We start from the raw sequence: 144,179 nt of genomic DNA on the forward strand, positions 1-144,179 counted from the left end.
TGCTTGGAATTAGCTTGTGGAATCAGTGGGTCAGGCGTGATGTGTGTGTGTGTGTGTGTGTGTGTGTGTGTGTGTGTGTGTGTGTGTGTGTGTGTGTGTGTGTGTGTGTGTGTGTGTGTGTGTGTGTGTGTGTGTGTGTGTGTGTGTGTGTGTGTGTGTGTGTGTGTGTGTGTGTGTGTGTGTGTGATCATAGGCCTGTAGGCTAGGCAACCGGGCTTCCCAAATACATACATCGGAAGCCCTATTTAATTGCTTAATTGAAGTGAATAGTCTGAAACAGTGAGAACCAGAAAGTCTGACAGCCAGCCAGCCAGCCAGCCAGCCAGCCAGCCAGCCAGACAGCCAGCCAGCCAGCCAGCCAGCCAGCCAGACAGACAGACAGACAGACAGACAGACAGACAGACAGACAGACAGACAGACAGCCTAACAAACAGCCTGCTAGCCTAACAGACAGACAGCCTGCTAGCCTAACAGACAGACACCCTGCTAGCATAACAGACAGACAGCCTGCTAGCCTAACAGACAGACAGCCTGCTAGCCTAACAGACAGACACCCTGCTAGCATATCAGACAGACAGCCTGCTAGCCTAACAGACAGACAGCCTGACAGACATACAGACACCCTGGAGGACTTTATCTTCAGCTGCTTTAAACATATTATTAGGGCGGATTGTACAACATGGACCCTGGAGGATTGCAACACTGTCATGTGTGTGTGTGTGTGTGTGTGTGTGTGTGTGTGTGTGTGTGTGTGTGTGTGTGTGTGTGTGTGTGTGTGTGTGTGTGTGTGTGTGTGTGTGTGTGTGTGTGTGTGTGTGTGTGTGTGTGTGTGTGTGTGTGTGTGTGTGTGTGTGTGAGAGAGTGTGTGTGAGAGTGTGTGAGAGTGTTAGTGATGGAGATGCCTGGTGTCAGCACCTTATTTAGGACTACCAGGTCTGGAAGAAGCCATCGTAATTCCTATAATTCTCTCTGATCCCTCGTTCCTCCCTTTCTCTCCTCTGGCTTGACAAACAAGTAGTGGTGTAAAAATACTTTAAAGTACTACTTAATTCGTTTTTTGGCGTATCTGTAATTTACTATTTATATTTTTGACTACTTTTACTTTTACTTAACTACATTCCTTATATTGTACTTTTTACTACATACATTTCTCTTGACACCCAAAAGTACTCTATATATTTTGAGTGCTTGGCAGGACAGGAAAATAGTCAAATTCACGCACTTATCAACCAAACATCCCTGGTCATCCCTACTGCCTCTGATCTGGCAGACTCACTAAACACACATGTTTCATATGTAAATGATGTCTGAGTGTTGGAGTGTGCCCCTGACTTTCCAGAAATAAAAAAAACAAGAAAATGGTGCCATCTGGTTTTTAATATAAGGAATTTGAAATTATTTATACTTTTACTTTTGATACTTAACTATATTTTAAACCAAATACTTTTAGACTTTTACTCAAGTAGAATTTTACTGGGTGACCTTTACTTTTACTTGAGTCATTTTCTATTAAGGTATCTTTACTTTTACTCAAGTATGAACGTTGGGTACTTTTTCCACCACTGCAAACAAGCCCGCTCACTCTAAAGTAGTGAACCTCTCCTCCATCTACCACTCTGCCCTAGCTTACTTCCTCCCAAATGGCACCCTATTTCCTACATAGTGCACTACTTCAGATCAGGGCCCATAGGGCTATGTAGGAAATAGTTTGCGGTAACACTTTATTTGGATAGTCCATCTGTAACTATCTACTAACCCTAGCTCGAACACTAACCTTAACTAACCTTAACCTTATCCTAACCCTAAACTTAACTCTTACCCTAACCTTACCCTCTTACCCTTATTCTAACCCTAATTGTAACCTTAACAAGCAGTTGCTCATCAACAGATGGTTTGTTGATAGTATGACCATAAATCCGGACTATCCAAATAAAGTGTGACCTAACATTCCATTTGGGATGGGAACTCAAATCCCTCCTGTAAACACATCAAGGTAAAATAAAAAACATCACAGTCTTGTATACGCATGTCAGCGACAGGCACCTTATTCCCTGTACTGTGTTACCTTTGACCACAGCTCTGCTCAGTACCATTTCGGATGCAGCCATTGAGAATTAGCAACCTGTAGCTGGCGCTGTCAACGTCAACAAAACAACAACAGATTTCATACTGTACAACAATGACGTTGCTCGGGCAATGACCAGACATGATGGTGGAACGTGCAGTAAAGGAGGCTCGTCTGTTCAGGATACTGGATCATGTGTTGAAGAGGTTCAGTGCGTACTAGTTGGTTATTACATCTGAAGTTGAGATCAACAACAGAAATAAACGTGGAACCAGGAGGTTATTAGCCTGGGTGCCAGTCTGTTTGGCCTGATAATTACATAGGGAGGCTGTAGCCCTCAGAAAAGAACCACAACTGTCTTGCAATAACATACCCAACTACAAAAACACTCAAACAAAACCACAATGGCTCATAATAATGCTCAGAACAGAGCAAATGGAATGGCATCAAACACATGAAAACACATTTGATACCATTCCACTCATTCCGCTCCAGCCATTACCACGAGCCCGTCCACCCCAATTAAGTTGCCAGTGACCTCCTGTGGGCCCTACAGTATGTATCTCCCTGGCTTAAGACATGAGCTAGAGAAATTATACATTGTGTTGTAATGATAGGAGGGTGTAATGCAAACAGATTCCCAGATTCCCAGAGACCAACACCATCTCACTGATGATATCATTACCATTCTTTAAGCCCTGACCCGCACACAATCACCACTCCCTCTCAGCTGGGTGTGTGTGTGCATGTGTGTGCGTGCGTGTGTGTGTAGTTCACTGCAGTGCAGTGGGGAGGTTCCTCTCTCTCTTTCAAGAGGTATGGGAGATTTTGATTAGAGAGCTGCTGTTAACAGCCCTAGAGAAGAACGAGGAAGTTTCTCTTGTGCTGCCGAGTGGAAAATTGACTCCGTGTCACAAACTAATCAAATTGCACCAAAGGTGAACGAGAGAAAGAAGAAAAGAAAAGAGAACCTACACATCATTGCTTAAGTATGGAGGGGATCGCTATGGTCACAAAGGTGCTGACGGACAGAGAATACCTGGTAACAGATGTGAAGAGAACAACAGGGTGCTTGGGGACACGTCCCAAATGGCACCCAATTCCCTTTATAGTGCACTACTTTTGACCAGAGTCCTGTGCAGGCTTTGGTCAGAAGTAGTAGGGAATAGGGTGCCATTTCACATCCTTGGTCAACCTTACATTAGTATGGATGAAACCTGTGGGAATATAGAACAATAGGGCCCCCTGTACGTGCTGCTCGGTGGGGCAGGGGGGAAACATTTGACGGTGACACCCCTTTGTAATAAAAACAGGAAGACTTTGTTCGCCAGTCAGTGCCAGTGCCAGTAAGTGCCCATTGCCCCCTGTCTTCTCCGTGCGCTAGGAAGTTTTGGTTTTGGAGGGCGGGTCTTTCTTGCCGTTCTGCAGCACGGGCGAATCGGAGGTCTTGGCCGTTTTTCTGGGCGGACTCAGCTCGGCAACCACCACCACTTCATGCAGCGAAGGCTCCCTGTACATTGCCACTGTATGGGGGGAGAGAAGGGGAGGGAGGGAGAGAGAGGGGAGGGAGGAGGAGGGTGGAAATAGGGGAGGGATGGGAAAAAAGGATGGGAAAAAAAGAAGTGAGAGAGGAGAGAGAAAGAGAGAGAGAGAGACAGAATAACATTGAGCTGAACAAATCTATTTTTTAAATGAGACCTGAGCAACATCTACAGTAGCCAACTAGTCTCTGCAGAAAGACCGCTTGCTGCCCACAACGTTACAAATGTTCCAGCATGCCCTATGTCTGGGATGTCTGAGAAAAGTAGCCTACCTTCTATGAGTTTGGGCAGGAAGTGGGCGGCCCCCTTGGTCTTCTTGACCCTGTTGCCCTTCATGACCTGTCCGTCCCGGTTGATGCCGATGTACCAGGCCCTGCCCGACTGGGTCTGCCTGTACAGGATGGATGAGTACGTCACGTAGTAGTTCTCAAACACACTCTCTTTGAACTTGCACTCTGGGGTGAAGTGTTCCTGTAGATTAGAAGACAGAGACACACTGATATTCATAGGTGAGCACATAGGAAACACAAATACAGATAAGCAGATGTAGCGCACTCACACACTCACTCATGCTCTAACTCACTCACACACTCACTCATGCTCTAACTCACTCACACACTCACTCACACACTCACAAACGCACACACTCACTCACTCATTCACTCACACACTCACTCACACACGCACTAACTCACACACTCACTCACACACTCACACACTCACTCACTCACTGACTCACACACTCACACACTCACTCACACTCACACACTCACACACTACAGGTCAGTGGACAAGAACAATAGATTGAAAGTGCTGACAAATATTTTGATTCCATTATATATTTATATATTTAATTTCAAATTCCAAAGGCTCAGATGGGAAATGGCGCAGAATGTAGCCCACATTTCCTTGTGACAGGGTTAGGGGAGCATCTGTGTCTGTTGCACAAAATGAACACATAACACACACCCTCAAGCACGAGCACGTGCACGCTCACACAGCACGCACGCACGCACACACACACACACACACACACACACACACACACACACACACACACACACACACACAAACATAGAGGCTATCTGTCCCCATCCTGTCCATCTATATCACCATCCTGTCCATCTATATCTATATCACCATCCTGTCCATCTATATCTATATCACCATCACCATCACCATCCTGTCCATCTATATCTATATCAACATCCTGTCCATTGATATCACCATCCTGTATATCTATATCTATATCTATACCACCATCCTGTCCGTCTATATCTATATCACCATCCTGTCCATCTATGTCACCGTCCTGTCCATCTATGTCACCATCCGGTCCATCTATGTCACTATCCTGTCCATCTATATCACCATCCTGTCCATCTATATATATATATATATATATATATATATATATATATATATATATATATATATATATATATATGTCAACCTCCTGTCCATCTATATCTATATCACCATCCTGTCCATCTCTGTCACCATCCTGTCCATCTAGATATATATCACCATCCTGTCCATTTATATCACCATCCTGTCCATCAAAATCACCATCATGTCCATCTTTGTCACCATCCTGTCCTTCTATATCACCATCCTGTCCATCTATATCACCATCCTGTCCATCTATATATATCACCATCCTGTCCATCTATATCTATATCACCATCCTGTCCATCTATATCACTGTCCTGTCCATCTATGTCACCATCCTGTCCATCTATATCAACATCCTGTCCATCTATATCTATATCTATATCACCATCCTGTCCATCTATATCACCGTCCTTTCCATCTATGCCACCATCCTGTCCATCTATGTCACCATCCTGTCCATCTATATCACCATCCTGTCCATCTATACCACCATCCTGTCCATCTACATCACCATCCTGTCCATCTATATCACCATCCTGTCCATCTATATCACCATCCTGTCCATCTATATCTATATCACCATCCTGTCTATCTATATCTATATCACCATCCTGTCCATCTTTGTCACCATCCTGTCCATCTATATCACCATCCTGTCCATCTATACCACCATCCTGTCCATCTACATCACCATCCTGTCCATCTATATCACCATCCTGTCCATCTATATCACCATCCTGTCCATCTATATCTATATCACCATCCTGTCTATCTATATCTATATCACCATCCTGTCCATCTATATCTATATCACCATCCTGTCCATCTAGATATATATCACCATCCTGTCCATCTATATCACCATCCTGTCCATCTAGATATACATCACCATCCTGTCCATCTATATCACCATCCTGTCCATCTATATCTATACCACCATCCTGTCCATCTATATCACCATCTTGTCCATCCACATCTATATCTAGAAAGCACATTTTATGTCCATTAAAATAACATCAAAATGATCAGAAATACAGTGTAGACATTGTTAATGTTGTAAATGAGTATTGTAGCTGGAAACAGCTGATTTTTTATGGAATATCTACATAGGTGTACAGAGGCCCATTATCAGCAACCATCACTCCTGTGTTCCTTTGGCACTTTGTGTTAGCTAATCCAAGTTTATCATTTTAAAAGGCTAATTGTTCATTAGAAAAGCATTTTGAAAAAATGTTAGCACAGCTAAAAACTGTTGTTTCTGATTACATTGCGTTCGATTACAGGCTCAAAATGGCCAGAAACAAAAACCTTACTTCTGAAACTCGTCAGTCTATTCTTGTTCTCAGAAATGAATGCTATTCCATGTGAGAAATTGCCAAGACACTGAAGATCTCGTACAATGCTGTATACTACTCCAGTCACAGAACAGCACAAACTGGCTCTAACCAGAATAGAAAGAGGAGTGGGAGGCGCCGGTGCACAACTGAGCAAGAGGACAAGTACATTAGAGTGTCTAGTTTGAGACGCCTCACAAGTCCTCAACTGGCAGCTTCATTAAATAGTAGCCGCAAAATACCAGTCTCAACGTCAACAGTAAAGAGGCGACTCCGGGATGCTGGTCTTCTAGGCAGAGTTGCAAAGAAAAAGCCATATCTCAGACTGGCCAATAAAAATAAAATATTAAGATGGGCAAAAGAACACAGACACTGGACAGAGGAACTCTGCCTAGAAGGCCAGCATCCCAGAGTCGACTCTTCACTGTTGACGTTGAGACTGGTGTTTTGCGGGTACCATCCTGTCCATCTATATCTATATCACCATCCTGTCCATCTATATCTATATCACCATCCTGTACATCTATATCTATATCACCGCCCTGTCCATCTATATCTATATCACCATCCTGTCCATCTATATCTACATCTATACCACCATCCTGTCCTTCGATATCTATATCTATATCACCATCCTGTCCATCTATATCTATATCACCATCCTGTACATTTATATACAGTATATATATCTATCTATATCACCAATCTGTCCATCTATGGATCTGACAAGAATGTGTCAGTTACCATAATATGCTCTCTCCATCTCCCACTCTCTTTCTCTCTCGCTCTGTCTCCCTCAGAATTTCACCCTCTCCTCTCTTTCTCGCTCTCTGTCCCTCCCTCTCCATCCCTCCCTCTCCCTCCCCCTTCATTTGGTATCCTTGTCGAGGAACAAACCAATTTTCAGGATTGATTTGGAGCCTTGATGTGACTGGTGAACAGAAAATCCCTGAATAAGGACTTTACTCTCCCTCTCTTCAACATCCATCTGTTTCACTCTCCCTCCTTTCTTTCCTCTCTTTATCTCTCCTTCTTACCTCTGTTTACCCTACTTTTTCCCTTTCTCTCTCTCCCTCCCCTTTTTAAACTCTCTGTTTACCTTTACTACTTCTTCCCTCTCTCTCTCCCTCCCTCTTTTAAACTCTCTGTTTACCTCTTCTTCCTTCTGTTTCTCTCTCCATTATCCTGTTTACCTCTTTTTCATCCCTCTCTTCATCTCTCTCATCCTCCTCTTTCTCCATTATTAAAGACGCAGGCTTTAACGTCTATATATCCATTATACACACCTGCATAGCTAATTACATTGACTTCAATTGCTACCTTAATTACACATGAATTACCTGACTTACTCATTAACTTAACGTTGATAGCAAAGCGTGGGGTGTAGAGGTCTAATCTTTAGAAGTTGTGATCTAATCCACTATCATTAGTTCATTAAATTGTCTTAGCTATAAATAAGATCCAGCCCAGGCAATCTTCCTTAAAATGGGGTTGGATCTTTAGAGGAAGTTTTATAGGCTAACACACACACACACACACACACCCACGCACACCCCACGCACACACACGCACACGCACACACACACACATCCAGACACACACATACCTTCAAAGAGATATGTCTTTGAGTTAACAGCGAGAAGCCCAGAGCAAACCAGACAGCCTCGCTGAACCCCATTAATTGATTAATTAACTTAATTAAATGGGAACTCCCTACAGAACACCGGAGAAGGGAGAGCGAACGGGGTGTGTGTGTGTGTTTGTGGGTTTGTGTGTGTTCAAAGAATGACTCCATTACAGCGGAGTCCAGGGACCAGTTCATCTCTAAACCACTAGGGACTGTACCCTTCTACAGCAGGTCCCCATAGCACATCTCAATCAGTTTGCAGTTAGGATGTGAGGAATCGAGGAAAGAGAACCTATCTCCTCGCCTCCTTCTCAAAACCCAGGGGGGACGTTAGACCATCTCCTCCAGTACGGTTGAGAAGGAGGCAAGGAGATTAGAAATGAGATAGAACCAATGTATGGCCCCTAAGAGGAACCAACCTAAACACTATGGCTGTCCTAAATGGCACCCTGTTCCCTATATAGTACACTAGTTTTGACTAGTACACTAGTCCTATGGTCCCTGGTAAAGGTACTGCACTAAAAAGGTGAATAGGGTGTCATCTGGGATGCATCCTACAGTACCAGTCAAAAGTTTGAACACACTTACTCATTCAAGGGTTTTTCATTATTTTTACTACTTCTACATTGAAGACATCAAAACTATGAAATAACACATATGGAATCATGTATTAACCAAATAAGTGTTAAAACAAATCAAAATATATATTATATTTTAGATTCTTCAAAGTAGCCACCCTTTGCCTTGATAGATTTGCACACTCTTGGCATTCTCTCAACCAGCTTCACCTGGAATGCTTTTCCAACAGTCTTGAAGGAGTTCCCGCAAATGCTGAGCATTTGTTAGCTGCTTTTCCTTCACTCTGCGGTCCGACTCATCCCAAACCATCTCAAATTGGTTGAGGTCGGGTGATTGTGGAGGCCATGTCATCTGATGCAGCACTCCATCACTCTCTTTCTTGGTAAAATAGCCCTTACACAGCCTGCATTGGGTATTGGGTCATTGTCTTGTTGAAAAACAAATTATAGTCCCACTAAGCCCAAACCAGATGGGATAGTGTATATCGCTGCAGAATGCTGTGGTAGCCATGCTGGTAAAAACATCACAGACAATGTCACCAGCAAAGCACTCCCACACCATAACAACTCCTCCTCCATGCTTTATGGTGGGAAATACACATGTGGATATCAGCCGTTCACCTACACCGCGTCTCACAAAGACACGGCGGTTGGAACCAAAAATCTCCAATTTGGACTCCAGACCAAAGGACAAATTTCCACCGGTCTAATTCTTCTGCTTATTGGTGTCCTTTGGTAGTGGTTCCTTTGCAGCAATTCGACCACGAAGGCCTGATTCACAGTCTCCTCTGAACAGTTGATGTTGATGTGTGTGTCTGTTACTTGAACTTGGAAGCATTCATTTGGGCTGCAATTTCTGAGGCTGGTAACTCTAATGAACTTATTCTCTGCAGCAGAGGTTACTCTGTGTCTTACATTCCTGTGGCAGTTCTCATGTGAGCCAGTTTCATCATAGCGCATGATGGTTTTTGCGACTGCACTAGAAGAAACTTTCAAAGTTCTTGACATTTTCCGGATAGACTGACCTTCATGTCTTAAAGTAATGATGGACTGTCGTTTCTCTTTGCTTATTTGAGCTGTTCTTGCCATGATAGGGACTTGGTCTTTTACCAAATAGGGCCATCTTCTGTATACCCCCCCCCCCCCCCCCTACATTGTCACAACACAACTGATTGGCTCAATTGCATTAAGGAGGAAAGAAATTCCACAAATTAACTTTTAAGAAGGCACACCTTCTTCAGGATTGGTGGGTCCCCTGTGGGACGGTTGAGCCCTTGCAGGACGGTTGAGCTAATGTAGGCTAATGCGATAAGCATGAGGTTGTAGGTAACAAGAACGTTTCCCAGAATTAGACATACCTGATATTGGCAGAAAGATTACATTCTTGTTAATCTAACTGCACTGTCCAATTTACAGTTGCTATTAAAGTGAAATAATACCATGCTATTGTTTGAGGAGAGTGCACAATTTTGAAAATGAAAAGTTATTAATACACAAATTAGGCACATTTGGGCAGTCTTGATACAACATTTTGAACAGAAATGCAATGGTTTATTGGATCAGTCTGAAACTTTGCACATGCCCTACTGCCATCTAGTGGCCAAACTATTAATTGCACCTGGGCTGGAATAATACCTTATGGCCTTTCTCTTGCATTTCAGAGGTGTTGGTAAAAAGAAATACTAAAAAAAGTTTTTTTTTTTCTTTGTATTATCTTTTACCAGATATATTGTGTTATATTATCCTACATTCCTTTCACATTTCCACAAACTTCAAACTGTTTCCTTTCAAATGGTACCAAGAATATGCATATCCTCACTTCAGGGCCTGAGCTACAGGCAGTTAGATTTGGGTATTTCATTTTAGGCGAAAATTGAAAAGGGGGCCGATCCCTGAGAGGTTTTAAATGCATTCCAGTTGACTACCTCATGAAGCTGGTTGGGAGAATGCCAAGAGTGTGCAAAGCTGTCATTAAGGCAAACGGTGGCTATTTGAAGAATCTCAAATATAAAATATATTTTGATTTGATTAACACTTTTTTACTACATGATAACATATGTGTTATTTCATAGTTTTGATGTCTTCACTATCACTCTACAGTGTAGAAAATAGTAAAAAATAAAGGAAAACCCTTGAATGAGTAGGTGTTCTAAAACTTTTGACCAGTAGTGTATGTGGCACCTAAGAGGACCCAAGCCAGACATTGTAAGGCCCTTGAGGGCCCTAGACAGACACAGTGTGGCCCAGGCCACCTCTCCTCATTAAATAAACAGTACTCCTTTGGGGCTCCTAAACACAGCCAGTTCCTCTCTCTCTCTCCAGGGTCATCAATAAATAAAACCACACTGCTCTCTGAGCTGTGAGTGGGGGGAAGGAATTAATAAAGGATGGATGGATAGAAGGAGGGAGGGAGGTAAAGAGAGAATGCTAAAACGTGTCCAGCACCTTTCAGTGTTGTACCCAGGGGCCTAAAATGAAGGGAAGAAGGAGAGAATGAAAGAGAACTCATAAACATAACTCTTCACTCCTAAAATGAATGGTTGTGTTGAAAGGAATTCAAACAAAAGCGGATGGGAACCTTTCCCCTCTGCTGTGAACTGCATCCCTTAGGCCATGACTAAGAGGGAGGAAGACTTTTATCATGCACTGCGGCGACCCAAACTCTCCATCACACACACACACACATATTGACTCCCCCTGAACTCAGCGGGACTTCAGCTATGTTTCTTAATTATACCCAGCCATCACCATGTCTTTAGACGTCTGAAGGCATGTCTTAAAAATTGAAGTTGTATTAAGACATCTTAGAAACAATAAGATGCTTTAAGACACTAAAACTATTATTTCTACAGTTTAGTTGTTTACTTATTGATTCCATGTCTGTTTCGTAGTGATTTGTCAATCACACAACACACCAATTCATCAGAGACTTTCTTTCTTTCTTTCCTCTGCTGTAGCTCCCTCTCTGTCTACCCCATTCTATTCCTTTTTTCATCCTTGTTCCTATCGATTCTGGTACAGGTTCAGGGTGATTTCATACTAACCTATTAATGGGTACTGATTCAATCGGTAGGTCAGTTAGAGGGCTTGTCTGTCAAAGTCTGGTTGGATGTTTTTCAAAGTGCTCTTTCACTCTCTAACCAACCAGCGGTCACTCTTTCACTCTCTAACCAACCAGCGACCACTCTTTCACTCTCTAACCAACCAGTGACCACTCTTTCACTCTCTAACCAACCAGTGACCACTCTTTCACTCTCTAACCAACCAGTGACCACTCTTTCACTCTCTAACCAACCAGCGACCACTCTTTCACTCTCTAACCAACCAGCGACCACTCTTTCACGCTCTAACCAACCAGTGACCACTCTTTCACTCTCTAACCAACCAGCGACCACTCTTTCACTCTCTAACCAACCAGCGACCACTCTTTCACTCTCTAACCAACCAGTGACCACTCTTTCACTCTCTAACCAACCAGTGACCACTCTTTCACTCTCTAACCAACCAGCGACCACTCTTTCACTCTCTAACCAACCAGCGACCACTCTTTCACTCTCTAACCAACCAGCGACCACTCTTTCACTCTCTAACCAACCAGTGACCACTCTTTCACTCTCTAACCAACCAGCGACCACTCTTTCACTCTCTAACCAAACAGCGACCACTCTTTCACTATCTAACCAACCAGTGACCACTCTTTCACTCTCTAACCAACCAGCGACCACTCTTTCACTCTCTAACCAACCAGCGACCACTCTTTCACTCTCTAACCAACCAGCGACCACTCTTTCACTCTCTAACCAACCAGTGACCACTCTTTCACTCTCTAACCAACCAGCGACCACTCTTTCACTCTCTAACCAACCAGTGACAACTCTTTCACTCTCTAACTAACCAGTGACCACCTCATAATGACAAGGGTAATGTAGGTAATGTGAATGTTAGTCCCTGGGTCACCTTTTCTTCTCTCCTGCATAAATATATCATATCTAGTGAAAACCTGAATAAAGTACAGATCGACACAGTACAGATCTAGGATCAGGTCCCACCTGCCCATATAACCGTTTTCATGATCATCTAAAAGCCTAAACTGAGCCTAGATCAGTACTCCTACTCTGATATGATAACACATGATCATCACACACATCATATTATCATACACATCACACTCTGATATGAGACAATGAATGTGGGCAGCAGGTATCCTAGCGGTTAGCGCGTTGGTCCAGTTACTGAAAGGTTGCTGGTTCAAAGCAGACAAAGTGAAGAACCTGTCAATGTGCCCTTGAGCAAAGCACAACCCTAATTTCTCCTGCAAATTGGGAAAAGGGATACCTAGTCCGTTACACAACTGAATGCATTCAACCAAAATGTGTCTTCCACATTTAACCCAACCCATCTGAATCAGAGAGGTGCGGAGTGCTGCCTTAATCGACACCCATGTCACCGGCTTAACCGCTAGGCTACCTGCCACCCACTCTGGATAATAGTGTCTGCTAAATGACAACAATATAAATAAATATGGTCCAATAACTATATCACTATTGCAATTCCACCTCTCTCCTGCAGGGGCTGCTCAAACACACAGGCTGCTTGGGGCTTGTAGTACAGTCTGCCTGCTGCTGTGGGTGATACAATACTAACACAGAGACCACTTCTCCAAAACACCTAACCTAAGATCTCTCACTGCATTGGCCCTCTTAAAACAGGCTAAAATCCACTCAGGTTCGACACCTGCGTTACACATGTGAGGATTTCATTTTGTTTTTTTGTTGTTGCTAAATCAATCCCTCCTGTTGCATATTTGAGGCAGATTTGTCACGGGCACATCCTCTCTCACACGCCACATTACATAAGTTAATCCGGAACAGAGAGAGAGATGAGGGTGAGAAGGGGAGGGAGGAAGGGAGAGGGAGTGTTGAGGGTTAAGGATTTGGGACAGAGATAGATGAGAGAACAGAACGGAGATACAAGCGTGCGAGAGAGAAAGAGAAAGAGAGTGGGAGGAAGAGGAAGAGACAGAGCAAGAGAGAGAGAGTGTGTGAGCAAGATGGAAACAACTATTTACATCCTACTGCTCAACTCTGAGCTTGCACACCTAGCAGGAACCAGGTTGATTTCCAGACATTGGCACCAACCAGAACCCCCCAGTCTTCTACTCCCCCTCTCTCCCCCTCTCTCCCCCACTCCCTCTTTCTCCTCGTCTCTCCTCCACCAGTACTTGCTGGGTTGACATTAACCATTCAGCTCTCAAAGCAGTCAACTGGAGAATTGATTTCATGTAGGACCTCAGTGAAAAGTCAATAGGCATTAGTGCAAAAAAAAACAAACAGGATTAGGCTTTGGTTGTATGCACCCAAGCATGGAGAAGATAGAAACGCTTCCAAGCTCGGAATCGGCCAACTAAAGGTTAATCCTGGGTTGAACCATCCTGACACTTATTGGCTGGCTCTCTGAGGACAATGGTATTTCACACCGTTGATCGGATACAACGAGTGTGTGTAAATGTGTGTGTGTGCGTGTCTGTGTGACAGGTTTTACGCGAGACACCGTCGCTGTCTCCAACGTCATCTGAGACGTCAACGGATACAAAACATCCTTATAAACAGCCTATAAAAGACATGACGAGAACGAGAACATCCCATATCACTCATTAAAGCCGTCTGTCCTTTATTATAGAGACAATTAGGGCATAATAAAGGACGTGTCTGTAATAGAGGGTTTCAGGTACTGTAGTCCAGGTGCATGGAGGGGTCGTAAGCCAAATGATCACCTTGGATCTTCTTACCTGGATCCCTGAGCTGCTGGAGCCTTCACAGTCACTGACCCCACTGACACACACACACACACACGCAAAAACACACACACCATGTTCAGAACAGCTGGAGAGGAGGAGGAGGGGGGTTGTCCTCTGCATCTCACCTTGTCTGCCAGACCCCGCTGAGCGTTTGGGGATTTTCCAGAGGAAACTAGAACTAACCTACCCACCACCCGCAGCCCTCTCCCTCTCTCTCTCCCTCTCTCCCTCCCTCTCTCTCTTTCTCTCTCCCTCCCCCTCTCTCTCTCTCTCTCTCCCCCTCTCCCTCACTCCCTCTCTCTCCCTCCCTCTCTCTCTTTCTCCCTCTCTCCCTCAACCCCCATCTCTCCTACCTCTCAACCTTGCCCTCCTCTCTCTCTCCATCTCTTACTAACGCTCTACCTCCCCCCATACCTGAAGCCCACGTGTGTCTGCATGCCTTCGCTGCTAGGTCAGTTTCAGGGAAGGGAGGGGAGAAGAGTGAAGAAGAGGATAGACAGAATGAGAAAAACAGAGAGAGAGTTTGAATGAAGGGAAGGAGGGAGAGAGGGAGTGCTGACTCGATGGAAAAGAGACAAGCGTTTTCTGATTCGATGGAAGGTGTGGAAGGTCACAAGAGAGGGACGGAGGGGGAGATGTGTGTGTGCATGTGTGCGTGCATCCATATGTGTTTGTTTGTGTGTTTGTACGTGTGCACTCCTGCGTGTGTGTGTGTGTGTGTGTGTGTGTGTGTGTGTGTGTGTGTGTGTGTGTGTGCGTGCGTGCGTGCGTGCGTGCGTGCGTGCGTGCGTGCGTGCGTGCGTGCGTGCGTGCGTGCGTGCGTGCGTGCGTGCATGCATTGGCATGTGTTTGTGTGTTACTGTACGTGTGTGTGCACTCCTGCGTGCCTGCGTGTGTGTGCGTGTGTTGCACAGTGCAGGGTGGTCTCTGAGGCCAGTGTGGATCCTTGCAGGTTCTAGCGGTATTGACTAATTAGCTCATCCGTCAGGGCCAGGGGCCAAGGGCTAGGGGGCCAAAGAGGGAGTAAAACCCCACCCCTCAACCATCTCAACCCCCCTCCTAAACCAGACATGAGTAATCACCCTGACAACCTGAGGACAAGGTTGAACGAACAAGCAACAGTTTGAACACTGTGTTCCTAGTTCATTCCGGGTCAGAAAACCTCCAACTAGGCACACTCGCTTCAGGGTTTATCTTATGTGACTGTTTGGCAAGACAGGGATATGTACTAACAAGCCTAAATTCAATCTGGTTCTAACTGTAGGGGCAAAAAGGGTAGTTGACCTGAATCTAACACTCGTATGGTTTGTGGACAGCAGCGGTAAAAGGGTTTTGTGTGTTTAATGTATACAGTAGTGGTGTTGTAAATACGCTATAGATACTGTACGTCACATACAGTACAGTGCATTCGGAAAGTATTCAGACCCCTTGACTTTTTACACATTTAGTTACGTTACAGGCTTATTCTAAAATGTATTGAATAGTTTCTTTCCCCTCATCAATATACACACAATACCCCATAATGACAAAGCAAACACCACTTTTCAGAAATTCTTGCAAATGTATAAAATAAAATAAAAATGGAAATATGACATTTACATAAGTATTCAGACCCTTAACTCAGTACTTTGTTGAAGCACCTTTGGCAGCGATTACAGCCTCGAGTCTTCTTGGGGATGGCGCTACAAGCTTGGCACACGTGTATTTGGGGAGTTTCTCCTTTTCTTCTCTGCAGATCTTCTCAAGCTCTGTCAGGTTGGATGGGAAGCGTTGCTGCACAGCTATTTTCAGGTCTCTCCAGATATGTTCGATCTGGTTTAAGTCCGGGCTGGGCCACTCAAGAACATTCAGAAACTTGTCCCAAAGCCACTCCTGCATTGTCTTGGCTGTGTGCTTAAGGTCATTGTTCTGTTGGAAGTTGAACCTTCGCCCCAGTCTGAGGTCCTGAGCACTCTGGAGCAGGTTTTCATCAAGGATCTCTCTGTTCTTTGCTCCGGTAATCTTTCCCTCAATCCTGACTAGTCTCCCAGTCCCTGCTGCTGAAAACATCCTCACAGCATGATGCTGTTTCCTCCAGACGTGACACTTGGCATTCAGAACAAATAGTTCAGTCTTGGTTTCATCAAACCAGAGAATCTTGTTTCTCATGGTCTGAGAGTCTTTAGGTGGCTTTTGGCAAACTCCAAGCTGGCTGTCGTGCCTTTTACTGAGGAGTGGCTTCCTTCTGGTCACTCTAACAAAAAGGCCTGATTGGTGGAGTGCTGCAGAGATGGTTGTCCTTCTGGAAGGTTCTCCCATCCCCACTGAGGAACTCTAGAGCTCTGTCAGAGTGATTATCGGGTTCTTAATCACCTCCCTGACCAAGGACCTTCACCCCCGATTGCTCAGTTTGGCCGGGCAGCCAACTCTAGGAAGAGTCTTGGTGGCTCTAAGGTCCTTCCATTTAAGAATGATAGAGGCCACTGTGTTCTTGGTGACCTTCAATGCTGCAAACATTTTTTGGTAACCTTCCCCAGATCTGTGCCTCGACACAATCCTGTCTCAGAGCTCTACGGACAATTCCTTCGACCTCATGGCTTGGTTCTTGCTCTGACATGCACTGTCAACTGTGGGGCCTTATATAGACAGGTGTGTGCCTTTCCAAATCATGTCCTATCAATTGAATATACCACAGGTGGACTCCAATCAAGTTGTAGAAACATCTCAAGAATGATCATTGGAAACAGGATGCACCTTAGCTCAATTTCCAGTCTCAAAGTAAAGGGTCTTAATACTTATGTAAATACAGTATTTATGTTTTTTATTTAATACATTTGCAAACATTTCTAAAACTCTGTTTTCCCTTGGTCATTATAGGGTATTGTGTGTAGATTGATGAGGAAAAAAAGTAATTTAATCAATTTTAGAATAAGGCTGTAACGTAACAGAATGTGGAAAATGGGAAGGGGTCTGAATACTTTCCGAATGCACTGTATACTGTGTGTGTGCCCAATCACAACATTTTTATTTATGTATAGGCCTATATACAGCACTCTGTCACTGTCTCCACACCCGTCCACACCCCATACAACTGACCAATGATATCCACAGAACATCCTAATGAAATATCTGTCTAGAGAAGGAGCACTCTCATTCTGGCATCATCTCAACAACACACACACACACACCACACACACATGCACAAACACACAGACAAACACTCCATTAGGGTGGTTCTACAGGGAGGTAAATGTCCCTCAACAGTAGCTGCTGTTCCTTATGACCTCCTCTAGTCTTAACAATGGCATTGCGGCAAAACACAGCTGGCTATACTTTACTATGCCTTAGACAAGAAACCATTCGCATGTACTCGTTCACACACACAAAGGCATGTACGTACGTGCGTGCTCATGCAAGCACACACACACAGGGAAAGGAATAGCTAACTATTACAAATTACAACAGCATGATAGATTTGGGAGCTGAGAAACCCCAAAATATAATCTATCCCAGTTAGTGTTCTGTATGACAGTCATTAAATGGCACAGGATGTAGTTCATAAAGCGTGTCTGTGATATTAAATATTGGGAAAGATTGTGTGCGTGTGTGTGTGTGTGTGTGTGTGTGTGTGTGTGTGTGTGTGTGTGTGTGTGTGTGTGTGTGTGTGTGTGTGTGTGTGTGTGTGTGTGTGTGTGTGTGTGTGTGTGTGTGTGTGTGTGTGAATACCACTGTATATAAATCTATGTATTGTGTCTGTCTATGGATAGACAGCAGCGATCAGAATGCAGAACCTTCAGGGCTTTGTCCATTCAGTGCTTCACCCATTGGGCCCATAACTCTGTCACATTAAATGCATTTATTGTGTTCGCTATAGCTGCACTATATTTAGGAGGTGGTGGAATCCTCCTCTCTCCTCCTTCCTCTTGTGTCCCTCTTTTCTACCCCTCATCCCTTGCCTCCCTCGTTTCCTCCATCCCCCTCCATACTTCCTCCTCCCTCCTCCTCTGTTTCCCTCTGTGCCCCTCCTCCACTCCTGCCTCCTCTGTGTCCCTCTGTGCCCCACATTCATTCCTACCTCGTCCTCCTCTGTTTCCCCCCTCCCCTCCTTTCTCCTCCTCCCTCATTGCCTCCCTCCCTTTCGGGGCTGTGTAATGTCACGTGACAGAGAGAGGTGATCCCTATCTTGCGGGCAGTGCCTTCCTGCATCTCAATAAGGCCTCGGGGTTGGAAAGAGCTACTCAAGGAGTATAGCAGGGGGAAAGCAGAGAGAGGATACAGAGAGTGTGTGTGTGTGAGAGAGAGAGAGAGAGAGAGAGAGAGAGAGAGAGAGAGAGAGAGAGAGAGAGAGAGAGAGAGAGAGAGAGAGAGAGAGAGAGAGAGAGAGAGAGAGAGAGAGAGAGAGAGAGAGAGAGAGAGAGAGAGAGCGAGAGCGAGAGCGAGAGAGGAGAAGGGGTGGGAGAAGGAAGATAATGAAGGAGATAACAAAACCCAAGCAGGAGATCTGGAACTCACTTTATATAGGGAGTCACCCAGGTGAAACATACCACATAACATGAAAACACACCCTTTCTCTTCTCTCTGTTATTAGCAGTGTTGAGTCATTGTATAAATGTTTAAAAGTTTACTTGGTCCAACTTTTCCCCAGCCTGTTAGTAAGCCGGTCAGTTCTGCTGCCTGATCAGAGCTGGCTGTCCCAATTATGTCTACCTTCCTCTGTCAGTTTGTTTACACCTGCGTACTGTAGGATGTGTGTGTGTGTGTGTGTGTGTGTGTGTGTGTGTGTGTGTGTGTGTGTGTGTGTGTGTGTGTGTGTGTGTGTGTGTGTGTGTGTGTGTGTGTGTGTGTGTGTGTGTGTGTGTGTGTGTGTGTGTGTGTGTGTGTGTGTGTGTGTGTGTGTGTGTAGCTTCATCTCCCACCCTCCCTCCTCCCATCCCTCCTTCCATCACTACCTCTCTCAGCCCAGGAGGGTTTCTCCAGAACACAGTTAATAAAGTGGGCCAGACCCGGCTGAGCACTATTTTGTATTAAAAAGCAATTTCCACATGTTACCCCAGAGTTAGCTGTAGCTGAGCCCAGACACCAGGCAGGCAGGCAGCGCCTCAGACAATAGACCAATGACGAGGAGTTTCCCTCCATCATTAGCCTCTCTCTAGTCCCTACTGCTCCTCGAGGAGCTGAGGCTAGGCATGGCCATCGGCCGCACCGCACGGCCCCTCCTTTAGTGGAAAGGGAGAGAGGAGGGATGGTAGAGGAGAGAGTAGGGGGGATAGAGGGAGGGAGAGAGGTGGGGATACAGTAGGGAGAGAGAGGAATGAGGGAGAGAGGTGTGGGGATAGAGTAACGAGAGAGGGGAATGAGGGAGAGAGGTGAACGACTAATTCTATAGTGAGACTGTAAGAGCTTGTTGTGAGAGAGAGTGGGAAAGAGAGAAAAGGAGAGGGTCACACAGGGAGGTCAAGGACAGTAAATGAGGAACATAGGAAGACAGGCTGAAGGGAGGTCAAGGACAGTAAATGAGGAACACACGAAGACAGGCTGAAGGGAGGTCAAGGACAGTAAATGAGGAACACACGAAGACAGGCTGAAGGGGGGTCAAGGACAGTAAATGAGGAACATACGAAGACAGGTTGAAGGGGGGTCAAGGACAGTAAATGAGGAACATAGGAAGACAAACTAGAGATGGGAGGAAGAAATAAAAAAGAGAAACGAGAGGCAAACCACAATTCTGAGGAGGAGAGAAAGGCAGCTAGCATGACGGATGTAGACGGCTGGACAGGGAGTGAAAAGGAATGACAAGCAAGAAAAGGGAGAGAGAAGAGATAAGGAGAGATGGAGAGAGAGGAGAGAGCTGCAGAGCGCTTTCTTCTCCCTACAGGCAGTAGTCAGTGTATCTGGCCCCATCAGGCAGACATGCTCGCACACACAGATGCATGCACACACACACTTTATGTGCCGCAGGGAGCTGTCTCCCTACAGGCAGTGCGTGTGTGTGTGTGCGTGCGTGCGTGCGTGCGTGCGTGCGTGCGTGCGTGTGTGTGTGTGTGTGTGTGTGTGTGTGTGTGTGTGTGTTTTTCCTGGTCCCCTGTCAAGCCATCCCTCCTACTCTGCTCAGACAGACACAATGATATGGCTGTTTGGTACAGCTGTTTGTTATGCTGCCACTCACAACCTGCCCCAAGTGAACCAGTCCTGTACTATACCATGCCCCAAGGCATATACACACACACACACACACACACACACAGATGCAAGCACACGTGCACACACACTCACAAACAAACACATATACACACACACACTCTCTCTCTCTCTAACCACATGCTATGCACAGTGGGATATTCACTCAGCAATATCCAAACATACAGGGAGGCAGGGAGGCAGGGAGGCACATTTGGACACAAACCCACACACACACGCACACCCACACCATAGTAACAACACAGTGTTGTCAAAGACATTAACTTAGTTGTAGTCACGATCTGGTTACCTATAACTCAATAGATAATTATGTTTTGAGGGTTTTAAATATTTATTAACTTATTTTCGGATATCTTCGGAACTACCCACAATGCACAATTGTTAATGTCAATCAGAGAACCTACTCTGTGCTTCCTAGTTTGTATGCTAGCTCGCTAGTTAGCTCAAGCTGGCTAACGTTTGTCACTAGCCATGCTAGCATGTATTTACATTCCAGGCCGAGTGTTGGCGGTTAATTTGACTGTTCCACTCGGCCCCTGTACCCTCCGCCGCTTCTGGATGATCTACTTTGGATTTTCCTCGCTATATCTCTATTGGATTACACTCACTGACTCTCCCTCAGCCCGGTGCTCCCTCCTCCCCCTGCTTGTTTGCAGGCTAGCTATAGCTACGGCCTTTCCCTCTGAAGCGCCTCTCTCCCTGGCCCTCGCCTTGATAACTCAGCCTCCACTCTTACCATCAGTCGTCCCCAGTCGTCCATCTGTAAGACTCTGCTCTCTCATTGCTTTTGATCTGCTGGCGAGGATGTTGTTCTGGCTTGCTGCTTATGCAGACCGTAGCTAACATTAGCTGGCTGGCTAGATAACTGCATAGCTATAACATTCTATAACATTCTTTGATCGCTAACTGGTCAGATGGCGTTATGTATTTCCAAAAATTTGGTTTACTTTAATGTGGCTCAATTCGCTACTAAAGCTGTAAAATAGCTAGCTAGGTGTTGATAGCCACTGGCTGACTCTTGCAGTACTAATGTAGCAGGCTTGTAGGGCTAACATTAGCAGGCTTGTTGGCTAGCAACCTTGCAAGCTGATTTGTAACCGTAAATTCATAATGTATTTGCTTGTAAGTTGGCTGACATTTTTATTTAAAATGGGTAGTCATGATTGCACACAATTTTATTTAATTTGAAGTTATACATTTTAAGATATTTCTTTATGAGTTTACGTTGCAGGAAATAGGCTGGCTGGCCAGGTCCTCTTTATGACACGTCGCCTCTCCCTCCAAAATGATTTGTTCTGATCAGTTTTATGTAATAACTCGAAAAATAGAAAAGTGAGATGTTACTTTGCATTGGGACTTTTGATAGGTTTACTAATTCAAATCCATATGTTACATGTGGTTATGTTTTTGCTACCTACCCTTTAAGGCTACAAGACAAGGATTCAATCTTTCACTTCACTTCAGTGATTTTGTGAAGTTCTGAATACTCCACACATTCTGCGACGTTGTTTGTATTGTGTCCATGTGAAAGTGTTTTCGGTTATGAAAAGTGATCCACTATGTATTCTTACAATGTAACTTTTTAAAAGACAGTACTTTTGATTTCTTCACATTGACTGGGCTGAACCTAATATATATACTCCATATATAATATCTCTCTCTCTCTCTCTCTCTCTCTCTCTCTCTCTCTCTCTCTCTCTCTCTCTCTCTCTCTCTCTCTCTCTCTCTCTCTCTCTCTCTCTCTCTCTCTCTCTCTCTCTCTCTCTCTCTCTCTCTCTCTCTCTCTCTCTCTCTCTCTCTCTCTCTCTCTCTCTCTCTCTCTCTCTCTCTCTCTCTCTCTCTGTGTGTGTGTGTGTGTGTGTGTGTGTGTAAAGAGCATAAAGACAAGTGCTAGTTGATAGATCCTGAAATACCAGCAGTAGGTCTGAAGTGGAATGATTTAGCTTCTCCCTGATCCGCTGAGAGAGACTTTACACATAAATACCACAAAGCTCTAAATAACACAAAGCTTTCTTCTTTCAATTATAACTTAATTTACATCCACATATCCTGGAACTCTGGCAGAGAGAGTGTGTTCTCTGGCTAATTGAGACAAGAGTGGAGTGTGTGTGTGTGTGTGGATGTGTGGAAGTGTTCAACTATACAAAAATAGTAAACAAACAACATTTTGACCAACTGGGGATATTTTGTTCATCCCCACAAGGTCAAATGCTATTTCTAGGGGGTTTAGGGTTAAGGTTGGAATTAGTTTTACAGTTAGGGTTAGGAGCTAGGGTTAGGTTTAGGGGGGTTAGGGTTAAGGTTAGGGTAAGGGGAAATAGGATTTTGAATGGGACTGAATTGTGTGTCCCCACAAAATTTGAAATTAGTTATATAAGACTGTGTGTCTGTGTGGCCTCAGAGGAGAACACAATGATAATGTGTTGGGGCTTTGTCTGCCACAGAGACACATTAATGATTAATACTGAGAGACTACTGGTCCAGAAAGGAAGTGTGTGTGTTTGTGTTGGTGGGGGGGGGGGGGGGGTAGTTCTGGTACACACACACACCAGAAGTGATTGAGTCCAGGTGAGTCCAGTAATCGCTAATGCGCGTGAAGGATGGAAGGCAGGTGTGCGTAATGATGATGGCAGGAGTGCGCAATGCTGGGGAGCCTGGCGCCCTTGAGAGCCAGGGGGGAAGAGCGCGAGCAGGCGTAACAAAGGTAGCATTCTCCTGGCATCCGTCAAACACCGGTTCGTCTGTCTTACTGCCAGATGGTGAAGCATGATTCATCACTCCAGGGAATGCGTTTCCACTGCTCCAGAGTCCAATGGCGGTGAGCTTTGCACCACTCCAGCCGACGCTTGGCATTGTGCATGGTGATCTTATGCTTGTGTGCGCCTGCTTGGCCATGGAAACCCATTTCATGAATCTCCCAACTAACAGTTCTTGTGCTGACGTTGCTTCCAGAGGCAGTTTGGAAGTCGGTAATGAGTGTTGCAACCGAGGACAGACGATTTTTAACTTCAGCACTTGGCGGTCCTGTTCTTTGAGGTTGTGTGGCCTACTAGTTCGCGGCTGAGCAGTTGTTGCTCCTAGACATTTCCACTTCACAATAACAGCACTTACAGTTGACTGGGGCAGCTCTAGCAGGACAGAAACTTGAAGAACTGACATGATGGAAAGGTGGCATCCTATGACGGTGACACGTTGAAAGTCACTGAGCTCTTCAGTAAGGCCATTATATGTTTGTCTAAGGTGATTGCATGGCTGTGTGCTCTATTTTATACACCTGTCAGCAACGGGTGAGGCTGAACTAGCCGAATCCACTAATTTTAAGGAGTGTCCACATACTTTTGTATATATAATGTATCTTGTACACACACCCAGTATTCAAACATGCACTCTTTAAAACCATACAAGCACACAAACACATTCCATACACGTTCAGTATTGATCAGTATATGAATGACGTAATGCACATCAATATGCTGCCAGAGCATGTGAGAGCCGTGCGGCATAGTTTGCTACTGTTGGTCTAGTAATCTATTCCTCTGCACCAGTGTCAGTGATGTGTCAAAGTTACAGTAGGGATATCAAAGTCTTACAGACTAACTTTGAACCTGTACACCTTTCTGATGTAAGACATCGCAGTACTGCTCTCCCCCAGGCAAGGTGAGTTGTCCATTCAAACTGAGATTGTGGGAGCAAACTGCTCTTTGACATTATATATTGCTCTATGCACTATTGAGCTATTTAATACTTGGCAACATTAGCAGTTTTCTAGTGATATGCATGCCATGTTTATAATAATATTATGCCAGCCTTAAGACACAGACAGGGCTTCATTTCAACTGGGTTTGACATCTTATTGTTGCCGTGCCAACCTGGTCACGGAGGTGACAGTACCTTGGTCGTCAATGGCTTCTACACCCACAGTCATAAACCCCGCCCATTTCTACAATTTCTCTTCTTAAAATTCTGCTGTCCCCCTCTCTCCTCTCCCTCTAGTGTTGTTATGGATTATGTAAGAGGTGCTAAAACACTATAGTCGCTACCCTTACCTTGTTCTCTCTCTCTCTCTTATTATTTGATCAATTTCTCTCTATGACCAACTCTCTCTCCCTCCCTCTCTCATGCACTATAGTCCCTACCATTATCCCACCTCTCCATGCTCTCTCTCTCTCCCTCCCTCTCTCATGCACTATAGTCCCTACCATTACCCCACCTCTCCATGCTCTCTCTCTCTCCCTCCCTCTCTCATGCACTATAGTCCCTACCATTACACCCCCTCCTATCGCTCTGATGCTTTCAGTGAGAATGTCCAGCGCCTCTATTTCTGCACACTGTCCTCTGAATCACTCTGTGAGCCTTTCTTCACACCGTGATAAAGAAAGGGGAAAAAAGAAAAAGAAAAAGAAAAAAAGAAATAGCTCCCTCTCAAAGCCACCTGGTCTCAGGGCAATGTTCCCTCTCATTTGTTCGGCACTGAGCAAATTTCAGGTCTGCTGAGTGCAAACTTGAAAGTTGTGAAAATTCTGTGCAACTTCCAGTGTGCGTTTACTGGTAACACTGAGGCTGTACCCGCTTTAAGTTACAGTTTTAACAGTGGCCAAGTAGGCTACTGTGGCTATTTGATCATAATGTAGGTCTACCAGAGTGGCCTACCATAAAAAACAATGGAGGAAATGCATCCAATAACATTTTAACATGGAAATAGCTGTTCTATCATTCAGCCTACAGTAGCAGCCAATATGTGGTGTTTAATGTAGGCCTACATTCCATGAGACTTTTGAAAAAAACATGCGGGCTTGACATTAACCTGTTTATCCACTTGTCCTTCAGACAAGGAGGTGGCTGAAAATGTGTTGTTTGATGGAAGAAACCACTTTACAAAATAAAATGCATTATTTTTCCCATACCATTACTACATAGAATCAGACAATTTATGCTACCCTCTGCTTATTCTCTGCTTAGCTTATTCAAGCCTGTCTCAAAATACAACACTGCCCGTTTAAGACAAAGAAATCTCTTTACCTGACTCTCTTTTCAAAGATGTCTAGAAATGTATACGTTTTGTGCTCTTGTAGGAAGTAATCACTCCCTTTTACTGACTACAAATGATCTATAACTGGGCTAATAACTCACTAACTAGCAAAGGATATGAACAAAATGTGCACACGTGGCTACATGCAGCTTTTGCTTTGATCTCAAAACAAGCACATCTACTCACGACCACCGCTGTAAACACAGTCCAGTTCAAAGTAAATGGCACAGATCTATATATGGCAATGGTCTATTTGCATATAGGCCAACTGCAGCTCTGATTGGTTGTGCCGCACCGGTCTGTGTAGAGTACCGCCGAGTTATGTGCAATAGAATCCTACTAAGATGCGTTCTGCCTACAACAAAATCTCTCGCATAGTTTGTTTTGCTTTGGTATGTCACATTGAAAGTGGCTAATATTGCATTGATTCGATCATAATTGCCACAGTAAAGAGTAATGATAGTTTTAACTTACAGGGAAAACTCTAGAAAGTTGAAGTTTTGTGCTTCTCTCTCCATGGAATGATATTTCTTCTGCACTCTATGCGGCAGTACTGGGGAGCTGTGTGGCAGTCTCGGGGATACTGAGTGCCCGTTTAGGAGTAGACATATCATAGAAAACTGGGACACTCCGATTAGTATGATATGTTACATTTCATATGGTATGTATTCATTTGTGGATGTCGATCATCCATTTTGTATGATATGTTAAAAAATACAATTTGTATGATATGTTATAAATTGCAATTAGTACGAATTTTCAAAAGTATGATGTGTTACAAATTCCAATTTGTTTGGGGCTAACATAGGTCGGTGGCTAACACGAACGTTAGCTAGGTGGCTAATGTTAGCTAGGCTATGAGTTAGGGGTTGTGGTTAGGGTTAGGGTTAAGGTTAGCGTTCGCTAACATGTTAAGTAGTTGCAAGAAGCTAAAAAGTAATAAGTAGTTGCTAATTAGCTAAAATGTTGTCTGTTATGAGATTCAAACATGCAACCTTTGGGTTACTAGACATTCGGGTTATGCGCCCACCTTTCATGTGAACCCCAGGAAGAGTAGCTGATGCTTTTACAGCAGCTAATGGGAATCCTAATAAACACCAAATACCGATACACCCTGACCAATCACCCTCTGTTTATATTCGCCTTAAGTAACTTTTTCTGTCTTATGTAACCATACCAAATGTAACAAATCATGCTAGTTTGAGTGTCCCAGATTTACATGTATAATGTTACGTCTAGTCTATGAGACCAGGCTGCTCAAAGGGATTTTCTCTATGACCTTTTCTTCTCTCTCGCTGTCTTCTGTGGTTCATTCCCCCTACGAAAATGGGTCACCTTTCTTCTGTCTGGAGAATGCCTGTATAAGTATATCCTCTACAGCTGCGCTCGCTCTCTCTGTCTCTCTCTCTGTCTCCCTCTCTCTGTGTGTGTGTGTGTGTGTTTGTGTGTGTGTGCGTACGTGCATTCGTACATGCATGCATGTGTGTTTTTGTCATACCTGCATTCATGTGTGTATGTATTTGTGTATCAAAGTGTGTGTGTGCAGATTGACACATCGGAAAGCCGGTATTTAAAAACTTCATGCCACGCCATTCCTCTCTATACCCCAGGTCCTGCAGGCAGAATGTCGACTTCGAAGTGAACGTGCAGAGCTACCTTAAACAGAACTACACAGCAGACTAGAAAAGTGCTCTACTTTCTCTCCGTCTACCTCTCCACTCTCTCTCCCACATCAAGGTGAAATACCCCTTCTAAGAGAGTTGTATACCAGTACAATGTGGATGCGTCCCAAATGGCACCCTATTCCATATATAGTGCACTTGATAGGGAATAGGGTGCCATTTGGGATGCATCCAGTAGTGTGCATTAGACTATGTCAGATTGGTAGTGGCACTGAATACCGTATCTTTGACTGTTCAACATGATGAGATCCACAGAGATAATAGACTTTCAATTATGCAGGACCTGAATTTTTTTTCTCTGATCAGGTACTGCATTATTGAAAGTATATTATCTCTGTGGACCTGATATCATGATAGATAGTACATTAAACAATGGGAGATACATGTTATAGCCAAGTGTTGTTACTTTGTTTGGTGTAATGACTGACATGGTTGTATGCAAATCAAATCAAATTTTATTGGTCGCGTACGCATATTGTCACGTTCCTGACCTTATTTCCTTTGTTTAGCCTTGTTTAGTTGGTCAGGACGTGAGCTGGGTGGGCATTCTATGTTATGTGTTTCTATGTTGGGTTCATTGTATTAGCCTGATATGGTTCTCAATCAGGGGCAGGTGTTTTACGTTTCCTCTGATTGAGAACCATATTAAGGTAGGCTGTTCTCACTGTTTGTTTGTTGGGTGATTGTTGCTGTGTCTGTGTTTGTTCGCCACACGGTACTGTTTCGTTTCGTTCGTTTGTTTGTTCCTGTTCGTGCGTTCATTTTTATATGTTCTCAAGTTCAGGTCTGTTCACGTCGTTTATTGTTTTGTAGTTTGTTTATGTGTTTTCCGTCTTCGTTTAATAAACAATAAGTATGTTTTCAAGCCACGCTGCATTTTGGTCCGATCCTTGCTCCTCCTCAGACGAGGAGGAAGACGAGCGTTACACATATTTTGCCGATGTTATCGAAGGTGCAGCAAAATGCTTATGATTCTAGCTCCAACATTGCAGTAATACCTAACGATACAAAACAATACACACAAATCCCCAAAATAAAAAGAAAGAAATCACGACATTTCGAAACGAGCAATGTCAGAGTCTGGAATACATGTACAGTACCAGTCAAAAGTTTGGACACACCTACTTTTTAATCATTTATTTTTACTACATTCTACATTGTAGAATATAGTGAAGACATCCAAACTATCAAATAACACATATGGAATCATGTAGTAACCAAAAAAGTGTTAAACAAATCAACATATATTTTAGATTTTAGATTCTTCAAAGTAGCCACCCTTTGCCTTGATGACAGCTTTGCAAACTTTTGGCATTCTTTCAACCAGCTTCAACTGGAATGTTTTCCAACAGTCTTGAAGGAGTTCCCACATATGCTAAGCACTTGTTGGCTGCTTTTCCTTCACTCCGCGATCCAACTCACCTCAATTGGGTTGAGGTCGGGTGATTGTGGAGGCCAGGTCATCTGATGCAGCACTCCATCACTCTCTTTCTTGGTCAAATAGCCCTTACACAGCCTGCAGGTGTGTTTTGGGTCATTGCAAACCAGATGCTGTGGTAGCCATGCTGGTTAATTGTGAATTTTAAATAAATCACTGATACTATCACCAGCAAAGTAACCCCACACCATCGCACCTCCTCCATGCTTCATGTTGGGAACCACACATGCGTAGATCATCCGTTCACCTACTCTGCGTCTCACAGAGACACGGTGGTTGGAACCAAAATTCTCAAATTTGGACTCATCAGACCATAGGACAGATTTCCATCTGCAAATGTCTATTGCTCGTGTTTCTTGGCCCAAGCAAGTTTCTTCTTCATATTGATGTCCTTTAGTAGTGGTTCTTTGCATCCACTCGATCATGAAGGCCTGATTCACACAGTCTCTTCTGAACACTTGATGTTGAGATGTGTCTGTTACTTGCACTCTGTGAAACATTAATTGGGTTGCAATCTGAGATGCAGTTAACTCTAATGAACTTAACCTATGGAGCAGAGGTAACTCTGAGTCTTCCTTTCCTGTGGTGGTCCTCATGAGAGCCAGTTTCATCATAGCGCTTTATGGTTTTTCGACCACACTGACATTTTCCAGATTGACTGACCTTCATGTCTTAAAATAATGATGGGCTGTCATTTCTCTTTGCTTATTTGAGCTGTTCTTGCCATAATATGGACTTGGTCTTTTACCAAATAGGGCTATCAAGATGGCGCAGACAGATAGGGCAGCCGTGCTTCTAGCTACTTAGCAACTTTGTATTTCGTTTTTTTTATGTGTTATTTGTTACATTCTTAGCCCAGAATTTTTGGGGTGTTATTACATACAACAGGAAGAAACTTTTGGATATTAGAGCAGCGGTAACTCACCAGCACTAACAACATTAGGACCAGGAATACAACTTTCCCAAATTGGATCCGTTGATCGTACCCCCCAGGGCAATTGAACTGATTCCAGAGGCTGATTCCTAGTCCGACTCAGGAGGCACACACACCACCCACCGCTTCCAAGTATATTATTACTTGCTACTGTTCAGTCTCTGGATAATAAAGTTGACAAGCTCAGGGTGAGCATCTCCTTCAAGAGACATATCAGGGATTGTGACAAACTCTGTTTCACAGAAACATGGCTCTCTCGGGATATACTGTCTGAGTCTATACAGCCAGTTTGGTTCTCATTTCATCGCGCAGACAGGAATAAATATCTCTCCGGAAAGAAGAAGGGCAGGGGTATATTTTTCATGAATAACTACTCATGGTGTGATTGTGATAACATACAGAAACTCAAGTCCTTTTGTTCACCTGACCTAGAATACCTCACAATCAAATGCCGACCGTATTACCTCCCAAGAGACTTCTCTTCGGTTATAGTCACAGCCTTGTATATTCCCCCTCAAGCCGAAACCACGACGGCCAATGAAGAACTACACTGGACTATGCAAATGGAACCACATATCCTGAGGACAAATGTATTGTAGCTGGGGATTTTAACAAAGCTAATCTCAGGAAATGCTACCAAAGTTCTACCAGCACATTGACTGTAGCACTCGCTCTGAGAAAACATTGGACCACTGTTACTCAGCTTTTCGAAATGCCTACAAGGCCCTCCCTAGCCCTCCCTAAGGCAAATCTGATCATGACTCCGTTTTGCTCCTCCCTGCCTATAGGCAGGAACTCAAACAGGAAGTATCCATGCTACGGACTGGGATATTGTCACGACCGTCGTCAGAGTGGAAATGACCGGACCAAGGTGCAGCGTGGTCAGCGTACATTTCTTTTTATTATGAATGTCGCCAACAAAAACAAGAAACAACAAAAACGAATGTGAAGCTGACTAGGGCTATACAGGCCACTAACACAGACAACTACCCACAACTAAGCTGGAGAAACAGGCTGCCTAAGTATGATTCCCAATCAGAGACAACGATAGACAGCTGTCCCTGATTTAGAAAGATACCCGGCCAAAACATAGAAACAGAAAACATAGAAATAAAGAAACTAGAATGCCCACCCTAGTCACACCCTGGCCTAACCAAAATAGAGAATAAAAGCCTCCCTATGGCCAGGGCGTGACAGATATGTTCCGGGTAGCCTCTGAGAATAATATCGACGAATACACAGATACGATGACTGAGTTTATCAGGAAATGTATAGGAGATGTACCCTTGTGACTATTGATACATACCCAAACCAGAAACTGTGGAAAGATTGCAGCATTCACGCAAAACTGAAAGCGCGAACCACCACATTAAACTATGACAAGGTGACTGGAAATATGGCAGAATACAAACAGGGTAGTTATTCCCTCCATAAGGCAAGCAAACAAGCAAAACATCAGTACAGAGACAAAGTTGAGTTGCAATTCAACGGCTCAGACACGAGACATACGTAGCAGGGTCTACAGACAATCAAAGACTACAAAGAGAAAACCAGCCACGTCGCGGACACCAACGTCTTGCTTCCGAATAAGCTAAACACCTTTTTCGCACGCTTTGAGGATAACACAGTGCAATCGACGCAGCCAGCTAACAAGGACTGTGGGTTCTCCTTCTCCGTGGCCAACATGAGCGAGACATTTAAACGTGTTAACCCTCACAAGGTTGCCGGCCCAGACAGCATCCATAACCGCGTCCTCAGAGCATGTGCAGACCAACTGGCTGGAGTGTTTACGGACATATTAAATCGCTCCCTATCCCAGTCTTCTCTCCCCACATGCTTCAAGATGTCCACCATTGTTCCTGTACCCAAGAAAGGAAAGGTAACTGAACTAAATGACTATCGCCCGTAGCACTCACTTCTGTCATCATGAAGTGCTTTGAGAGACTAGTCAAGGATCCTATCACCTCTACCTTACCTGACACCCTAGACCCACTTCAATTTGCTTAACGCCCCAATAGATCCACAGACGAGGCAATCGCCATCGGACTGCACACTGCCTTATCCCATCTGGACAAGAAAAATACCTATATAAGAATGCTGTTCATTGACTATAGCTCAGCCTTCAACACCATTGTACCCTTCAAGCTCATCATTAAACTCGGGGCCCTGGGTCTGAACCACGCCCTGTCCAACTGGGTCCTGGACTTCCTGACGGACCGTCCTCAAGGTAGGAAACAACACCTCCTATGCGTGGCCTCCAACTCAATCATCAAGTTTGCAGACAACACAACAGTAGTAGGCCTGATTACCAACCATGACGAGACAGCCTACGGGGAGGAGGTGAGGGCCCCTGGGAGTTTGGTGCCTGGAAAATAACCTCTCACTCAATGTCAACAAAACAAAGAAACTGATCGTGGACTTCAGGAAACAGCAGAAGGAGCACCCCCCAATACACATCAACGGGACAGCAGTGGAGAAGGTGGAAAGCTTCAAGTTCCTCGGCATACACATCACTGACAAACTGAAATTGTCCACCCACACAGACAGGCGCAACAGCTCCTCTTCAATCTCAGGAGTCTGAAGAAATGTGTCTTGGCACCTAAAACACTCACAAACTTCTACAGATGCACAATTGAGAGCATCCTGTCGGCTGTATCACCGCCTGGTACAGCAAATGCACCACCCGCAACCACAGGGCTCTCCAGAGGGTGGTGTGGTCAGCCCAACACATCACCGGGGGCAAACTACCTGCCCTCCAGGATACCTACAGCACCCGATGTCACAGGAAGGCCAAAAAGATAGTCAAGGACAACAACCACCCGAGCCACTGCCTGTTCACCCCGCTATCATGCAGAAGCTGAGGTCAGTACAGGCACATTAAAGCTGGGACAGAGAGACTGAAAAACAGCTTCTATCTCAAGGCCATCAGACTGTTAAATAGCCATCACTAGCACCTTAGAGGCTGCTGCCCTATATACATAGACTTGAAATCACTTGCGACTTTAATAATGGAACACTAGTCACTTTAATAATGTTTACATATTTAGCATTACTCATCTCATTAGTATATACTGTATTCTATTCTATTCTACTGTACTTTTAATTCCATTCCTTTACATTAGATTTGTGTGTATTGTGTGTACTGTTGTGAAATTGTTAGATATTACTTGGTAGCTATTACTGCACTGTTGGAAGCAGAAACACAAGCATTTTTCTACACCCACAATAACATCTGCTAAACATGTGCATGTGACCAATACAATTTGATTTGATTTGAGTTACCTTGTCACAACACAACTGATTGGCTCAAATGCATTAAGAAGGAAAGAAATTCCACAAATTAACTTTTAACAAGGCATACAGGTTCATTGAAATGCGTTCCAGGTGACTACCTCATGAAGCTGGTATAAAGAATGCCAAAGTGTGCAAAGCTGTCATCAAGGCAAAGGGTGGCTACTTTGAAGAATCTCAAACATAAAATATATTTTGATTAGTTTAACACTCTTTTGGTTACTACATGATTCCATATGTGTTATTTCATAGTTTTTCTGTCTTTACTATATTCTACAATGTACTGTATGTACAATTTTTTTTTAAATATATTTTATTACTTTCTAACCCTACCCCTAATTGGAGTAAACTAGTGAACGACAACGCTTAGGCTTCTACTTCCAGATTATACATATTATATACACTTTACGGGCACAGTCTATTTTATAATAGTTATATTTTGTTTGTTTTTACTCCTGTCCTTCCTCTAACCTCAACCTCTCCTCTCTATTTCTTTCACAACATTTCTGAAACAATAAACATTTTACGGACACATTATGATTTACATGAGTTATCTTGTTGTTATTAGTTGTCATCATTCCCAACCATCAGCTCCATTCAACCCCTTTCATCTATCGCTTAACACCATCCATATTGAATTTCTATTTTCTATTTCTAACTGTGCTGTGATGTTTCATAAAAGTTCTGAACCTTTCTATTCTCATAATTTCTACAGATTGTAAATTAAAATATTTTTTGGGCTAAAAGTATTATTGATCGATTGACTATGACTTTGGATCACCCAGTAGTGTGTCATGACGTGACTATCATTAATGTGATGATGGTTATTTTATCAAATCAATGAACTATGCTTAGTTATTATGTGATTAAATTAATCATGTAAAAATCTACTCATTAGCAAACTTGGGGCACCACGGATAAAGTTTGTTTAAATTCTTTAGGGTAGGGGGCAGCATTGGAATTTTGGATGAAAATCATGCCCAAATTAAACTGCCTGCTTCTCGGGCCCAGAAGACATGATATGCATATAATTTCTAGATTTGGATAGAAAACACTCTAAAGTTTCCAAAACTGTTAAAATTGTGTCTGTGAGTATAACAGAACTGATTTGGCAAGCGAAAACCTGAGAAAAATCCATTTGGGAAGTCATTTTTTAATTTTTTTGGTAGTTTTCTATTCAATGCCATTACAGTATCCATTGACTTAGGAGTCAAATTGCAGTTCCTATGCCTTCCACTAGATGTCAACAGTCTTTAGAAATTGTTTCAGGCTTGTATTCTGAAAAATTAGGAAGTAAGAGCAGTCTGAATGAGTGGACCCTAAAGTGTCACAGAGCTTTTTCATGCGCACGACCGAGAGAGTGCCTTTCTTGTTTACCTTTTAAATTGACGACCTTATTGTCTGGTTGAAATATTATCGATTATTTAGGCTAAAAACAACCTGAGGATTGAATATAAACATCGTTTGACATGTTTCTATTAACTTTACGGACACAATTTTGATTTTTTGTCTGCCTGTTTTGACTGCGTTTGAGCCTGTGGATTACTGAAGAAAACGCGTGAATGAGGTTTTTGGATATAAAGAGACTTTATCGAACAAAAGGAACATTTATTGAGTAAATTAATGTCTGCTGAGTGCAACCATATGAAGATCATCAAAGGTAAGGGATTAATTTTATCTCTATTTCTGACTTGTGTAACTCTTCTACTTGGCTGGTTACTGTTTGTAATGATTTGTCTGCTGGGCTATGTTCTCAAATAATCGTAAGGTATGCTTTCGCCGTAAAGCATTTTTTAAATCTGACACCGTGGTTGGATTCACAAGAAGTTAATATTTTAACCTATGTAAAATATGTTTGTTTTCTGAATTTTTATAATGAGTATTTCTGTACTTGAATTTGGCACCCAGCAGTTTCACTGGCTGTTGAAGAGGTGGGACGCTAACGTCTCACGTACCCAAGAGAGGTTAAAGAGTTACCGTTGCCCGAATTAACTGAAGAATATATCACAATATATCGTTATCATACCAGTCATCCATTAATCATTTTTACCTCGTTTCAGTCTCATTCTGAACGTTCATTCTGAACGTCGTTGACTTCAAATCTGCACGAACCCTAGTCTAAATGATGATTCAGCGATACACAAATTGGCCTAATTATTTATTTTCTAACTAACTAAATAATCACACAGAAATACATAAACACAAACACGGTATACATTGAATTGATTACTAACATAATGCAATGAAATGTCCCTAGCGGACTAACCCGATATGATGGAAGGGAGTGGATGAAAGGGAGGGGCAAGATAAAGAGAGCGGGAGAGACAAAGAAGGGACCCATTGTACATACATGTGGAAAGTATGCTCATCGTAAATATGGATATTTAGCACCCTAACAACCGCTCATTCGGATTTGGAAATGCAACACATAAACTCAGCAAAAAAAGAAACAGACCTTTTTCAGGACCCTGTCTTTCAAAGATAATTCGTAAAAAAACTAATAACTTCACAGATCTTCATTGTAAAGGGTTTAAACACTGTTTCCCATGCTTGTTCAATTAACCATAAACAAATAATGAACATGCACCTGTGGAACGGTCGTTAAGACACTAACAGCTTACAGACGGTAGGCAATTAAGGCCACAGTTATGAAAACTTAAAACACTAAAGAGGCCTTTCTACTGACTCTGAAAAACACCAAAAGAAAGATGCCCAGGGTCCCTGCTCATCTGCACGAACATGCCTTAGGCATCCTGCAAGGAGGCATGAGGACTGCAGATGTGGCAGAGAGTTACACCAGGAACGCACAATCCCTCCATCAGTGCTCAGACTGTCCGCAATAGGCTGAGAGAGGCTGGACTGAGGGCTTGTAGACCTGTTGTATGTCACCAGACGTCACCGTTTGTGTCGCCTTTGGACACAAACCCACCTTCGCTGGACCAGACAGGACTGGCAAAAATTGCTCTTCACTGACGAGTCGGAGTTTTGTCTCACCAGGGGTGATGGTCATGGTCTGGGGCGGTGTGTCACAGCATCATCTGAATGAGCTTGTTGTCATTGCAGGCAATCTCAACGCTGTGCGTTACAGGGAAGACCTGTATGGGAAGACCTGACATGACGCTCTAGCATGACAATGCCACCAGCCATTCTGCTCATTCTGTGCGTGACAGGAATGTCAGGGTTCTCCCATGGCCAGCAAAGAGCCCGGATCTCAATCCCATTGGGCACGTCTGGGACCTGTTGGATCGGAGGGTGAGAGCAACCCCTATTACCAGTCTGTTCAACCTCTCTTTTGTATCGTCCGAGATCCCTAAAGATTGGAAAGCTGCCGCGGTCATCCCCCTATTCAAAGGCGGTGACACTCTAGACTCAAACTGTTATAGACCTATATCCAACCTGCCCTGCCATTCTAAAGTCTTCGAAAGTCAAGTTAACAAACAGATCACTAAACATTTCGAGTCCCAACGTACCTTCTCCGCTGTGCAATCAGGTTTCCGAGCTGGTCACGGGCGCACCTCAGCCACACTCAAGGTACTAAACGATATCATAACCGGCATCGATAAAAGACAGTACTGTGCAGCCGTCTTTATCGACCTGGCCAAGGCTTTCGACTCTGTCAATCACCGTATTCTTATCGGCAGACTCAACAGCCTTGGTTTCTCAAATGACTGCCTCGCCTGGTTCACCAACTACTTCTTAGAAAGAATTCAGTGTGTCAAATCAGAGGGCCTGTTGTCCGGACCTCTGGCAGTCTCTATGGGGGTACCACAGCGTTCAATTCTCGGGCCGACTCTTTTCTCTGTATATATCAACGATGTCGCTCTTGCTGCGGGCGATTCCCTGATCAACCTCTACGCAGACGACACCATTCTGTATACACCTGGCCCATCTTTGGACATCTTTGGACTGCTGAGGCTGAGCACGCACCCTTATAGGACCTCCGTGTTGAGGATCAGCGTGGCAGAGGTGTTGTTTTCTACCTTTACCACTTGGGGTCAGCCCATCAGGAAGTCCAGGACACAGTTGCACAGGGAGGGATTCAGACCTAGGCCCAGAGATTAGTGGAGAGCTTGGAGGGCACTATGGTGTTGAAAGCTGATCTGTAATCGATCAACAGCATTCTTACAGGTATTTATGTGTGCAGTGCGATGGCGATTGCATCATCCATGGATCTGTTAGGGCGGTATGCAAATTGTAGTTGGTCTAGGGTGTTGGGTAGGGTGTCGGTGATGTGATCCTTAAAATAACTAGCCTCTCAAAGCACTTCATGATGACAGAAGTGAGTGCTAAGGGGGGTTAGTCATTTAGTTCAGTTTAGTTTAGTTTATCTTCACTTTCTTGGGTACAGGAACAATGGTGGACATCCTGAAGCAAGTGGGGACAACAGACTGGGATAGGGAGAGATTCAATATGTCCGTAAACACTCCAGCCAGCTGGTCTGCACATGCTCTGAGGACATGGTTTGGGATGCCATCTGGGCCGGCAGCCCTGCGAGGGTTAACACGCTTAAACGTCTTACTCACCTCGGCCACAGAGAACAAGATCTCGTTAGAAGCGGTGGCTTGTGTTTTCACGGCTCAGTGTTTTCTTCGAAGTGGGTGAAGGTGTTTAGCTTGTCCGGGAGAGAGGTGTTGGTGTCCGAGACGTGGCTGACTTTCCCTTTATAATGCGTGATTGTCTGGAGTCCCTGTCACATAAGTATTTTGTCTGAGACGACTTTTGTCCCTGTATTGTTGTTTTGCACCTTTGATTGCCTTAAAGCTGGTCTGATTGTGCATGTCCATGTTCCCAGCCACCTTGCCGTGGTTAAATGCGATGGTTCACACTTTCAGTTTTGCATGAATGCTGCTATCCACAAGTTTTGGTTTGAATATGTTATAATCGTCACAGTAAGAACAACATCCTCTATGCACTTCCTGATGAAATGTAAAAAAATATATATACATTTTTTACCACTTTTTCTCCCCATTTGGTAGTTACAGTCTTGTCCCATCACTGCAATTCCTGTACAGACTCGGGAGAGGCGTGGGTCGAGCGCCATTCGTTCTCCGAAACACAATCCTGCCAAGTCGCAAAGCTTCTTGACACACTGCTCACTTAACCCGGAAGACACCCACGCCAATGTGTCGGAGGAAACAACTGCTGACCGAAGTCAGGGTGCATGCATCCAGCCCACCACATGGAGTCACTAGAGTGCACTGGGACAAGGACATCCTGGCCGGCCAAACCCTCCCCTTATCCGAACAACGCTGGGCCCTGTTGCAGACGGCTGAGACACAACCTGGGATCGAACCCGTGTCTGTAGTGACGCCTCAAGCACTGTGAAGCAGTGCCTTAGACCGCTGCACCACTCGGGAAGCCCTTACCAGAAGCCCTTACCAGCCAACGAGAGCATATAGGTCGCAGTGGTGGGTTGTATATGGGGCTTTGTGACAGACTACATCCAGTTTGATGAGTAGAGTGTTGGAGGCTATTTTGTAAATGACATCGCCGAAATCAAGGATCGGTCGGATAGTCAGCTTTACGAGGGTATGTTTGGCAGCATGAGTGAAGGAGGCTTTGTTGCAAAATAGGAAGCCAATTCTAGGTTTAATTTTGGATTGGAGATGCTTCATGTGAGTCTGGAAGGAGAGTTTACAGTCTAACCAGACACCTAGGTATTTGTAGATGTCCACATATTCTAAGTCAGAACAGTCCAGAGTAGTGATGCTAGTCGGGCGGACGGGTGCGGGCAGCAATCGGTTGAAGAGCATGCATTTAGTTTTATTAGCATTTAAGAGCAGTTGGAGGCCATGGTAGGAGTGTTGTATGGCATTGAAGCTCATCTGGAGGTTAGTTAACACAGTGTCCAAAGAAGGGCCCGATGTATGCAGAATGGTGTCGTCTGCGTAGAGGTGGATCAGAGAATCGCCCGCAGCAAGAGCGACATCATTGATATATACAGAGAAAAGAGTCGGCCCGAGAATTGAACCCTGTGGTACCCCCATAGAGACTGCCAGAGGTCCGGACAACAATCCCTCCGATTTGACACACTGAACTCTATTTGAGAAGTAGTTGGTGAATCAGGCGAGGCAGTCATTTGAGAAATCAAGACTATGTAGACTATTATTCAGGTTTCTGTAACTGTTATAACTTAATTAATAAGGGGTTGCCATACTGAGGTGTAGAGATGTTATTACTACGGTATACGTGGTATTGATAGTGTCATAACTTAATTAATAAGGGGTTGCCATACTGAAGTGTAGAGGTATCCATTGCTGTTCATCCCAATGTAGAGCCCTGTCTTAGTGCTCTGGATGGCTACTATCCTCAGTCCCACAGGAATCAAGTTGAACTGCACTGCAAAACAGACACAAGGGAGGGAAATATAGAGGGGGAGGGGCAGAGTGAAGGAAGGAGTTAGAGAGGTGTTAGAGCAGTCTGCACATGTTGTTGCTTTCTAAAAACATTCTCAGTGAACTGATCTCACAGTGTTTGAAAAACACAATTACAGCCTCCTCTCGTCTCATTCCTACCTCCATCCGTCAGGGGAAAAAGAAAGAGAGGAAGAAAGTCAGAAGTTTAAGAAAAACAAAGCCTCTCTGTTCCACCTGCGGGTCAGAGTGACCAGGATCAGAGAGATAAAGAAAGAGAGAGAGAGAGGAAAGTGTGTGAGAGAGAGAGAGAGAGAGAGAGAGAGAGAGAGAGAGAGAGAGAGAGAGAGAGAGAGAGAGAGAGAGAGAGAGAGAGAGAGAGAGAGAGAGAGAGAGAGAGAGAGAGAGAGAGAGAGAGAGAGAGAGAGAGAGAGAAACACACTGAGCGAGGTGGGAAAGGAGAGAGAGAGAGAGAGAGAGAGAAACACACTGAGAGACGTGGGAAAGGAGAGAGAGAGAGAGAGAGAGAGAGAGAGAGAAACACACTGAGAGACGTGGGAAAGGAGAGTGAGAGAGAGAGAAACACACTGAGAGACGTGGGAAAGGAGAGTGAGAGAAACACACTGAGAGACGTGGGAAAGGAGAGTGAGAGAGAGAGAAACACACTGAGAGACGTGGGAAAGGAGAGAGAGAGAGAGAGAGAGAGAGAGAAACACACTGAGAGACGTGGGAAAGGAGAGAGAGAGAGAGAGAGAGAGAGAGAGAGAAACGCCCTGAGAGACGTGGGAAGGGAGAGTGAGAGAGAGAGAAACACACTGAGAGACGTGGGAAAGGAGAGTGAGAGAGAGAGAAACACACTGAGAGACGTGGGAAAGGAGAGTGAGAGAGAGAGAAACACACTGAGAGACGTGGGAAAGGAGAGTGAGAGAGAGAGAAACACACTGAGAGACGTGGGAAAGGAGAGTGAGAGAGAGAGAAACACACTGAGAGACGTGGGAAAGGAGAGTGAGAGAAGGAGAGAGAGAGAAAGAGAGAAAGGGAAAGATGGAGAGATAAAGAGAGAGGGGGAAAAGGAAAGTCTGAGAAAGAGAGAGAAGGGGAGAAAGACAGAAAGAGAGAGAGAGAAACCGAGAGAGGGGGGAAAGGAGAGTGAGAGAGATAGAGAGAGCGAGAAATGAGAGAGCAAGATGAGAAAGAGTACAAAAGAAGGAGAGAGAGAGAACAGAAGACTTTAAGCCTATGGAATTCATTACGGAGTGAAACCTGCAGAATTTTTTTGGGCAGGATCTGGCACCTCTCCGTTCTGGACGGTTTCATTCCGGAACCTATTTAGCTGGATACGGTACCTCTACATGAGAAAAAAATCACTGTTGACAATGAAAAAAGTATCATTCCAGTTGCCGCCTCGTTAAATTTCCTGCCCCCTAAAATATGTAATGTGAAAACGTAGATTTTCAGCGGGTGCCTAATATTCTAAGAATTCATTAGTGTTGGGCCAGCCTGGGCTTTTGGTTTGTGCAACATTATAGCCTGTATCATTTTCTCTACTAGACATGAGCCTGCAACTCTTATCTTGCCAGCTTTGCAGTTCCTCATTTGTTTCCTTATGGAATCAGCTGCAGCACCTCTGATTACTAGAAATAAATTTGCCAAAGTTATAGAATAACTGCTGTCTGTTATTAAATAATAATAAATAATACATTAAATAATGCAGAATACTACTCCAGGAATAGGCCAATAATTTTGCCACAGAGGATCAATAGCTTCATTTAAAAAATTGCTTCGCTGGGGATTGTGTTCATGTAGACCAATAACAAAGCATATAGCCCAGGAACGCTTGGCATATCTGCCAGTGAACAGCATGCAGCCAGAACAAGCCTTTCGCAATATTCCAAATACAATCATGGAAAAATATTTTTTATCAACTTTCAAATAGCCCTGTTGAGAAAACATTGTTTTACAAAGTGAAACAAGAGATAGGCTTTTAGCACGAGAGTGTTGGCCATCACCCGCGAGTGAGCTGCGCATCATTGGGTGAGTCAGTGAAACTGGAAAGCTTTTCTAGGACTATAATTTCCTCCTCATATTGTACAATATATGTCTCCACACATCTAGGCCTAGGCTATTGATGGATTCAAGACCAGGTGGTTTTTAATGATCTCAGATTCTTAGTTTGTCAGTGTCAAAGTAGCCTGTCAGTTCTATCATTTGTGCAGTGGTCTGCTAATGCTTCCAGTCATATAAAATTAGGTAGAATCGCATAAAATGTGTTTAGAAAATACCAAATTCTTCCTGGACCCAAGTACAAAAAAAGTTCCCCATGTGTGCAACTTCTGTAAGCGCCTCTACTCTAAATGCAACTACTCAAATGCAATGATATGCACTGCTTTCTTTCTTCTTCATGCAATCCCGTTACCTCAGAGCACCTCCTTCTTGTGCACATTTTTTGTTCCGGCACCTCCTGATTTAGGCACTGACGGAAACAGCAGCTGTGACCATAGATGCTGTTACCATAGACTTCCAGTCATTGCACTAATGCTAGATAGCAAACTGCAGGGAGAGATATAAAATGGTATGCACGACTTCATCTGGCTCTGGGGAAGTAGATAAAGGGCTTCATTGCCAAAATCCCCAAGTATCCCTTGAATGCAGTTCAGTGTATCTCCTCTATTCTGAACCTTGGATTCTTCCATTAAAACACACCTAACCTGGCTCTGTCTATAAAGCATTGTATGTGTCTACAGCATCAGTCAAAAGTTTGGACACACCTACTCATTCAAGGGTTTTTCTTTATTTTTTACTATATTCTACATTATAGAATAATTGTGAAGACATCAAAACTATGACATAACACATATGGAATCATGTAGTAACCAAAAAAATAATAAACAAATATATTTTATATTTGAGATTCTTCAAAGTAGCAAACCTTTGCCTTGATGACAGCTTTGCACACTCTTGGCATTCATTCTCTCAACCAGCTTCATGAGGTAGTCACTTGGAATGCATTTCAATTAACTGGTGTGCCTTGTTAAAAGTTAATTTGTGGAATTTCTTTCCTTCTTAATGCATTTGAGCCAATCAGTTGTGTTAGGGCAAAGATAGCCCTATTTGGTAAAAGACCGTATTATGGCAAGAACAGCTCAAATAAGCAAAGAGAAACGACAGTCCATCATTACCTTAAGACATAAAGGTCAGTCAATGCGGAAAATTTCATTACATTTATTAGAGTTAACTGCACCTCAGATTGCAGCCGAAATAAATGCTTCACAGAGTTCAAGTAACAGATACATCTCAACATCAACTGTTCGGAGGAGACTATGTGAATCAGGCCTTCATGGTCAAATTGCTGCAAATTAAAAACTACTAAAGGACACCAATAAGAAGAAGAGACTTGCTTGGGCCAAGGAACACGAGCAATGGACATTAGACCAGTGGAAATATGTCCTTTGGTCTGATGAGTCCAAATTTGCCCTGTCCTGTTTTTCAACAGGATAATGACCCAACACACTCCAGGCTGTGTAAGGGCTATTTGACCAAGAAGGAGAGTGATGGAGTGCTGCATCAGATGACCTGGCCTCCACAATCACCCAACCACAACACAATTTAGATGGCTTGGGATGAGTTGGACTGCAGAGTGAAGGAAAAGCAGCCAACAAGTGCTCAGCAAATGTGGGAACTCCTTCAAGACGGTTGGAAAAGCATTCCAGGTGAAGCTGGTTGAGAGAATGCCAAGAGTGTGCAAAGCTGTCATCAAGGCAAAGGATGGCTATGTTAAATATATTTTCATTTTTTTAACACTTTTTTGGTTACTAAATGATTCTGTATGTGCTATTTCATAGTTTTGATGTCTTCGCTATTATTCTACAATGTAGAAAATAGTACAAATAAAGAAAAACCCTTGAATGAGTAGGTGTGTCCAATCTTTTGACAGGTAGTGTACAGTATGTCCTCTCATCAGCGAGTCTTGAACGTGAGCCCAGTGTACCCTCTATGTGGGGGGATATACCAAGTAACAGGTTAACGTGAGCGATATTGACAAAACGCCCCTCAGCTTCACAACACTGCGGGAGCCATGCAGATTTTAAACTGATGCATGAAAGCATTAAGTCGACTGCTGCCGTGGGAAACAAAGCCCTCACTCACTGCCCTTGAAGGTTCTAAAAGATCCCAAGAAACAAGCTAGGAATAGTAGCTTTAAATAAGACACTCAATAGCCAGTGTCACGACTTCCGCCGGAGTCGGTCCCTCTCCTTGTTTCGAGCGGCGTTCGGCGGTCGACGTCACCGGCCTTCTAGCCATCACCGATCCACTTTTCATTTTCCATTTGTTTTGCCTTTGTTTTTTACACACCTGGTTTCAATTCCCCATTACATGTTCATTATTTAACCCTCTGGTTTCCCCCATGTTGGTGTGCGTGTTTGTTTTTTTGTAAGGCTGTATCTGACAGCTGGTATATTGTTATCGGGTTTTGTTATTACGCCCGTTTATTTCGTGGTACTGGTATTTTTCCAGCACCAGAGTATTGTGTTTATACTGGTGTTTTTCTTGAATTAAATACCTTGTCCACGCATCTCAGCTCTCCTGCGCCTGAATCCTTCCACCAGTTACTCACAGCCTTGACAGCCAGCATAAAAAAAATAACAATCCAAGCGCAATTATCAACCACTGACCGCTTTCGTCTAATACAGTTTTCTCGCTGAAAGAAAGAGAGTGATGAGGGAATGGGTGGTGAAAGAGTGCAGCCATGGCTGCCCCCGCCGCCTCTCTCCATCTCTCTATCTCCAGGCCAGGCTTTTATTTGTTCTATCGATCCCTGAATCTCAACTAGGCCATTTCGCAAATGAACATGGTGTCACAGAAGACCACGGAGAAGATGACAAATAGAAGAGCACCCTCTCTATCGCACACACACACATTGAATATGTAATACCCCCTTCCTCCCCATAACCCTGGCCACTGCGACAGACATCACACACAATCCTTTCTCTCTCTCTTTTCTCTCTCTCTCTCTTCCTTTCTCTCTCATCAAGACCCTGCTCTGACCTGTATTTCTCTTTCTGTCTCCCCTCCCCTCTCTTTTCTCCAATCTCTTTAATCATTAATCATTTCTCCCACCATTCATTTGCTCACGTCCTCTCTCTATCTCTTCACCTACTCTACAGTATCTCCTACTTTCCTATTACTCTCTCGCTATGTTCTGCTCTGTTCTTCCAGGCATCAAAGAGAGGAGTGCGTCAGTCCGTCCCCCACCCCTCCATGTCATAGTGAGTGAGAGTTTGTCCTTCTTTCTCGCTTCATCAACGGTGTCTCTCTTATCGTCTAGGTTATACCACTCTCTGTAGATAATAGGTCAGCCTGCCGTTTCTCTGTTTCCGTTCCTCTTCTCTATTTTTTGCTCTCCCCTCTTTCTTTCTCGAGATGCGTGGCGTGGCTCTGGGGAGACGGCTCAATTAATTAAAGTTGTTTGAGTGAGAGACGGAGGGAGGGAGAGAGAGAGATAAAGAGAGAGAAAGAGAGAGACGGAGGGTAAGCGAGAGTGAGAAGATAGATAGGTGGCTTTCCTGAATCAATCCCAGCAAGTCAATTTGAGAGCTTGAGATCATCTACACAATAAATAAACGAGGAGAAAAACTACCAGGGAGAGAGGGATGGAGGAGAGGAGAGGGCATCAGCGGGCTTCTTGATAAGCAGGAGGGATGGACGGATGGCAGGAGGGACAGAGAGTAGGCGTAGAGGAGAGGGAGGAAGGGCAATGGAGGGAAGGTGTGGAGATGGCATCAGTTGTCTTGTTGCTGCGAGCCTTGCAGTGAGAACAGGATTAGCTGTCATGTAGAGAGTTCAACACAAAGCCAGGAAGTAGATAGACTACAAATAGATGGACTACAAGTAGATGGACTACAGGAAGTGTAGCTTGTTCTCTAGTTCCTATTTGGTAGGAGAGGTGGTAGAGAGGGGGGTGGATGCGTCTTAAATGACACCCTAGTACCTCATGTAGTTCACTACGTTTGACCCGAGCACTCAGTAATCAATTAATATCAGGATTTACGGATTACTTGAGTGACATAAGATTGACTACTTTTGAAGTGCCTATGATACTCATTCTCCTATTCCTATAGCAGTGAGTTTCATATAGCACATATCCCAAATGGCACCCTATTTCCTAGGGGCCCTGGTCAAAAGTAGTGGACTATATAGGGAATAGGGTGCTATTTGCTATTGAAGTATTGTGTAATGCTCTTCTGATGTTTATAAGCGCTATCTGTCTGTCACTCATCTCTCATCGCCATGATGACGCTACTTTAAGGGATTACTCAGACATCATCACTCTACCAATCAGAGCAACAGATCGAGAGGAAGAGGATAGGGGTCACAAGAGGTCAAATAATGTAGAGACCACCAGTCATCTAACGTCTCCCTATACGCTCTATTCCTCTTTATGTTTTATTATTTTATCAATTTTTCTATATCTACTTTGTGCATGACACAAGTAATTTTTCCAACAATTGTTTACAGGCAGATTATTTCACTTATAATTCAATGTGTCACTATTCCAGGTGGTCAGAAGTTTACATACCCTAAGTTGACTGCCTTTGAACGGCTTGGAAAGTTCAGAGTCCATCTACACTCTCTCCCTCCCTCTCTCTCTCACTCTCTGTATTTAACCTACTCTATTCCTTCAGTGTTGTTTCACCTCTTTCTAGATCTCTCCTTAGTTTATTCTCTTCTCTCTCTCTTTGATTCTACCTCCTGTGAAACACCTACACTCATTTATCTATGTCTTATTCCACATCATTATTTCTCAGCACCCCTTCTCTTTCTTACTTCTTTCTTTCTCTCTTGATGTCCTCTGTCTCCCTGACTCTCTCTTTCACTCTCTCTCTCCTTCTCTCAAACTGTCCCTTGATCTCACTTCCCTATTCCTCACCCTGTCTCATCCTCACACACCCTCTATCTCTCTCTTTCTCTCTGTCTCTAAGTCTCTCTCTGTAAGTCTCTCTGTCTCTGTCTCTCTCTGTCTTTCTGTATCTCTCTGTCACCCGCTCCCTTCATCCGACTGCAGCATAAGAAGTGCATTTCAATGCTTTCAATATATCGCATGCCTTTCCTTTCCTTGAGTGCTGCTATCTTTGTGCACAAAGTGTTGATGCTTTTCCTTTCAGAGGTTTTCCTTGTCTTGTCTGTCTGATGAATAAAGATAGCTGTTAACGACTGTACTACTTTGAGAGAGAGAGAGTGTGAGTGTGAGTGTGAGTGTGTGTGTGTGTGTGTGTGTGTGTGTGTGTGTGTGTGTGTGTGTGTGTGTGTGTGTGTGTGTGTGTGTGTGTGTGTGTGTGTGTGTGTGTGTGTGTGATCGAGTTACTCTAGGGAGGATGTCAGACCAGACCAATCCCTGAACTGGAAGGGATGAATAACGATTTTCAGAAGCAGTAATTGGAGGGGATAAAAGTGCAGGGAATCAAGCTGACTGGTCCTCATGGCTTTCCGATGGGATGTCCACACAAAAGTCAATTTCTCCTCCGCCCCTTTCCAGACGGATTGAGATTTTCAAAGCAGGCCAAATCCATTGACACCGCTTCACCACCCTTTCAACCCCAATCTCTCACTTTCTTGTTTTTCATCTTCCTCTGCTACTCTCTAGATCTCTGTTTTTCAGTCTCCGTTTTTTTCTCTGCCTCTCAATAAACTATTCTCACAACCTCTTACCCTCCTTGTCTCTCTTTCTTCTGTTTCTCTCTGTCTCACATTTGTTTTCTCTCTCCATCTCTCTATTTCATTTTCCGGTCTGTTTCTCCCTCCTACCTTTCTCTGTAGGCTGTGAGAGTCCCTCCTCTATTGCTACAGTATTAAGGCATCCTCCTCCTCTCCTCCCCCTTTCTCCTCCCTCCTTCATGTATCTCAAGTGGAGGTCAAGCTCTCTCACACACACAGCCATGTCACAATGTCAACCCACTGGTCAGTCCAGCTGGTCAGAGAAGAGGTGTCCAAAATCTGGATTCTCCCTCCCTCCATTCCTCCCCCCCTCCCCTTTCCCTCATTACCCCTATTACATAACTCTCTGAAAGAGAGAGGGAGAGAAATATCCAGCCTCTCTGACCTCCCACCAGAGGGGGGAGACACAGTGATTGAACGGCCATCAGTGGATCACCAGCTGCTCCTTTGGCACCACAGTCCCTCCTCCCTTGATCTCCTCTTTCTCTCATCTCTCATCCCTCCTCTCGCTCCCTCTTCCCTGTCTTCCCATCTGTTCCTCTGCTGTCTGTTCCTCTGCTCTTTACCTTCCTTCCATCCTTCTTTCATTCTTTCTTTCTTTCCTTCTGTCTTTCCTTCCTTCTTTCCTTCCTTCCTCTTTGCCTAGGTGTAGGGATACTACTGACACACAGTGCAATTGAGGCCCAGCTAGCACATTTGTTTCCTTGGGGGAACATCTGTTTTTGGTTTCCCATTGGCTCTGGGAATTATTATAATTATTTGTTTTATTTAACCTTTATTTATTTAGGGAATGAAGCCCAAAATAACCAGTAAAACTGAATGTTTTTTTTAACATTCTGAAAACAGAAGTGACGATGTTGCCGGTTCTGAGAACGTTTTACCATGGTTCCCTGATACTTTTTCTGGGAGGTGTTATTAATGTTCTGAGAAAGGAAATGATACGTTACTTGAAGGTAATTAAATAATGTTCTGAGAACATATTTCAATTAGACTTTTAATAACACTGCCAGCTTATTTTGGGTTAACTGTTTTGAACAAGCACAGACAGTGCCCTCAAAGCTCATCACCAAGCTAAGGACTCTGGAACTAAACACCTCCCTCTGCAACTGGATCCTGGATTTCCTGACGGGCAGCCCCCTGGTGATAAGGGTAGGCAACAACACATCTTCCATGATCCTGATCCTGATCCTGATCCTGATCCTGATCCTGATCCTGATCCTGATCCTCAACATAGGGGGCCCCTAAGGGGTGTGTGCTTAGTCCCCTCCTGTACTCCTTGTTCACCCACGACTGCGTGGCAATGCACGACTCCAACAACGTCATTACATTTGCCTACAACACAACGGTCACCAACAACGACGATCACCAACAATGATGAGACAGCCTACAGGGTGGAGGTCAGAGACAACAACCTCTCCCTCAACGTGAGCAAGACAAAAGAGCTGATTGTGGACTCCAGGTAAAGGGGGGCCGAGCACGCCCCCATTCACATCGACGGGGCTATAGTGGAGCGGGTTGAAAGCTTCCTTTGTGTCCACATCCCTAACAAACTATCATTGTCCAAACACACCAAGGCAGTCGTGAAGATGGCACAACAACTCCTATTTCCCCTCAGGAGAATAAAATATTTGGCATGGGTCCTCAGATCCTCCAAAAGTTCTACAGCTGCACCACCAAGAGAATCCTGACTGGTTGCGTCACCGCTTGGTATGGCAACTGCTCGGCATCCGACTGCAAGCGCTACAGAGGGTAGTTTGTACGATCCAGTACATCACTGAGGCCAAGCTTCCTGACATCAGGACCTATATACTAGGCAGTGTCAGAGGAAGGCCCTAAAAAAGACTCCAGCCACCCTAGCCGTAGACTGTTCTCTCTGCTACCGTTAGTTAAGCAGTACCAGAGTGCCAAGTCTAGGTCCAAAAGCCTCCATATCAGCTTCTACCTCCAAGCAATTAGACTGCTAAACAGTTAATCAAATGGATACCCAGACTATTTGTATTGACACCCTTTTTTACACTGCTGCTCCTCGCTGTTTATTATCTATTTATATTCACTTTACCCCTACCTACATGTACATATTACCTCAATTTAACTCGACTAACCTGTACCTCCGCAGATTGACTCAGTACCGGTACATCCTGCATATAGTCTCATTATTATTATTATTATTTATTTTTTTTTCTAGCAAAAAATGTCTGACTTAAAAAAAAAACTGCATTGTTGGTTAAGGGCTTGTAACTAAGCATTTCACTGTAAGGTCTACACCTGTTGTATTCGGCGCATGTGAAAAATACAATATGACACATGGAAATTAATTTGCTTAGGCATTAATCATACAAACACATTAATTTATTTGTTGTGGCACAGTATCAGTGAGATTTGAACCAATGATCTTCTGTTTGCTATCGATGGAATTAGTCCACAAAGTTTTACATTTTAATTTATTCAAACAGGCCCCATTTCAAAGGAAACAGTCAGTCATTCAAATCAGGTGTGGCCAATTAGTGGGCGTGGCCAACACACCTGAACACACTTAACAAGATAGAGGATAGTCAGAGTTTTGTTTTCATAAGTTGCACCTCCTTCACCCGGTCACATCGCGCCATTGTTATGAACGTTCCAAAGCCTCCCTCTGCCAGCGGCGCCATAGTGGTGCCAAAAAGTCGTGATAAGCCCAGTCATTCAGGATGGAGGCTATTGGCTGTTTAGTCTTAATTACACTATAGTGTCCTGGAAATATGATGACATCGTTAAAGTAGGCTGATATTTAGAAGGAAACAACTTTGCCATCATTATCATGTAGTCAAATTTACTTTAGACAGATGACAATGTTGTTAAAAATAGCTAGCAATGCTAACGTGAGCTAGTTAAAATGTGGTGGTCTACCCTCAATTTTAGCTAGCTAGCTAACATTATACTCCATCTAAAGTTCATCTGGTGACATCAAAATGATGACAAAAGATTTTCGTACTAATTATTTGCCTACTTTTGAAATGTCATTGTATTTCAGAGCGACAGTAACGCCCTTTTTTTTGTATTTTACCCCCAATTTCTTGATATCCAATTGCGATCTTGTAATGCACTTTTGATGAAATCAATGATCTGAATGTTCTGAAAACATGACTTTAAATAAAACCATCAGGAAACTTGTAGAAAATGTTATGCTGAAGTACTGAAATTCCCACAGAAGAACGTTGTTTCTTAAAGTTCTCAGAACAATTTGAGAACATTATTTGAAATTTAACCATGAGGACACAGTGTGCATACTGAATTACTGAAATTCCCACCTAATACACATATGGTTCTCAGAACGTTATGTGCTAGCTGGGTATCCTGCACCATTCCCAGAATGTTGTGGGAAGGTTGTATGTAAAATAACCACGCTTTCACCAAGCTCTAAGAACCATAAGGTTCTCAGAATGTTATGTGCAAAAGTCATAGAGGAAGGAAGGAAGCGATTTCTCCTCCAGAGGAGAGCAGAGTGGTAGAAACAAGACAGAGGTGATGGTGGAGGATGTATTCCCCCACGCCCCCTTTCATTCCAAGGTGTAAATTGGGTCTTGTGGCCCGGCCCCTGGGGGCTGTAAGGGGCCTTAGGTGGACATTTCCCATATCTGAGGCCATGGGGCTGGGACAATGTGCCCAGGACTGGGGGCACGAACTAGGTTCAGGGGCTATTTGCCATGGGGCCTTAGTTTGGGGTCTGTCAGGGCGCTGGAAGTAGAAGTTCCCGGGGCTGGAGGCCGGGGGTTGGGGGCGAGAGACTTGTGTGGGTAGCTGAAGGCTGGGGGTCGCAGGGATCGATCCGACAGGACGGATTTGGTAAAATTAGCAATTAACTGGCAGGGCGGTGCAGCCGCAGTGTGTAATACGCCTGGACAGGTGCCAAATGCCCAGGGGCCAAATGCCCAGGGTTCTCTGCCAACAGCAGCCTCTCTGCCTAATTGTCAGTGAGGGAGGAAAAGAGAGCAGCGGAATAGAGGAAGGAGGAAGGGGAGGAGAGGAGAGGGAGGCCTCCCATCCCAGTGTCCTTTAACAACTTCCAACGGTCAAATGTACTTTGAGAGAGTTTCTGTGTTGGTGTGTGTGTGTGTGTGTGTGTGTGTGTGTGTGTGTGTGTGTGTGTGTGTGTGTGTGTGTGTGTGTGTGTGTGTTTGGCTTGTTAGCAAAATGTAGAGAGGAGGGCAGGGGAAGCCCGGGAAGGCCTGCCTGTGGGCACAGGTCCAGCAGAAGACTCCAGACACTCTGTGTGGATCCAAAAGGGCACCCTATTCCCCATATAGTGCACTTCTTTTGACCAGGGCCCATAGGGAATAGGGTGCCATTTGGGACTCAGGCTGTCTCTGTAGAACTCATATGAATCTGACCATTTCCTCCTTAATTATTTATCTCCATTTGCTGCTGATTTGGCCCTTTTCTGACTGGCCTCCTTAGCATACGCCGCAGTAGGGTGCATAATTACACACACACACACACACACCACACCACACACACACACACACACCACACACACACACACGCACACACACACACGCACACGGACACGGACACGCACACGGACACGCACACGGACATGCACACAAGCATGCAGAAGCACATGTAAGGACAGACACTTTTTTTTATATAGGAGAGGTCAGGGAACCAGTGGGGGTCCTGGTGGGAGTCTTCGGGAGGATAAGAAGCAGAGACAGAGACAGGGAGAGTGAGGGGGGGGAAGGGAGAGAAAGAGAGAGCGTGGAGTGTAAGCTGTAGCGTGACCGAGACAGAGAATACTCAGCAGGTCTGTCAGCCACTCAGAACCCTAGCAGACTGGGCTGTGTTGTGATGTGTATGAGGGGTATCTCTGCTCCCTCCATAGGGAGAAGGCCTGTCATTCTGTCATTCTGTTATGGGGTATCTCTGCTCCCTCCATAGGGAGAAGGCCTGTCATTCTGTCATTCTGTTATGGGGTATCTCTGCTCCCTCCATAGGGAGAAGGCCTGTCATTCTGTCATTCTGTTATGGGGTATCTCTGCTCCCTCCATAGGGAGAAGGCCTGTCATTCTGTCATTCTGTTATGGGGTATCTCTGCTTCCTCCATAGGGAGAAGGCCTGTCATTCTGTCATTCTGTCATTCTGTCATTCTGTTATGGGGTATCTCTGCTCCCTCCATAGGGAGAAGGCCTGTCATTCTGTCATTCTGTTATGGGGTATCTCTGCTCCCTCCATAGGGAGAAGGCCTGTCATTCTGTCATTCTGTTATGGGGTATCTCTGCTCCCTCCATAGGGAGAAGGCCTGTCATTCTGTCATTCTGTCATTCTGTCATTCTGTTATGGGGTATCTCTGCTCCCTCCATAGGGAGAAGGCCTGTCATTCTGTCATTCTGTTATGGGGTATCTCTGCTCCCTCCATAGGGAGAAGGCCTGTCATTCTGTCATTCTGTCATTCTGTCATTCTGTTATGGGGTATCTCTGCTCCCTCCATAGGGAGAAGGCCTGTCATTCTGTCATTCTGTTATGGGGTATCTCTGCTCCCTCCATAGGGAGAAGGCCTGTCATTCTGTCATTCTGTATCTCTGCTCTCTCCGTAGGGAAAAGGCCTGTCATTCTGTTATGGGCTACAGTAAATACTGTAAGGGTCATTCCAGATCTCAAACATACATGCTCAAACACGTACATAAACATGTACGCACACACTTTGCACAGACACACACACACACACACACACACAAAAACCACTAATGTCTCCCAATCAATATTCTGTGCAGTGGGGTAGATGCTTGTGCTGTAGATTGATACGTAATTACAATGATGTCAATCACTCCACAATTCCACCGTGCTGCGGGAATTAATAAATAATCTGCCTTGAATGAAAAGTGAACAATTTATAAATCCTGTACTGTACATTCCAGATCTCCCTCCATTCGTCAATTTCTCTCTCTCTTTTTCTCTCTCACTTCACCGCTCTCTCTCTCTCTCTTTACCCCCTTCTCTCTCCCACCTTCTGTATCTCCCCTGTTTCCCTTACAAAGCGCTTACAGTAGCAGTGAGACTGATGTAAGGTTTGAGGGAATTATAGTTATCAAATTAACGGTAGCTCACATTCACAAACACTTCATGCCTGACCTCCAATCTCGAAATAAATGACTTAATACCCCAACCGGGCCCTGTTTTGTTACGCACTGATTTACTCTCTATACTGTCCCTACCTAAAAATCACCCACACTGGCTAAAGGGAGTTAGTTGTACAATATATTTCAGATTTAAGACTCACAAAACCTTATGAAATAATGTGTCCACGCTTACTGTCTAAAAATACGTACTGTCTAAAAAGCATTCACACTATGCCAATACGAAGTGTAGATTTTCATAACGCAATACATACTGTGAAGAGTTACATGGCATTACATAATGACCCTCAACATTACATCCCCCCTTTGGGAAAGGAACAGCATGCTTTGCGTATCACTAGATAATCACAGTGCCTTGGGATCTACAGTAAGCATGACTTTCCTCATTACAAATTATGCTAGCGTTATACCTTTTCACCGTAAGGTATTTCACTGTAAGCTAGTGGGAAGTGCGGCATCAACACATCGTGGGTATCCTATAATGCTCTATTGATCTGTTGTATGAGAGCCCAGTGGTCCCAGAGGAAGGGAAGGTATGTTCTGCTCAGTGATCACCCAGGTGAAAACCCTACCCTCCTTCAAACTAAAAGTCCTAACATAAGCAGGTCTCACATTATAATGATCTGGTACAGGAGAGACCAGTGGGCCGTAGAGGACGGGGGATACTGTATCTTTTGGTCAGTGATCATTCAGGTGAAAACCCTGACTGAAGGTAATACACCCAGCAGAGAGACTACTCAGCAGGTGAGTGAAGTTTCCCCTACTCACAGTTTCAGGATCAGCTCCCCCTCCCCCAATCCTAAACTTAGCCATTAGTGAAGAAAATGCTAGAATGACCCAAGATCAGCATGTTCACCCTACACCCGGATAATTGATCCAGCAGGAAGACTACTCGCTGGGGCTAACTACCGTGCTACCTGGGGAAGATCTGTGAGGAACCAGAGCTATGTGGATAACAGGGAGAAAGTGTCTTTCAGCTGTTTTAGACTTGTCTAACTGACACTCCAGATGGGCAGACAGAGGGATAGCACAGCCAGGGGTTGAGGACAGCAGACTGTCAGACGCAGACAGACAGGTGCATAACCGTCCCTGGAAGGTTATAGGAACAGTGAACACAGACAGACAGACAGGTGTGAGACTCAGAGATGGACAGCAGGGTTATAGGGAGACAGACAGGTGTGAGCCAGCCAGCCAGACAGATGTGAACCAGACAGACAGACTTACAGAAGGAGCTGCTTTCGTCCTTTGTGCCGTCCATGGTGCCATCCGGAAGCATCTGGAGGTAGAAGCCATGCCGGTTGTAGAGTCTTGTGACGATGCCTTTCAGTTGGGGCTCTGCAGATGGAGAGAACAGGACAGGGTTAACACCACACAGGTACCACGGCAACCAACATATGTGTGTGGCCTCATACTGCATGCTGTCCTATCCTACACAAACACATCATCTGGGAACGTGTGTGTGTGTGTGTGTGTGTGTGTGTGTGTGTGTGTGTGTGTGTGTGTGTGTGTGTGTGTGTGTGTGTGTGTGTGTGTGTGTGTGTGTGTGTGTGTGTGTGTGTGTGTGTGTGTGTGTGTGTGTGTGTGTGTGTGTGTGTGTGTGTGTGTGTGTGTGTGTGTGTGTGTGTGTGTGTGTGTGTGTGTGTGTGCGTGTGTGCGTGTGCGTGTGCGAGACATGGCTTTAAGCAGGTGGTGGATTTTAAGGTTGATGTCCAGCAGTCAAAGAAAGATTCTGCACACTGCAATCTATTTCCTCCCAACTTCCACCTATATTTTAATATCAGGTCTTTAAAGACCTTAAAGGAAAACTCCTCCCAAAAACGATCTTTTGGGATTTGCTTTATTAGTCCATTGTTGATATAGTTCCAAAAATGTTTTGCTTGTCAGCAATCACGTTTTCAAGATGTATAACTTTCAAAATACAGAAATACAGCTGCCCTTATGAAGAAGAAAAATGCAGTCAGATTGCTGTATAACTGCAGTACACTTTTACTGCAGTTTCAAAACGGCAATCTTTGTTGTAAGGGTAGTATTATGTATTTTGCATTATATGATGCAAAATGCATCATACCGGCTGTATTTATGTCATTTCATTCGGACTAATGACTTATAAAACAAATGCCAAATAGTTTTGGTTCAGAATTTTCCTTTAAGGTGTTGTTATTATGGACACATTCTGGAGCAGACTGCATGTAAATGACAGTGTGCAGAGTGCTCCTTTTTACTGGTGAACAAACAGTTACTAAGGGAGAGAACTTTGTGTCCCCCTAATGCATGAGAGCCCTGCTATTTACACTGAAAGGCACCGTCTGTGTCTACAGTGGCCTTCTGATTGATGGGACCTTGTAAGGTGCCTGCTTAAAAAGGGACAGCCTCTACTGTGAGGAAGGTAGGGTGTGTGTGTGTGTCTATTGCCTAGCATGGAGAATGCTTCATTAAAGATGGATAGCATGTGAGACTGTGCTGCTCTGTTTGGGTAGAGGAGTGAGAGAGAGAGAGAGCGAAAGACAGATAGAAGGCGAGAAAGACAAAGAAACACTTTACTGAGCTACTAAAAGTTGCATGACCCGGGACACCATTTTCCATCTACTGTGGTGCTCTGTTTTGTTGTTTTCAGAATATGTTCTGAGGCAGAAAAGTTTTTTGTCGAGCTAGCTGGGATTTATATCTTACATGAACTGTGAGCTTATCTGCTGCATTTGCAGCCTCTTGTTGTGTGTATTAGCTTCCGGTTGACAGCTAGTGTGCTAGTATGCTAGCTAACCCTATGGGACAACAGCAGTTGTTTACCCTGCCTGACAACAGATCAAATCCTTCACTTAGAACCTCCAAAGAGCAGGAAAATAATGTGTAGCATCTAGCTTCCTGTTGACAGCAGGGGACAGCCGTTGTTGGTTTCTTTTTTCTGTGCTCCACACAAGACAGTCCCTCACTTTAGACCGTCCAAGAGCAGGGAAATACAGGAAATGTGTAGCACCTTGTTCCAGTGTGCTAGCTAACGATACAGGACAACAGTAGGGTTACCACATTTAAAATACCCAAATGCGGGACAACAGGAACATTTTGTGGAACAGTGTAGCCTACATTAAAATATATATTTTTTTTTGTCAGCGGGTGTCTGTAAAAAAACAAACTTAGGCATTAATATGAGGGCTAAGTGCCTTGCCCCACAAGTTAAAGATATCTCATTTCATCACTGTCAATTGTGAATTATACATTTTCACAATTTACTGTCAAATAATAGTGTTAACAAACTATATAGCCCTCCTGTATTTTGTTCAATCAAAGCACATTTTGCCTAGTTGCGTGCGCTGGACTATTCAAGTAACTATCCTAAAATCTCAAGAAATGAGCTGGTGTTTTTGGTGTAACAGTAACATTATACTACGCTATTAGAATTGGTTCTGAATACAAATATATCATTGTGATCTTCCAAGACATTGATTCAGCTTTGATCTAACTGTACTAAAGGAGCACCACTGTGAGAAGTAGCGGCGTGCTGCTCTGGACACCCCTGCTCCCGCTGCTCTGGACACCCCTGCTCCCGCTGCTCTGGACACCCCTGCTCCCGCTGCTCTGGACACCCCTGCTCCCGCTGCTCTGGACACCCCTGCTCTGGACACCCCTGCTCCCGCTGCTCTGGACACCCCTGCTCCCGCTGCTCTGGACACCCCTGCTCCCGCTGCTCTGGACACCCCTGCTCCCGCTGCTCTGGACACCCCTGCTCCCGCTGCTCTGGACACCCCTGCTCCCGCTGCTCTGGACACCCCTGCTCCCGCTGCTCTGGACACCCCTGCTCCCGCTGCTCTGAACAAGCTAATTGAAGCACACCTAGCTACTCATTTGCCTCGTGCAACATTTGGTGATGCAGAAACGAGAAACTACATGTGTGGCTGTTTTCTGAAAATCTGGGAATATGTGGATACGGAAACATATCTGGCTGTTCTTACGTTTATAGCTCTTCATCAGAAGTGTGCTTTTTTGTAAGTAGTTAGGCTAACAGTCCTCTCCGAGTTTAGCTGGAATTTAATTTAGCCTGAAAGGATTTGAGAAATGGGATTGGTCGGCGATAGGCCTATGACGTCTTGCGCTGCGCAGAATATCAGATCTCGACAACAATTTTCATAAACGCAACGTGAACGCAGGAGACAGGTTGGAATGTCTGACTGAAATACGGGACAAATCGAATAACACTTCTCAATCAGCGATGTTTGAATTTGTGGGACAAAGGGACAAAATGCGGGACTGTCCCGCACAATCCGTGACATGTGGTCGACATGGACAACAGTGTGTTGTTTTCTGTTTTCATGTGCCCCACAGCAGAGAGGATCCTTCACATTAGACCATTAGCAGGGAAAATACTGTATCACATGGATCACAGGGAATGTCAGAATACTTAAGTGCCACTACAATCCAGATTTAATGAGCAACATCAAATATGCATGAGGGTACGGTAGTATCGGGGCATCTGGTGAAACAGGGCTTCTGATACCTTGGCCTTTGAGTACAGGGAGGAAAAAGATATCACTTGTACAGTTGTGTGTGGCTGCTAAGGGTTTAACCGTTTCCTTCCTGGGAATAGTTAGGGAGATTCCTGTACAGTAACATCTGTTAAATCATGAAAGGCCCGGACTAACACAGAACGTGTCAGGAACGTTTACGCAATGTGGAAACGTCCAGTTGGTGACACAACGCCGTTAAATGTTGGGTGAAGGTTGTGGCCCCTGGAATGCGATTGGATCCAATAACGAGTAAAAGATTGCGCCTCATCGGCAGTGGGTGGTCAAACATCAGACACACAGGGTCAGAGTTCAACAATTTGCTTGTTCTGGAGTACAGTTCTAATCCCAAATTAAGCCTCAGACTACACTTTCAAGCTGCTTCTGTACTGGACAGAAGCAGCACTTCTCATGACAGTGGATCTTACGCAATATTACAAAACACTGTCTATAGACACACATTACACAAGCGGTCAAGCACACACACACACACACACACACACACACACACACACACACACACACACACACACACACACACACACACACACACACACACACACACACACACACACACACACACACACACACACACACACACACACACACACACACACTCACACACACACTCACTCCCCCTCCAGTCAAGGTTAAACACAGCAGTAGCTGCTGCAAGTGGTGTGGAGCCGGGGGAGCATGTCAGTCAGACTGGGCTGTGTTCAGCAGGACATCTAGGGGTTCTGGAGAGGGCAGGGGCCAGCCGAAGAGAGCTTCCCCCTCCTGAGTCTGTCCTGCCTGGGCTGGACGAGCTGTCAGGCTGGCCCTGCTGAACCTCCCTGGTTCCGTATGCTAAACACTGCAGCGGCACCACTGCTCTACCACTCCCCCACCACACACACACACACACACACACACACACACACACACACACACACACACACACACACACACATTGCATGTACGCACACACAAACACACACCACACACACACACACACACGTTGCATGTACGCACACACAAACACACACCACACACACGTTGCATGTACGCACACACACACACACAAACACACACCACACAGATACACACACACACACACAGCCCCACCCAGCCGCAGGCGTCACCGCGGCCTGATAGAGAGAGGAGCCATCGATCCAGGATTAGGCCCCTTCAGGACTGCACATGATGTTTTAACATTCTGGGTGAGAAGCAAGGGGGAATAAGCCAAGCCAAGCGGCCACTGGAGTCGTGAGCGGATGAGAAAGCCACCCACAGTCACACACAGGAGGGGAGGGGCTGAGAGAGAGGAGGGGAGGGGAGAAAGAGGGAAGAAGGGAGAGGGGAGAGAGAGAGAGTCAGGGTTATGTTCAGGCCCGTTTTCAGAAACATAACTTTTGCCATTCAAAGGAAGTCTAGTAGTAAGAGACTGTACCAAACATGAATATATTCATTCATCTCACCCATTTAAGTCACAATATTCCCCAGTGTCTCACATCTGACAACTTGACCCATTCCCATTGGTTTCTTTTCCTGGGCTGTGTGTGGTAACTGAAAGCAGAGAGGTCTGAGATGGATGTGTGTGCGTGCGTGTGTGTATGCGTGTGCGTGTGTGCATGCACGCGTGCGTGCGGTCTGAGATGGATGTATGAATGCTGGCAGGTCCCTTCCCAGAGCATGGAAGTGACGGACACATCTAAAGGAATGGGGTTGGCAGGGGGCAGAGGGGTGAGGCAGGCTTGCCAAGGACTGGAGCCGTCACACACACGCTGATGCCCACAGATGGACTTCACTCTACGTGGAACCTCTCTGGCGTTCTTTCTCTTTCTTTCTCCATCTCTCCTGTCTGGTCTCCTCTCTGGCTTGTCTTTTCTGTCTCTCTTTCATTTGCTTGTCTTTCTATACATTCTCTCTCTCTCTGTCTCTCTCTTCATCTCTCTCTCTCTTTCTCTCTCTTTCTCTCAATCGTCCCAGTCCGTGGATGCGTAGTGAGTTATGTGGTTTGGATCCCTCTTAATAATGCCATATATCAACCAATCAGCAGGGGATAACAAGGCATTACTTTTCTCTGCTGAAAGAGAGAGGGAAGAAAGAGAGAGAGGAAGATAGAGGGAGAGATATAAGGAAGCAAGACAGAGGGAGTGAGAGGAAAGAGAGAGATAGATTGAACGAGAAAGACCTAGCATACAACAAGAGATGGAGAGAGAAAGAGAGAAGCAAACGAGGGAAATGAGAGGTAGAGAAGCAAAGCGAGAGAGAGAGAAGGAGGGAGGGATGAGTGGGAATTGCGTGGCTGTGGCGTGGCAGGGTAGGTAAGGGATGACAGAGTTATTTCATTAGGAGAGATTCATACTCTTAATAAAAGAGGAGCGCGCATCACGCCTTCACGACCAACGTCAATAAAGCGCTGAGGCGAGACGCTGCTTAACCAAACCAGCCTGTCTGTCTGTCGGATACACACTGGAGAGCGAGATGGTGCTTAACCAAATCATCCTGTCTGTCTACTGAGACACACTGGAGAGAGATGGTTTAATTTAAATTTGCTTTGGTAAATATGCTTGTTCCAGTTTAGTTGACCTATTCACAGCAGTACAAGGCCATTCAGACAGAATATCAGGAGATAACAGTATTGGATGTGCTGCTGACATTGTTCATTATACTGGTAAAATAGCTCAAATAACTCAAAGTGTATCGGTATGACATAGATTCATTTCCAGGTTCATTCAGTGGTGGAAAAAGAAGATACCTTAACAGAAAATGAGTGAAGTAAAGGTGAAAGTCACCCAGTAAAAACTACTTGAGTAAAAGTATTTGTTTTGAAATATACTCAAGTATCAAAAGTAAAATTATAAATAATTTCTAATTCCTTATTTTAAGGAAACCAGGCGGCACCATTTTGTTTTTCTTATGGATAGCCAGAGGTACACTCCAACACCAGCAGCATACCACTCTGGATCCCACTGCTGGTTTGCTTCTGAAGCTAAGCAGGGTTGGTCCCTGGATGGGAGACCAGATGCTGCTGGAAGTAGTGTTGGAGGGTCAGTAGGAGGCACCCATCTTCTGGTCTAAAAAAAATATCCTAGGGCAGTGATTGGGGACATTGCCCTGTGTAGGGCGCTGTCTTTTGGATGGGATGCTAAATGGGTGTCCTCACTCTCTGAGGTCATTAAAGATCCCATGGCACTTATCGTAAGAGTAGGGGTGTTAACCCCGGTGTCCTGGCTAAATTCCCAATCTGGCCCTCAACCATCACGGTCACCTAATAATCCCCAGTTTACAATTGGCTCTTTCATCCCCCTCCTCTCCCCTGTAACTATTCCCCAGGTCGTTGCTGCAAATGAGAACGTGTTCTCAGTCAACTTACCTGGTAAAATAACGGTAAAATAAAAATAAAATAAATAAAATAATGATCCCCAGTTTACATTTGGCTCATTCATCCCCCTCCTCTCCCCTGTAACTCTTCCCCAGGTTGTTGCTGTAAATGAGAATGTGTTCTCAGTCAACTTACCTGGTGTAATCAGGGTAAAAAAAAAAGTGTGTGAATTGGACCATTGTCCTGTCCTGCTAAGGATTCAAAATGTAATGAGTACTTTTGGGTGTCAGTGAAAATGTATGGAGTAAAAAGTACATTATTTTATTTCGGAATGTAGTGAAGTAAAAGTAATCAAACATATAAATAGTAAACTACAGATAACCCAAAAAACTACTTTCTACTTAAGTACTTTACACTACTGCAATCATTCTTTTTTCTACCTAATACAATCCAGTAATCTTGCTACTGCAGCTCATATTGTATTTGCTCCCACAATCACAGCCTACAGCTGTTAATACACCCACCAACATAGATTTCTACTAGCGTTAATATTTTAATCTGCAACATTTATATCCATGGCAACAGAAGCTGCTGATGAAATAACACCTAACAACAAGCTACCTGTTCTTACCTCAATAACAATACCTGTATCAGTGCTATACCAGAAGCTGATGTTAACCACAGCCATTTCTGCCAGCACAACCCCCCCCATCTCTGTTCCTATAACAAAAGTTTAGAGACCTGCTGCAGTAGCTTTCAGGAGGAAGATGCACACACACACGCACACACACACACAGACGCACACACACACACACACACACACACACACACACACACACACACACACACACACACACACACACACACACACACACACACACACACACACACACACACACACACACACACACACACACACACACACACACACACACACACACACACACACACACACACACACCGGAGGCATAAAAAGCTCCAGGTGCATCTTTCATCACATATTCATAATTACGATAAGTGCGCAGATAAATTGCATCAAATGACCATGTCTGCTCTTGGTGGCCCCGTTTGAGTAAGAGTAATGGGGAGAGAGGCAGGCAGAGCCCACATCCTCATGGGCATATTTAGTGGGACCATCAATCATATCTCGCTGTGAAAGACTCCTTCATCATTCATATAGACATGGGTGTGGTGACACTTTAAAACAAACTATTTTCTTGCCGTTGCCGCTGCCGTCGCCACAGCTCTGACTATGATGCCCGCCAACTGCCCACATTTAGGGAAATGGATAATGATAATTCAGGAAATGGATTTATAGGGTGTTGACGAATGAGATGAGAGAAGCTATGCCATGTATTATGCATCTATTAACGTGAAATGCATTCTGGGTAGTAACGGTGTAATACAAGGAGGAAAAATAACCAGGTCCAATTGAATGAAGCCCTGTTGTCACTTCATACAACCGTTCCATTTGTCACTAAAACCACAAAGGAAGTTAAAAGTTTCCCAACAACTCCAGCAGTATTTCTCTACTGACATTGCATTGGCTGGAGAGAGACGACAGCTAGCCAATGACCACAGTACATGTAACACTCGTCGGAAGGATGAGACCAAGGTGCAGCGTGGTACGTGTTCATGCTTCTTTATTAAAAACCGAACACGTTGGGGGCCCCGGACTGGGAACCCTCGTTGCGGGCCCCGGACTGGGAACCCTCGCTGCGGGCCCCGGACTGGGGACCCTCTTTGCAGGCCCTGGACTGGGGACCCTCGTTGCAAACCCCGGACTGGGGACCGTCACTGGAGGCTCCGGACTGGGGACCGTCGCTGGAGGCTCCGGACTGGAGGCCGTCGCTGGAGGCTCCGGACTGGAGGCTGTCGTTGGAGGCTCCGGTCTGGAGACCGTCTCTGGAGGCTCCGGACTGGAGACCGCCGCTGGAGGCTCCGTGCCATGGATCATCACTGGAGGCTTCGTGCCATGGATCATCACTGGAGGCTTCGTGCCATGGATCATCACTAGAGGCTTCCTGCCATGGATCATCACTGGAGGCTTCGTGCCATGGATCATCACTGGAGGCTTCGTGCCATGGATCATCACTGGGCCGTGGAGACGCACTGGAGGTCTGGAGAGCAGAGCTGGCACAACCCGTCCTGGCTGGATGCTCACCCTAGCCCGGCAACTGCGGGGCGTTAGCACAGGACGCACTGGGCTGTGAGAGCACACCGGAGACACTGTGCGTAGAGCCAGCGCAGGATATACTGGGCCGGGGAGGCACACTTCAGGTCTGGAACGTAGAGCTGGCACCACCCTTCCTGGCTGGATGCTCACCCTAGCCCGGCAACTGCGTGGTGCTGGCACAGGACGTACTGGGCTGTGGACACGCACCGGAGACACAGCGCGCAATCTCCTCGTGTGCCCCACCAAATTTTTTGGGGGGGAATGGCTTTTCGGGCTTCCGTGCTAGCCGTGTCCCCTCGTAACGCTGGGCCCCCTTTCTAGCTGCCTCCACCTTCCGAGCTGCTTCCACCTGTTCCCATGGGAGTCAATCCCTTCCGGCCAGGATCTCCTCCCACATCCAGGATCCTTTGCCGTCCAGGATGTCCTCCCATGTCCAGTCCTCCTTACCACGCTGCTTGGTCTTATTGTGGTGGGATGTTCTGTAACCAAGGTGCAGCGTGGTACGTGTTCATGCTTCTTTATTAAAAACCCGAACACCAAACAAAACAACAAAAGAACAACGAACGTAACGTCTTGAAGGCTCACCAGAGCTAACAAAAACAACGACCCACAACCTAAGGTGGCAAAACAGGCTGCCTAAGTATGATTCCCAACCAGAGACAACGATAGACAGCTGTCCCTGATTGAGAACCATACCCGGCCAAAACATAGAAACACAAATCATAGAAATAAAGAAGATAGAATGCCCACCCAAATCACACCCTGACCAAACCAAATAGACATATAAAAAAGGCTCTCTAAGGTCAGGGCGTGACAGTACACATCTCTTGGGCTATATCCTGTTCACCTAAATAGTGTATTTGGAAATAGGGTGCCATGTTAGGATATAGAAAAGAAATTGACAGAAAACTATGGAAAAGTGTGTGAGCGCTTAGTGAGATACATTTGGTTGGCTGTCTCAGTCTAATTCCATAGTATCTGGTTTTATAGTATCCCAGGGCAAGGACCAGAGGCATACAATGTGTCTGGTTTTATAGTATCCCAGGGCAAGGACCAGAGACATGCAATGTGTGTCACGCCCTGACCATAGAGAGCCTTTTATTCTCTATGTTGGTTAGGTCAGGGTGTGACTAGGGTGGGTTATCTAGGTTGTTTTATGTCTATGTTGGCCTGGTATGGTTCCCAATCAGAGGCAGCTGTTTATCGTTGTCTCTGATTGGGGATCATATTTAGGCAGCCATTTCCCCACTGTTTTTTTGTGGGATCTTGTTTTGAGTTAGTGCATGTGCGCCTCTGATGTTACGGTTCGGTGTTTGTTTCCTTTTTGTTTTGAAAGTTTCACCTAAATAGAGATGTGGAACTCAGAGCACGCTGCGCCTTGGTCCGTTTCTCCACACGACCGTGACAATGTGTCTGGTTTTATAGTATCCCAGGGCAAGGACCAGAGCCATACAATGTGTCTGGTTCTATATCCCAGGGCAAGGACCAGAGCCATACAATGTGTCTGGTTTTATAGTATCCCAGGGCAAGGACCAGAGCCATACAATGTGTCTGGGTCTATATCCCAGGGCAAGGACCAGAGACAGACAATGGAAGGAAGAAGCAGAGAGGATCAGAGACACAAGCAATACAACACATTTCCATCTACTTTCTGAAAGGCAGTCACACACACACACACACACACACACACACATACACATACATATATATATGCATACAAACAACCACACACACATATACAGTTGAAGTCGAAAGTTTACATACACCTTAGCCAAGTACATTTAAACTCAGTTTTTCACAATTCCTGACATTAAATCCGAGTAAAAATTCCCTGTCTTTGGCCAGTTAGGATCACCACTATATTTACAAATGTGAAATGTCAGAATAATAGTAGAGAGAACGATTTATTTCAGCTTTAATATCTTTCATCACATTCCCAGTGGGTCAGAAGTTTACATACACTCAATTAGTATTTGGTAGCATTGCCTTTAAATTGTTTAACTTGGGTCAAACATTTCAGGTAGCCTTCCACAAGCTTCCCACAATAAGTTGGGTGAATTTTGTCCCATTCCTCCTGACAGAGCTGGTGTAACTGAGTCAGGTTTGTAAGCCTCCTTGCTCGCACACACTTTTTCAGTTCTGCCCACACATTTTCTATGGGATTGAGGTCAGGGCTTTGGGATGGCCACCCCAATACCTTGACTTTGTTGTCCTTAAGAAATTTTGCCACAACTTTGGAAGTATGCTTGGGGTCATTGTCCATTTGGAAGACCCATTTGCGACCAAGCTTTAACTTCCTGACTGTTGTCTTGAGATATTGCTTCAGTATATCCACATAATTTTCCATCCTCATGATGCCATCTATTTTGTGAAGTACACCAGTTCCTCCTGCAGCAAAGCACCCCCACAACATGATGCTGCCACCCCCGTGCATCACAGTTGGGATAGTGTTCTTTGGCTTGCAAGCTTCCCCCCTTTTCATCCAAACATAACGATGGTCATTATGGCCAAACAGTTCTATTTTTGTTTCATCAGACCAGAGGACATTTCTCCAAAAAGTTTGATCTTTGTCCCCAAGTGCAGTTGCAAACTGTAGTCTGGCTTTTTTATGGCAGTTTTGAAGCAGGTTATGTCAATATAGGACTTGTTTTACTGTGGATAGATACTTTTGTACCCGTTTCCTCCAGCATCTTCACAAGGTAGGCAGTTAACCCACTGTTTCTAGGCCGTCATTGAAAATAAGAATTTGTTCTTAACTGACTTGCCTAGTTAAATAAACTTCTTATGGCTGCAAGTTTTAGAAACTTCAGAGTGTTTTCTATCCAATACTAATAATAATATGCATATATTAGCAACTATGACATAGGAGCAGGCCGTTTACTCTGGGCACCTCTGTGCACCTTTCATCCAAGCTACTCAATACTGCCCCTTCAGCCATAAGAAGTTAAATAAAGGTAAAAAATACAATTGTCTTTTTTTTTTTTAAAGGGTCCTTTGCCGATGTTCTGGGATTGATTTGCACTTTTCGCACCAAAGTACATTAATCTCTAGGCGACAGAACGCGTCTCCTTCCTGAGCCGTATGATGGCTGCATTGTCCCATGGTGTTTATACTTGCGTACTATTGTTTGTACAGATGAATGTGGTATCTTCAGGCGTTTGGAAATTGCTCCCAAGGATGAACCAGACTTGTGGAGGTCTACAAATTTTTGTGGAGGCCTTGGCTGATTTCTTTTGATTTTCCTGTGATGTCAAGCAAAGAGGCACTGAGTTTGAAGGTAGGCCTTGAAATACATCCACAGGTCCACCTCCAAATGACTCAAATTATGTCAATTAGCCTATCAGATGCTTCTAAAGGCATGACATAATTTTCTGAATTTTTCCAAACTGTTTAAAGGCACAGTCAACTTAGTGTATGTAAACTTCTGATGCAGTAAATTATAAGTGAAATAATCTGTCTGTAAACAATTGTTGGAAATTACTTGTGTCATGCACAAAGTAGATGTCCTAACCGACTTGCCAAAACTATAGTTAGTTAACAAGAAATTTGTGGAGTGGTTGAAAAACGAGTTTTAATGACTCCAACCTAAGTGTATGTAAACTTCCGACTCCAACTGTGTACACACACACACACACACACACACACACACACACACACACTCGCTGAGAGGTCAGAGTGAGGGAGAGGAGTAGCTGTTGAAGATTAATTAAAGAGAGACTGATGAACAGTTTGTTCTCTTTGGCTGTAAAGCTGAATGGTTTGTAGCTTAACGAACGGCAGAATAATTAAGGCAAAGAGAAAGAGTGAGCGAGAAAAAGGAGAAAGGGGGAGGAAAAGCAGCTGTCAGAGAAATGAGTGAGAGATGGGCTACAGAGGAAGAGATGGGGGAGGGTGAAGGGGAAGATTGATAAGGTCGGAGAGAGAGGAAGAGAAGATAGGAAAAGAAGAAAGAAAGAGGGAGAGGGACGGAGGGGGGTGACAGTGCTTAGTAAGAGAGAAGTTTCCCTTGGGGGCTGTCGTATTTGGGGGAGAAAAAAGAGAGAGGAGGAGAGAGAGAAAAGACAGACTGATGGACAGACAGGAGGATAGAGTGACAGACAGATGGAAAGAGCTAAAGAGAGAGAGGGGGAGAGAAAGGTGTGAAGGAGAGAGCCTTGTGGAGGTTTCCCATGACTTTAACAATTAGACCCACAGTGCTCTGGTGTCTGGCCTCCACCCAGAACCTGACAGGGCCAGGAGGAGGGGAGAGAGAGAGAGAGAACGAGATCAAGGAAAGAGATAGGGGAGAGAGAACATGAGAAAACAGAGGGAGAGGAGTGGAGGAAAAGGAGGTGGGAGGCAGCGAGAGAGAACGTGATAAAGGAAAAAGGGAGAGGGGCAGAGGGAGGGGAGAGGGAGGAAGGGAGAGAGAATGTGAGAAAAGAGAAAGAAGAGGGCAGGGATGAAGGGAGCGGGAGAAGGAGAGGGGGCAGAGGGAGCAAAAGAGAGGGAAGAAAATATATCTGGCTATAGCTCTGATGTTACAACTTGCAACGTTAAAGGGTGTCAAAGTTGGAGTGCTGCCAAATTGCAGATACTACAGTGAGGATTTCTCCCAGGCGTTCCATCCGTCACTTGCATGAATACAGAAATTGGTTATTAGAAAAGCACAAACATAAAAATGTCCATCACAGATGCTACAAAATAAAATAGGCACCATACTTTTCTTTCACCTCTTTAAAATACACTGAACAAAAATGTAAAGTGTTGGTCCCATATTTCATGAGCTGAAATAAAAGATCCCAGAAATGTTCCATATGCTCAAATTTTGTGCATTAATGTGTTTACATTCCTCTTAGTGAGCATTTTTCCTATGCCAAGATAATCCATCCTACCTGACAGGTGTGGCATATCAATAAGCTGATTAAACAGCATGCTCATTACACAGGTGCACCTTGTGTTGGGGACAATAAAATGTCACTCTAAAATTTGCAGATTTGTGGCACAACACAATGCCACAGATGTCTCATGTTTTGAGGCACCGTGCAATCGGCATGCGAACTGCAGGAATGTCCACCAGAGCTGTTACCAGAGAATTGAATATTAATTTCAGAGAATTTTGCAGTACGTCCAACCGGCCTCACAACCTCGTCGTGTGGGCAACCGATTTGTTGATGTCAACGTTGTGAACAGAGTGTTCCATGGTGGTGGTGGGGTTATGGTATGGGCAGGCATAAACAACGGACAATAAACACAATTGCATTTTATCGATGGCAATTTGAATGCACAAAAATACTGTGATGAAGTCCTGAGGCCCATTGTGAGTCACATTTTTTTAAGGTATCTGTGACCAATAGATGCATATCTGTATTCCCAGTTATGTGAACTCCATAGATTAGGGCCTAATGAATATTTTTTCATTTGACTTATTTCCTGATATGAACTTTAGCTTGCGTTTATGTTTTTGTTCAGTATAGTTTAATACCCATATTTCTGCTCTTCAACAGGAAAATGATGCACTCTGGTAATGTGAGTGGTCTGACCTTTTGAGCGATAAATACTGTATATTCCCTTAAGTGCCATTACAGGCAGGCAGATACAAGCCAACAGTCTGCCTCTGTAACCTCTGTCCCATCGCTCTCAGGATGACAGTCACTGCATAGCATCATTCTACAGTGTGACTCACAATAACATACAACTCTGTATATTTCACAGTCAACAGTTAGCACTGCTTCCAGAAACCTAATCATATCACCTGGAAATTCCTATTGTGAATTGAGACTGTGTACTCCCACTGCAGTGCTACTGCCCTGTGTCTGACTCACTGTGCTAAGGAGAGGCAATGTGTGGCTGCCAGTGGGTGAACTTACAGACAGACGCACTTGCAAGCACTTACACACACACACACACACACACGCACACACACACACACGTCTCTCTCCCAGCAGTTAAGAAGTCGTCCAGTCGTCTGTGTGTGTTTACTAGCGAGTGTGTTTGTGTTTAACAATGAGTGTGCGATAGTGAGTGTGGGTGTGTGTTTATCAGTAAGTGTGTGTGTGTGTGTGTTGTTGGCACAGCAGTGTGACAAAGATGGAAGGGGTGGAATGACCCTGTGATGGACCAGTGTTCTCTTGCGTCAGTGCCCTTTGACCCGTGTTGCGTGTAGCGGCGGACATGCTCTCCCACAATGCATTAGTTAATGACCGCCGTACCGTCCGCCCAGTGAGAACCATCCGCCCGTCATCAGTGTACAGAGGTGTGTGTGTGTGTGTGTGAGAGAGAGAGAGAGGGGGGGGGGGGGGGGGAGAAGGGGAGAGAGAGAAGGAGAGGGAGAGTAGGTGAAGATGAGAGAGTAGGTGAAGATGAGAGAGAGAATCCAGGATATGTAGGTGTCTATGTATCCTGGAGCCATGCCGATTGGGACACCTACCTGGAACCATGCCGTATGGGACACCTACCTGGAACCATGCCGTATGGGACACCTAACTGGAGCCATGCCGTATGGGACACCTAACTGGAGCCATGCCGTATGGGACACCTACCTGGAGCCATGCCGTATGGGACACCTACCTGGAGCCATGCCGTATGGGACACCTAACTGGAGCCATGCCGTATGGGACACCTACCTGGAGCCATGCCGTATGGGACACCTACCTGGAGCCATGCCGTATGGGACACCTACCTGGAGCCATGCCGTATGGGACACCTAACTGGAGCCATGCCATATGGGACACCTACCTGGAGCCATGCCGTATGGGACACCTACCTGGAGCCATGCCGTATGGGACACCTAACTGGAGCCATGCCGTATGGGACACCTAACTGGAGCCATGCCGTATGGGACACCTACCTGGAGCCATGCCGTATGGGACACCTACCTGGAGCCATGCCGTATGGGACACCTAACTGGAGCCATGCCGTATGGGACACCTAACTGGAGCCATGCCGTATGGGACACCTACCTGGAGCCATGCCGTATGGGACACCTACCTGGAGCCATGCCGTATGGGACACCTACCTGGAACCATGCTGTATGGGACACCTAACTGGAGCCATGCCGTATGGGACACCTACCTGGAGCCATGCTGTATGGGACACCTACCTGGAGCCATGCCGTATGGGACACCTAACTAAATGTGTGCGTGTCTGGTCGTCTCTAAGTGTGTGTTTGAGTGAGTGCACTACGCGTCTTAATCAGTGGCGTAGATATCTGTATGGACCTGTTGGCAGCAGTGCACCGGATGAGAGAACAGAACACACCCGACAGTAAGAAGAGAAAATGTAATAAGAACCACAACAGAGGTGAAGAACAACAGAAGGATAAAAAAGAGAACAGCAGAGGAAACGGGTGTTTGCCTGTGGCCTGACAGCACTGAGCTGTTTTATTGTCTCAGCTCAACAAGGCAGCCAAGACACTGAGAACAGAGGGATGAGAGGGAGAGAGGAAAGCGAGAGGGGGAAGAGGATGAAGTGGACACTTGTCTGCAGTCCCACCCCTCCCTCTCTCTCTCTTTCCTCCAGCTCTCTCTATCTCTCCTTCTCTTCCTCACTCTCTTTTAAACCTCTCACCCCTTCTCTCTTTCTCTCTCTCCCTCTAAATACATAGACTCTCTCCTCTGCCTCAAGCCCAGAGTAGTCTCTTTCCATCCCTCTGTCCTCCTCTCTTTCTTTCTAGCGGTGATTTGAAGCCACGGCAGTGGGACATGGACCACAATGCTAATCAGCTTTCTCTATGGTGTACATCTCTCTCTCAATTCAATTTCAATTTAATTTGGATAATTAGCGGGTATCGGCCTAATTCTGCTCTCTCTCTCTCTCTCTCTCTCTCTCTCTCTCTCTCTCTCTCTCTCTCTCTCTCTCTCTCTCTCTCTCTCTCTCTCTCTCTCTCTCTCTCTCTCGGTGCATGCTGGGTGTTTTTGGAGTCTGAGTGTTTGGTGTGGAAAGCTCTATCCTAACTAACTTTCTTGATTCTTTTCTTTACATGTTATTTTCTATGGTGGAGGGTTAATGCAATATTTGTTTTTGGCGGTATCCAAAGTTTTTTTTTCAAAGTTAGGGTGGAAGAGGACAGAGTAACTTTCCTGGGGGTTGGAAGGTGTAGTGTGCGCAATGGCTTCTCAGCCTAGCGCGGAGGAGACGCTGTCTATACAGCATGGATTCAGGTGTGTTCCTGAGAACGGAGTTAAGGTGGAGGAGGTTCTGCTCGCGGTCGGTGAACAGGTAGGAGCTGAGTTTATACATTCTGCTTCTAGAATGAACAAAGCTGTGGTTGTGTTCATGAAAAGGGCTAATTTGGTCGGTAGGCTAATTGCTAGCGGAATATTTGTAAGGGATGTGTTGGTGTCAATTTCACCTCTCTCTACCCCTTCAACAAGAGTTGTAGTGGCAAATTTGCCTCCGTTTATCACGGATGGTCAAATTAGGAAAGAGCTGAGTCGTTTTGGTAAGTTTGCTAGCGGTTTCCGTGTACTGTCAGCAGGGTTTCAGGCAGATGCCGTTAAACACGTTGTTTCGTTCCGGAGGCAAGTGTTTATGTTTCTGAACAACAACGAGCAACAGCTAAATGTGCATTTTAAAGTGAGGCATGGGGAGGGGCTCTATGCAGGTTTTGCCAGCACAGATAGTCTACGGTGTTTTGAATGTGGGGATTTGGGGCACAAGAGCTTTGCGTGCCCACATAAAGGCCGTAGACAAGGTGAGGATACAAGCGCAAATGGGGGAAATCGAGGTCAAAATGCAGGGGGTAAGGAGATGCAGACAGCAGAGGCTGGGCCTAGTCAGTCTAGAGATGGTGGTGTAGATGAGGCTGGGCCTAGTCAGGCTAGAGATGGTAGGGTAGTGGAGGCTGGGTCTAGTCAGGCTAGAGATGGTGGAGAAGCAGAGGCTGGGTCTAGTCAGGCTAGAGATGGTGGGGTAGCTGAGGCTGGGCCTAGTTATGCTATGGAGGGTGGTGTAGAGGGTGCTGGGTCTAGGCAGGCTATGGATGGTGGTATAGCAGAGGCTGAGTCTAGTCAAGCTATGGATGGTGGGGTAGCTGAGGCTGGCCCAAGTCATGCTATGGAGGGTGGTGTAGATGATGCTGGGCCGAGTCATGCTATGGAGGGTGGTGCAGATGATGCTGGGCCGAGTCATGCTATGGAGGGTGGTGTAGATGATACTGGGTCTAGTCAGGTTATTCTAGTGGATGAGGAGAGTATAGTGGGGAAGTGTAAGAGATTAGGGGGGGAGGAGGAGGGTGTCAAGAGGAAAAGGAAAAAGGGTGTGGACAAAGGCACCATGGAAATGTTGCCTGTTGCTGTGGGTGAGGCCCTAACCAGAGAGAAAGAGCAGGTGGTCAGGGTGGGAGATAGAGAAGAGGAGGAAAATGAGTCTGAGGAAGAGGATGAGGAGTTATTTTTTTCAGACTCCTCTTCAATTGGCCCGGAGCTGACAGCCAGTCAACCAGAGGGGTCTAAGTACACGTTGAGAGAACTGACAAGGTTCCTGAATGAGACTAAGGGGAAAAAAGTTAATCTTGAGGCTTTTTTTCCTGATTCTAGAAAGTTTGTAAGATCAGTACAACATGCTATGAGAAATGAGGGGCATGGTGTCCTCTCACCCAAGAAACGGTTTAGGTTGAGGAAGTGGGTCACAACAGTGCGTAAAGGTTTACCTTCAGACACTGTTTAAATGTTTAATTTCTTACTGACACTGGGGCTTTTTGAGCTTTCCTATTGGTCTATTTCTCTGCTGGCTTTTCTCCCACTTCTTATGGAGACTCTTCGGGTAGGCTCGCTTAATATAAATGGTGCCAGAGATGCGGGAAAGAGGAGTGTGTTGGGTGAATATGTAAAACAAAAGAAAGTACAGGTGTTGTTTCTGCAGGAGACGCATAGTGATGTGGTGAATGAAGTTGATTGGGGGCTCTGGTGGAAAGGGGCAAGTGTGTTGAGCCATGGGACAAATCTTAGTGCAGGGGTGGCAGTCCTTTTTGCACCGGGTCTGGCTGTAAAAATTTGCTCCTCAAAGGAGGTGTGTAGGGGCAGGTTGCTTGTTGTTAAAGCAGAGATTAACAACATGGGTTTTGTCTTTATAAATGTGTATGCGCCTAACACAGGGAGAGAAAGAGGGGTTCTATTTGGGAGTCTTAGACAGGAACTCTCACAAGTAGCGCCTGAGGAGACGCTGGTGATCGGAGGTGACTGGAACTGTACAATGGATTTTACAAAAGACAGAAATGGGGAAGAGCCTCATTCAGTGTCAGTGGGAGTGTTAAGGGACATCTTTAATCAGTTTGACCTAGTGGATGTTTGGAGAACTAAACATCCAAACACAAGACAGTATACGTGGGTGAAGGTTTTTGGGGCTAGGGTGAGTGCAGCCCGACTTGATCGTTTTTACATGTCCAGGAATCAGAGCAATAGGCTGCTGGGTGCTACCATTCTCCCAGTGGGGTTTTCGGATCACCACATAACCATGGCTCGGCTGTCTATTTCACCAGGGCCCCGGCAGGCATCTTATTGGAAGTTCAATGTAAAGCTCTTACAAGATGCCACTTTTTGCTCAGGTTTCCAGACTTTTTGGGAAAGATGGGGGCAGCGAAGAGAGGAGTATGAGTCTCTGAGTCAATGGTGGGATGTGGGGAAAGTGCAAATTCGGCTTTTCTGTCAACAGTACACAGCTCTCTCATCCTCAGAGGCTAGGAGAGTATTGGGGGAACTAGAGCGGTGTATTAGTGAGATGGAGGTAGAGATGGTGGGGCAAGGCAATGTAGGCCTCCAGGCTAACTTAGCCGAATTACGTAGGGACCTGGGTAGTTTTTTCCAGGTTAAAGCAAAGGGAGCACTTGTAAGAGCTAGGTTCTCCATGCTCAAGGAGATGGATGCTCCCAGCTCCTTCTTCTTTGGTTTGGAAAGACAGAGCAGTGAAGCCAAGGGTATGCATTGTCTACGGCTGTCTGATGGGCGGGTGACCTCTGTGGTGGGGGAGATGCGGGAGCGGACTGTGGAGTTTTATACTGAATTGTATAGGGCAGAAATGTGTGATCCTATGTGTGCTCAGGTCTTGTTCGCAGGACTCCCTAAGCTCTCTCGGGCACAGAGGGATGAAATGGACATTCCTCTGTTGTCACATGAACTGGCAGAGGCCGTAACCCAGATGTCCCCCGGTCGTGCACCCGGGGTCGATGGACTTCCAGTGGAGTTTTACAAAAAATTCTGGGGAACTATTGGACAGGATTTCTTTTGCGTGTTGCGTGAATGCGTCGAGGTAGGAGAGTTGCCGATGAGCTGCCGTCGGGCGGCACTGACTCTCCTGCCCAAAAAAGGGGACTTGTGTGAACTTAAGAACTGGAGGCCTGTGGCATTACTCTGTGCGGACTATAAGATATTTGCCAAGGTCCTCTCTAACAGACTGAAGTCCCATCTGGACTCTATAATACACAAGGACCAGACATATTGTGTACCGGGACGCTCAATCACGGACAACTTGTTCTTGATTAGGGACATGTTGGACTTGTCGAGAGGTTCTAATGTGAACTTTGGACTGGTCTCTTTAGATCAAGAGAAGGCTTTTGATAGAGTGGATCATGAGTATCTGTTTAATGTGATGTCTGTGTTTGGGTTTGGGAAGAGCTTTGTGAACTGTGTGAAGCTGTTGTATGCTGGGGCGTCATGTATGGTTAAGGTGGGAGGGGCGCTCAGTAGGCCTGTCTGGGTGAGACGGGGCATTAGACAAGGATGCCCTCTATCTGGGCAGCTGTACACACTAGCCATTGAGCCTTTTTTAGGACTGCTACGCAGGAGACTGCGGGGAGTGTGCTGGACAGGCATGGGTGTGGTGACAGGAATAGCAGTCTCAGCATATGCAGATGATGTTTCTGTGATGGTCAGGGATGGGCAAGATATGCAGGAACTAGAGACCAGTCTGAAGGTGTACGAGGGAGCTTCATCAGCTAAGGTAAACTGGGGAAAGAGCAAAGCTCTGTTATGTGGGGCATGGGGGGATAGGGCTCCTCCTCTGCTTCCAGGGGGTTTGCAGTGGGGTTGTGAAGGGCTTAAAGTGTTGGGGGTGTACCTGGGCTCGGAGAGGTGGGTCAGCAAGAACTGGGAGGGGCTGTCACAGGCAGTGGTGTCAAGACTGGCCAGGTGGAGGTGGCTCCTGTCCCAAGTGTCATATAGAGGGAGGGTGCTGATAATCAACAACCTGGTGGCATCTTCCTTGTGGCATAAACTGGCTGTCCTCAACCCCCCCGCCGGTCTGCTTGCAGACCTGCAACGCAAGCTGGTGGACTTCTTTTGGTCGGGCCATCACTGGCTGAAGGCAGCAGTGTTGTACATGACCGTCCACGAAGGAGGACAGGGCCTGGTGGAACTGGAGAGCAGGATGGCTGCTTTCCGGCTAAAGGCGGTGCAGAGACTGCTGTACCATACTGATGTTGGCTGGAGGGAACCAGCATGCGCGCTGCTGAGGAGAGCTGGCGGATTAGGGTTGGACCGGCAGCTGTTCCTCATGAAGCTGGAGAGGCTGAGTACAGCAGGTCTCTCAGAGTTTTACTCTGCGGTGCTGAGGGCCTGGCAGCTGCTAAGGCCCACACGAGAAGGGGGTGTGGAGCCTGGGCAGTGGGTGTGGGAGGAGCCTATTTTCCACAACCCAGCCATCCCTTTGAGATCGGTTCAGTCGGCCACCCTGCAGAGGCAACTGATGGCAGGGGGTTTACAAAGGCTAGGTGACCTGAGACTGCTGGGAGAGGAGGGGTGGAAAACCCCTGAGGTCTTGGCGCAACAAACAGGAATAACGTCTCTTAGGCTGCTGGAGAGATTCCTGGAGGAGGTCCAGGAGGCACTGTCTGAGCCGGTAAGGGGGGTGTTTGAGAGGCCAAAGGGAGAGGGGCCACCAATGTTTCCGCCACTGCAGGTGACGGCAGAGACTGGAGACTGGCAAGGGGGTCTGGAGGACTTGTTAGATTTTAACACTCCGAGCCTGGGGGAGTTTGAGGGGGTGGGAGGTAAAGCCATCTACAACCTCTGCGTTAAGGTTAGGAACATTAGAAGCCTAACAGGAGTGAAGGCACATCAGTGGCAGGGGGTATGTGGGGCGGAGAGTATGGTGGGTTTTAGATGGAGGGCGCTCTACAAACCCCCAGTACCAAAGAGGTCAGGGGACCTCCAGTGGAGGGTTCTTCATGGAGCCCTGGCCACTAACAGCTGGTTGGCACGGGTTGATCCGGGAATTGGGCAGGGGTGTCCTTTCTGTCAAATGAAAGAAACTGTGATTCATGTGTTTTCTGTGTGCACCAGGTTAATGCCTTTAATGTCTCTGCTGGAATGTCTGTGTGACAGGTTGGGGGTGGTTTTTGCTGTTGGGATGTTTATAATGGGATACAGGTATTCGAGTAAGGAGAAAGAAAAATGTGTTTTGTTGAATTTTCTGTTTGCTCAGGCAAAATTAGCTATTTGGCTAACAAGGAGAAACAGGGTCAAAGTTGGGGGGATAACAGACCCTTTACTACTGTTTAATGGGATGGTCTCTGCGCGCCTTAGGGTTGAGTTTGAGTTCTATAAACTGATCAAATGTGTGGAGATGTTTGAGGAGATATGGTGTGTTGGGGGGGCTGTCTGTATTGCTGGGGAAGATGTTTTGGATATACGGTTGTAGGAGAGGGTATTGTTTTTGTGTATGGTGATGGTGGTTTGTATCATGTGGTAGATGGAAAGGTGAGTATGGTACATGTATGCAGTACAGGATATATTTTTGTTTTTTTATTTTAGGGGGGGGTGAGTTTTAAATGAAATGAGAATGTTTCAATAAAGAAAGACCAAAAGTCAAAAAGTCTCTCTCTCTCTCTCTCTCTCTCTCTCTCTCTCTCTCTCTCTCTCTCTCTCTCTCTCTCTCTCTCTCTCTCTCTCTCACTCTCTCACTCTCTCACTCTCTCACTCTCTCACTCTCTCTCTCTCACTCACTCCTATTCAATTAAATTCCAAGGGCTTTATTGGCATGGGAAACATATGTTTATATTTCCAAAGCAAATGGAACAGACAAACAAAAGGGAAATAATTAGTGAACATTACAGAGGACATTTCAAATGTTATATTATTGGCTATGTACAGTGCTGTTAAAATGTGCAAGTAGTTGAAATATGAAGGGGAAGATAATTAAACAGATAAATATAGATTGTATTTACAATGTTGTTTGTGCTCCACTAGTTGCCATTTTCTCATGGCAACGGGACACAAATCTTGCTGCTGTGAATACACACTGCGGTATTTCCCCTAACAAATATGGGAGTTTATCAATGTTTGATTTGTTTTCAAAATCTTTGTGGGTCTGTGTGATCTGTGGGAAATATGTGTCTCTAATGTGGCCATACACTTGTCAGGAGGTTAGGAAGTGCAGCTCCATTTCCACCTAATTATGTGAGCAGTGGGAACATAGCCTGTCTTATTTTGAGAGCCAGGTCTGCCTATGGTGGCCTTTTTTCAATAGCAAGGCTATGCTCAATGAGTCTGTACATATTCAAGGATTTTCTTAATTTGGGGTCAGTCACAGTGGTCAGGTATTCTGCGACTGTGTACTATGTTTAAGGCCGGAAGCATTCCAAATTTGATCTGTTTTCTGGTTGATTATTTCCAGTGTGTTAAATAGTTATCTTTTTGCTTTCTCATAATTTGTTTGGGTCCAATTGTGTTTCTGTCCTGGGGCTCTGTAGGTGAGGGCTGGAATGTGTATGCATCACTTCCTTTAGGTGGTTGTAGAATTTAATGGCTCTTTTCTGGATTTTGACAACGTAAAACACCAAATAATGCATTGCAGAGCAGAATTAGGCCGATACCCACTAATGATCAAAATCCAGAAAAGAGCCATTAAATTCTACAACCACCTAAAGGAAGTGATGCATACACAATCCAGCCCTCAGACAGTAATCACTAACCAGGACAGTAATGGACAAGGCATATTGATATTAGGGAGAGGCATGCGCAGCCAAGTGATCATATGGGTCCAGTGAGTGGTTGGGCTGGCTGGGGACACGGCGATTCAGTTAGCAGGCCGGTGCTAGCAAGCTAGCAGTTAGCAGGCCGGGGCTATCAAGCTAGCATAAGGGCCTTAGAGGGACGTCGCGATGAGGGAAAAGTCTGTTTTGCCTCCTCGTGCGGTGACGTCGATAGACCAGTCGTGGAATTAGTAGGGTTCCAAGTAGCAGAGGGGTCCAAGTCCAATTGGCAAAATTGGTATAATGGTCCAAGAAACTGGCCGATGGATCAGCTAACAGTCCAATATGCTCTAGATAGCTAGCAGGCCACGGTTAGCAGAATGGGCCTTCAGGGGACGTCGCGCCTGAGGGGCCTGTTGGGATCCTCGGGCAGATTATGTCGGTATTCCAGGCGTGAAGGATCGGCGGGGTTCCGTGCCCCGTACCGGCAGTAGATGGGGTCCGGATATTGTAGCCGAGGAGTGGGCTTCACGAGTAGCCCAGGAGCCCTAGCCGGGAGATAGGTCTAGCTTGGGCTAGCCCCAGGCTAGTTGTTGCTAGCTCTGGGATGAAAACGTTAGCCAGGAGTAGTCAACCTGGGTTGCGGTTAGCTAGCTGCCATGATCCAGAAGAAAGGGTTCAGAGTTTGCGGTAGGAATCCGGGGATATGGAGAGAAAAATAGGTCCGGTATGCTCTGGTTTGAAACGCGTTGTATAAACTGGTGAGAGCTTTCCGAGCTGACTGATAGCTGGTAGCTGGTAGCTAGTCAGCTAGCTAACTTCAGTTGAGTTCCGATGTAAGTAGAAATACTTTAGAAAAAAAACAGATCCACACCACATTGGGTGAGGCGGGTTGCAGCAGAGTATTTTGAAGTTGAGGTTTAGGAAAAAATGTAAAAGAATGCGAAGAAAAATATATAAAAAGATATATACATTGGACAAGACAAAGACAAAGACAAAGACAAAGACAAAGACAAAGACAAAGATGGCTACGCCATCTTGGATTGTCTGTCCTGCTGTGGTGTTAAGGCTGAGGTAGAGGTCTGAAGTGGGCTGTTCTTTTGGCTTCTCTGTGGGGGTGGCTAGCTCTCTCATGAGTGGTTGATTGTCGCACCTCAGCTTTCTCATCTCCTCGTTCGGTGCTGTTAGCTGTGCCATGTGTTCGTCTCTCTCCTCCTTCAGTGCTGTTAGCTGTGCCATGTGTTCGTCTCTCTCCGCCTTCAGTGCTGTTAGCTGTGCCATGTGTTCCTCTCTCTCCTCCTTCAGTGCTGTTAGCTGTGCCATGTGTTCCTCTCTCTCCTCCTTCAGTGCTGTTAGCTGTGCCATGTGTTCGTCTCTCTCCGCCTTCAGTGCTGTTAGCTGTGCCATGTGTTCGTCTCTCTCCTCCTTCAGTGCTGTTAGCTGTGCCATGTGTTCGTCTCTCTCCGCCTTCAGTGCTGTTAGCTGTGCCATGTGTTCCTCTCTCTCCTCCTTCAGTGCTGTTAGCTGTGCCATGTGTTCGTCTCTCTCCTCCTTCAGTGCTGTTAGCTGTGCCATGTGTTCGTCTCTCTCCGCCTTCAGTGCTGTTAGCTGTGCCATGTGTTCCTCTCTCTCCTCCTTCAGTGCTGTTAGCTGTGCCATGTGTTCCTCTCTCTCCTCCTTCAGTGCTGTTAGCTGTGCCATGTGTGCCTCTCTCTCCTCCTTCAGTTCTGTTAGCTGTGCCATGTGTTCGTCTCTCTCCTCCTTCAGTGCTGTTAGCTGTGCCATGTGTTCGTCTCTCTCCGCCTTCAGTGCTGTTAGCTGTGCCATGTGTTCCTCTCTCTCCTCCTTCAGTGCTGTTAGCTGTGCCATGTGTTCCTCTCTCTCCTCCTTCAGTGCTGTTAGCTGTGCCATGTGTTCCTCTCTCTCCGCCTTCAGTGCTGTTAGCTGTGCCATGTGTTCGTCTCTCTCCTCCTTCAGTGCTGTTAGCTGTGCCATGTGTTCGTCTCTCTCCTCCTTCAGTGCTGTTAGCTGTGCCATGTGTGCCTCTCTCTCCTCCTTCAGTTCTGTTAGCTGTGCCATGTGTTCCTCTCTCTCCTCCTTCAGTGCTGTTAGCTGTGCCATGTGTGCCTCTGTCTCCTCCTTCAGTGCTGTTAGCTGTGCCATGTGTTCGTCTCTCTCCTCCTTCAGTGATGTTAGCTGTGCCATGTGTTCGTCTCTCTCCTCCTTCAGTGCTGTTAGCTGTGCCATGTGTTCCTCTCTCTCCTCCTTCAGTGCTGTTAGCTGTGCCATGTGTGCCTCTCTCTCCTCCTTCAGTTCTGTTAGCTGTGCCATGTGTTCGTCTCTCTCCTCCTTCAGTGCTGTTAGCTGTGCCATGTGTTCGTCTCTCTCCTCCTTCAGTGCTGTTAGCTGTGCCATGTGTTCGTCTCTCTCCTCCTTCAGTGCTGTTAGCTGTGCCATGTGTTCCTCTCGCTCCTCCTTCGGTGCTGTTAGCTGTGCCATGTGTTCCTCTCTCTCCTCCTTCGGTGCTGTTAGCTGTGCCATGTGTTCCTCTCTCTCCTCCTTCGGTGCTGTTAGCTGTGCCATGTGTTCCTCTCTCTCCTCCTTCAGTGCTGTTAGCTGTGCCATGTGTTCGTCTCTCTCCTCCTTCAGTGATGTTAGCTGTGCCATGTGTTCGTCTCTCTCCTCCTTCAGTGCTGTTAGCTGTGCCATGTGTGCCTCTCTCTCCTCCTTCAGTGCTGTTAGCTGTGCCATGTGTTCGTCTCTCTCCTCCTTCAGTGCTGTTAGCTGTGCCATGTGTTCGTCTCTCTCCGCCTTCAGTGCTGTTAGCTGTGCCATGTGTTCGTCTCTCTCCTCCTTCAGTGCTGTTAGCTGTGCCATGTGTTCGTCTCTCTCCTCCTGCAGTGCTGTTAGCTGTGTCATGTGTTCATCTCTCTCCTCCTGCAGTGATGTTAGCTGTGCCATGTGTTCTTCTCCCTCCTCCTTCACTGCTGTTAGCTGTGCCATGTGTTCCTCTCTCTCCTCCTTCAGTGCTGTTAGCTGTGCCATGTGTTCCTCTCTCTCCTTCAGTGCTGTTAGATGGGCTGTGTGTTCCTCTGTTAGCTGTGCCATAAGTTCTCTCACCTCGGACTAGAGTGCAGCCAGCTCTCTCAGACAGCCATCAATCTCCACCTTCAGCCCTCTGAGTACTGTAGTGTGGGGTGGTGTCGTGCTGGTCTGTTTTGTGTGTCTGGGGTGTGTGGACTAGCTCTCTGAGCTCCACCATGTCTCTCTCCAGCTAGGTGAATTTATCTCTCTCAATGATGGAGCAGCAGTGCAGTTGTGGGACCGGGGTGGGTTCTCACTCTCTCTCTTTTCTCCTTCCCTCGCTCTCTCCTTTTCTGTGTCCTTCTCCTTCCCTCTCTCTCTCGCTCTCTTTCTCTTCTTCCCTCTCTCTCTCCCTCTCTCTTTATCCTTCCCTCTCTCTCTTTCTCTCTCCTTCCCTCTCTCTCTCCCTCTCTCTCGCTCTCTCTTTTTCTTCTTCTTCCCTCTATCTCTCCCTCTCTCTTTATCCTTCCCTCTCTCTCTTTCTGCTTCCCTCTCTCTATCTCTCTCTCTCGCTCTCTCACTTTCCGTACTGTGTAATCATATCCTTTACACCATAGTCTCCCAATCTAATCTCATGCATCAATACTCTTTAATTCATCTGATTTGCTGGGACTCTCTCTCTCTCTCTCGGATTCTTTCCTCAATTAATTCACGCCCCAACGCTACACACTCAAGCACAGTCAGTGCACACACACAAACACATGCTCGCACATACACAGTCAGTGCATGCACACGCTCGCACACACACACATGCACAGTCAGTGCATGCACACACACAAACACATGCTCGCACACACACACACATGCACCGTCAGTGCATGCACACACACACACACACACACACCAATCATTCCCTCATCTTGTCGACAGCCCTGCAATCAGCTCAAACAACAAGGGGTGAAAAATTGAAATGTTAGTCTTAATTATTTCCTCCATTCATTTGTACAACGGCTGTTCCCACCTTCAGCATAATCATCTCAAACTGCACTTATCAACAGTGGCAGCGGCACCCTGACAAAAACAACTACAGACAGACAGACAGAATGTTCATCCAGGGCCAAATCAAATGTTATTGTTCGCATGATGATTGCATATTGTTCAGTTGCTGCTTTGGCAATGGTGGTTGTATGGTTTTGGATCCTGGCCGCTGAACCAAACTACTGTTATCCTATTCCAGTGTAGTCTGTAGTGAGTATACCACAAAGGGAGACAGGGGGAGCAGTGGTGTGGTCTCTCTCTCATCCCCAACCAGCAAGGCTAACCCCATGGTTTACGGTTGCAGTAGGTGCTTCCTTTCATCCCTTTTATTCTCTCCCTCTCCCTCCCTCTCATTCTCTCTCTGTGTTAGTGGCTCACTCATTATTGTCATGTCTTTAGTTTCTCTGCAGCAAAACCTGGGGTTGCCAGGTTGGATACTGTATCACACAACTATCCACTCACACAGGCTTGTGTCATCTCTTAAAGTCTATTTAGTAGGACTCTTTCCCGGAGAAAAGCATCTGGCAACCCCCATGGTTCTGATGCTCTAATGCTTCAGCCTTTTTAGACTGACAGCTGGTGGCCAGTTACTGTTAAATGGGGAGTTTTTCAAGCATCTGGCAACCCCCTCGAGCAGAGCAGAGCATGGAGGGTTGCCAGATCTATTGCATCCCCCAGAACATGTACTGTATAGCAATAATGATCATCATCACTCTAATCATTACCATCATGCAATAAGAGGGGAAACAATAGTAATTGCTTCCACCCTCCGGTCCCTAGAGTTGTGTGTGTACATAAAAATTGGGTTTTAGAGGAGAGGAGAGGGGGGTGTAGGGAGGGGGGGGGGATTTTCAATAAGGTGATCGACTTCTCTGTTCTCCCCTTCTATATTATTATTCTCTTTCCCTCATCTCTCTCTCTCTATTCACCCTCTCTCTCTTTCTGTGTCTAATTGGAGAAATGGTGAACTCCGTAATCCTTCCAATGTAGTATTTTAATTGTGTGCGGGTGGGATGCAGTGTTTTAGTAATTACTGTTGAAGTCAAAGCCCTTTAGCAGTTAGATAAGGAGAGAGGAGTTGGACTATTTTAACAGAGTAAAAGCTTTTGTTTGAGAGAAAGAGAGGAACAGGGGGAGAGGATAGGAAAAGAAAGGAACAGGTACGAATTTAAAAAAAACTAAAATGGCATCCATTATCATGAAATCCAACAATAAACACAGCCCATATGTTGCTGAGGCTCCTCCTACCACAATAAAATCCACATACTACAACAACAGAGTTTAACAGGAGGGTCACTATCACTCTCAGAGGGTGTCCTATTCACCAGCCATGCGGCTCACTGTACTGTAAGTCCCCATACATGCTTCACTCACGACTCACTCTGAAAACCACTGCATGCGACAAAAGCATGCAAGCAAGGAAGCACGATTGCACACACACTCACCAACACACAAAACACACAGCCCGACTTTGCACACTACAACTCTCTCCCTCTCTCTGTCTCTCTCGCAGACACACACTCTCTCTCTCACACACACACACACCTAAAAAAACGAGATAGGTGTTTCAGAAGTCGTGGGCCCCGTAACCCTCCATTACTCCATCCTATCCTTTACACTCCCCTCATATACCGTAAAACACAGCCAGGCATAGGGAGTGTATAGGAGATGTTGTACCCACTGTGACAATTCAAACCTACCCTAACCAGAAATCGTGGATAGATGGCGGCATTTGTGCAAAACTGAAAGCGTGAACCATCGCATTTAACCATGTAAAGTTGACTGGGAATATGGCAGAATACAAACAGTGTAGTTATTCCCTCTCCAAGGCAATCAAATAAGCGAAATGTCCGTATAGACAAAGTGGAGTCACAATTCAACGGCTCAGACACGAGACGTCTGTGGCAGGGTTTACAGACAATCACGGACTACAAAAAGAAAACCCGACACGTCACGGACACTGAAGTCTTGCTTCCAGAAAAAATAAACACCTTCTTTGCCTGCTTTGAGGATAATACAGTGCACTGACGCGGCCGGCTACAAAGGACTGTGGGCTCTCCTTCTCCGTGGCCGACGTGAGTAAGATATTTAAACGTGTTAACCATCGCAAGGCTGCTGGCCAAGACGGCATCCCTAGCCGCATCCTCAGAGCATGCGCAGACCAGCTGGCTGGTGTGTTTACGGACATAATCAATCTCTCCCTATCCCAGTCTGCTGTCACCACATGCTTCAAGATGGCCACCATTGTTCCTGTACCCAAGAAGACAAAGGTAACTAAACTAAATGACTATCACCCTGTAGCACTCACTTCCGTCATTATGAAGTGCTTTGAGAGACTAGTCAAGGATCATATCACCTCCACCTTACCTGTCACCCTAGACCCACTTCAATTTGCTTACCGCCCCAATAGGTCCACAGACGACGCAATCGCCATCACACTGCCCTATCCCACCTGGACAAGAGGAATACCTACGTAAGATTGCTGTTCATTGACTACAGCTCAGCATTCAACACCATAGTACCCTCCAAGCTCATTCAGCTTGAGCCCCAGGGTCTCAACCCCGCCCTGTGCAATTGAGTCCTTGACTTCCTGACGGGCCGCCCCCAGGTGGTGAAAGTAGGAAACAACATCTGCATGCTCAACCCCCTCCTGTACTCCCTGTTCATCCATGACTGCGTGGCCATGCACGCCTCCAACTCAATCATCAAGTTTGCAGATGACACAACAGTGGTAGGCTTGATTACCAACAACGGCGAGACGGCCTACAGGGAGGAGGTGAGGGCACTCAGAGTTTGGTGTGAGGAAAACAACCTCTCACTCAATGTCAACAAAACAAAGGAGACGATCGTGGACTTCAGGAAACAGCAGAGGGAGCACCCCCTACCCACATCGACAGGACAGTAGTGTAGAAGGTGGAAAGTTTTAAGTTCCTCGGTGTACACATCACAGGCCAACTGAAATGGTCCACACACACAGACAGTGTGGTGAAGAATGGGCAACAGCGCCTCTTCAACCTCAGGAGGCTGAAGAAATTTGACTTGTCACCTAAAACCCTCACAAACTTTACAGATGCACAATTGAGAGCATCCTGTCGGACTGCATCACCGCCTGGTACGGCAACTGCACCACACATAACCGCAGGGATCTCCAGAGGGTGGTGCGGTCTGCAGAATGCATCACCGATGCATCCGATGTCACAGGAAGGCCAAAAAGATCAAGGACAACAACTACCCGAACCACTGCCTGTTCACCCGCTACCATTCAAGAGGTGAGGTCAGTACAGGTGCATCAAAGCTGGGACTGAGAGACTGAAAAATAGCTTCAATCTCAATGCCATCGGACTGTTAAACAGCCATCACTAGCACGGAGAGGCTGCTGCCTACATACAGACTTGAAATCATTGGCCACTTAAATAAATGGATCACAAGTCACTTTAATAATGACACTTTAATAATGTTTACATATCTTACATTACTCATCTCATATGTATATACTGTATTCTATACCATCTATTGCATCTTAGCCTATGCCGCTCTGTCATTACTCATCCATATATTTACATGTACATATTCTTATTCCATTCCTTTACTTAGATTTGTGTGTATTAGGTATTTGTTGTGGAATTGTTAGATTACTTGTTAGATATTACTGCAATGTCGGAACTAGAAACCACAATAATTTCGCTACACTCACAATAACATCTGCTAACCATGTGTATGTGACCAATAACATTTGATTTGATTTGATTTAAACAAATTAGCAAACTCACAGCAGCTTCCTGCTAAATGGATGGGGGCAGTACCCAAGGCTCCCTGGCTCCTACAGTATCTCTCACAAATGTGAAAGTGTGTGTGTGTGTGTGTGTGTGTCTGCATGTACGATCATGCATGTGTATGTGTGTCCTCTCTCCCATTTCCCATCCCCAACTACTTCCCTCAAAATGCAACTTTAAAAAGAGACATTGAAAGTAACAGTGAAGTTGAAAGTGAAGTAGGAAGTTAAGGCTGAAGGGAGAGGGGGGTAGAGACGTGGAAAGGATGATGTTTGGGTCTCTGGTGGTGAGTTATCTAGCATACCTGAGCGAAACAGCACCTGACAAAAAGTCAATATCTCACCCAGACTCACACACATTCAGAGAGACAATAACACACTGGCAAAAAGACTCAACACAGTCTATCTCACCCAAACAGACTCAACACAGTCTATCTCACCCAAACTGACCCAGACTCACTCTTAAATAGAGTAAAAAACACGTCGGAAGGATAAATGTATTGTACACTAGGTGTAACTACAGGAGAGGATTCCCACTCCTACACTGCATGTTCAAAACACATGATTCCCACGACCCTGTTTTCATGTTGAAAACACGTGATTCCACTCATACACTGCATGTTCAAAACATGTGATTCCACTCCTACACTGCATGTTCAAAACATGTGATTCCACTCCTACACTGCATGTTCAAAACATGTGATTCCACTCCTACACCGCATGTTCAAAACATGTGAATCCACTCCTACACTGCATGTTCAAAACATGTGATTCCACTCCTACACTGCATGTTCAAAACATGTGATTCCACTCCTACACTGCATGTTCAAAACATGTGATTCCACTCCTACACTGCATGTTCAAAACATGTGATTCCACTCCTACACCGCATGTTCAAAACATGGGATTCCCACGACCGCGATTCATGTTCAAAACATGTGATTCCACTCCTACACTGCATGTTCAAAACATGTGATTCCTACACTGCATGTTCAAAACATGTGATTCCACTCCTACACCGCATGTTCAAAACATGTGAATCCACTCCTACACTGCATGTTCAAAACATGTGATTCCACTCCTACACTGCATGTTCAAAACATGTGATTCCACTCCTACACCGCATGTTAAAAACATGGGATTCCCATCGACACGCAGATTTTCATGTTCAGAAACATCGTGATTCCACTCCTACACTGCATGTTCAAAACATGTGATTCCACTCCTACACCGCATGTTCAAAACATGGGATTCCCACGACCGCGATTCATGTTCAAAACATGGGATTCCACTCCTACATTGCATATTCAAAATATATGATTCCCATGACCCCGTTTCATGTTCAAAACACGTGATTCTACTCCTACACTGCATGTTCAAAACACGTGATTCCACTCCTACACTGCATGTTCAAAACACGTGATTCCACTCCTACACTGCATGTTCAAAACACGTGATTCCCACGACCCCGTTTTCATGTTGAAAACACGTGATTCCACTCGTACACTGCATGTTCAAAACACTTGATTCCAAAGACCCTGCTTTCATGTTCAAACACGTGATTCCACTCCTACACTGCATGTTCAAAACACATGATTCCACTCCTACACTGCATGTTCAAAACACGTCATTCCACTACAACACTGCATGTTCAAAACACGTGACTCCACTACTACACTGCATCTTCAAAACACGTGATTCCAATTCTACACTGCATGTTCAAAACACGTGATTCCCACGACCCCGTTTTCATGTTGAAAACCCGTGATTCCACTCCTACACCGCATGTTCAAAACACGTGATTCCACTCCTACACTGCATGTTCAAAACACGTGAATCCCACGACCCCGTTTTCATGTTCAGAACATGTGATTCCACTCCTACACTGCATGTTCAAAACACATGATTCCACTCCTACACATCATGTTCAAAATACGTTATTCCACTTCTACACTGCATGTTCAAAACACGTGATTCCACTCCTACACTGCATGTTCAAAACACGTGATTCCACTCCTACACTGCAAGTTCAAAACACGTGATTCCACTCCTACACTGCATGTTCAAAACACGTGATTCCATTCCTACACTGCAAGTTCAAAACACGTGATTCCACTCCTACACCGCATGTTCAAAACACATGATTCCACTCCTACACTGCATGTTCAAAACACATGATTCCACTCCTACACTGCATGTTCAAAACACTTGATTCCACTCCTACACTGCATGTTCAAAACACGTGAATCCACTCCTACACTGCATGTTCAAAAGACGTGATTCCACTCCTACACTGCATGTTCAAAACAGGTGATTCCCACGACCGTGTTTTCATGTTGAAAACCCGTGATTCCACTCCTACACTGCATGTTCAAAACACGTCATTCCACTCCTACACTTCATGTTCAAAACACATGATTCCCACGACCCCGTTTTCATGTTCAGAACATGTGATTCCACTCCTACACTGCATGTACAAAACACTTGATTCCCACGACCCTGCTTTCATGTTCAAAACACGTGATTCCACTCCTACACTGCATGTTGAAAACACATGATTCCACTCCTACACTGCATGTTCAAAACACGTCATTCCACTCCTACACTGCATGTTCAAAACACGTGACTCCACTACTACACTGCATGTTCAAAACACGTGATTCCAATTCTACACTGCATGTTCAAAACATGTGATTCCCACGACCCCGTTTTCATGTTGAAAACCCGTGATTCCACTCCTACACCGCATGTTCAAAACACGTGATTCCACTCCTACACTGCATGTTCAAAACACGTGAATCCCACGACCCCGTTTTCATGTTCAGAACATGTGATTCCACTCCTACACTGCATGTTCAAAACACGTGATTCCACTCCTACACATCATGTTCAAAATACGTTATTCCACTTCTACACTGCATGTTCAAAACACGTGATTCCCACGACCCTGTTTTCATTTTCAGAACATGTGATTCCACTCGTACACCGCATGTTCAAAACATGTGATTCCACTCCTACACTGCATGTTCAAAACACGTGATTCCACTCCTACACTGCAAGTTCAAAACACGTGATTCCACTCCTACACCGCATGTTCAAAACACATGATTCCACTCCTACACTGCATGTTCAAAACACATGATTCCACTCCTACACTGCATGTTCAAAACACTTGATTCCACTCCTACACTGCATGTTCAAAACACGTCATTCCACTCCTACACTGCATGTTCAAAACACGTGACTCCACTCCTACACTGCATCTTCAAAACACGTGATTCCAATTCTACACTGCATGTTCAAAACACGTGATTCCCACGACCCCGTTTTCATGTTGAAAACCCGTGATTCCACTCCTACACCGCATGTTCAAAACACGTGATTCCACTCCTACACTGCATGTTCAAAACACGTGAATCCCACGACCCCGTTTTCATGTTCAGAACATGTGATTCCACTCCTACACTGCATGTTCAAAACACGTGATTCCACTCCTACACATCATGTTCAAAATACGTTATTCCACTTCTACACTGCATGTTCAAAACACGTGATTCCCACGACCCTGTTTTCATGTTCAGAACATGTGATTCCACTCGTACACCGCATGTTCAAAACATGTGATTCCACTCCTACACTGCATGTTCAAAACACGTGATTCCACTCCTACACTGCATGTTCAAAACACGTGATTCCACTCCTACACTGCAAGTTCAAAACACGTGATTCCACTCCTACACTGCATGTTCAAAACACGTGATTCCACTCCTACACTGCAAGTTCAAAACACGTGATTCCACTCCTACACCGCATGTTCAAAACACATGATTCCACTCCTACACTGCATGTTCAAAACACATGATTCCACTCCTACACTGCATGTTCAAAACACTTGATTCCACTCCTACACTGCATGTTCAAAACACGTGAATCCACTCCTACACTGCATGTTCAAAAGACGTGATTCCACTCCTACACTGCATGTTCAAAACAGGTGATTCCCACGACCCTGTTTTCATGTTGAAAACCCGTGATTCCACTCCTACACTGCATGTTCAAAACACGTGATTCCACTCCTACACTGCATGTTCAAAACACATGATTCCCACGACCCCGTTTTCATGTTCAGAACATGTGATTCCACTCCTACACTGCATGTTCAAAACACGTGATTCCACTCCTCACTGCACAAGTGATTCCCACAACCCCATTTTCATGTTGAAAACACGTGATTCCACTCCTACACTGCATGTTCAAAACAGGTGATTCCCACGACCCCGTTTTCATGTTGAAAACACGTGATTCCACTCCTACACTGCATGTTGAAAACACATGATTCCACTCCTACACTGCATGTTCAAAACACGTGATTCCACTCCTACACTGCATGTTGAAAACACATGATTCCACTCCTACACTGCATGTTCAAAACACGTGATTCCACTCCTACACTGCATGTTCAAAACACGTGATTCCACTCCTACACTACATGTTCAAAACACGTGATTCCACTTCTACACTGCATGTTCAAAACACATGATTCCCACGACCCCGTTTTCATGTTCAGAACATGTGATTCCACTCCTACACTGCATGTTCAAAACACATGATTCCCCTCCTACACTGCATGTTCAAAACAGGTGATTCCCACGACCCCGTTTTCATGTTGAAACCCGTGATTCCACTCCTACACTGCATGTTCAAAACACGTAATACCACTCCTACACTGCATGTTCAAAACACGTGATTCCACTCCTACACTGCATGTTGAAAACATGTGATTCTCATGACCCCCTTTTCATGTTCAAAACACGTGATTCCACTCCTACACTGCATGTTCAAAACACGTGATTCCCACGACCCCATTTTCATGTTCAGAACATGTGATTCCACTCGTACACCGCATGTTCAAAACATGTGATTCCACTCCTACACTGCATGTTCAAAACACGTGATTCCACTCCTACACTGCATGTTCAAAACACGTGATTCCACTCCTACACTGCAAGTTCAAAACACTTGATTCCATTCCTACACTGCATGTTCAAAACACGTGATTCCACTCCTACACTGCAAGTTCAAAACACGTGATTCCACTCCTACACCGCATGTTCAAAACACATGATTCCACTCCTACACTGCATGTTCAAAACACATGATTCCACTCCTACACTGCATGTTCAAAACACTTGATTCCACTCCTACACTGCATGTTCAAAACACGTGAATCCACTCCTACACTGCATGTTCAAAAGACGTGATTCCACTCCTACACTGCATGTTCAAAACAGGTGATTCCCACGACCGTGTTTTCATGTTGAAAACCCGTGATTCCACTCCTACACTGCATGTTCAAAACACGTGATTCCACTCCTACACTGCATGTTCAAAACACATGATTCCCACGACCCCGTTTTCATGTTCAGAACATGTGATTCCACTCCTACACTGCATGTTCAAAACACGTGATTCCACTACTCCACCGCATGTTCAAAACAAGTGATTCCCACGACCCCGTTTTCATGTTGAAAACACGTGATTCCACTCCTACACTGCATGTTCAAAACACGTGATTCCCACGACCCCGTTTTCATGTTGAAAACACGTGATTCCACTCGTACACAGCATGTTCAAAACACGTGATTCCACTCCTACACTGCATGTTCAAAACACTTGATTCCCACCACCCTGCTTTCATGTTCAAAACACGTGATTCCACTCCTACACTGCATGTTGAAAACACATGATTCCACTCCTACACTGCATGTTCAAAACACTTGATTCCCACCACCCTGCTTTCATGTTCAAAACACGTGATTCCACTCCTACACTGCATGTTGAAAACACATGATTCCACTCCTACACTGCATGTTCAAAACACGTGACTCCACTACTACACTGCATGTTCAAAACACGTGATTCCAATTCTACACTGCATGTTCAAAACATGTGATTCCCACGACCCCGTTTTCATGTTGAAAACCCGTGATTCCACTCCTACACCGCATGTTCAAAACACGTGATTCCACTCCTACACTGCATGTTCAAAACACGTGAATCCCACGACCCCGTTTTCATGTTCAGAACATGTGATTCCACTCCTACACTGCATGTTCAAAACACGTGATTCCACTCCTACACATCATGTTCAAAATACGTTATTCCACTTCTACACTGCATGTTCAAAACACGTGATTCCCACGACCCTGTTTTCATGTTCAGAACATGTGATTCCACTCGTACACCGCATGTTCAAAACATGTGATTCCACTCCTACACTGCATGTTCAAAACACGTGATTCCACTCCTACACTGCATGTTCAAAACATGTGATTCCCACGACCCCGTTTCATGTTCAAAACACGTGATTCCACTCCTACACTGCATGTTCAAAACACATGATTCCACTCCTACACTGCATGTTCAAAACAAGTGATTCCCACGACCCCATTTTCATGTTGAAAACCCGTGATTCCACTCCTACACTGCATGTTCAAAACACGTAATACCACTCCTACACTGCATGTTCAAAACACGTGATTCCACTCCTACACTGCATGTTGAAAACATGTGATTCTCATGACCCCCTTTTCATGTTCAAAACACGTGATTCCACTCCTACACTGCATGTTCAAAACACGTGATTCCCACGGCCCCATTTTCATGTTCAAAACACGTGATTCCACTCCTACACTGCATGTTCAAAACACGTGATTCCCACGGCCCCATTTTCATGTTCAAAACACGTGATTCCACTCCTACACTGCATGTTCAAAACACTTGATTCCCACGACCCCGATTTCATGTTCTCATGGCCCCATTTTCTTAATCTTTCTTTTTTACATCCTCCTGTTCCTCTCTTCATCTGCAATCTCTTGTGCAAAGACACCTCGCTCTCTCTCTTCTCTACCCGCTCTCTTTATCTCTCTAACCCCAAAACAAACCAACACCCCTCTCTCTCCTTCCCTCCATCCCGCCATCTCTCTGTGTGGTTACCTCTCAGTAGAGGTCAGGCTCAGTCTGTCCTTGCCTGCTTTAATCAGACCATCTACTGATTCCCTCTCAGCTGAATGAGAGAGAGAGAGAGAGGTAGGTAGGGGAGAGAAAGAGAAAAAGCGGAAGAGGAAAAGAGAGCGGAAGAGAGAGGGGTTGATAGGCCCTTCATTAAACACACACAGCCCTCCTGTACCTCTTCAATGTAAGGCCCCTGTTTAAGGAACCTGCTTGGTTCTGGTACTGGTTCCGACCGACATTTTTGCTTATTATTCAATCTGTTGACACAGTAGATTTCAAGATGTGACCTCTGACACCACTTAAAGTGGGGATGTCCCTCCTACCATTTCATTCATCCATCAACTCCTGGATGAACCCTACATCAAAGCAAGAAACGAAGCAATCCTGACATCGTAACGCAGCAGCTGAGAGGGGTTTCGTCGCTGTAGCACATTCAGAGATCGATTTATAGCCAGTAATCTGAAATAATCCATAGATTTTAAACAAAAAACACTTTCTGTTTATTATAGACAGACAAGATTAATATGAGATTAAAGGAGAATTCCTAACAAGTTCAGGAAGCCGAGCTAAAACTCTGTGAGATGCTCACAGCGATGGGGGCAGACATTTTGAACAAAAGAGACCTTTAGAGAATATGCACATTTATCTCAAACACTAAATATACAAAATATGCATTTTACAGTTATATGTATTGTACAGTTAACCTTATGGTTAGTCGTTTTATACATTTATTATGCTATGTTTAGAAAAAATATCCGTTATTTCAAGCCTTATTCATTGAGACACACATCATTTCCGTCTCATCTACGGTTCCTCTGAGGAGTAAATGAGAGCTCTCTTACAGGCTCATGGCCCTGGCTTAGTCAGTGTCTATGTCCAATATAGAATATGTATGTGACTGTGCGTGCTTTTATCTGTCACCATGATGTTTGTTAGCTAGGCATTGCCCAATTGTAAACGAACCAGCTGTATGTTCATATCATATCCCTTCTGTTGGATCTCAGTTTTGGCTCACTTCACTGCACTCCAGTCCATTCAGTTTGAACCTGGCTATTTCTACCAGAGATGCTGGAAAACGTGTAGCAAGACAGCATTTGCCCCAGTGGTGTGGTACCACCACGATACTTTCAATACGATACTAACAATATGCTGGCCACTGTTGATAGTGTGCAAAAAGAAATCGACAAAAATACACTTTAACGTCGAGCCTACTGTAGTCAGGTCAATATCTCTTTGCGAATGAAATTTTCTTAAAGAGGCAAAGTCTTATTTTGAGACGTAAAACAAATATTCTCAAAATGGCATACTTTATAAACAAAAATGAATGCAGTTAATGCAATGTAATTCTAAAGAATAGATCAACCACTTACTTTTCTTAATTATATTAGACAGCTGTTTAATACATATTACAGTAACCAAATAAAGCCTGTTTATAATCTCTGCATATAGAGAGAAAGCATGTCAACCTATAGGCCCTACATGACCCCAATGAAGTTAAACACTAAACCAAGTCTGGACCAGTAGAAATTCTGTTCGGGCCAGTTGATTTTTGGCCAACTGGGCCAGTGAGAAAAAAAGTTAATGTTGAACCCTGTCATAGCCAACGAATAGGACCCAGAGTTTTACCATACCAGGTTTTGAGATCAGGAAAAACTCCAGGCCCCCGAAAAGACACATACACATTTTTTGCCACTCCACTTTTTAACCTGTGGTGGCCACCTCTGATTTCGACCCATCTCTGACTGGCTTGGATAGAACCCTTCCATAGCCTTGACCACAGTACGTAGTTCTGTTGTGAATCGGACCGGGCCTCTCCGTTCTCTCCTCTCTGCTATCCATATGGAGCATTGCCACACAGTCCTTGTTCCTTACAGGAGCAGTGAACAGCCCTTGGCAGAGAAGCCTCCATTTTGTGATTTGATTTGGAGAGTGAATGACCAGTAAACTGAAACACCTCCATTTCCATTGGATTAGAGCTGGTCGCTGCAGTGTCTCCTTTTCATTGCTACTTGTTTTTAGTGCTTGTAGAGGATTCATTCTGCCGGGGGGGTTTACTGGAGTGGTGTGAAGATTGAACTCCAACTCCTGATAGCTTTTACTATCATGCTTGTCCTTTGGTTTGATGTTGATATGGTATGGAAAGGATTTTGGGGGACGTTCTCTTAGATTGATGTCAAAACACAATTTTTTTTTGTATGAAATGAACTAAAGAATATCAACATCAATGGGTTCAAATTGAATGCCAAAAAAATCCACCGTTTAAATCAGCACTCTATAATGTATAAATACAACATTAACCGAAGCTCCACATTTTCTATTTTTATCTGTTTGGCTACTCTGTATTCATACAATAAGTGATGATTAGCTGTCATATTTCCCGTTATTACTTCTCCGCCTCTCCATCTCTACTGTTTCTGTTGAGTTAAACCCAGCAAACAGGCGGCGTCCTGAGGACATTCTGCGATGTTCCCATTAGGTCCCTTAAGGTTTTTCAGCGTGATGTTATCCCTCTGACGTTCTGAGAACATTCTAAAAACGTTGTGTGATGGTTCCAAGAGAACGTTCTTTCGGTGACCTTTGTCTAGTTCCCTGTAAGTTCCCAGGACACTAGTTATTTTTAATATATTTTTATAAGGACCATGTCAGGAACTTTTTAGGATGTTCTCAGGACGATCATTTTACTAGTCCTTAGGACGTCATGTGATGGTCCTTGGGGAATGTTCTCTGGGGGACCTTTGTCTAGTTCCCTGTAAGTTCCCAGGACGTCACTGAGGACCATGTCAGGACCTTTTTAGGACCTTCATTTTACTAGTCCTTATGACGTTGTGTGATGGTCCTTGAGGAATGTTCTCAGGGAGACCTTTGTCTAGTTCCCTGTAAGTTCCCAGGACATCACCGAGGACCATGTCAGGACCTTTTTAGGATGCTCTCAGGACGTTCATTTTATGAGTCCTTAGGACGTCTCGTCTTCCAATAAGCTTCCCTCTCATTCCCCACCAAACTTAGCTAAGTGTGTGCATGCCTGCCTGGCAGGGTGTGTGTGTGTGTATGTGTGTACACCCTGTCTATGTCTCTGTGTGCATCCTTGAAGTGAGTAATGCGAGTGCACCGTGTGTGTGTATACCGTGTGCATGTTGTGCGGGGAGTGCTCTGGCGTGTTTCCAGTGGGAGAGATTGATGGCACATTAAAGCGAAGGACGCGTCACGCACCTGTGCTCCTGTAGTGCAGGGGGACCAACACACAGGTAGACAGGATGCTGCAGTCAGCAAGGTGCCCCAGACACACACACACGCACACGCACACACACACACACACACACACACACACACACACACACACACACACACACACGCTTACAGACTTCAAGTATTAATAAGACACACACCCACACCACACACTTGTTCTCACAAGGTGGCTAACCCACCAGAAATTCACACACACAGACATCCACAAAGGACACCCTCACACACACCTATTGTACACCCCTACACACACACACAAGGTACATGTATCTGCACCCATGGACCTGCACGCAGATCAGCGTCCCCATAACGCATGATGCTCTGCTACATCACCTACCCTACCATCACCATCACAACACTACCCTGTCTTATCAGGACATTACCATCACAACACTACCCTGTCTTATCAGGACAACACCATCACAACACTACCCTGTCTTATCAGGACAACACCATCACAACACTACCCTGTCTTATCAGGACCTCACCATCACAACACTACCCTGTCTTATCAGGACATCACCATCACAACACTACCCTGTCTTATCAGGACATCACCATCACAACACTACCCTGTCTTATCAGGACAACACCATCACAACACTACCCTGTCTTATCAGGACATCACCATCACAACACTACCCTGTCTTATCAGGACATCACCATCACAACACTACCCTGTCTTATCAGGACAACACCATCACAACACTACCCTGTCTTATCAGGACAACACCATCAGGGAGACTCTTTACTGCACCAAACACCCTGTTATTCTAAATTCTACCACTCTATGCTTTACTTAAGCTACCTCTAATGGGCTGGTTGGGGGACACCCACACATAGTACTGCTCTTCCGGATGTCATTTTCATAATGAACAGTGTGCTGGCTGGCTGAACGGCAGGATAGAGTGATTTGTTTTAATGTGTTTCATGTACTTAGTATGGAAGGCATTGAATATTTGCCTGTGTTCAATGTACTCAGTATGGAAGGTATTGAATATTTGATTGTGTTTCAGGTACTCAGTATAGAAGGCATTGAATATTTGACTGTGTTTCATGTTCTCATATGTCAAAACATGGCTGTAAGTGGGTGGTAGTATAAATGTTTTAGTGTAGTGTGTGTGTACAGAGTACACAGTGCATTCGGAGAGTATTCAGACCCCTTGACTTTTTCCACACTTTGTACCATTACGGCCTTACTCTAAAAAAAAATGTTTCAAATCCTCTCAATCTACACCCAATATCCCATAATGACAAAGCAAAAACAGGTTTCTATGATTCTTTGCAAAGGTATTGAAAATAAAGAACTGAAATATACATTTACAGAAGCTAAGGTGTGTGCCTTTCCGAATCATGTCCAATCAATTGAATTTACCACAGGTGGACTTCAAGTTGTAGAAACATCTCAAGGATGATCAATGGAAACAGGATGCACCTGACCTCAATTGAGTCTCATAGCAAAGGGTCTGAATATATATATAAATACAGTATTTTTGTTTTTAAGTTTTAATACATAATACATTTGCTTTGTCATTATGGGGTATTGTGTGTAGATTGATGAAGAAAACAAATATTTCCTAAATTTTAGAATAAGGCTGTAATGTATCAAAATGTTGAAAAAGGGAAGGGGTCTGAATAATTTCCGAATGCACTGTATGTGCGTGTCAGGATTGGGCTCAAGTGAAGGTAGTCAATTCAGGAAGTTAACAAAAATTACAATTCAATAATTAAAAAAGAGCATTCAATTTCAATGACTTGTCAATAAACTGAAAAGTAGAAGCTATTTATTTCAAAAGTTTTAAATGTCTGAATTTTACATTCAAATCACTTCCTGAATTGACTGACTTTGATTCAAATTGAGCCCAACCATGGTGTGCGTCGATTTGTGTGTGGGGGGAGGGAGAGAGACAGAGAGACAGAGAGAGACAGAGAGAGAGAAAGAGAGAGAGATATGCCAAGGGCATAGGGTGCCATTCCATTATCTGTTTTGTCTTTCACCCCTCGTTGTTACACCCTGATCACTCCGTGATCAAAGCAAATTAACCACACACCCAGCTCTGACATTCATACATACACGTACACTGGCTGGGGGAGAGGAGAGGGGGAGAAAAGGGAGGATAGGGGGATAGAGAGGAGGGGTGATTTAATGAGAGGTTGTGTGACCGGTGGTGTGACACCGGTCGGGGACACTGTTGACAGAGCTGACAGAGAGATCACACTCTGCACGCATGGCCACGAGGGGTGTAGCGGTGTGTGTGTGTACATGTGTATGTACATGCGTGTGTGTGTTTTTGTCTGCATGCATGGTGTGTGTGCAGCCAGCAGCGGTGTAAAGCACTTAAGTAAAAATACTTTAAAGTACTACCTAAGTAGTTTTTGGGGGGTATCTGTATGGGGTCAATTTCACGCCATATGTATTGAATTCAAAATAAAATAAAATTGTGAACATGGTAAATAAAGTTGAGAATGTAAACATTGTATTTTTGAGGGTGAAATAATGGATGTTGAAATCAAAAGACAAACAATTGAAAGCAAAATGTATAGAATTGTAAACAAAAATAAGACATCAAAACCAAACAACTTGGAAGCAAAGAATTTTAAAGCGAGAGTGAACCAGTTAGCAAGAGCGAACCAGTTAGCAAGAGCGAACCAGTTAGCAACCCCTGCGCCGAACGTTGTGCAACAGGTAATTCATATGTTTACCTAAGTAGTTAGATGGTTTGTCATTAAATGTATTAGATAGACATGCTTGTAATATCCGTACATTATTGACCCGTGACTGACCATTTTGAAGTACCTTAGCTAAAACCCTAAAACGAGGTGACGTCATACCATCTACTGAAGTAGGCAATAGGAAAAAAGCCTGTCTGTCATGTTTATTGATTGAGTTAAGATGAACGGTCACTCTAAAACTAGCGGACTGGCAGTGAAAGCAAAGAAACAGAAATCGAAAGCAAAGATACGAGTAGCGTAACCAAAAGGTAGTACATGCAGGCAAGAGCATCGGCAAATGTATTCAATAGGATTGGTTGCTGGGAAAATTTAACCGAAAACGATTTTTGCATTCGTTTTCAATTAGTTGTTTTAATCATTTGTCATAGTGTTGCTCTCGCCTTAGAATTCTTTGCTTACAAGTTTTTTGGTTTTGATGTCTTATTTTTGTTTACATTTCTATACATTTTGCTTTCAATTGTTTGTCTTTTGATTTCAACATCCATTATTTCACCCTCGAAAATACAATGTTTACATTCTCAACTTTATTTACCATGTTCCCGATTAATTTTATTTTTTGAATTCAATACATATGGCGTGAAATTGACCCCATATATCTGTACTTTGCTATTTATAATTTTGACAACTTCCACTTCACTACATTCCTAAAGAAAATGCACTTTTTACTCCATACATTTCCACCCAAAAGTAGTTACATTTTGAATGCTTAGCAGGACAGGAACATGGTCCAATTCACGCACTTCAAGAGAACATTCCTGGTCATCCCTACTGCCTCTGATCTGGTGGACTCACTGAACACCAATGCTTCATTTGTAAATGATGTCTGATACTTAAGTATATTTAAAAGTAGTATTTTACAGGGTGACTTTCACTTTTACTTGAGTCATTTTCTATTAAGGTATCTTTACTTGTCTGACAATCGAGTACTTTTTTCACCACTGGCAGCCAGGCTGCTCAAGATTGACTTCGAAATTGGACATCTGTCCATGTCCTGAGGAAGTCGGGAAATGCTTTCAAAACCGGCCACTAATCTCATGACTCCGGATCCGAAGGTGTTCAATCTCAGTGGTAGACACGTTTTTTTGGTTTTATTTTACCTTATCCCAAACCATAGCCCTTAACACTCATACCCGTGTACAGGTAAAAAATGACAGATTTGTGCACTGATATGCGCCTAAATTACAAGTCAGTGGCTGTACAGTAACATGCTACAAATGAGGTCAGCGCTCAGGCTCTCGTCTTCACACCACTGTGCGGGTTTTGACCGACAACCGTTCTGAACTTGAGCACCGCGCGCACCAAGAAGTTGCCCAGATCCCCCCTACAATAGGCAGTAATGCTGTAAATTAAGACTAAATTTTTTTTCTAAAGATGAGACATCGAGGATTATAGTAAACAAACACCGCTTTGATGTCATACTGCACAAGCAAGCCAAACACCAAGCAGTCCAAATGTGCACTTCACATTTCCATATCATAAAACTCATGTCATATACAGTGTCCGTGTTTATGATCACTATGTTTGATGTACAGTTAGAAGATGGCGTCACACCCTGGGTTGTTCTGAATAGACTGAGCCTGTGTTTGTGCACCTGAATCACTCATGACTCATTTCTATGCACACCAAAATGACTATCTGTTTCTGTGAATTGCCCTGTGAAAGCCTAATACTTTAAGATCGTATTTTATAACGTAGCTAGTCACGTTGGCAATAAAACAAGCTTTCAAATGATGCCCACCTGACCCAGATTGCGATATATAATGTGCTGTTGTTAGATTGCATAAACAACGAGAGTAATTGTGTTATGGCAGGGATGCAGGGTGTTCCATACAAAACAATCATACGTGGGCTTGCTCTAGTTCCTCGACAGCACAGCAAAAACAAAGTAGTATAGTTGAAGACTCTTCTTTGAGTCATAAAAGTGCATTGAAATTATTTAAGAACCGTGCACACTTTGGAGAAGTGTGTGTCACTTGGAGACACTAGTTAGTCGTCTCACTTAAACCCTTGGCATTTTTTTGTCTTATGTTGCACCTACCCCACATGTTTCATGCTCTGTGTAGTGAATGTATCCAAAGCATTTTCAGATTTCGTTGTCAACAAATGTGGCGAAAAGTACAGTAAATGTAAAATGCACATATAATCAACAGTCTAATGTTGCGATTCAATCCTGTGTCAGGTGAACCGTTGTCTCCTCAACTTTGGTCTAATCATTTTTCCATTATCTCCAAACTGTTCCCTTTCAATTGCTACCATGATTGTGCACACGCCTTTCATATTTTTTCTGTAAGAAACATTTCAATTATACCTATCCATATAGGCCAATTCCCACGAGTGTAAAGGATTAACCCTTTACATTAAAACCTACCCCAACCAGAAACCGTGGATAGATGACGGCATTCGCGCAAAACTGAAAGCGTGAACCACAGAATTTAACCGGGGCAAGAAGACTGGGAATATGGAGGAATACAAACAGTGTAGTTATTCCCTCTGCAATGCAATAAAGCAGACTAAACGTTGGTATAGTGACAAAGTTGAGTCCCAGTTCAACGGCTCAGACACAAGACGTATGTGGAAAATCAGCCACGTCGCGGACATTGATGTCTTGCTTCCAGACAGAATGAACCCCTTCTTCGCTCGTTTTGAGGATAACACAGTGCCACTGAAGCGACCCGCTATCAAGGACTGTGGGCTCTCCTTCTCCGTGGCTGAGTAAGACATTTAAACGTGTTAACCCTCGCAAGGCTGCCGGCCCAGATGGTATCCCTAGCCGCATCCTCAGAGCATGCGCAGACCAGCTGGCTAGTGTGTTTACAGATATATTCAATCTCTCCATATCCCAGTCTGTTGTCCCCACTTGCTTCAGATGGCCACCATTGCTTTCTTAGGTACAGGGACAAAGGTAATTGAACTAAATTACTATCGCCCCGTAGCACTCAGCTCTGTCATCATGACGTGCTTTGAGAGACTAGTAAAGGATCATATCACCAACACCCTACCTGATACCCTAGACCCACTTCAATTTGCCTATGTAAGAATGCTGTTCATTGACTATAGCTCAGCATTCAACACCATAGTACCCTCCAAGCTCATCATCAAGCTCGAGGCCCTGGGTCTGAACCCCACCCTGGCAACTGGGTCCTGGACTTTCTGACAGGTCGCCCCCAGGTGGTGAAGGTAGGAAACAACACCTCTTCGCTGATCCTTTCAACACTGGGGCCCCACAAGGATGCGTGCTCAGCCCCCTCCTGTACTTCCTGTTGACTGAGTGGCCAAGCGCGCCTCCAACTCAATCATCAAGTTTGCAGACGACACAACAGTAGTAGGCTTGATTACCAACAACGATGAGACAGCCTACAGGGAGGAGGTGAGGGCTCTGTGAGTGTGGTGCCATTAAAATAACCTTTCACTCAACGTCAACAAAACTAAGGAGATGATCGTGGACAGGAAACAGCAGAGGGAGCACGCCCCTATCCACATCGATGCGACCGCAGTGGAGAAGGTGGAAAGCTTCAAGATCCTCTGTGTACACATCACTGACAAACTGAAATGGTCCACCCACACAGACAGTGTAGTAAAGGCACAACAGCACCTCTTCAACCTCAGGAGGCTGAAGAAATTTGGCTTGTCACCTAAAACCCTCATAAACTTTTACAGATGCACAATTGAGAGCATCCTGTCGGGCTGTATCACCGCCTAGTACGGCAACTGCACCGCCCAGAACTGCAAAGCTCTCCAGAGGGTGGTGCGGTCTGCCCAAAGCATTACCGGAGATCAAACTTCCCGCCCTCCAGGACACCTACAGCACCCGATGTCACAGGAAGGCCAAAAAGATCATCAAGGACAACAACCACCCGAGCCACTGCCTGTTCACCCCGCTATCATCCAGAAGGCGAGGTCAGTACAGGTACATCAAACCTGGGACCAAGAGACTGAAAAACAGCTTATATCTCAAGACCATCAGACTGCTAAACAGCCATCACAAGCACATCAGAGGCGGCTGCGTATTGATATAGAGTAGGAATCACTGGCCACTTTTAGAAACGGATCACTAGCCACTTTAATAATTGTTCCGTATCGAACATTACTCATCTCATATCTATAAACTGGACTCCACACTATTCTACGGTATCTTAGTCACTTCTAAATTGTGTTTACATATTCCATCACCCATCTCTTAAGCATGTACTGTGTTGTTTGCAGCTTCTTCAACATGTGACGTTTGAAGAAACGTGGCTAATGGTCAGAATCTGAGGTCAAATTGGTAAAACCATGAGATCTTGCTGGTGTTTGAGTGAATGCATGCGTGTGTGCGTGTGTGCATGAGTGAGTGAGTGAGTGAGTGAGTGAGTGAGTGAGTGAGTGAGTGAGTGAGTGAGTGAGTGAGTGAGTGAGTGAGTGACTGTGCGTGAGTGAGTGAGTCAATGAGTGAGTGAGTGAGTGAGTGAGTGAGTGAGTGAGTGAGTGAGTCAATGAGTGAGTGAGTGAGTGAGTCAATGAGTGAGTGAGTGAGTGAGTCAATGAGTGAGTGAGTGAGTCAATGAGTGAGTGAGTGAGTCAATGAGTGAGTGAGTCAATGAGTGAGTGAGTGAGTCAATGAGTGAGTGAGTCAATGAGTGAGTGAGTGAGGATGGCTAGGAGGTGGGCATGCATCTCCATGTCATCCACGTACAGCTGTGTTTGCATACCATCAGGCAAATTGATTGCATAGAAAATGCTAACGTGTTCATTCCTCTCCCCGTGCATGTTAATACAGTCATTAGAAGTATGACCACTGATTAAAGGGACCGCGCTTAGGGAAATTCAAGTCTCCTCCTCGCCACTCATTTTTGACATTGAGGCAAGCAGCAGGAGTAGAAGATGCTGCCTCAGCAGAAACAACACGTCATCTGTTCCCTGCACCAAGTCATACACAATGAGCGAGAAGGAGGCTGCTGCATCCTGTACATGGCAAGACAGAGGATGAATATGTTGTGTGTGTGTGTGAGTGGTGTGGGAGTGTGTGTGAGTGTTTGTGTGTGAGTGTGTGTGTGTGTGGGAGTGTGTGTGAGTGGTGTGGGAGTGTGTGTGAGTGGTGTGGGAGTGTGTGTGAGTGTGTGTGTGTGAGTGTGTGTGTGTGTGTGAGTGTGTGGGAGTGTGTGTGAGTGTGTGTGAGTGTTTGTGTCACCTGTATAAGTTACAGATGGTGTTACAGGTTAATTAAGAATCACACCTGAGGTGGTCTACATACTGATACCAGTGGCATAGATGTCACAGATTGTGCGTTTGTGTGTGTGCGTTCCATCGTGCATGTGTACACGTGTGTGTGTGTGTGTGTGTGTGTGTGTGTGTGTGTGTGTGTGTGTGTATGTGTGTGTGTGTGTGTGTGTGTGTGTGTGTGTGTGTGTGTGTGTGTGTGTGTGTGTGTGTGTGTGTGTGTGTGTGTGTGTTGTCGTGGAAATTTCCTGTATTACTCAAAGAGAGAGAGAGCCAACCACACACAAGTCAGAGTTAAATTATATATTCAATTTTTAATATATATACAAGCTTCACCAAAGCCCTTTAATGACTCTCAGATCAATTCAGTGTCTATAAATGAATTCTCTGAGAGTCCTTACAAAACAATTCTTAGTTTCATTTATAGCCAAGATACACCCCTCTCAACTTACAAAGAATCCTTTACCCGAAAGAGTATCCTATCGCTAGACAGCATCAGCTATAAATCATCGTTCAGTTTGATCTCCCAAGACAAGGTTTAAATCTCATGCTTGATACTTCACTGTCTACCAAAACATTACCTCATCCAATGGCATATATCAATTGTCATTTCTAGATACTCCCAAACCTGGACAAACTCAAAATCAGACAGTGAGCCCCTTAGGTCAAATACTAGGTCAAGATAAGGGCAACCTCAGAGGGGACATACAATGGTTCCAAACACGGCCAAACTCCTTCCCCCTATGAGAAAAGTACAAGCATTTCGCTACACTCGCATTAACATCTGCTAACCATGTGTATGTGACTAATAAATTTGATTTGATTTGATTTGATTTGAAGTAGGGAGTGACTGGCGTACAGACATTGTATGAGATAACTAACTGGTTCCCCAATTAATAACTCCATCCCTTCACATGGTTTAGGAATAGTTACAAACAACGTTCCCATAAGAAACCAACGTTCCACTCTGTCCTCCCCCCCTTCTGATATTCTACTTAGTACCACATGGTTTAACAGATACATTGACTTATGAAGACAAGCCTGACCTCTCCCCTCTCTGGCCCCAAGTTACCAATCCCTAGCTCAGAAGATTCTAATGACAAGTATCTCACAAGCATATGATGAAAATAACATCTTATCTATCTATGTTACTTAGCTAAATCTGATTCTGCCACGACATTGTGTGTGTGTGTGTGTGTGTGTGTGTGTGTGTGTGTGTGTGTGTGTGTGTGTGTGTGTGTGTGTGTGTGTGTGTGTGTGTGTGTGTGTGTATGCACTTGCGTATGTACAACACTGTCTACTGTGTGTAGTTACTACAGCAAGTGAATGCCTGCCGTGTCATCCCCAATACCAGCCGTCCCCCTGTAGCAATCAGAGCTCCATTATAAATGCATGTAGCAGCTTCACTGAGTCCTGGGTTTATAATACAGCTACACAATTCCCCAGCTCCCCGTTGTCCCTGACTAACTACCTGGCTAGCAGACGTCAACACCATGTTGAGGAAGAAGACATACTTGGAGGGAGGGAGGGAGATAGAGGAAGGAGGCAGCTGTCAACACCATGTTGAGGAAGAAGACATGGTGAGGGAGGGAGGGAGGGAGGGAGGGAGGGAGGGAGGGAGGGAGGGAGGGAGGGAGGGAGGGAGGGAGGGAGGGAGGGAGGGAGGTGTCCTTGATAATATAAGCGTTTGGGCACTGCGAGAGCAAGGGAGTAGAGAAGTGGGGGAGATGTTGGGGTAACCTCACAATTTGAGGGCTTTATTGGCATGGGAAACATATGTTTACATTGCCAAAGAAAGTGAAATAGATAAGAAACAAAATTGAAATAAACAATACAAAATTAAAAGTAAACATTACACCCACAAAAGTTCCAAAATAATAAAGCCATTTCAAATGTCATATTATGTGCAAATAGTTAAAGTACAAAAAGGAAATTAAATAGACCTAAATATAGGTTGTATTTACAATGGTGTTTGTTCTTCACTGGTTGCCCTTTTCTTGAGGCAACAGGTCACAAATCTTGCTGCTGTGATTGCACACTGTGGTATTTCACCGAATAGATATGGGAGTTTATCAAAATGTAATTTGTTGTCGAATTCTTTGTGGGTCTGTGTCTCTAATATGGTCATACATTGGGCAGGAGGTTAGGAAGTGCAGCTCAGTTTCCACCTCATTTTGTGGGCAGTGTGCACATAGCCTGTCTTTTCTTGAGAGCCAGGTCTGCCTACGGCGGCTTCTCTCAATAGCAAGGCTGTACATAGTCAAAGCTTTCCTTAAGTTTGGGTCAGTCACAGGGGTCAGGTATTCTGATACTGTGCTCGCTCTCTCTCTCTCTCTCTCTCTCTCTCTCTCTCTCTCTCTCTCTCTCTCTCTCTCTCTCTCTCTCTCTCTCTCTCTCTCTCTCTCTCTCTCTCTCTCTCTCTCTCTCTCTCTCTCTCTCTCTCTCTCTCTCTCTCTCTCTCTCTCTCTCTCTCTCTCTCTCTCTCTCTCTCTCTCTCTCTCTCTCTCTCTCTCTCTCTCTCTCTCTCTCTCTCTCTCAATTGTGCAAGGCTGAATGGTTGCTCTCCACACTGAGCACAGTGTTATTGATGAAATCAGTTTGTGTGTGTGTGTGTTTGTTTGAAATTGATAAATCAGTGTGTTAATGAGCAGTGCTGATGGGGCCTGATGAATCACACCGCAACGATGAGCCGCTCATTGTCACACACACACACTTCAGCAAAGGGTTGTAATTTACCCAGCCCTTTTTGAAGGGTGTATGTGTGGATTTATAGTAGTAGTAGGGCCCTTTCCTTTCCCGATATCTCTAGCCACGGCAGCATCGCACACACACACAAACGCAGTCAGGCATGCGCCAACCCGTGCACACTAGATGTATGTGTCCCTGACCTGATATGCAGTAGAAGTGTTACTGTATTCTGTTTGGTAAACAGCATTTATATGTCCTTCTTAAACACACACACACACACCTATAAATCATCCCATTCCTTCTCAAACACACACACACACACAATTCCAGCGTGGTGATTCCTCCTCTCTGTGTTTGCAGAGGGGCAGGCTGACCTTGTTAACAGCTGACTGGGCTGTAGTGGAGGGTGAGGCCATCATTAGTATGGGTTATTACCAGCCACCCGGTGAGTGAGTAGAAATGTGGTCTGATGGAGGGGGGTGGGGAGGAGGAGGAAGGGAGGAGGCAGGGTCAGTCAGGGACATGCACGTCAGATCGTCATCTGTCACTGACACACAGGTAAGCAGCGATTACAGATGATACACACATGCATCACATCCAGGCAGGCGCACACACAGAGAAATGGACACAAGCAACCTGAATGTTCATGCAGGAGAGCTCGCTCACACACGCTCACACACACACACCTGTACATAAACACATGGAACCTGAACTACTTGCTTAGGAAATAGTGGGGCATGAGTAGGAACAGCTATGGGTAAGTACGTATACTGTATACTGTATGACCACACACACACGCACGAAGGAACACGTGGAGCACTCACAGAGAGATACATCGACACACTAAAACAAATTGACCCATATCACCACACCACCAATAAACAAAACAGCATACACCAACTAGAAGATCACACGTCCATACCACGCGTTTGAACTGTCACCATATTTGATACAGCCATTAACATTACATAGTTAACGTCACACTCCATCCAGTCCTCTCTGTCTCTCTCTCCATCCCTCTCTCCATCCAGTCCTCTTTGTCTCTCTCTCCATCCCTCTCTCCATCCCTCTCTCCATCCAGTCCTCTCTGTCTCTCTCTCCATCCCTCTCTCCATCCAGTCCTCTCTGTCTCTCTCCATCCCTCTCTCCATCCCTCTCTCCATCCAGTCCTCTCTGTCCCTCTCTCCATCCCTCTCTCCATCCAGTCCTCTCTGTCCCTCTCTCCATCCCCCTCTCCATCCCAGTCCTTTCCCTGTCCCTCTCTCCATCCCTCTCTCCATCCCAGTCCTTTCCCTGTCCCTCTCTCCATCCCTCTCTCCATCTCAGTCCTCTCTGTCCCTCTCTCCATTCCTCTCTCCATCTCAGTCCTTTCTGCCCCTCTCTCCATCCCTCTCTCCATCTCAGTCCTCTCCATCCCTCTCTCCAATCCTCTCTCCATCCCAGTCCTTCCCCTGTCCCTCTCTCCATCCCTCTCTCCATCCCAGTCCTCTCTGTCCCTCTCTCTGTCACTCTCTCCATCCCTCTTTATCCCTCACTCCATCCCAGTCCTCTCCCTGTCCCTCTCTCCATCCCTCTCTCGATCCCAGGCCTCTCTCCATCCCAGTCCTCTCTGTCCCTCTCTCTGTCCCTCTCTCGTCCCTCTCTCCATCCCTCTCTCCATCCCAGTCCTTTCCCTGTCCCTCTCTCATCCCTCTCTCCATCCCAGTCATCTCTGTCCCTCTCTCCATCCCTCTCTCCATCCCAGTCCTCTCTCCATCCCTCTCTCCGTCCCCTCTGCTGATCTATAATTGAGCTAAACTCTTGTGGAAGCTTGTTGCATGCTGGGTAGAGCCAAAGCAAAACCAACCAGATGCCCCTTTGAGGGCGAGCCAGGAACAGGAGAGGTCAGGTAAATTCTGTGGGGTCACTGGTGACGAGGGATCAATGATGGTCTCCAACCACCTACACCACACACACAGCCAGAAGGATGCACAGACACAAACACACACACACAGCCAGAGGCACACACACTGTAAATGAGGTTACTGTGAATTTGACAGTAGCTTACAGGCAGCTTGGTGGCAAGTGAAATTCTTTATTTCATATTACAGTATATATAAATATATATATATAATATATATAATATATATATATATAAATACGGTATCAAGGCAGGTACTGTGTATTGACACAGTACAATACTGTAAAATTGACCGTATTATATTGTAAAAAAGTGAAGCTACTGTTATCGGAATGAATGGATTTCACAGTATTTTACTGTAATTACAAGTGATTAGTGCAAGCAGGTTGGCTGCTACAGTGGGTAAAGTGTTTACACATTACAGTGTATTTATGAATATTTGGTGTTTTATATCATTTGCACATAACAAAGGCCTTAACAAAGACTTCCAAACTCACAGTGACCACAGGGCAAAACAGACCAAAAGGACATGGCAAAATGCTCAACCGTTTATGGTTTAAGACTTGCTGCCACTCCAATCTATCCCCTATACAAATTGATGGGGCACTATAATTACATAGGAGTTAAGTTGTTACAGCATTCTTACTCATGGGTGCAACAAATATAGTCTCTCACAAGGCACAACTCAAAATATGTCAATGCAACAGAAACAACAATACCTTACACCCACTACGGTCAAAAGGTTTCTGTCGATCCAAAGATATGATATGATACGGTACTGTATTCTTTAGAAAAAAAGTGTATTTCACCTTGATTTAACCAGGTAGGCTAGTTGAGAACAAGTTCTCATTTACAACTGCGACCTGGCCAAGATAAAGCAAAGCAGTGCGACACAAACAACAACACAGAGTTACACATGGAATAAACAAGCGTACAGTCAATAACACAATAGAAAAAAAAGAAAGTCTATATACAGTGTGTGCAAATGGCATGAGGTATGGCAATAAATAGGCCATAGTAGCAAAGTAATTACAATTTAGCAGATTAACACTGGAGTGATAGATGAGCAGATGATGATGAGCAGATGATGGTGTGTAAGTAGTGATACTGGTGTGCAAAAGAGCAGCAAAGTAAATAAAAACAATATGGGGATGAGGTAGGTAGAAAGGGTGGGCTATTTACCGATGGACTATGTACAGCTGCAGCGATCGGTTAGCTGCTCAGATAGCTGATGTTTAAAGTTAATGAGGGAAATGTAAGTCTCCAGCTTCAGCAATTTTTGCAATTCTTTCCAGTCACTGGCAGCAGAGAACTGGAAGGAAAGGCGGCCAAATGAGGTGTTGGCTTTGGGGATGACCAGTGAGATATACCTGCTGGAACGCGTGCTACGGGTGGGTGTTGTTATCGTGACCAGTGAGCTGAGATAAGGCGAAGCTTTACCTAGCATAGACTTATAGATGACCTGGAGCCAGTGGGTCTGGCGACGAATATGTAGCGAGGGCCAGCCAACTAGAGCATACAGGTCGCAGTGGTGGGTGGTATAAGGCGCATTGGTAACAAAACGGATGGCACTGTGATAGACTGCATCCAATTTGCTGAGTAGAGTATTGGACGCTATTTTGTAGATGACATCGCTGAAGTCGAGGATCGGTAGGATAGTCAGTTTTACTAGGGTAAGTTTGGTGGCGTGAGTGAAGGAGGCTTTGTTGCGAAATAGGAAGCCAATTCTAGATTTCATTTTGGATTGGAGATGTTTGATATAAGTCTGGAAGGAGAGTTTACAGTCTAGCCAGACACCTAGATATTTGTAGTTGTCCACGTATTCTAGGTCAGAACCATCCAGAGTAGTGATGCTGGTCGGGCGGGCTGGTGCGGGCAGCGAACGGTTGAAAAGCATGCATTTGGTTTTGCTAGCGTTTAAGGGCAGTTGGAGGCCACAGAAGGAGTGTTGTATGGCATTGAAGCTCGTTTGGAGGTTAGTTAACACAGTGTCCAAAGAAGGGCCAGATGTATACAGAATGGTGTCGTCTGAGTAGAGGTGGATCAGGGAATCACCCGCAGCAAGAGCGACATTGTTGATATATACAGAGAAATATATACAGAGAAAAGAGTCGGCCCGAGAATTGAACCCTGTGGTACCCCCATAGAGACTGCTAGAGGTCTGGACAACAGGCCCTCCGATTTTACACACTGAACTCTGTCTGCGAAGTAGTTGGTGAACCAGGCGAGGCAGTCATTTGAGAAACCAAGGCTATTGAGTCTGCCGATAAGAATACTGCGATTAACAGAGTCGAAAGCCTTGGCCAGGTCGATGAAGTCGGCTGCACAATACTGTCTTTTATTGATGGCGGTTATGATATCGTTTAGTACCTTGAGCGTGGCTGAGGTGCACCGTGACCAGCTCGGAAACCGGATTGCACAGCGGAGAAGGTACGGTGGTATTCGAAATGGTCAGTGATCCTCCGGTGGGTGGAATTACAGTACCATTCGAAATACAGCAATTCTTTCACCACCTGCAACATTTTCCCACAATGCTCCATAATTTACAGTATGCTGCAGTAAAACTGTTGATAATACCCAAAATTACCATATCAATTACAGTTTTCTGTTACTGTGCACACACAGGCAGAGGCACCAGAGACGGAAAAAGACACACTCAGGAACACCTACACACTCACGGCCATGGGTCACCGATTCTCCCTCGCTCGCTCTCTCTCTTTTTTTTGCTGACAGGCAATATTCCCACAATGACAGAGCCAAGCTATGTCTAATCCATACTAATACGTAGTGAATGCCGGAATCGTGGAGAAGCCATAGAAAGCAAAAGGGGCTTGTATTACCATAATAAAACAATCAGACTGTAGCGACCGCTAGTGCAACCCATTAGAAAAGGAATGAGGCTTCAAAAAATGGCCGGCCATTAGGACCTGGCCTGATATCTATTTTCATCGGGGCGTGTGTGTACGTGTGTGTGTGTGCGGCGTGCGTGCATGCATGCGTGCGTGTGTACGTGCATACGTGCGTGCATGCATGCGCGAGCACACGGGAGCGCATGTGTGTGCGTGCGTGAGTCTCGCCATATTTTTCCACCGGTAATTACAGTGCAGTGCATGGTGGCCGCGGCGGCAGATGCTGTGTTCGGGGGTAAGGTTTCCACGGTGACCACCCTGACGAACTTGGCTCAGGAAGGTAATACATATAGCGGGTCGACCAGCGGAATAAAGACCGCAGCAGCTACTGCACATGCCCAGTTAGACCAATGGCTAGTGAGGTCTGGAGAAGGGAGTGGTTACCTGGTATTAGGTTTCATATAATATTCACGTATGACTTACAAACCTGCGACGTACATGTTTTGCGTATGGGTGGTGCCGGGAATCGAAGCCACTTATCCTGCAGTTGCAAGCACCATGCTCTACCAACTGAGCTACGTTTATAGATATAGAACGTTTACACAATATTTATAGAACGTCGACACACCATTCATAGAACGTTCACTTCACACAACAGTCCATCCATAATAGAGAAACCTCTGGAAGCATCTAACTAAGTGAGCCTTCAATTCTTCAATTCTGAGTGAGTCTTCACACAACATGCCTGAAATCATACTTTGAAATAAATGACTAAATAGAACATGGTATACAGAGAGAAAAAAGCCTAATATAAACTGAGTGCTTCGAGCCCTGAGTGCTGATTGGCTGACAGCCGTGGTAAATCCGACCGTATACCACGGGTATGACAAAACATTTATTTTTACTGCTCTAATTACGTTGGTAACCAGTTTATAATAACAATAAGGCACCTCAGGGGTTTGTGATATGGGTCATTTTTGGGCTTACTAGAATAACTGAACACCCCACAACATTAAGTACATATTAAACCGTCAAGAAAACATATTTTCCCACCTCAGGCATTAAAGCCCTTATATTACTGTACTTTATTACTATACTTGTGATGGGGTTGAGGTTCTTTGGTTCAAAATGGCCTCTGCTCCTCATGTGGTGAAGGACAGGAGACCACATGGTGTGCATGAAAGAATAGATTGTATATTTTTATGGGTATTATTAAAGTATTATTTTAAAGTATTATTTTGATAAGTACTAGTTTTCCATCTTTATTTCATGCAACGGGGTTGAGTAGGTCAGCTCGACGATCCCCACCTGACTTTAAAAAACAACAAAGTACAGATAAAAAAGAATGTGATTACTTGCCTGTTTCTGTACCGTGCAGTTGAAAATTGTTGAATGATGTTATATAATTACATTACAGGATTCTTAGTGCCAGTTAAAAAAATACGATTTTTTGAATAATAAAGTTTAAATGAATGCTATATTTATTTCAATTCATTATACTGGACATTTCAATTCATATTCAAACTCTTTTAACATTTCATTTGGTGACCCAATACTTGAAATATAATATCAAAATATTACCTGAGCCCAAGAATGACCCATACAAGGCCAATATACCACGTTTAATGGCTGTGTCCTGGCACCACGCATTGCGTCATGCGTAAGAACAGCCCTTAGCTGTGGTAAATTGGCCATATACCACACCTCCCCAGGCCTTGTTGCTTAAATATACTCTAAAAGGTGACAGTATAGTCCAAAATGATTTCAATATTTTGACACATGGCACATACACTGACTACTCCAAACAACTACTTCCAAATGTCAAGAGCACAGAGATACGTGTGAATATAAACACAAAAGCAGGATGTCCCATATATAACATTGTTCTACATTTAAGAACATTTTGTCTTCTCAGATGTCATAGCCAGCCCACTGTCTCACACTAGCTCATAGAAATACTGTTGCCACCATTAAACTTCATTTTGGTCCATTTACTTATGAGATCATAAAACCGCAGCACCACCGTGACGAAGACCCCTCAAAGCAGTCTGGGAATATATCTCCTCAAGTCTAGTTTAATTCCACTAACCAGAAGTGTATTGTGATAGATTTAGTCTGACCGGCTTAATGTGTTACTGGGTTAATTACGTAAAACACACACACACAGGGTTTTAAATAACACATGAGAACACACACACACACACACACACACACACACACACACACACACACACACACACACACACACACACACACACACACACACACACACACACACACACACACACACACACACACACACCAGTTGCCTCGTAAATGAGGGTATTGATGTTTTTATACCGTGCTAAATCACTACGACACGCCAAGTTCTTTCTATCGCCGCAAATGACCAGGACCTGTCTGCTGGTCGGTCCGCTGTGCTGACATGTAACACAATAATCAGACCCATTACAGACAGAGAAGGGGGCAGTTATGTGGTGAATTGTCTATAATGTATGGTAGGACTATTGTTTAAAGTTGTAATAGGGGAACGGATGTAGCAGGTGTAGAACATTTTTATAGAGAAACAACATCGACTTTCGTCAGTATTGAGTAGATAGAATGCTTTCTATTTTTAACACAACCAGTACATACAAATCCTAATTCTCCCTCGTTTCCATTCAGGTGATAATGCAACAGATATTCAGGCCATTCGCCTGAATACAACGGGGCTTATGCTAACTGCACCGCTGGGTCACCTCTCCTTTCTACAGTCAACACATGCTCAACGTATATGTCTGCTCAGTAACAAGGAGATAAAGAAGCTTTGAGCTTCTTGACAATCATGTAAACTGTCAATATGGATTTGTGGGGTCATGTATGGGTACAGACTGTATATGATGAAATAAACCAGACCAATAATACCTTAATAATAACCAATAATACCAGGAGTTTTAAGTAGCAAGTGAAAGAAAGAGAGTAATAGGCAAATATAGACTCACATAAATGAAAGTGAAAATACAGTACCAGTATAAAGTTTGGACACGCCTACTTATTCAAGGGTTTTTCTTTATTTGAACTATTTTATACATTGTCGAATAATGGTGACGACGTCACAGCTATGAAATAACACATATAGTAAGCAAAAACAGTGTTCAACAAATCAAATATATTTTAGATTTGAGATTCTTCAAAGTAGCCACCCTTTGCCTTGATGACAGCTTTGCCCACTCTTGGTATTCTCTCAACCAGCTTCACCTGGAATGCTTTTCTAACAGTCTTGAAGGAGTTCCCACATATGCTGAGCGCTTGTTGGCTGCTTTTCCTTCACTCTGCGGTCCAACTCATCCCAAACCATCTCAATTGGGTTGAGGTCGGGTGATTGTGGAGGCCAGGTCATTTGATGCAGCACTCCATTACTCTCCTTCTTGATCAAATAGGACTTACACAGCCTGGAGGTGTGTTGGGTCATTGTCCTGTTGAAAAACAAATGGTAGTCCTACTAAGCCCAAATCCGATGGGATGGCGTATCACTGCAGAATGGTATGGTAGACATGCTGGTTAAGTGTGCCTTGAACTCTGAATAAATCACTGACACTGTCACCAGCAAAGCACACACAACTTCCATGCTTCACGGTGGGAACCACACGTGGATTTCATCCTATCACCTACTCTGCGGTAGGAGGAACCAAAAATCAAAAATTTTGACTCATCAGACCAAAGGACAGATTTCCACTGGTCTAATGTCCATTGCTAGTGTTTCTTGGAGCAAGCAAGTCTCTTCTTATGGGTGTCCTTTAGTAGTGGTTTCTTTGCAGCAATTCGACCTTGAAGACCTGATTCACGCAGTCTCCTCTGAACAGTTGATGTTGAGATGTGTCTGTTACTTGAACTCCATGAAGCATTTATTTGGTCTGCAATATCTGAGGCTGGTGACTAATGAGCTTATTCTCTGCAGCAGAGGTAACTCTGCATCTTCCTTTCCTGTGGAGGTCCTCATGAGAGCCAGTTTCATCATAGCGATTTATGTTTTTTTCGACTGCACTTGAAGAAACTTTCAAAACTCTTGAAATGTTCCGTATTGACCTTCATGCTTAAAGTAATGATGATCTCTTTGCTTATTTGAGCTGTTCTTGCCATAATATGGACTTGGTCTTTTACCAAATAGGGCTATCTTCTGTATACCAGCCCTACCCTGTCACAAAACAACTGATTGGCTCAAACGCATTAAGCAGGAAAACAATTCCACAAATTAACTTTTAACAAGGGACACCTGTTAATTGAAATGGATTTCAGTTGACTACCTCATCAAGCTGGTTGATAAAATGCCACAAGTGTGCAAAGCTGTCATCAAGGCAAAGGGTGCATACTTTGAAGAATCTCAAACATGAAATATATTTGGATTTGTTTAACACTTTTTTGGTTACTACATGATTCAATGTGTGTTATGTGCTATTTCATAGTTTTGATGTCTTCACTATTATTCGACAATGTAGAAAATAGTAAAAAAATATAGAAAAACCCTTGAGTGAGTAGGTGTGTACAAACTTTTGACTGGTACAGTATATATTGACTCACCCGGTTTTTTTTCTAACTTTCGCCCTCGATTGCCACATAGTCGGACTTTTGATATGAGTAATAATATTTGTTTCTGGCACAGGGACTTGTTGGCCTTGGGGCACGGCTTCCTCTTGTTGGCCACCTGCCGGTTGGCCTGGGGGTCCTTTACCTCCCGCCGCTGGCGGATCAATGAGCTGGCGAGAGCCGCCATATTGCCGCCCGCTCCTGTTCTTCACCCGGTTGTGGTCGGGGGGAACCGTGGGCCGCCCCCCTGCCCTTTCACCCAGGGCGACGGCGCACCGCCGGGGGAGATTACCCAGAATCCTTGAGAAAACTTTCCTAGATTGACATAGAAATGTCAATATGTTATGTCAACAATATCTGGAGGAATATAGTAGCAGAGTGGGGGTCACTGGGGGATTCTTGCTGGTGAATGGAGGGAGGAGACCACCACGGCAGAGAGAGTGGTGGAGTGGTGGAGTCCTTGTCAAAGGCCCACCCAAAGTTGTGGGATGTTGACTAGTTGAGGTTTGGTTAGATGCAATGTGTTGTTCCAGTCACTGGTGGTTTAGCTGTTGTTGTCTGTTGTTGCCTGCTATTGCACTTGTTGTTGTTTACGTTGTTGTCACTGTCCCTCCATCACCATGGCAGCAGGACAATATAAAACTCATGGTGTCATTTTCAGGTACACAGTTATCAGTGGGTGAGAAGAGCCACTATGCCAGTGTCCCTCTGTGTGCGTCCCAGGTTGGGTGCTCCGTCCTGGGCCACAGGCCCTCCCCACGGCCCCCTCCTCTCCCTGCAGCTCCAGCTAACTTTGACACAGCTCCTTCAGGATAGGAAAGAATTTGCCTGACGACTGAATCATATCAAAACAGAGATAAGTCTCAAAGTCCTTTTTGCCTCCAGTCCTGCTGCTCACACACACGCTTCAATTCAGTCAGGAGGTGATCGTTGACAGAAAGTGATCGTTGAAATAAGAACAAACAAAAAAAAATTGAAATGACAACCTTTCAGACATCCACAATGCAGCTCCTCCTTTCTTCACCTGATCATTTTAACATCCCTCCATCAAAAAGAGAAAAAACGAAAATTACAAGAGAAAAAGAAAGAATTCAAAACGGGACCGTCCGACCTGAGATATCGGCTCGGAAAAAAAGAGGAATGAGGATAACGGGTGGACGGACGGATGGACAGACGGAGAGTTGGATCTTCCCTTCCTTTCAAGCTCTCCTGGCATAACCCCCTTTTCACCTACCCCCCGAGAGAGAGGGGGAAGACAGAGAGAGAGAGAGAGAGAGCAAAAGAGCGAGAGAGAGAGAGAGAGAGAGAGAGAGAGAGAGAGAGAGAGAGAGAGAGAGAGAGAGAGAGAGAGAGAGAGAGAGAGAGAGAAAACAGAGAGAAACATTTTTTAATCCCAGCAGTTCCCACAAACAGAGGTGACATTCATGAATGAGGAAGCAAGAGAGAGACTTAGGGAAAGGGAACTCATGCAGTGTGCCTGCCTATCCTCCCCTCGGATCTCCAACTCCAACATCACTACAGTTGAGTATCCTTCACACAAACGAGGAGAGGGGCAGAGAGGTATGAATGAATGAATGAAGGGAGGGATGAAGGAAGGGAGGTGACAGGTAGCTGTTGTCTCTTACTGTGCTGTGGCTGTAGCCGTGGATCATCGGCGGGGGGCTGGTCGGTAGGTGACAGTGGTCCGGTGCCTTAGAGTCCCCCTGTCCTCTCTCCTCTCTCTCTCTCACTGCTGCTTCAAAAGGCACCAGTGCCTGCCTCCCTGGATGCCTTCCCTACTCCCTCTGTGTGTGAGAGAAAGAGAAAATGTGTGTATGTCTCTTGATCTCCCGATCAAAGCAACTCTCAGTTTCATTGCATGCATGCAAGAGAGAGAGAGAGAGAGAGAGAGAGAGAGAGAGAGAGAGAGAGAGAGAGAGAGAGAGAGAGAGAGAGAGAGAGAGAGAGAGAGAGAGAGAGAGAGAGAGTGTGTGTGTGTGTGTACACGTGTGGAGAGACAGTGTGTGTGTGTGTGTGTGTGTGTGTGATTCTCTCTCTCATCCCTTGCTCACAGTGCATTACAGAGCCAGCAGCGGCAACATGCTTTACATGCTCTCTCCCTCCCTCCCTCTCTCTCAATTGTGCTCTCTATTTCCCTAAGCCCTCCCTCTTGCTATCCTTCCCCCTCCCTTTTCTCCTCCCTCTGTCACTCCGATCCCTCCTTCTCTGTCTATCATTCAAAATCCCTCCTTCACTCCTTCTTCCTCGTCTCTCATTCCTCCCTTCCTCTCCTCCCCTCTCTCCCCATCGCTCCTCTCGCTCGGTACAGCGGTATAGCCCAGCCCCACCCTCTCTATGATGTTGGCTTAAAGAGACAAACAGAGAGTAGATGTCAGTGGCTGTAGTCTCCCTCTACACTGCTCAATATGACAAGGACATAGGGATAGACAGACAAACAGAGAGACAAAGTGAATCAGACAGGATAACGTCTCTTAGACGTCACTTATACAACGTCATAGACAGACGTACATTCAGTATGCAAATGAATAATCAAACTTCTGAATATACACTCTCACATACACACAGGCACATTCACACACACACATCCTATCTGTCTCTCTCTTTCACTTTCTCTTCACAAATAAAAGCATTTTATAGAATGTTTGAACATTTTTGTGCCCTTTTCAACTTTTTTTGTATATGATCATTTCTGTCTTTCATAGTCCAAAACAAGCACTAGGCATTAGCATCAACTCTGTTATTCTACAAACTCTATTATTAGTAAGTACCCATGCTATGGACTATTCTACGCTGGTCTGAGCAATCGGAATCCACGCTTCAAGATTGTTTTGATAACGCGGACTGGGATATGTTCCGGGTAGCCTCAGAAGATAATATTGCCGAATACGCTGATTGGGTGAGTGAGTTTATAAAGAAGTGTATAGGAGATGTTTTACCCACTGTGACTATTAAAACCTACCCTAACCAGAAACAGTGGATAGATGGCAGCATTCGAGAAAAACTGAAAGCACGTACCACCGCATTTAACCATTGCAAGGCGACTGGGAATATGGCAGAATACAAACAGTGTAGTCATTCCCTCCGCAAGGCTATCAAACAGGCAAAATGTCAGTACAGAGACAAAGTGGAGTCGCAATTCAACGGCTCAGACACGAGACGTATGTGGCAGGGTCCACAGACAATCACGGACCACAAAAGGAAAACCAGCCACATCGCGGACATCTTGCTTCCAGACAAACTAAACACCTTCTTTAACCGCTTTGAGGATCATACAGTGCCACCGATGCGGCCCGCTACCAAGGACTGTGGGCTCTCCATCTCCGTGGCCGACGTAAGTAAGACATTTAAACGTGTTAACCCTCGCAAGGCTGCCGGACCAGACAGCATTTCTAGCCATGTCCTCAGAGCATGCACAGACCAGCTGGCTGGTGTGTTTATGGACATAATCAATCTCTCCCTATCCCAGTCTGCTGTCACCACATGCTTCAAGTTGGCCACCATTGTTCCTGTACCCAAGAATGCAAAGGTAACCGAAAGAAATTACTATCACCCTGTAGCACTCACTTCTGTCATCATGAAGTGTTTTGAGAGACTAGTCAAGGACCATATCACCTCCACCTTACCTGTCACCCTAGACCCACTCAATTTGCTTACCTCCCCAATAGGTCCACAGACGATGCAAATGCCATCACACTGCACACTGCCCTGTCCCATCTGGACAAGAAGAATACCTATGTAAGAATGCTGTTCATTGACTATAGCTCAGCATTCAACACCATAGTACCCTCCAAACTCATCATTAAGCTCGGGGCCCTTGGTCTGAACCCCGCCCTGTGCAACTGGGTCCTAGACTTCCTGACAGGCCGCCCCCAGGTGGTGAAGGTAGGAAACAACATATCCAGTTCACTGATCCTCAGCACTGGGGCCCCACAAGGGTGCATGCTCAGCCCCCTCCTGTACTCCCTGTTCACCCATTACTGCGTGGCCATGCACACCTCCAACTCAATCATCAAGTTTGCAGATGACACAACAGTAGTAGGCCTGATTACCAACAATGACGAGACAACCACAGGGAGGAGGTGTCAGGAAAACAACCTCTCACTCAATGTCAACAAAACAAAGGAAATGATCGTGGACTTCAGGAAACAGCAGAGGGAGCACCCCCATATCCACATCAACGGGACAGCAGTGGAGAAGGTGGAAAGCTTCAAGATCCTCTGTGTACACATCACTGACAAACTGAAATGGTCCACCCACACAGACAGTGTGGTAAAGAAGACGCAACAGCGCCTCTTCAACCTCAGGAGGCTGAAGAAATTTGACTTGTCACCTAAAACCCTCACAAACTTTTACAGATGCACAATTGAGAGCATCCTGTTGGGCTGTATCACCGCCTGGTACGGCAACTGCACTGCACCACCGTCTGGGCTGTCCAGAGGGTGGTGCGGTCTGCACAACGCATCACCGGGGGAAAACTACCTGCCCTCCAGGACACCTACAGCACCTGATGTCACAGGAAGGCCAAAAAGATCATCAAGGACAACAACCACCCGAGCCACTGCCTGTTCACCCCGCTACCATCAAGAAAGCGAGGTCAGTACAGGTGCATCAAAGCTGGGACAGAGAGACTGAAAAACAGCTTATATCGCAAGGCCATCGGACTGTTAAACAGCCATCACTAGCACAGAGAGGTTGCTGCCTATATACAGACTTGAAATCATAGGCCACTTTAATAATTGGAACACTAGTCACTTTAATAATGCCACTTTAGTAATGTTACATATCTTGCATTACTCATCTCATATGTATATACTGTATTTTATACTATCTATTGCATCTTAGCCAATGCCGCTCTGACATTGCTCATCCATATATTTATATTTATATATTCTAATTCCATTCCTTTACTTAGATATATGTGTATTAGGTATTTGTTGTGGAATTGTTAGATATTACTTGATAGATATTGCTGCACTGTCGGAACTAGAAGCACAAGCATTTCGCTACACTCGCAATAACATCTGCTAACCATGTGTATATGACCAATCAAATTTGATTTGATTTGCATCAAACTGAAACTTTATCAAACTTCATCAAACTCTCTCTGATGTGTCTCCAATACAAATTCAGCTTTTTTGTGTGTTGTTACGTTGTAATAGCAATTTCACAGTGCCTATATTATAAAGATATAAACCCTGGATTGGATCCCCCAGAGGTGTGTGAAAGGAATGGAATCCTTCTCACCTGCTGGGTTTTCTCTTTTACTTTACAACACCGACAGGGTTCCCTCTCTCCCTCCTTTTTACTCTTGAGTTAGCTTAGCTCTCCTCACACCACAGCGCTTCAGCCAAGCACAGTGGCTCCATCTCCATTATGGGGAAAGCTCCATCGGATCAGAAGGACTCCGTTTCTCAGAGCTCCACAATGCGGAAACTGGAGTGGGAAGAGGCACAGACACAGGAGATTTGTGATGAAGACATCAGTCGGTCCAGACAAGCCAAGGCATGGTACAGAGTGCCAGGAAGGAGAGGGATGGAGAAGGGAAAGGGAGACAGAGAGGAGGGGGAGAGAAAGAAAAAGAGAGAGAATGCGGGAGAGAGAGAGAGAGGATAATATCAGGAGCTAATGACTCCATGTGTTTCCGTGTGTGTCGGTTTCATTACTGTCAAATCCCTGGGCTTGTCATGACCAGGTCGCTCTGACCAAAGGGTTCACATCACATGCTCTCCCCTCCTCCTCATCGCTCCTCTCCATCCCATTCTCCTCCAACTCCTTCTCTTCTTCTCTCGCTGTCCCACAAATACTGGCCCAGTTCTGTCTCACACCTCTCTCCCCTCTGTCCCGCCATCTCCTCCCTCCCCAACCCCTCTTTCACTCCCTTTGCTCCTCCTCCCCCTCTTTCCCCCTCTCCCTGACACAGCAGAGGTGACTAGTCTCATTTTCTCTCTCTAATCCTCCACCTCATTATGTAAGGATGAAGGGTTGATGTGGCTCGTTTGTTATGTTTGGCTTCAACACCCCTGATGCTGTTTTCCTCTTTCATACTTAATGACCTCCCTCCATCATTCTATCACTCCATCATTCTATCACTCCATCATTTCATACATTGTCCAAATTAGTCTCAGAGACTTTGTGTAAGGCTGTCTTAAAATGGACACCGCAATACCATCTTTCCATCCCTCCATCATTCTATTGGTTCACATGGAGGAGTTTCAGAAGTGATTGGTTATTAAAGGAAACGTCTCAACTGAGAATATTTCACCGTCAATCCAGTACAGTCCTCAATCATCAACCACATGTAGTACTAGAGGGTTGGAGCACTGTGTTTCCAGTTGTTCATTCGATAGAGAAAACGTCTGACCCTCGGTCAGGTGATGTAACGCCATTGTGCTGCTAGTCAGGGCTCCACTTATAAAGTCCACTTCCTCTTTTAATTTGTTAAATACAAAATCCCCAAACACATGTTTTATATGAGCTTACAGATAAGCACTAAAACAGTGCTCTCATCAAACTTCCTCTTAGCTATCACGCCACTGTAGGCTAGAAGGGGGTTCAAGCTGAGGGGATTGTGGGATTTAGAGTCCAGAGAGACCAACCTGGCCTCAGAGCATTGAGTATTATTCTGTACATCAATCCGACACGCTCCATTTAGTATGATGTGTTTGTATGTATGTATTCATTTGTGAATGCCCATCACCTATTTCGTATATGTTACAAATTACAATTCATATTATACATTACGAATTAGCAAAATGAACTATATTCTCCAATTTAAAAAATATATGATATGTTACGAATTCTAGCTAGGTAGCTAGCATTAGCTAGCTGGCTAACTTTAGCTAGGCTAGGGGTTAAGGTTAAGTTTAGTAGTTAGGTTAAAGGGTTAAGGTTAGGGGAAGGGTTAGCTAAAAGGGTTAAGTGTATTAGTTAGGTTAAAGGGTTAAGGTTAGGGTTAAGGGAAGGGTTAGCTAACATGCTAAGTAGTTGAAAAGTTGCTTAAATGCTAAAGTTGTCCGTGATGAGATTCAAACTCGCAACCGTTGGGTTGCTCGACAGTTGCGTTTATATACACGCACACGCACGCACACACACACACACACACACACACACACACACACACACACACACACACACACACACACACACACACACACACACACACACACACACACACACACACAGGATCATCTTCTCTCAAACAAAACATCCTTTGATAGTTACGTGTAAGTGTGCCTTTGGTTCAGAGTCACTTGGGAGTAGGTCAAATAGTTAAATCTAGTTTCCTACTTGTACTTGAAAAGCAGGGAAGTGGACTACTGTTGATGTTTGACATAAACTGTTAATCTCAGAACCCTTCCAATGTGATGTGGGTCCCCTCCCATCTCTCCCCTCTTCTCTTCTCCCCTCTTCATCATCCTCCTCAACCCCATAGAATTAGAACACTAAAATGGACATGAACCTTCTTAAGACTGTCTGAAGGTCAGCCATTTTGGTCAGGAAGTTGGTTTGCCAGTGCTGTGATAAGATATTGTAAATGCAACAATTAGGCCAATCGATATTATCTCATATAATACTGCCCTACCAATCAAAAAGGCAGTAACTGTTCATTGTGTGGAACTGAGAAAAAATGCTTTTATTTACCTTGGTTTCACGGTAACTTTATGCAGTTACTGCTAACATGACCCCCATTTTCTCCAAAACACAATACAATAGAGGCAGGATCCTTGTACACATGATTAAGCATGTATTTAATGTAGCAAAAATGACATTAACTCATTGTCGACCAAATGAGCAGTTACTGACTTTTTGCTTGGGAGGGCAGAATAGCACTTACAGCTTTCCAAGAAAACAAAATAGGAGACATTAATGGTCTGTTTACATATATTTTAGAAGCTATTTATACAGAAAATGTGTATAAACTCCATAGTAACTGGATTTATAATTGACAGTATTGTAGATTGAGAATAATTATTTTACACAATTTCTGATAAAATGACGTTACTTTTTTTCCCATTTATTTGCCATTCATTCCAATTTGACTGGTTTAGATTTCTCCCTGACCAATATGGCTGCCATTTTTGCCCCATTCAGGAACTGAGGGTATGACATAACCCCTCTAGTAATTTAATACGATCTCTATGCTCCACCCTTTGTCCCCACACAACCCCATAATTTTCCTGAGCCCTCCCGGTTCTAATCTTTTCTTGGAGCGGAATGGGATGGAGAAGAGGCAAAGAGGATGGGGAAGGAGGGGAAAGATTAGCATAGCATTTAATCTGTACAGATCTTAAGGAACAAGTGGCCAAACCCTTCTCAGCCCTGAGAGAGAGAGAGCGAGAGCGAGAGCGAGAGAGAGAGAGAGAGAGAGAGAGAGAGAGAGAGAGAGATAAAGGAGAGTGAGATACAGAGAGAGATAAAGGAGAGTGAGATACAGAGAGAGAGAGAGGGGGAGATGCAAATAGAGGGAGAGAGAGAGAGAGAGAGAGAGAGAGGGGGAGATGCAAATAGAGGGACAAAGAGAGAGAGATGAGGGAGATACAAATAGAGAGAGAGAGCGACAAAGAGAGAGAGATGAGAGAGAGCGAGCGAGAGAGAGAGAGAGACAGCATGGGAGAAACACAGAGAGAGGCTGAAGGCTACCACAACATATTTTATAGATGGAGAGAGGAAGGAGAGGAGAAGAAAGAGGGGTGTAGAGGGAGGGAAAAGGGGAAGGGAAGATTGAGTAGGGATCACAGAGAATGGCTAGAGGGGAAAGGGAAGGAAGGAAAGAGGGAGAGAGTAGAGATGAAAGTGTGCCTGTAAAATGCCAGCTTCCACTATAATCCTTAGGAAACAGTGTCAAGCCAACATACTGCAGTAACACGTGAAGACAATGTTTGCATCCCAAATAGCACCCTATTCCCTATATAATGCATTGCTTTTGACCAGGGCCAATTCAAACTACTGCACTATAGTAAACAGTGTGCCATTTGGAACGCAAATATGGTTCCGTATAGTGAAACCCACACATTCACATACTGTAGATGTAGATATAGCATTATACAGCTTTAGTTTATCATCCAAACACATTGGCACACATGTATATAAAGTAGTCCCTTATGGAGACTGCTACTTATGAATGTGCTACTGTGTATAGACTACAAGTATTTTCCTTTTATAATGTATTCTACACCGTGTCGAGAGTCACATATAAATATAACCAATGAAAATAAAATATACACAATCCCTGGGCAATGAAAACACAAATGCAGAAATGTGATAAAAGCTAGATGGGAGTATATGCCTATAGTGTGTGTGTGAGTGCCTGTGTTTGTGTGTCTGTCTGTGTGTATGTGAGTGCCTGCTTCTGTGTGTCTGTGTGTGTGAGTGCCTGCGTTTGTGTGTCTGTCTGTGTGTGCGTGCGTATTTTTATGTGTGTGTGTGTGTGTGTGTGTGAGTGTTTGCTCATGCATGGTGGTGTGTGCGGTGCTGCCGTGGCTAGAGATATCGGGAAAGGAAAGGGCCCTACTACTACTATAAATCCACACATACACCCTTTGATAAGGCCTGGGTAAATTCCAACCCTTTGCTAGAGTCAAACAACACTATAATACAGGAGCGCCTGTAACAGTCAGTGCATTTTAGCCTGCTGTCACTCCGAGATGAATAACCCCAAACAAGGATTGATATTGAAAAGCGCCCTACAAGGAATGTTTAATAATGTAATTCAGCAGACGAAGCGCTCTCTCTCTCTCTCTAAGACATCAGCTGAACCCGTGTGTCTCGTGCGCTTCTGTTTGTCACTATGTAAAAGATGGTCCATCTTTTCGGCTTATCAGTGAAAGCAAACAGATATCAATCGCTCTGCCGGTGCCAGATTTAGATGACTTGGCCTTCATTGATATTTTATTGTACTTACGCCTATTTATGATTAGTGTGCAACCTCATAGGCCTATTATTTTATATCGTAGACTAAGAAAATGTATTATAGTTTTTTCTCACGTTTGTTGATTGGCTACAAACAAACATGTTGCTGTTGCTATTGTTGCTATTGTCTAACCTTGAATCTCACAGTGTGGAGGATGCATTGAGGGCCCGATGTCTCTTAGATGTGGAGAACTTTGAGTGTTTTTCCCATACTGCGTCTTGGGAGACGCCATACCTTTGCCCCTCTATAGAGCTGGAGAATTCTACGCTTTTTTTCCATTCGACATGGGAGAAACTGCACGATTGCATTTACATGTTGTAAGGCTCGACGCTGGAGACGAGAAGCAAGTACAGGGAGTGAACATTTACTGGAAAACGGACATCAAATCAAAACCAGAACAGCGTCTGGAAAGGGGGAACAAAACGACAATAATGCTGACACAGGGAACCAACTGAGGAACAGACAGATATAGAAGGCCAATCAACAAGGTAATGGAGTCCAGGTGAGTCCAATATTGTGCAGCTGCGCGTAATGATGGTGACAGGCGTGTGTAATGAAGGGCAGACTGGCGCACTCAAGTGCCAGAGAGGGGGAGCAGGAGCAGGCGTGACACATGTCTGGATTGTTCTTTCGGTACTTAACCATGTCTATGGACTGTACGCACCTTTTGAAATGCGTTGTGTTAAAGACTGGTTCCTCTGGACTATGGTTCTAGTAGTGTCTGTGAATCCAAATGCTGTAAAATCTGATCTCTGTAAAATCTTGCCATTATTCTTGCTGCTTTTACTTATCAGGAAATGTGCAATCTAACCAGGTCCTGACATTTCTACCCCATCTGAATTAAAAAGTCAAAATGGTCTAAGTTTCTGCACATAAATTTAAGAAGTCTTCTTCTGAAACTGAAATATTTTGATATAAAACAGACACAGATGTATTTATGCCTTCTGAAACCTTACTCGAAAAAATGGTGGTGGTGTTGCTATACATAAAAGACAAGTTCTCGGTCGACTTCTGTTACCAAGCACAAGCAATTTGAATATCTGTCTCTGAATATAAATATCTGCGCATCCTTGAATCTGGTTGCCTCCTGTTGTTATAGACCACAATCTGCTATTACTGGCTCTCTCGATTGTGTTTTTTGAGTTATTATCACATAATGTCAAATCTGAATTTGTGTTTATGGGTGACCTGAACCTAGACTTGTTGACATCCAACTCTGACCAACTCAAGAATCTATGTAACACCTATAATCTTACTCAGATTATCAACAGTGTACCAAGGTTGAATGCAAAGTGTCCTCTAAAATCCTTCTTGATTGATCTTATTTTAACCAACACTCCTCATCGTTTTAATGCTTCTGGTGTTTTTGCAAATGATATAAGGGATCTCTGGGCTGTTGCCTGTGTAAGAGATGGTACAATTCCTAATTCACCTCCACGCATCATCATGAAAAGAAACAGGAGGCAGTTTGATATTTTTTACATTATGTTTTTAATGGAGTTGAATTCATCCCTGATGTTGAATTAGCCTTTTCTTACTTCCACAAAGCATCCCAGGATGTATGCAACAAGCATGCCCCTTTCAACCAATACAGAATTAAGGTCAGAGACAACCAACCCATGGTTCTCAGATGAACAAGCTGAAATCATAAGGAAACGGAATGATGTGTGGGCTAAAGCAAGAAGTTCTGATTCGGGTGATGATTGGATGGCTCAGAATCAGGGTGTGGCTATGACCCGAGAGTTGAAAGCAGACCACTACTTCAAATCTACTGCTGATAATCTGAATAACACTTCCAAATTGTGAAAGGTTTAGAGTGCAAGAAAAGATGAACAGCTTCCTAAACAACTGCTGGTTGACTCCCAGGTGATGTAAAAAACATGAGCTGGCGCACACCCAGAGAAAATTATTTTATGTAGAGGTGCTGACTAACGGCGAATAAACTATAAGCTATAAAAATAAAGAGAGTCTTACACTCCATATATAAACCCCCAGTAATCTATTGGGTAAAATCACCAACGTTTCTGCATCACTGTGCCTTCTTCAGGGTGATAACTGAGAAAACCTCTATTCTGAACTCTTTTAATCAGCATTTTCTTGACGCAGGCAGGTTAAAGGTCAGAATGAGCCCCACTGTGAAATGATCTGATACACCCATCCACTCCTTCTCCAGGTTCTCTTTCTCGCCCTTCTCTGCCTCAGTGGTGCGTAGAGCCATGAAAACAATTGATGTAAAAACAAATCCCTGTGCCCTGATGATCTAGACCCCCGCCTATTTAACCTCACCATAGAAGGTAATGAAATTCACAGGTTGTGGAAATCAGGATTGGCCCTACCTCTTATGAAAGGAGGTGATCCCACTCTACTGTATAACTATTAGGCCCATATCTAAATCCCTAGTGAATAAGCAGCTAAAGGCGAACCTCCAGGAAAACAATATTTGGAGTGGTATGCAATCAGGTTTCGGGTCAAGCCACAGCAACATTGAAGGTTTTGGATGATATTCACTGTGCTCTGGATAAGAAGTTGCATTGTATATCTGTGTTCATAGATTTGGTTCTAACTGGGTTTCCGGTTTGGAGCGTGCAGTCGCAATTACGCCTCGCTCCACAGGTAGTTTTACCATTTTCATTCATTTTCATTACAGTACAACGGTTTGATTTGTTTGATCTTAGCTAGCTACATAGCCGTCTTTGTATCAAAGATAATTGTGTAGTTATTGAGGTTATTGAGGTTATTGAGGTTCGCTAGCCAGCTATTTTCGTCCGAACGTAACAACGTAGTCAACACTGCTAGCTAGCCAGCTAGCCACCGAATAGCAGCATAGCAGCATAGCAGCACTGGAGAAACGATTACATTACAACGGAACGACTTGATTAGTGTAGTGTTAGCTGGCTACACAGTTCTCTTTGCTATCTTTGTATCTAAGATAATCGTGTAGCTTAGAGTTGGTTAGAGTAATTATTCGGTTAACTAGCCAGCTATTTTCGTAACGTAACGTAGTCAACACTGCTAGCTAGCCAGCTAGCCACCGAATAGCAGCATAGCAGCTCTGGAGAAACGATTACATTACAACGGAACGACTTGATTAGTGTAGTGTTAGCTGGCTACATAGTTGTCTTTGCTATCTTTGTATCTAAGATAATTGTGTAGCTTAAAGTTGGTTAGAGTAATTATTCGGTTAACTAGCCAGCTATTTTCGTCCACCGCGCTGCGCTGCCGTCTCCTACCTAGTCAACACTGCTAGCTAACTTCTACCGAATAGCAGCACTGTAGAAACTCACACTACAACTTACATTACAACGGAACGACTTGATTAGCGTAGTGTTAGCTAGCTACATAGTTGTCTTTGCTGTCTTTGTATCCAAGATAATTGTGTAGTTTTTGAGAAATTGTCGAGGTTACCTAGCCAGCTACACGTTCAAACAAAGTCAACAACGCAGCCACTGCTAGCCAGCCTACTTCACCGCCAGCAGTACTATATCATTTTAGTCAATAAGATTTTAGTCAATAAGATTTAATTTTATTTTTGCAACGTAAGCTTAACTTCCTGAACATTCGAGACGTGTAGTCCACTTGTCATTCTAATCTCCTTTGCATTAGCGTAGCCTCTTCTGTAGCCTGTCAACTATGTGTCTGTCTATCCCTCTTCTCTCCTCTCTGCACAGACCATACAAACGCTTCACACCGCGTGGCCGCCATTCTAACCTGGTGGTTCCAGCGCGCACGACCCACGTGGAGTTCCAGGTCTCCGGCAGCCTCTGGAACTGCCGATCTGCGGCCAACAAGGCAGAGTTCATCTCAGCCTATGCGTCCCTCCAGTCCCTCGACTTCTTGGCACTGACGGAAACATGGATTACCACTGACAACACTGCTACTCCTACTGCTCTCGCCTCGTCTGCCCACGTGTTCTCGCACACCCCGAGAGCTTCTGGTCAGCGGGGCGGTGGCACTGGGATCCTCATCTCTCCCAAGTGGACATTCTCTCTTTCTCCCCTGACCCATCTGTCTATCGCCTCCTTTGAATTCCATGCTGTCACAGTTACCAGCCCTTTCAAGCTTAACATCCTTATCATTTATCGCCCTCCAGGTTCTCTTGGAGAGTTCATCAATGAGCTTGACGCCCTGATAAGTTCCTTTCCTGAGGATGGCTCACCTCTCACAGTTCTGGGTGACTTTAACCTCCCCACGTCTACCTTTGACTCATTCCTCTCTGCCTCCTTCTTTCCACTCCTCTCCTCTTTTGACCTCACCCTCTCACCTTCCCCCCCTACTCACAAGGCAGGCAATACGCTTGACCTCATCTTTACTAGATGCTGTTCTTCCACTAATCTCACTGCAACTCCCCTCCAAGTCTCCGACCACTACCTTGTATCCTTTTCCCTCTCGCTCTCATCTAACACTTCCCACACTGCCCCTACTCGGATGGTATCGCGCCGTCCCAACCTTCGCTCTCTCTCCCCCGCTACTCTCTCCTCTTCCATCCTATCATCTCTTCCCTCTGCTCAAACCTTCTCCAACCTATCTCCTGATTCTGCCTCCTCAACCCTCCTCTCCTCCCTTTCTGCATCCTTTGACTCTCTATGTCCCCTATCCTCCAGGCCGGCTCGGTCCTCCCCTCCTGCTCTGTGGCTCGACGACTCACTGCGAGCTCACAGAACAGGGCTCCGGGCAGCCGAGCGGAAATGGAGGAAAACTCGCCTCCCTGCGGACCTGGCATCCTTTCACTCCCTCCTCTCTACTTTCTCCTCTTCTGTCTCTGCTGCTAAAGCCACTTTCTACCACTCTAAATTCCAAGCATCTGCCTCTAACCCTAGGAAGCTCTTTGCCACCTTCTCCTCCCTCCTGAATCCTCCTCCCCCTCCTCCCCCCTCCTCCCTCTCTGCGGATGACTTCGTCAACCATTTTGAAAAGAAGGTCGACGACATCCGATCCTCGTTTGCTAAGTCAAACGACACCGCTGGTTCTGCTCACACTGCCCTACCCTGTGCTTTGACCTCTTTCTCCCCTCTCTCTCCAGATGAAATCTCGCGTCTTGTGACGGCCGGCCGCCCAACAACCTGCCCGCTTGACCCTATCCCCTCCTCTCTTCTCCAGACCATTTCCGGAGACCTTCTCCCTTACCTCACCTCGCTCATCAACTCATCCTTGACCGCTGGCTACGTCCCTTCCGTCTTCAAGAGAGCGAGAGTTGCACCCCTTCTGAAAAAAACTACACTCGATCCCTCCGATGTCAACAACTACAGACCAGTATCCCTTCTTTCTTTTCTCTCCAAAACTCTTGAACGTGCCGTCCTTGGCCAGCTCTCCTGCTATCTCTCTCAGAATGACCTTCTTGATCCAAATCAGTCAGGTTTCAAGACTAGTCATTCAACTGAGACTGCTCTTCTCTGTGTCACGGAGGCGCTCCGCACTGCTAAAGCTAACTCTCTCTCCTCTGCTCTCATCCTTCTAGACCTATCGGCTGCCTTTGATACTGTGAACCATCAGATCCTCCTCTCCACCCTCTCCGAGCTGGGCATCTCCGGCGCGGCCCACGCTTGGATTGCGTCCTACCTGACAGGTCGCTCCTACCAGGTGGCGTGGCGAGAATCTGTCTCCGCACCACGTGCCCTCACCACTGGTGTCCCCCAGGGCTCTGTTCTAGGCCCTCTCCTATTCTCGCTATACACCAAGTCACTTGGCTCTGTCATATCCTCACATGGCCTCTCCTATCATTGCTATGCAGACGACACACAATTAATCTTCTCCTTTCCCCCCTCTGATAACCAGGTGGCGAATCGCATCTCTGCATGTCTGGCAGACATATCAGTGTGGATGACGGATCACCACCTCAAGCTGAACCTCGGCAAGACGGAGCTGCTCTTCCTCCCGGGGAAGGACTGCCCGTTCCATGATCTCGCCATCACGGTTGACAACTCCATTGTGTCCTCCTCCCAGAGCGCTAAAAACCTTGGCGTGATCCTGGACAACACCCTGTCGTTCTCAACTCACATCAAGGCGGTGACCCGTTCCTGTAGGTTCATGCTCTACAACATTCGCAGAGTACGACCCTGCCTCACACAGGAAGCGGCGCAGGTCCTAATCCAGGCACTTGTCATCTCCCGTCTGGATTACTGCAACTCGCTGTTGGCTGGGCTCCCTGCCTGTGCCATTAAACCCCTACAACTCATCCAGAACGCCGCAGCCCGTCTGGTGTTCAACCTTCCCAAGTTCTCTCACGTCACCCCGCTCCTCCGCTCTCTCCACTGGCTTCCAGTTGAAGCTCGCATCCGCTACAAGACCATGGTGCTTGCCTACGGAGCTGTGAGGGGAACGGCACCTCCGTACCTTCAGGCTCTGATCAGGCCCTACACCCAAACAAGGGCACTGCGTTCATCCACCTCTGGCCTGCTCGCCTCCCTACCTCTGAGGAAGTACAGTTCCCGCTCAGCCCAGTCAAAACTGTTCGCTGCTCTGGCACCCCAATGGTGGAACAAACTCCCTCACGACGCCAGGTCAGCGGAGTCAATCACCACCTTCCGGAGACACCTGAAACCCCACCTCTTTAAGGAATACCTAGGATAGGATAAAGTAATCCTCCTAACCCCCCCCCCTCCCCCTTAAAAGAGTTAGATGCACTATTGTAAAGTGGTTGTTCCACTGGTTATCATAAGGTGAATGCACCAATTTGTAAGTCGCTCTGGATAAGAGCGTCTGCTAAATGACTTAAATGTAAATGTAAATTTGTCAAGGGTATTTGACACTGTGGACCATACTGTATTGGTGCAGAGACCGAAGTGTATTGGGATTACTGGTCATGCTCTAGAATGGTATGTGAACTGTCAAATAGAACCCAGTGTGTTAAGGCAGATGGTTAAGGCAGGTGTGCCTCAAGGATCAATTTTAGGTCCACTGTTTCTTATTATCTATATAAACAACATTGGGAGACATATTGAGACAGCTGATGTGCTGCTTTTATGCGGATGACACTGTTCTCTATTCTTGTTCTGAATTCGTCTCAAACAAAATGAATGGTATTTTCCAATATGAAACACTATGAAAGCCATGTCATTACTACCTTGAAGGAAATTCCATGGAGCAAGTCAAGATGTACAAATATCAGGACGTTTGGGTGGATGAGAAGGTGATCTTCACTAATCATGATGAGAACGTGGTGAAGAAGATCAAGCTGAGAAGAGGTTTTTATTACTGACATAAGGCTTGTTTTTCTTTGGAGGCCAGAAAGGAGCTGGTACGGTGTACATTCCTGTCTGTCTTGAACTACAGGGATGTAATTTATATGCAGACCTCAAGCACTACCCTGAAGGCCAGTTGATTTTGTGTATCATGCAGCTCTTAGGTTTATTACCAACCAAAAGCATCTGATACACCACTGTGATCTCTATAGTACTGTTGGCTGGTCTTGGTTGACTCTGCGTAGGCTTTAACATTAGATTATTATGATCTGTAAGGGCATTTTGGGAAAACTGACACATTATCTCTGTTCTCCTTTGATAAGGTCCAAAATAAATACCAGTATAGGTCTAACTCCTACTTACTTTTAACAGTTCCTTACATCATAAGGGACCACGGCAAAAAGTGTTCTAGCTTCTCAGCTCCGTGGTCTTGGAATCCTCTCCAGATCAGCTTGAAACCCCAGGATCTTGTTTCCTTGGAGGAGTTTAAAAGTTTGGTTGACTCACATTTTCCTGAGGAATGTGATTGTCATTAGGACTTGTATTTACGATGCTTGAATGTTTCTGGAATTGAAATGTATGTGTCAAGACATATATATTCAAAACATCTATATTTTTTAATGGTGTGTCTGTCTGTGAGTTGTTGCAGTATGTCTGATATTTGTCTCAAACATTGTTCCCCCCCTGCTGTTGTCTTGGTTGGATCACGTCTCTCTTGAAATATAGATTTTATCTCACTGAAACTAACCTGGATAAATAAAGGTTAAATAAAAAGTCTCTCCCTTCCTCTTTCTCTCTTAAACTCTCTATCTTCCCAGAATCAAACGCATAAACCTCAGGTGATAGAGCCACTGCTCTGAGAACAGTCTTTGTTAGACTGTCTTTACCCAGGGTGCTTTGGGTACAGATAGTTCGTCCTCAAAATCATAAACAATCCATAAAATAACTTTTGACTATTCCAAACAGTGTTTGAGCTCCTGTCTCCCTACCTGAGTGTTCTGGTATGGTAATGTATTATATCGGTGGTGGTCCAGCTAGTAGCTGTCTGACTGTGTGTCTGGAGCTGAGTAGACGTATGATAGAGTGAGTCTCCAGCGCCCAGCGGTGGCCTGTGTTCCCTGGCTCCTATTCAGCCGTGATACATGTGGCTATCAGCTTGCAGTTACCTCATATCCTGCCAGCGGGGTACTGATGAAACACACACACATTATACCGGACTCTATACACACACATCTTATACCAGGGCTCTCCAAACCTGTTCCTGGAGAGCTACCTTCCTGTAGGTTTTCACTCCAACTCCAGTTGTAACCAACCTGATTTTGCTTATCCGCCAGCTAATTATTAGAATCAGGTGAGGCAGGATTAGGGTTGGAGCGAAAACCTACAAGACAGTAGCCCTCCAATAACAGGGGAGCTACTGTTCATACACTGATGTTCGTACACACGAGCACACTGTACAGCGTGCAATACACGTAAGAGGTTGTATCTGTACTCTGTGGATATTTAGTAGCTGTGTACTAAAGTATGTGTACTCACTTCAGGGAAGTTGACAGTTTACGTACACTACATCCTATGAGGCGGGGTAAAGGAAGCACCCACACCCACCCACCCACCCACCCACCCACCCACCCACCCACCCACCCACCCACCCACACACACACACACACACACACACACACACACACACACAAAACACAGACACACACCCTGTATTACTTGCATTACAAGAGAGTGTTGATGTTGAAGTATGTGTCCACACAAAGACACTTGACACTTGCAACATGTTTTTCTCCAACACAGTCATCATCTGTGGACCGTAGACCCTGTCGTCTCTGCTCCCTCATCTCACAATACACACAACCCAAACCCAATCTACAGAGCAGTACATGAATGATTCAATAGAACTAAAACATATTCTATCTAACAACAACACCCAGAGAGCTGGGTCTGCTACTGTAGTCTGGAACCAGGACGACTGGGGTGAAACGTGTCCAAATGCTGACAGAATATAGTTTAAGGGAGGAGAGGAAGAGGAGGAACAGGGGTGGGAGGAGGAGCAGGAGGAGGTAGGGAGGAGGAGGGGGAATGAACTACCCACTGAGCTTCAGCTGAGTGTGGTGCAGAGACAGATAGGAGACACCACAAACAGTCCAACTACAGCTGTGAACAGATCTGTGTGTGGTGTAAGCCTCTCTAGAGATCTATATATGGAGTCAGTCCAACCACTCTCCAATACTCTCCCTCTGTCAAACAAACCAGTCAACAACTAGGCATGGGGGAATCCCCAACAGAGCCACCCTGCCATTCTCAGTACATCAGGGGTGTGTCCAAAATAGCCCCCTATTCCCTATGTACCAGGGATCTGGTGAAAAGTAATGCACTACATAGGGAATAGGGTACCATTTCATATGCAATCCAGACACCCAATAGACACACAGCCAGGCATGTAACACTAATCAAATCAAAGTTTATTTGTCACGTGCGCCGAATACATCAGGTGTAGACTGTCCCTAGAGCTGAGGGACAGCGATATCACATAGCCACCAGGTCCCTTCACAGTACAGACAGACAGTGTAAAGGCTAGAGAGAGTGTGCTACTGCCTCAGTATGTCTCTGAAGGGTTTGAGTGCTGTTGGGATTTAGTGACGCATGTCAAGAATTCTCCAAACGCCAGCCAGGCAAGCCAACCAAAGACAATAGGCAGCCTAGCCTCCCTCCAACCCATCTAGCTCCCCTGCAACCCATCTAGCTCCCCTGCAACCCGGCTAGCTCCCCTGCAACCCATTTAGCTCCCCTGCAACCCGTCTAGCTCCCCTGCAACCCGTCTAGCTCCCCGGCAACCCATCTAGCTCCCCTGCAACCCATCTAGCTCCCCTGTAACCCATCTAGCTCCCCGGCAACCCATCTAGCTCCCCTGCAACCCATCTAGCTCCCCTGTAACCCATCTAGCTCCCCTGCAACCCATCTAGCTCCCCTGCAACCCGTCTAGCTCCCCTGCAACCCGTCTAGCTCCCCTGCAACCCATCTAGCTCCCCGGCAACCCATCTAGCTCCCCTGCAACCCATCTAGCTCCCCGGCAACCCGTCTAGCTCCCCTGCAACCCGTCTAGCTCCCCTGCAACCCGTCTAGCTCCCCTGCAACCCGTCTAGCTCCCCTGCAACCCGTCTAGCTCCCCTGCAACCCATCTAGCTCCCCGGCAACCCATCTAGCTCCCCTGCAACCCATCTAGCTCCCCGGCAACCCATCTAGCTCCCCTGCGACCCATCTCCACTTCTCTACCCTCTTCAGACAACTAGAGAAGAGTACTTGTGTAAGAGAGGTTCTCTGGCAACACTGGAACAATGCACCGATCAAGGAGCAGCCCTCTCTTCTCTTCGCTGTGTGTCTAAGTGTGGCGGACAAAAGAGAGGAAATGAAATGAGAGGAAATGAAATGAGAGGAAATGAAATGAGAGGAAAGATGAAAGGAAAGGGGAAATAGGAAAGGACAGGAGAGAGGAAAGAGGAAAGGAAAGGAAAGAGGAAAAGACAGCAGAGAGGAGAAAGAAAAGGAAAGAGGAAAGGAAAGAGGAAAAGACAGCAGAGAGGAGAAAGAAAAGGAAAGAGGAAAGGAGAGAGGAAAGGACAGGAGAGAGGAAAGGAAAGGAAAGAGGAAAGGAAAGGAAAGAGGAAAGGACAGGAGAGAGCCGGGAAGTGGATCAGATTTTAAAAGGTAGGAAATAATGACTAGATGAAGGAAAAAGAGAGGAGAGAAAAGTGAGAAGAGAGCAGAAAAGAGGAAGACAACTGAATGTGAATATGAAGACGGGTAGAAATTAGAAATATGATGATAGAGAGGAAAGGAAAGGAGAGAAGGAGAGGAGGAAAGGAAGCGGGCGAGTCGACTAGGGACACATTAGCCCCACTGAAAACAGACTGAGGAGAAGAGGATGAGCGGAGGAGGAGAGAAGTGAATAGGCTGGCTGGCGGCTTTAAATACTTAAAGAGCCATGGCAGAGAGAGAGAGAAAGAGAGAGAGGGAGAGAGTTCACTTTTTATTGTTTATTTCACTTTTGTTTAACCATTTCACTTGCTTTGACAATGCAACCATATGTTTCCCATGCCAATAAAGCCCGTTGAATTGAATTGAGAGAGCGAGAGAAAGAGAAAGAGAGAGAGAGAGAGAGAGAGAGAGAGAGAGAGAGATGGAAAAGAGGAGAGGGTGAGAGAGATGCAGTGCCATTGTCTTTAAAATACAATCCACTATCCACCGTGCACACACTCTCATCTCAGTGGAAGTGTCAAAGTGTTTGTGTGCGTAAGCGCGCGTGGGCACAGTTCTCGAGAGTGTACTGCTTTGTTTGTCTTGTTTGTTTGTGTGTTGTTTTTCTATCCGAGTGGTGAAATATATAGAGTGCATAGTTTGATGTAGTTTGGATAGGAGTGTCTGTCTGCTGCTAGAGACAGGAAACGTGACTAACCTGAGATAAAATAATTGTGAATCTATAATATAAATAGAAACTCCCTCTTCTCCTCTCTCTCTCTCTCTCTCTCGCCATCTTTCGATTCTCTCCATCTCCATCTATCTGTATTGCCCTCTTTCCCTCTATATCCCGCACCTCTCTTTATTCAGCCTGTCATCCTGTGCTATCTTGTCATTTGCCTTTTTCAAAAGCCGCTGACGCTAGTGCCTATCCGCTAAGTAGGAATCATTTTGAAATGAGCTTTGTTTCATTATGTTGAATTAAAGCATTCAGAAGGGGTGTTATATAAAAAGGTATTATGACACTTCTATGGGGTTTAATGTGACAGGGCTTTTTTGGGTGGAGATTAAATGGTTGATGCTAAGTACAGCGAGGATATCACAGTAGGAATGGGGGTGTTGGTATAATCAGACAGCTGGGGAGAGATACCTGACACTGATTATTAAATTAAATGTCATTCATGCACAATGAGGACAAGACCCAGGTCAAAGGGCAACTTAGTATTGAAGTGGCGTAAAGACCAAAAACAAATGTGTTGTTCTTGTCTCTTTATAGTGATTAACGAAGGATATAGCCGTTTGACTGAGTTCACTTTAACCAGCACTTACAAGTCTGAATAGCGGGAAAAAGAAAGCGGGAGAGATTGAAACGAGTAGTAGGGATAGAGGTTGTATGGGCACTGGGCAGAGCTGTGGATGGATGGATTGGGTAGATGGGGCCATGGAAACCCCCTAAAGCAATTATGTGGCACCAGGCCTGCTGCGGCACCCAGTTGTGTGTGTATCTTTGTCGGTGTGCGTGGTTATGTGTGTATGTGTGGGGCTGGCACTACACTGGGCACGGTTGCCCAATAGACTGGTTGGTATTACAACGACAATAGAGCTGTTGTGATGTCACACCGGAACAGATTGTGTTTAGCCCTCTATCCATCCACGAGTGGGAAAAAGGGAGAGGGAGGGAGGGAGGGGAGAAGATAAATAGAGAGAGTTGGAGGCTCAATCCAGGAGGGGGAAAGAAAGAGGAGGACCAGTAGAAATAGCTGGAGGGTAGGGCTTTGATAGTTTGGGGGAGTTTCTCCCTTAGTGAGGATGGATGGATAATGTGAATCCTGAGAGAGGAGAGGAGAGAGACGAGGCTCTCACTCATTTTCTCTTTCTACTCTCCCACTCTCTTTCTCACACTCTCCAAGTCTCTCTTGCCTCTTACCTATTTGAACTTTTCCTCTGTTTTATTTTCCCTCTCTTCCCTTGTTTGCCTCAGGCTAACCCCTATACTACCTGAAGATGGGGATCTACCTCACCATAGCTGCTTAGAAATACATCATTATGAATCATCATAGGTGCCTTCCTCTATTTCCCTTATTTCTTCCGTCAAGTATATTATTCTCCTGGTGTGAAACCTCTCACCTCTCTTCCTCTTTTCCTTCCTTCTCTTTCCATTGAATGTCAGATCGGCTGGCTCCTGGTGGGGGAAGAGAAATTGGCATTTGATGGTATTAGCCACAGGGTGCTAGCATCTAGCGTGCCACTGCCTCCACATCATATGATACAGTACAGTGTGTGATTGAGAGCAGTGATACGGGTGATATGAATCATTTGAATGATACTGATACACAAACAGGCTTTAATTGGATCAGATGGACCAGCCACTCAGACTGGGGATAATGAGGACTATGTGACTGGTAGCCACAGGATTAAAGCTGTGTTGGAAAACCTTAGTAGAGCATGGTTGATGTATCGTGTGGCTGACAACTTATTGGTTGATTAGCTGATTACTCATAAATGCGTGGGAAGGGCCTTGAGCCCAACAGCTGGTGGTAAAAGTACTCTAATGATTGACAGCTGATTGGCGATAACCAGCACGCGATTGGCGTTCCCATGACAACACTGTACAACAGAGTCATTGTACCAGAAGAGTGTCCGTACCCGTTTAATGACTCTCAGTCTGAAAGAAGAGAAGGGAACGAGGGAGTAAATAAATAAAGGCAGGAGATGAAAGAAGTGACGGGAATGAATAAAGGGATGAGCAGACAGAAGAGAAGGGAGTGAATAAAGGGATAATAAACCCTGTCAATCTGTTGGATGTTAAATATGGATGATTAGCGAGAAGGTCACGGGAGGTCCTCAGTCAAAACTAACTGACTGAACACTGGCACATTAACACCGTTGTAACATTGAAAGGGATACTTTGAAATTGTGTGTGTGTGTGTGTGTGTGTGTGTGTGTGTGTGTGTGTGTGTGTGTGTGTGTGTGTGTGTGTGTGTGTGTGTGTGTGTGTGTGTGTGTGTGTGTGTGTGTGTGTGTGTGTGTGTGTGTGTGTGTGTGCGTGCGTGCGTGCGTGTCCTCTGGAGTCAAGCATAGTAAAACAGGGGGCAGACATGGGCATGTTACAGAAGAGATAGAGAGAGGAGAGTCTGACCTGTCTTAAATAATTCAGCTCCGGGCTGTCATCGCAGCCAGGTCATCAGTGATACAAGTCAGTATTCGACAGCATCCATATCTGAGTACGTCGGGAGATTATGTGGAAACCGGCCACTAGCGGCAAGTAGGTTTTGCTAGTGTTTTGTGGATGGGCGCAAGTATCTGTCTCTGATTCCAAAGGTTGCAAGTTTGAATCCAGTGATAGGAAGTTTTTTTAATGTTTTTGTTTTAAGCCTATCCCAAACCTTAACCATTCAGAGTTAGTGCCTAAGCTTAAGATTTCGGAGTTATTGCCTCAACCCTAACCTTAAAAATGTGATGTTTACAACAACTTGACGTGAGACTGTGAGAGCTAGTTGGTTATCGTCATTGCTGCTGTTTGTGTATGTGTGTCTTTCACCCAGTGAATTGCATGCGTGTGCATACGCACGCACGCACACACACACACACACACACACACACACACACACACACACACACACACACACACACACACACACACACACACACACACACACACACACACACACACACACACACACACACACACACACACACACACACACACACACACACACCTCCTCTTTGGGCCCTTCCATCCAAACAAGACTGGGGTATTCACAGACTAAAATAAGATCGATTTCACCTCACAATCAGGTCAACCTGTTAAAGATGCAGTAAACCATGTCAGAAGCTAGCAGATTCATTACTTACCAACAACAGCTGCAAATTCCAATACAACTACATCATGAAGTGGACTTTTCTTGCTTTGTCTAACAACACTATCATGAATCTAGAAAATATGTTTTGTAGGTTAGAGTGCAGTATTTATTTCGTTTCATAGCACAAACGTTTGTTAGCACATTTCTGACACTGGCTTTAGCCACGGATAGAGCAGGCCTGCCCAGACAAGTGAAGGGGGGTTACCTAGCAACACGTACCTTGAGGGAGATGTCTTCGTAACGTGACAAATTCCCATGATTTGTGAATCTGTTCGGACCGAACAGCGAGCGCAACAGCTAAAATGGCTTTGAACAAATAAGATTTCAGCTAACAGGGAGAATTATAACAAAATAACCACATCATGGCATTCACTAATCATGAACTATTAACACATAATAGACATTTCGGCACATTTGTGGATAAAATTCTTATTTACTCAACCTAGTCTTATCTAGTCATATTAGCCTAGTGATTATCATTGGATGGTGACTGGATAAGAGCAGTAAGACACCAGTCCTTTCTCCCTGTAAGTTCACATACCTGTAAAAGTCCTTCTGATCCAAATGAAAGGTGGCTGTCGAAGCTGGCATTGATGGATGTTGCTTCACTTCAATACTGAGTAACTCCTTGAAGCTGAGAAAATGTATCCTGTTATCAGACAACAGAGAACAAAGAACAATTCAGACACAGGAGTATTTATCAGCGTTCACAAAACAGGTTTTAGTGTAAGAAAGTGAGGCAAAGACAAGGAAGAGATCAAATGTGAGTGTCTTGAAATGAAATGTTAATTGGGTTTTCACTGGTGTTTCCCAGTATTGGATGTCTTCCCAGGGAAGAAAATGTTGTGGTTCCCCCTTTCAATTAGCTCCTGGATGTCCTTCACACTGTAGAGGAAGATACCCCTCAGGGAGAGATAGCGGTATAAATATTCATATGATCCCATGATTTACAGAATGTAAATGAGTCAAAGGACGTAAAATTACCAGCATCTGGTCACTATGGGACTTCTGTGAGTGACTAAGTGAAATCACTTGGACCATCCTCCTCAGTGAATTTTATAAAAAGAATTCCCGAAATTTAAACTTGTGCATTTTACTATTACAACTTTCAAGAGTAAGTTTAAAGTCGGACCTAGTATCTTCAAAAAATATATATATACAGTACCAGTCAAAAGTTTGGACACATCTACTCATTTAAGGGATTTTCTTTATTTTTACTCTTGTCTATTGTAGAATAATAGTGAAGACATCAAAACTATGAAATAAAACATATGGAGTCATGTAGTAACCTATTTTTTTTTCAATTATTCAAAGTAGCAACCCTTTGCCTTGATGACAGGTTTCCACACTCTTGGCATTCTCTCAACCAGCTTAACCTGGAATGCTTTTCCAACAGTCTTGAAGGAGTTCCCACATATACTGAGCACTTGGCTGCTTTTCCTTCACTCTGCGGTCCAACTCATCCTAAACCATCTAAATTGGGTTGAGGTCGGGTGACTGTGGAGGCCAGCTCATCTGATGCAGCACTCCATCACTCTGCTTCTTGGTAAAATGGCCCTTACACAGCCTGGAGGTGTGTTGGGTCATTGTCCTGTTGAAAAACGAATGATAGTCCCACTAAGCCCAAACCAGATGGGATTGTGTATCGCTAAAGAATGCTGCGGTAGCCATGATGGTTAAGTGTGCCTTGAATTCTAAATAAATCACTGACAGTGTCACCAGCAAAGCACCTCCACATCATCACACCTCCTCCTCCATGCTTCACGGTGGGAACCACATGCGGCGATCATCCGTTCACCAACTCAGCGTCTCATAAAGACACGGCGGTTGGAACCAAAAATCTAAAATCTTGACTCATCAGACCAAAGGACAGATTTCCACCGGTCTAATGTCCATTGCTAGTGTTTCCTGGCCCAAGCAAGTATCTTCTTATTATTGGTGTCCTTTAGTAGGGGTTTCTTTTCAGCAATTTGACGTTGAAGGCCTGATTCACGAGTCTCCTCTGAACAGTTGATGTTGAGATGTGTCTGTTACTTGAACTCTGTGAAGCATTTATTTGAGCTGCAATCTGAGATGCAGTTAACACTAATAAACGTATCCTCTACAGCAGAGGCAACTCTGGGTCTTCCTTTCCTATGGCGATCCTCATGAGAGAAAGTTTCATCATAGCGCTTGATGGTTTTTGCGACTGCACTTGAAGAAACTTTAAAAGTTCTTGAAATGTTCCGCATTGGATGACCTTCATGTCTAATAGTAACGATGGACTGTCATTTGTCTTTGCTTATTTGAGCTGTTCTTGCCATAATACGGACTTGGTCTTTTACCAAATAGAGTTATCTTCTGTATACCACCCCTACCTTGTCAAAACACAACTGATTGGCTCAAATGCATTAAGAAGGAAAGAAATTCCACAAATTAACTTTTAACAATTTTAACAAACACCTGTTCATTGAAATGCATTCCAGGTGACTACATCATGAAGCTGGTTGAGAGAATGCCGAAGAGTGTGCAAAGCTGTCATCAAGGCAAAGGGTGCATACTTTAAAGGTGCATACTTGCAAGGCTCCTTTTTCCTCCAAACATAACGATGGTCATTATGGCCAAACTATTTTTGTTTCATCAGACCAGAGGACAATTCTCCAAAAAGTACGATCTTTGTAGAACGATCTCTGCTTTCTAATGGCGGTTTAGGAACAGTGCCTTCTTCCTTGCTGAGCGGCCTTTCAGGTTATGTCGATATAGGACTTGTTTTACTGTGGATATAGATACTTTTGTACCTGTTTCCTCCAGCATCTTCACAAGGTCCTTTGCTGTTGTTCTGGGATTGATTTGCTGGGATTGTTCTGGGATTGACTTTTCGCACCAAAGTACGTTCATCTGTAGGAGACAAAACGCGTCTCCTTCCTGAGCGGTATGACGTCTACGTGGTCCCATGGTGTTATACTTGCGTACTATTGTTTGTACAGATGAACGTGGTACCTTCAGGCAGTTGGAAATTGCTCCCAAGGATGAACCACAATTCTTTTCTGAGGTTTTGGCTGATTTCTTTTGATTTTCTCATGATGTCAAGCAAAGAAGCACTGAGTTTGAAGGTAGGCCTTGAAATACATCTACAGGTACACCTCCAATTGACTCAGATGATGTCAATTAGCCTATCAGAAGCTTCTAAAGCCATGACATAATTTTCTGGAATTTTCCAAGCTGTTTAAAGGCAGAGTCAACTTAGTGTATGTAAACTTCTGACCCACTGGAATTGTGATACAGTGAATTAAATGAAATAATCTGTCTGTAAACAAATGTTGGCAAAATGACTTGTGTCATGCACAAAGTAGATGTCCTAACCGACTTGCCAAAACTGTAGTTTGTTAACAAGAAATGTGTGGCGTGGTTGAAAAACAAGTTTAACTCCAACCTAAGTGTATGTAAACTTCTGACTTCAAATGTATGTGCCTTCAGTGTCACCCGGTGCTTTAGGGAACATAGGGTTAATCTCTGTAGAGGTCACTGTGTATCAGCAGCAATCAACACAGACCT

The 144,179-nt window shown here is 45.0% G+C and overlaps 1 protein-coding gene across 1 annotated transcript; it reads right to left on the reverse strand.

Moving 5' to 3' along the window:
* Positions 1-758: 758 nt before the first annotated feature.
* fgf11a (fibroblast growth factor 11a) lies at positions 759-118,073 on the reverse strand. Its single transcript, XM_071378212.1, has 6 exons — positions 117,579-118,073; positions 115,948-117,183; positions 54,289-54,399; positions 39,124-39,227; positions 3,879-4,077; positions 759-3,588 (listed from the first exon to the last, which is right to left on the reverse strand). Exons 2-6 carry the CDS (start codon positions 116,138-116,140, stop codon positions 3,446-3,448), a joined length of 750 nt encoding a protein of 249 aa, XP_071234313.1. The 5' UTR covers positions 116,141-117,183; positions 117,579-118,073; the 3' UTR covers positions 759-3,445.
* Positions 118,074-144,179: the final 26,106 nt, after the last annotated feature.

This window comes from Salvelinus alpinus, chromosome 31 (genome assembly GCF_045679555.1).
Source record: "Salvelinus alpinus chromosome 31, SLU_Salpinus.1, whole genome shotgun sequence".
Taxonomy (NCBI): Eukaryota; Metazoa; Chordata; class Actinopteri; order Salmoniformes; family Salmonidae; genus Salvelinus; species Salvelinus alpinus.

What these genes read in the sequence shown, in the direction of transcription:
- fgf11a (XM_071378212.1), bottom strand. Translation starts at nt 116,140, where the DNA reads ATGGCGGCTCTCGCCAGCTCATTGATCCGCCAGCGGCGGGAGGTAAAG. An exon ending in AAAGTTAGAAAAAAAACCGG is followed by an intron (nt 54,400 to 115,947) that starts GTGAGTCAATAT and finishes CTCCATCTGCAG; the next exon opens with AGCCCCAACTGAAAGGCATC. An exon ending in CCTGCCCAAACTCATAGAAG is followed by an intron (nt 3,589 to 3,878) that starts GTAGGCTACTTT and finishes CCCCCCATACAG; the next exon opens with TGGCAATGTACAGGGAGCCT.